The sequence below is a fragment of the Cryptomeria japonica genome, chromosome 5 (genome assembly GCF_030272615.1).
Source record: "Cryptomeria japonica chromosome 5, Sugi_1.0, whole genome shotgun sequence".
In the NCBI taxonomy this organism is placed as follows: Eukaryota; Viridiplantae; Streptophyta; class Pinopsida; order Cupressales; family Cupressaceae; genus Cryptomeria; species Cryptomeria japonica.
In genome coordinates this window covers 714,634,199-714,778,377 of record NC_081409.1, presented here as the reverse complement: position 1 = coordinate 714,778,377, position 144,179 = coordinate 714,634,199, and the positions used below count along the sequence as shown (strand labels likewise).

Genomic DNA, 144,179 nt, shown 5'->3' with positions numbered 1-144,179 from the left:
CAACCAACATGGGATCAAGCGAGTCTTGATCAATAATGGAGCGGGCCTGAACATTTGTACACTACAGTTGGTCACAGCATTGGGCTATGCGGTAGAATCAGTGGATCCTCGTAAGAAGATCACAATCAAAGCCTATGACGATGCAGAGCGTTCATCCAAAGGAGGAGTGGTACTACCAATCCGAGTAGGCCCCGTGGTAAAGCACATCATCTGTCAGGTTCTGGACCTTCCTCTGCCATACAATCTATTGTTAGGAAGACCTTGGATACATGCCATGCAAGCCGTTCCCTCTACATACCATCAATGTATCAAGTTCCCACATAACAGTGCAGAGATCACAATCTTGGGCGATGCAAATCCCTTTGCATACTATCATAATATCAGCCATCAACCAGAGATTACTGTTCCTAATAATAGAGAAGCCATTTCCTCCACATCATATATAAGTCCCGCCTCTCTTGCCAATTCAAACACCACTATACCCAAGCAAGAAAAGCTTAAGATGAAGATAGCAGAGGAAGGTCCTGGGGAATACAACTTGAGTCAACTCTTATGTGTGGGACAAATGCCCACTTCTCCTAGAACATGTGGTAAACCATAGCAAGTACTCCAGCAACCACTGATCAGGCCAACATGTGCTTTGATGCCCTTCATCCTTGGAAAGAGTCAAGAAGAAGAAACCCAAGATGAGGACTTAACTGACTGGATCTATAAAGATCCCATCACCACTGATATACCGCAAGTTAAACTTCCTACGGATCAGTATGGCAAAGGTCTCCTCATTATGCAAAGAATGGGGTATGATGGTCAGAGTGCTTTGGGATATTGCAAACAAGGACGACATGAACCTCTACTGCCGGAATGAAAGCCTAAGGGTAATACAGGCCTAGGCTTTGAAAAAGAGATCTTTCCTAAACTCAAATTCAAAGGAAAACCCAGCAAACCATTTTATCAGCCTACTGCAAAAAGGACACCTTTCATTATCAAAGCAGCCTCAAGCACCATCCCAACTACCCCATCGAGGCTCAAAACCCCAACACAACCATCACCAATGCCACTCATCCCACCAAGCGAACCAGTAATCCCATCAGCAGCACCATTAGCAGTAGCATCTATGGCACTAGCAGTTTCAACAGAAGCCACTGAGTCAATATTACTGATACTCCTTGTACCAGATTCCTTAATCCCCATTGACCTTCCTGCGACGCCGATCACTACAAAAGTACATCAACCAATCACACCTGCAGTATTTAACTCAAAAGACATCCCAGTATGGTATAGTAATCAGATGTTGGAAAGTGATTCAGAGACCGACTCACATGAATGGGAATTTGATTATGTACAGCTTAACACTTCAAATGAGGAAGACACATCACTACCGCCACCATGCAAAGACATCCCTGTTTATGGAGAAGCACAGATAAAGACCGCTTGGGTTCCTAAAATGGAAACATCTTCCATAGACCCTACGTCTCATCCTACGCTTGATTCTGACAAGGAGAGTACCATCGATGACCTTCACCATAACGTCTTAACCCTCACTGATACATCTAACGCACTTAACCTAATCGATGAAGTAATGCCCATTATTCACCCTGAACTCATCGAATGGAACCAACCAAATCCCTCATGTCTTGACTTCTTCCAACATGATGAGGCTATCATTGACTTTTTAGAATTAAGGGATAACCTACCAAGCGGGGATCACAAAGCTGGATTCGCCATTGAACTTAATAGCGCAGCATACTTCGGGACGGATGCCAAACCTTTCAGCTGCAAAAATATAACAATAAAACATGGATCTTCCAGTGAAAACCACACTGTGGCACTATTTGATCCAACAAAAGTAAAAAGAAAGAGCATATCCAATGGTGAAAACCTCTCTGAGGTGCCTAAGGATGAAGGGTTTGACATTCTCCCTGCTAGTGCACAACAGGAACGATCAACGATTCTCATCGAGGAAACCAAAGAATACAATGTGGGGACTCTTAAAAATCCTCACCTCATTTAGTCATGGCTCACCTCACCGTCGCAGAAGGAGCCAAACCTGTCAAGCAGAAGCTTCATAAGATGCATCCTCAAATTGCAGTACTAGTCAAAATAGAACTCAAGAAACTCCTAGATGTTGGTTTCATTAGGCCAATTGATTATGCAGAATGGATCTCCAATATTGTGCCTGTCGCCAAACCAAAAGGGGGCATCTGCATTTGTACTGACTTCAGAGATCTGAATAAGGCCTGTCCTAAGGATGACTTCCCCCTTCCAAATATCGACATCATAGTGGATCTAACAGCAAGACACGCCATGCTTTCACTCATGGATGACTTTTCAGGATACAATTAGATAAAGATCACACCGAAAGATCAACATAAGACAGCCTTCGCATGTCCATGGGGCACATATTGCTGGAATGTAATGCCTTTTGGTCTAAAGAATGCAGGAGCGACCTATCAACGAGCAATGACCACCATCTTCCATGACATGATGCATACTATGATGGAAGATTATGTGGATGACTTACTAGCAAAATCACTCACCAGTGAAGGGCATCTCCACATTTTAGATAAAATCTTTGATAGACTGGAACAATACCATGTTCGACTCAACCCAAAGAAATGTGTCTTTGAAGTAACCTCCGGGAAGCTTCTAGGATACATTGTCTCAAGCAAAGGTATTGAGGTCGACCCAGCAAAGGTAAAAGTAATCATGGACATGCCACCACCAAAGAATATCAGTCAGCTAAGGACATTACAAGGGCGGCTTCAATCCATCCGAAGATTCATTACACAGTTGGCAGACAAATGTCACCCATTCACACACCTGCTACACAAGAACATCCGCTTTTAGTGGGATACCAGATGCTAGCAAGCATTTCAGATGCTTAAAGACTATCTCATGAATCCACCATTGTTGATGCCACCAGATCCAAGTAGACCATTGTTACTCTATATCTCAGCAACAAGTACAGCATTGGGTGTACTACTGGCACAACATAATACAAAAGGAAAAGAGTGTGTTGTTTACTACATCTCTTGCACACTGGTGGGCTATGAACTCAATTACGTGCCTATTGAGTGAGTTTGCTTACCAGTAATCTTAGCAGCCACTAAATTAAGGCATTATCTGTTGATGCACAAAGTGCAACTCATTGCAAAGATTGATCCACTCAAGTATTTACTCAACAAAGCAGCATTGACAGGTCGCATGGCCAAATGGGTGATGATTCTAAGTGAATTTGACATCGAGTATGTAGATCGTAAAGCTATCAAAGGTCAAGTTATTGCGGATCAGTTGGCTGATGCACCTCTCATAGGCGATCATCCTCTCATTTCCAATTTTCCAGATGAAGAGATATTCATGATTACAACAACACAACCATGGAAACTATACTTTGATGGATCATAATATAGGCATGGCTCGGGGGCAGGCATTCTATTTATCACACCTCAAGGTGATAGCATCCCGAAGTCTTACAGGCTCACATTTCCATGCACCAACAACATAGCAGAATATGAGGCCTTGATCATGGGACTCAGGTTAGCCGTACAATGGAAATTACAAGAACTGCAAGTATATGGTGACTCCCAACTAGTCATTCGACAAGCAACAGATGAATATCAGACCAAGGATGCTAAGCTCATGCCATATAAGCAAATGGTGGACAAACTAAAGGCATCATTTACTACAATTACCTTTGAGCAGATACCAAGAGTTCAGAATCGAGCTGCTGAGGCTATGGCTACCATCGCATCTCTCCTAGATCTTCCATAGAATTCAACATGCTACGAGTTCTTAGTAGAACAGCTTTGGATTCCCGCTTATGATATCCCCGAATCCGAAATGATATGTCACCTTGTCGGTTCTAAATCCCCATGGTACGGTGAGTTCTACACCTATCTCCACGATCACACCCTTCCTCCCAACCAATCGAATAACCAACGTAAAACCTTCATTCACCAAACTGCTCGATATACCATTATTGCTGAAACCCTATACCGACGCGGTCTTAATGGTACTCTACTTCGATGTCTGGAACAAGGTGAGATAACAAAGGCTTTGGAAGAAGTCTATGAAGGAATTTGCGAGACTCACTCAAGTGGTCCATCACTAGCCAAGAAACTCCTGCACAATGGGTACTATTGGCCATCTATGGAAAAAGATTCCTACTACTTTGTCATAAAATGCAAGAAATGTCAAGTTCATGGCGACCTAATACATGCACCAGCCCAGGAACTGCAACCAATCACGACACCATGGCCTTTCTGTCAATGGGGCCTTGACCTTGTGGGTAAAATCCATCCATCTTCATCCAACGACCATAAATTCATTATTACCGCCACCGAATATTTCACAAAGTGGATCGAAGCTGTTCCACTTACCCAAGTCACCGACAAACAGATCGCCTCATTCATCCTCAACTACATCATCTACCAGTATGGTGTACCCATGTCCATCATCACAGATAACGGTCTTCCTTTCAAAAATCAGGATGTCTGTGAACTTTGTGAGAAATTTCATATCCAACACCGCTTTTCCACTCCCTATTACCCACAAGGCAATGGTTAGGCCGAAGCATCTAATAAAAACATATTGAGAATCCTAAAGAAGACAGTCAATGATGTCGACCGTGATTGGCATGTTCAACTGAATCCAGCACTATGGGCATATCGAACAAGCATTCGAACCCCTACAGGCACAACTCCCTACTCATTGGTCTATGGTGCAGAAGCTATCTTTCCTATTGAGGTCTAGATACCATCATTATAGGTTTCCTTGCACAATCTCATCGATGATGAAGCATACAGAGTCTCACGCCTTCAGGACTTAGAGTTACTTGATGAGAAGCGACAAGTTGCATACAACCATCTCAAAGCCTATCAGCAGCGCATGAGCAGAAGCTACAATCACCAAGTTAGATATCATACATTTGAGGTAGGTGATCTTGTTCTCTGAGAGAATCCTCGCAACCAACCAAACAGAGAACATCAGGGCAAGTTTGAATCAAACTGGTTGGGTCCATATGTTGTCACTGCTGTATTCGGGTCCGGGGCATATCAGTTGGCTACATTAGAAGGAGAACCGCTTGCAGATCCAATCAATAGCATGCACCTAAAACGGTTTTATACCTAAGCTGCACAGAGCATCAGGCTCCCCTGCATACCAGAAAATACCAAAAACATTTATAAAAATGTCCTGAAGAAATACAAAAACATTCAAAAAAGTAAAGAAAAATCATGCATCCAAACGGTGAACAACTGTTGGATACAATTGTTTAATTGTGTATTGTCTTTGATGTTACACAAATGTCATATCAGTCTACCGAGTTCAGAATGTTCGGCAAAGCAGTTAGACAGAGTCTACCGAGTTCAGACGGTAAGAGAAGCAAGTTACAGAGTCTACCTAGCACTCCAGTATGCTATACCGAGTTCACAGTCTTTACCGAGTTAAGTCGGTCTTCAAAGAATATGTGAAGGAAAGTCAGTCTATACCGAGTTCGCAGTACTTACCGAGTTTAGTCGGTTACCGAAGAATCAGCAGTGTTCACCGAGCATCAGTGAAATGTTTATGCAGCCGACTGAAGCAATATTTATTTATTGAAATTTGTATATATATCCGACCTATGTAATATTCATCTTAACTTGTAATTGGGTCGACTTGGTAACCTAAATGGTATATATGAGAGAACAAGTTGCGATTTCGAAGTGTGGAAAAATATGAAAAGTATGGAAATGTGAAGGAGCAGAAATGTGCGAATTTTGATGAAGGATCAGTGTTATCCTTGAGGTGCAGAAAAGATATATGTGATCAGTAAGGATCTGTTGGCGCAGAACAGAGATCTGTATCAGCAAGATAAGTTGTATTTAATTCAGATCACTTCATTGTTGCTTTCTAACCATTGTAGCAGTGATACCGAAATCTCTTAACAGAGTTGGTCTAACAACCATTTTGTAAATCCTCTGACAAGGTGACAATTCGGTTGAATTGTTCTTAAGACCTTTCACAAGGCCACTCCTAGCAGGGTGATCAAATCCTCTAACAGGGTCACACCTAACAGTGTGTTTTGTAACCTTTAACAGGATTGGCTCCTAACAGGGCTCACTTCAGAAGAGTGAAAATCAGTAACTAGTTACATTGGTGGTTTTCCCAAAATTGGGTTTCCACGTTATATCTGGTGTTACTTGTGTTCATGTTACTTGTTTTATGCATGTTAATGTTTAATAAACACTGATAAGTTAATTTACTGAGTTTCAGCAGTTTATATTTAAGACATCTAAGGGACTTGTGGATTTATTTTTGTGGTAACTGATTCACCCCTCCCCTCTCAGTTACTCCATCCATATTTCCAACAACAACCACTTCGGTGGCACCTTGGGTAAGTGCGATGGTGAAAACCTGGCAAACAGGCACCACTCGTAAAGACAATGGCTCCAGTATCTTTCAAGCTCGTTGCGATCACATTCATACATACACACATCCATCCATCCAAACCATGGCTTGTTATTTGATCTGTAATCAGAGATAGTACTTCATGCGTCTTGCATCCCACTTTTTCATAGTCATGTCTACACTTGGGGGCAATACCCTTAAAATCTAGATGATGGAAGTGGATTCTACATTACTGGTGATTCATTGGCAAAAAGATTCAAAAATGTCTCACAAAATCCAAAAACATTCAAAAAGGTCTCACAAAATCCAAAAACATTCAAAACTGTTCCACAAAATCCAAAAACAACGAAAAACCATCAAAAAAAACACACATAAACATGGCAACACCTTGTACATACTCATCCACACAGATACCAAACAAACATTGTGATATACTCCACAAAATGACCACTTATCAATCGACCACACAATAAACATCAACACTCAAAACTGTCTTCAACAAGGATGCATCCTTCCTTACCAAAACAAAGACAAGATGACGTTTTCTTTGACAAGAAAATTATGTTAAGCTATCAAATACTTGGTTGATTTGTGAGTACAATCATTTGTTTATCTGTATTGGGATCTTTCAGCATTATTTTGTATCGTTTGCGCATTATTTCCGATGAAGTTCTGGGGCATGTACTAATGGTGTCTACATGGGAAGTTCACCAAGCTACGTGATCATATGCAAAATGCAGTCATAGATCATTACGGCTTGCTGACTATAGCGTATACCTCGACCATATGGGCATGAACCATTACCAAGGATCCATATTCTTTATTCTTTATGTATATACTATTTGTTTGCAAGTACAATGCTCTTCCTTTGGTTCCTCCTACCTCATCCAAACTGGATAAAGGTTTTACCTCTTAGTACAATATGCACTTGTCTCAAGATATGATCAGCCTAAGATCAAGGAGGATGATCCAAGCCATGCATGAATGAAGATAATCCTTGTCTGTTCCGAAAGCAATACTCTGGTCAACTTGACCCTTATATCAAGTCGTTTGTATTAACTTGCTATATAAAATCCATGTAAGGAATACTCAGGTCATCTTGATCATTATGTCAAGATGCTTGTATTCTCTTCCAACATTTTAAAGCTCAATGATGAAAATAGAGCACTATGGATCATCATTTCATCTCATCTGTTTATATATTGCATTCCGTTGCATATCACCCATCCATTCATTCATTCATATGTAAGATTTATATGCAAATATGAAACATTAAGTTGGTCTTGGATACAATCATGACTGAGTACTCTGATACATCATCAATGCATCATGCAAAGTCTTAAAAACCTTGCATTCCTCATGGTCATATCATCATCGCATTTAGGTGCATCTTGCATTAAGTCCATTCATGTCATTTTTTTTTTAATTAATATTGCATATAGTTCATTTTTGACATTAGTTTTCATTAATCATTTGCATCATTGCATCAATCATAAATAATTAGATTCATTCGTGGGATCAAATTGTCCTTGATTGTATTAAAGCCATTTACTATGCATTCATTTAGTGTCATTTATCCATCATCATTTCATTATCATTTATCATTACATACTTTCATTTATACATTCATTAGCTAAAAGGTGCATTCATTCATCCATTATTAAGTATCTTATTATGCTCATTTTTAGGATTCACTCACATTACATTCATTATCCTCTTTTTCATTGCATTAAAGTGCAGTTAATAAAACCAGGAGTTGTATTATCATCATCTTATCATTTTTACTTAAACATATTTACGCATTTAGAATCATAACACCATTTGTTTCCAAAAACACATTTGTTCATACCATTTTATATCCATCCATTTTACATATGCATTCATTAAGGCATTATCATATAAACATTTGTACTTTACATTTTGTTTATCCATATTACATTCATCTAAAAACATCTAGATGCATATCCATACATAAACATCATTCATTCAACCATTGCATTAACATCATCACATAAAATTATCTCATCATTATATCACAATAGGAAACACCAAAATCCTGTTCATAAATCATCATACACATACATCGTCATCATGGCATTACATGCATCAAGCATTACACCAAAAATCAAATAAATCATACATATATACACCTGCATTCATATGTCAGTATCCAGCATCATAAATCATCATAAAAACATGCATATAGGAAACATCTCATCAAATGCATACATATACACATATCCATCTAAGCAATCACTCATCATCCTGCATAAACATCCATAAAAATCAAATGCATATCATCCAAATATGGGATCTCCTCATATATATCATCTCATATATCAGAGTACAATGAAGTCTACAAAATCGGCTACCAAGAGCCATCCAAGATACAGTCCAAAAAAATAAACAAATGATACAATACATATATGCAAAAAATGCTCTCTCAAATGCCACTCTAGCCAGATGTTGTACCACCATCACCACCTGCTCCCCCACTGGTACCTACACCACCTGATCCATCTCTCCGTAGAGGCCTCATCGAACCCCCACTCACTCCTACATCCCCTGATCTCTCCCTCTGCAGAGGACCCATCACACCCCCACTGCTCTGCACCCTCGCTCTGATCTAGCCTGCCGCATCTGAGAATAGCTAAGAGCTCGCTGACTAACTAGCACCACCTGCTCATATAAACCCCGCCAGTAGTCTATCTCCGACTGTGCTCGCTGCATCTCCCTCATCACCTCTCCTGTAGGCCCCTATGCTCCTACTCCAACCTGAACTCTCTCCTGTAGCTCTGCCAATCTCTCCACTGCACTATCCCTCTCCTGTAGCACCACCGCCAGCTCTGACTACCGTGCAAATAGCTACACATCCCTAACTGCCACCTCCACCTCCAAATCCTCTATCCGAGTCTACAAAAGTGTTATCATGTGATCTCAAAGATCTCCAGTGGCTCCCTCCCCGGTATCCATAGCCGCCTCACCTATACCACCCTCTCCAGCAGCTCCCTCCCCTCTATCCATCGGGATCTCCCTCTCCATCCCCCTCCCACTGAGTCAAACTCCTCCCTGTATCAATGGTCCCTGTGTTATCCGTAGAGGCAGTCCACCTCTCCCTCTCCGCTGACTCCGCATCCCCAACCCTCCACCTCCACCACCTCCTCCACCCTCTCCTCCACCTCCTCCACCTACCCTTGGTCCTCGACCTCCTGCCCTCCTCCGTCTCTATCCCCTCTCATCCTCAAAATCTGGGATCGGCTTTGCTGGATCCAATATCTGTAGGATCGGGTGCGCTGCCCGGTACTGCGTGTACTCATCTGATACTCCTGCATCCACGACCCTCGGTTGTATGTCCCACGGTCTCACCTGCAGCATCCGAAACTCCGCTGGTGCCTGATCATACGGCAGCACTGGACCCCAAGTGTACCTCTCCCGAATCACCTGTGCATACTCCCCTGATCCACTAGGTAGTCCCTGCTGCCATCTAAACTGTCTCAGCACTCTCCCAGGCACCTGTCTCTCCACATGGTATGAAGTCCTCCCAATGAGGAATCGCGTCATAAAAACATAGGGCAGTGCCTCTGCATCATCATCCCATGGCTCACACTCTAGGTATGGTTGCCATATGACTGCATCTAGATCGTCCAGTGCCCGCTGCCACCACTCTAACTTCCCCAGGTGGGGCTGACTCATCATGCCGCTATACATGAACATGTACGGCTGATTCACTACGCAGAACCTAAGACTCACAGGTCGAGTCACTGGTAGGTGCTCCCAGGCCCAAATATGGAGCAACGTCACTCCCACTACTAAGGAACCTCTCCCTCGGTAAACCACCTCATGAAGCTCCTGGTATAGGTGCGCCAGTACACACGGCCCCCACACAAATCAAGTCCCCTCGGTAATCATCATCTCAATCACCTGCCCCCACCCCACGGCCAAACCGTGTGATCGTCTGTCTGGACATAGAAATCCTCCCACGATACTTGATAGAACTACTGGAAGAGGCTCATATAACGCCACTATCTCCTTCCAGGTAATGGAACCATCATCAATAAAAATGTCTTCATCAAAAAACCTCAGAACTACAAGGGTCCCCCAGGATTTGTCATATGTGACCATCTCCCTCCGAATCGAAATCCGTAGGATGCACCACACTTCCTCTAGGGTCATTGTCATCTCCCCCTATGCCAGATGGAAGGTGCACATCTTGCTGTGCCACTACTCGGCTAACGCTGTGATCAAACTGTGATTCATCCAAATCACGGGCATGTGCATCACCTCATACAATCCAGTAGCAGCAATACAATCTATCTCTGCCTCTGTTAATCGATCCCGCAACCCCTGTGTCACAGGATGTCTCTCACGTAACTGCAACACGCCTAGCTCTTCCTGCACATGGACATTCATCAATCATCATCAATTGTTTTGTTTTCAAACTTTCTTAAGTTTAAACCTAGACTATCAACAGATACTTTGATCAAGTATCTTCGGGTCTCAACAAGTAAGCAATCATGGCAACCTAGACTTCAATAGGCATTTATCCTAACAATGACCTATGTCTCATCAAGGTGCTATGGTTCAAAACAACTCTCACTCCACATCGCCATCCATCCATCATTGGCATCGGGAGATTTTCTTCATCCAAACTAGGGCATCTCTTTATTCTAAAACAAAAGCGCTATTTTACCAACAAAAGCACTAATTTCTCAACAATAGCGCTACAACCCTAACAAAAGCGCTCAATAAGCTATCCAATAATGCTCAAACTACAAGTGCGCTAAAACAACTACACAGTAGCACTAATCAAGAGCAATAGAGCTCAATTAAGCACTCAATAGCGCTTATTAATCAATAGCGCCTAAACATGCATGCAATAGCGCTAAAACATTGCCAAAGCGCTCAAACAATAGACCAATAGCGACATTGCGGCACCATAGCACTAGTTCATTGAGCAAAAGCACCAAAACCATAGTTTCAGTGCTCTTGCTCTGACTCAACTTGGACTCAGTAAAAAGCCTATCAAAAATGCATAAAAATTCAAAATTCCAATTTGCGTACCACTGGTCCGTAGTCGTCTGGCCGCTGGAACCGTCGGACTCGCTCAAATCTATGAATCAGTATCGGCATCCTGACTGCTCCTCGCTCCTCCAAATGTCACTATCAGAGCTCTGGTTTCACACTGGTCGCGGTCACAAATGATCCTATTTTCACCCCTTTCACCCCATTTATACCCTTCACCATCACCATAACTTCCCCCCGCTCACCGCCGTGGTCCCCGTGAACTTCCCGAGCCCCCCGTTTTTCCATTTTTCCCCCGATTTCTTCTATTTTTCACCCGTATGGCTAACTTCTTCTCTTCTAGCACCCTGCCAATTTTCATTATTTTTCGAGAGATCGCCCAATTTTTCAAAAAAATTTGGCCCATCTCTCGAGGGGGCATACCACCCATTAAATTTACATTTTATGGGGCATTTCTTCACACCAATTTTTCTTTCTCTGAAATGACACGATAAACCACACCATCTCAAAAAGGGGCAAATGTAGTCACACAAATCTGTCTAGCTTAATTAAATAAATATTCGCTATTTATTTGATTAAAAATCCACTAGCCATCAGTTAATTAAATTAATATTTAATTAATTCATCTCCAAACATTCTCCTATTAATTAAATAAATTATTCAATTTATTTTAATTAATTCATTAAATCAAATTCCAATCAATTAAATAAATAAAATCTATTTATTTAATTAAATCTGCCTATTCCTCTTTTAAATAAATTAAATAAAAATATTTATTTAAATCATTATCCCCCCACTTGCATTTCCCGACAAATGCAACTTGCACACATTTATTGAAATAAATAATTTTTTATTTTAATAAAATCTTATTTTCCCTCACCCACCAAATCCACTTGCAAACCTAAATCCCCTTCTAGATTCTTCTAACCCCTTCTTAATTAGCCTAATCCATCCCCTAATTATTGTCACATTCCTAAGCAAAATGGAGTCACTTCTCAAAGACTTCAAAAGTCTTTGAAAAGCATTTAATGCTTTGTGTGTTCAACAAATTAACCCCCAAAGTCTTCCAAGACCACTAATGGCTCTTACATGACCATTTATGGCTCTTACATAACCATTTATGGTTATTTCAAACTTGTCTCCCCAAACATTTATTGTTTTAACCATATTCATCCTTTTTACATTTGCACAAAAGTTTATCCATTGGATAAAAAGCTTTATTCTTTGAATAAAGAGTTTATTCATTCAACCAACCTTGACTTTAACTCCCAAGGTCATATCAAGCATTTAATGCTTATTCCCTCTCCTCTCAACCTATCTCACATTGACACTTATCATCCTGGGATTAGGTTGAAAGCCCTCACATGGATTTGAAATCATTCAATCCTAACCCTTGTTGAGATTACTCAATCTCAACCATCCATTGCTCCATTTTTCCTATAAATAGAGCCCATTTCTTCATAATCTAAATCCTGAAAACTTGTATGCATTTAACCTATAGGCATTTTAGAGAGCATTTAGCATAGCAAACTAAAATCTTGTCATTTTGGTTAAAATCAATCATTTTTAAATAGCATCTAGTATTTTAGCTTTTCATTTTACATTTGGAGCAAAATACTCAAATCTCAATCCTCCATAAGCATCCATAGTGCAAAAAGCTGCTGAGAGCTACACTATTTTGGAACTTGGAGAGAAGAGGAACAAGGGAGAAGGAGCTAAGAACATGCTAAGAGGCATTTCGAGATGTCTCATTATCTTTGTTTCATTTGTTATATATATTAGCATGATTTTAGTGTCTCTTTTGATATGCCTGTTTAGATTAGTCTTTGATTGACTAACACTAATGGTTTCTTGTATGTGTGTTATTTATCTCAGACTAACCTTGTCCATTTTTCAGAGCATCAATAACATATATAGATCAAAAATACTTGTAGTCACACAATTCTGTCCATTTTAATTAAATGAATATTTCATATTTATTTGATTAAAAATCCACTAGCCATCAGTTAATTAAATTAATATTTAATTAATTCATCTCCAAACATTCTTCTATTAATTAAATAAATTATTCAATTTATTTTAATTAATTCATTAAATCAAATTCAATTCAATTAAATAAATAAAATCTATTTATTTAATTAAATCCCCCTATTCCTCTTTTAAATAAATTAAATTAAACATTTATTTAAATCATTGTCCCCCCCCCACTTGCATTTTCCTACAAATGCAACTTGCACACATTTATTGAAATAAATTAATTTATTTTAAATAAAATCTTATTTTCCCTCACCCACCAAATCCACTTGCAAATCTAATCCCCTTCTAGATTCTTCTAACCCCTTCCTAATTAGCCTAATCCATCCCCTAATTATTGTCACATTCCTAAGCAACTTGGAGTCACTTCTCAAAGACTTCAAAGTCTTTGAAAAGCATTTAATGTTTTGTGTGTTCAACAATTTAACCTCTAAAGTCTTCCAAGACCACTAATGGCTCTTACATGACCATTTATGGCTCTTACATAACCATTTATGATTATTTCAAACTTGTCTCCCCAAACATTTATTGTTTTGGCCATATTCATCCATTTCACATTTGCACAAGAATTTATCTATTGGATAAAAGTTTTATTCTTTGAATAAAGAGTTTATTCATTCAACCAACCTTGACTTTAACTCCCAAGGTCATATCAAGCATTTAATGCTTATTCCCTCTCCTCTCAACCTATCTCACATTGACACTTGTCATCATGGGATTGGGTTGAAAGCTCTCACATAGATTTGAAATCATTCAATCCTGACCCTTGTTGAGATTGCTCAATCTCAACCATCCATTGCTCCATTTTTCCTATAAATAGAGCCCATTTCTTCATAATCTAGATCTTGAAAACTTGTATGCATTTAACTTATAGACATTTTAGAGAGCATTTAACATAGCAATCTAATATCTTGTTATTTTGGGTTAAAATCAATCATTTTAATATCATCTAATATATTAGCATTTCATTTTGCATTTGGAGCATAATACTACAATCTCAATCCTCCATAAGCATCCATAGTGCAAAAAGTTGTTGAGAGCTACACTATTTTGGAACTTGGAAAGGAGAGGAACAAGGGAAAAAGAGCTAAGAGCATGTTAGGAGGTATTTGGAGATGCCTCATCATATTTGCTTCTTTAGTTAAATATGCTTTTATGTTTTTAGTGTCTCTCTTGATATGCCTGTTTAGATTAGTTTTTGATTTACTAACACTAACAATTTTCTGGTTTCTTGTGTTGTTTATCATTGACTAATCTTGTCCATTTTGCAGGGCATCTTTTGGTGAACCCGTCATGAATCCAAACACCAAAAAGATCATCATTTTTAACCACTAACATGTTTGAATGTTTAAAATGTCACATAGGTTGCGCTTTGGCGCTATTAAACTCGTTCTAGCGCTATCGACACTTATTGTTTTAGCGCTATTGTTCTGACAATAGCGTTATTGTCCAAAGTTCAGCGCTTTTGGAACTGTTTTGATGCATTTGACATTATTTTGGTGCTATTAAACCTGTTTCAGCGTTTTTGCCTCTCTGTCTTTCCCTTTCTTTTAGCGCGTTTGTGTTAAATAGCGCCTCTGTTCAAACACAGACTAACGCTACTGTAACAGAACGTTGTAAAAAAGGACCTTGTAACTAGAAAGTGAAAAATTTTAGGCTTGTGGAAGCCCCCCTTGGATATGGATTTTACTGACTAATTGTTGTTTGTGCAGGTTTAAAACTCACCATTAAAAATCACAAATTTTCTTTTGGTGCTTTAAAACTTGAAACAAAGAAAATTTTCGTGCTTTCTAGTTAGGGTCACTTGTCTTTAGGTGCTTTAAAACTGAACAAAAACAAACATTTGCTTCCATTGCAAGTTAGGACTCATCTTCTTTTGGAGCTTAAAATCAACAATTTGTTTTCTTGCATCAACTTAAATAAATTTACAATCAACACTTTGTTTTTGGGCAATCTAAAAAGAACAAGCCATTTTTCCTTCAAGCTCAAAAAAAAAACAATTTTACTTCAAGCAAAACGTGTTTTCAATTCAGTTGACCAGGACTTCCAATTTCTAGATTACAAAACACATTGTCTTTGAAGTTAAAAAGAACACCATGGCTGTTGGAGCAACATCTCCAAATAGTTAGATCACATTACGATAATGGGTTAAAAAGAACAAGTGCCTTTCGTGCTTGGCACACTTGTACAAAAAGTCAGTCGAGTGGTCCTACTTCTAACACACACTATCCTCTCCCTTAGCTTTCATGGTCCTAAGTGCAAGAGAAAAGTGTTAGTAACGCTATAAAAAATTTATCTTTTTAAGAGAGGCCTGCCAAGAGACACATCACTCTTGGGAATGACCTCGCACGGTAAATCCTTCAAGGCACTATAGAAATCAGGTGAGAGCGAAAGTTGTAGCCTTAGGTATAGCTGTTCCTACAGTGTAACTGACCGAAAGGACAAATGGGCCCCACCACTAGTTACAAGTCTCTTAAGTGAGTCACTGCAGAATGAACTTATGTCCAAAAATATCGAACATGACTAAACACCTTTAAGTAGTAGCCCACCCATTCTATTGATTGAGGATATTTGCAATATAATTTAGTGCAAGAGCATAGATGGTTTTGCTCCCAAGATACTCGCCATACATATTTCCTTGAGTAGAAACATAGTTTTTTGAAAAGTCACTTGTTGCTTGATAAAAGTGGTGACTCCCTCATCATAGGGATCATCTATTTGTTATGCTCATGCAAGACTTAGTATATCACATCCTTACCTGCCAAGGCGAGATTCATAAGGTATGTAGTACCAAAGTCGAAGAAATATCAAGATGTGGGCTAAATTTATCACAACTGGCCATTTGACCTTAGGGATAAAAAGTGTTTGAAGTGTGTTCATTTTAAAGACCAAGTGCAAATTGAGTCGACTTCAGGCTTTGGAAATACACCTTAAAATACATCTAAAGGAAGGGTCATAGACAAGTCCAAAGATTGGGTTGATCTAGACCCATACTCATTTGTGCCTTTTAGGCAACATTCTTGTGTTTGTGTGCTTGCTTTGTTTTTTTGTCAAAAAAAAAATCAGAAAATCACTTCCAAAAACAAAGTATTCACCCAACCAAACATCTTTCAAAACAACCAAAAATACCAAAAACAAAGTGCAAACAACAAAGAGTCAAAATTTTATGACCATTCTTCACATCTTGCGAAAGAAGAACGTCATCAGAATATCAACCTGAAAAGAAGACCATTAAGCTCAAAGGCTTTGATCAAAAGGAGGAAATTCTTCTATATAAATAGACAAATCTATGTCTCACATAGAGTCTTTTTGCGTCACATGCGTCTCTACCTTCAAGGCAAAACAAACGAATTTGATTCAGAGTCATCGAACCGCAGAGCTTTTATGCAATATAGAGCTTTGAGTTATCACAAAAACCAAGGAGGTAAGATTAATCCCAACTTTTTCCCAAACGTCTATATCACATACAATACAGCTCAAGAAATACCACCAACACCCGAAAGAGAAGAGGTAGAGTTAGTCCCATTTGTGACACAAAGTTTTTATTGAAGTTGAAAACATTTTCATCCATTATCTTACTCATACATCATCACTTAATCATCAATCCATTCCAACTCTCAAAACATTAAGAGGTTCTTGAATTCTCTTTTAGATCTTGTTTGAATCAATCACATCACATCACTTTTTGATTTTTTCTACATCTAGGATAAGCTCATCCTAAGAGACACATCTACGTAGGTTAAAAACTAGTTCATAAGTGAATCCTCTCATTACTAGGTAGTTAAATCTGTAACACATCTCAGATTTTTCTACACCTTATCACATCAAAATTTATCAAACAAGCAAGCAATTCAAAGAAGGAATTTCGATTACATCCACCTTAAAAGTGCTAGAGATCCACGTGCAACACAATTCACCAACCATTAATCTTTCATTTCATCAAAAACTCATCATCATTTTCACTCAACTTCAACAAAGACTCATAAAGCAAAATGGCTCAAACCCGATCACGGTCAAGGCAATGAGAAATAGAAATGGAAGAAGAAGAAGAGGAGAATCTCAATGAATTTCAAGAAGCGCTTGGAGGAAATGCGAATGATGAAAACCCCAGTACTCCTACTCCTGCAACAATAGAAAGGGCTCAGCATAACCCTCTCTTTAACAGACTGTTTGACGAATACTTAGGAGCAATGCGGATGCTCACTTCTTAAAACTCGCTCAAGAAGGAGCAAAACTCCCTTCTGACTTTGATCTTGCCCAATTAAGACAAGCATCAGAAAGACAAAGTCACCATGAAGAGGAAAGAGGTAGAGATCCCATCAGATATAACATTCCTCGAGGTAATCCACCACCTCCTCCTCCAAATGAAATGGAGATGTTGCGGCAACAAGTCGAGAATCTTGCCCAACAACTTCATAGTGGTGTCAAGACTAACCAATTCTCACTCAATGACATTTTTCCTTATCCTTTTGATAGGAATCTTTATATGCCACCCTTTCCACACGGATTCGAAACACCCAAATTTGAAAAATATAGAGGAAAGGGAGAACCCTGTGATCATGTCAGAGAATTTCATTCCGCTTGTCTTGAAGTGGCATATGAAGACACCTACCTAATGCGCCTTTTACCCCAAAGCTTGGGAGGAACAACCACATCATGGTTTTCCCGACTACCAGGTGGCATTTGAACATTTGAGGAACTCATCCAGAAATTCCTCACTCATTACTCTCATAACATTGAACGTGACATCACCATGGCTGATCTGTGCAACACCAAACAAAAACCAGGTGAACTATTCTTAGTATTCCTGCAACGATGGCGCCAAATGTCTAGCAGATGCTCTCTTCAGTTACCTGAATGAGAACTAGTGGAAATATTCAGTTCTAACTTAAACGAAGAAATGGAATTTCACCTGGATGTCAAAGACAGACTTTTTTAATGATATGATCACCAAGGGTTTGAAATGTGAACGGGCCCTCATCAAGAAAGGACTCATCAAAATCTTTAATGAACCAAAAGATGGTCCTCACCCGCTCTTCAATAGTGATAAGCCAAGCTTCTGGAATAAAAACAAGAATATCGTCAACGACGGGATTGTGGATGCTTGGACTATCCAAAACGCACAACCTGTGGTTCAGTTTGCAGGACAAAATCCTCCACCTCATAATAACACAAATGTTCCTTCCAATCAAGGTCACATCACATCTCACGATGAACCAAGACCTCATCAGCAAAAATAAAAACGAACATACACTCCCTTAGGAGAACCCATTGAAATAGTATTGTGACAACTCATTTCTCAAAATTTGGTCACTCTACCTAAACTATCAAACTATGAGCCTCAGGTCAAACCGGCATGGTGGAGAGATACTGAACACTGTGAATTCCATCAAGGGAGAGGACACAAGACAAGTAATTGTCACCGATTGAAAGATCTCATTCAGGATCTTATTGATCGAGGAGAAATCGAAATTGAAGGACATGACCCAAAAACAACAAATAATGATCATCTGATGTTCAAAAATCCACTTCCATCACAAGATCAAAGGGGTCCTTCCACTTCAAGGTGAGGCACTGATACCACTGATTATACACAGGCTGCGTATAATTACACTGTAAATCATCTGTATGATGCCAGTCAACAAGTTGCAACTATAACCTTCAAAAATCCCAACTCAAATTGCAATGTTGTTACACGTCGTGGCAAGGTCACCATAAAGGCAGCTCCACAAGGCACCACCTCCATCCCAAAGCAGTACAATCTTGTGGAACAATTAGACAAAATGCTTGCGCTTATATCCATTTTAGAGCTATTGTGTCTATTGCCATCGCACAAAACTATCTTGGATCAAGCACTCCAAGAGGTGTCAATCCCTGCAAATCTGAATACAGACCAATTTCAAGCCATGGTTGGAAGTCTAAAGTCATCACCTTGTCTCACTTTTTCCGAAAACGACAACTCTTCCTTCCAGCAACCTCATAACACTTCGCTACACATTGAAGGCTTTATCAACAGCATAGGATCAAGCGAGTCTTGATCGATAATGGAGCAGGCCTGAATATTTGTACACTACAGTTGGTCACAGCATTAAGATATGCAGTAGAATCAGTGGATCCTCGTAAGAAGATCACAATCAAAGCCTATGACAATGCAGACCGGTCATCTAAAGGAGTTGTGGTACTCCCAATTTGAGTGGGCCCTATGGTAAAGCACATCATCTGTCAGGTTCTGGACCTTCCTCTGCCATACAATCTATTGTTAGGGAGACCTTGGATACACGTCATGCAAGCCGTTCCATCTACCTACCATCAATGTATCAAGTTCCCACATAACGGTGTAGAGATTACAATCCTGGGCGATGCAAATCCCTTTGCGTATTGCCATAATATCAGCCATCAACCAGAGATTACCGTTCCTAATGATAGAGAAGCCATTTCCTCCACATCATATATAAGTCCAGCCTCTCTTGCCAGTTCAAACACCACTATACCCAAGCAAGAAAAGCTTAAGATGAAAATAGCAAAGGAAGGTCCTGGGGAATACAACTTGAGTCAACTCTTTTGTGTGGGACAGATGCCCACTTCTCCTAGAACACATGGTAAACCACAGCAGTTACTCCAGCAACCACTAATCACACCAGCATGTGCTTTGACGCCTTTCATCCTTGGAAAGAGTCAAGAGGAAGAAACCTAAGATGAGGACCTAGCGGAATGGATCTACAAAGATCCCATCACCACTGATATACCGCAAGTTAAACTTCCTATGGATCAGTATGGCAAAGGTCTCCTCATTATGCAAAGAATGGGGTATGATGGTCAGAGTGTTTTGGGATATTGCAAACAAGGACGACATGAACCTCTGCTACCGGAATTCAAGCCCAAAGGTAATACAGGCCTAGGCTTTGAAAAAGAGATCTTTCCTAAACTCAAATTCAAAGGAAAACCCAGCAAACCATTGTATCAGCCTATGCCAAAACGGACCCCTTTCATTATCAAAGCGGCATCAAACACCATCGCAACTGCCCCACCGAGGCTCAAAACCCCAACGCAACCATCACCAATGCCATTCATCCCACCAAGCGAACCAGTAATCCCATCAGTAGCACCATTAGCAGCAACAACTGTATCAGAACCCGCAGCAGTATCTATGGCACCAGCAGTTCCAGCAGAAACCATTGAGTCCACACTATCGGTACTCCCCATACCAGGTTCTTTAATCCCCATCGACCTTCCTGCAGTACCAATCACTACAAAGGTACATCAACCAATCACACCTGCAGTATTTAACTCCAAGGACATCCTAGTATGGTATAGTAATAGGATGCTGAAAAGTGATTCAGAGACCGACTCACATGAATGGGAATTTGATTCTGTATAGCTTAATACTTCAAATGAGGAATACACATCACCACCTCCGCCACACAAAGACATCCCTATTTATGGGGAAGCACAGATAAAGACCACTTGGGTTTCTAAACTGGAAACATCTTCCACAGACCCTACGTCTCATCCTATGCCTGATTCTGACAGGGAGAGTACCATCAACGACCTTCACCATAACGTCTTAACCCTCACTAATACATCTAACGCACTTAACCTAATCGATGAAGTAATGCCCATTATTCACCCTGAACTCATCGAATGGAACCAACCAAATCCCCCATGTCTTGACTTCTTCCAAAACGATGAGGCTATCATTGACTTTTTTGAAATAAGGGATAACCTACCAAGCGGGGATCACAAAGCTGGATTCGCCATTGAACTAAATAGCACAACATACTTCGAGGCTGATGCCAAACCTTTCAGCTGCAAAAATATAACAATAAAACATGGATCTTCTAGTGAAAACCACACTGTGGCACTGTTTGATCCAACAAAAGTAAAAAGAAAGAGCGTATCCAATGGTGAAAACCTCTCTGAGGCGCTTGAGGATGAAGGTTTTGACATTCTCCCTGCTAATGCACAACAAGAACGATCAACGATTCTCATCGAGGAAACCAAAGAATACAATGTGGGGACTCCTGAAAATCCTCATCTCATACATCTAGCATCTCTTCTCACTCTAGAGGAACAGCCTAAATTTATAGAGTTCTTCCAACAACGTCAGATCAACTTTGCATGGTCATATTCGGACATGCCTGGGCTTGATCCTGATTTAGTCATGCATCACCTCACCGTCGCAGAAGGAGCCAAACCTGTCAAGCAGAAGCTTCGTAAGATGCATCCTCAAATTGCAATACTAGTCAAAATAGAACTCAAGAAACTCCTCGATGTTGGTTTCATTAGGCCAATTGATTATGCGGATTGGATATCCAACATTGTTCCTGTCGGCAAACCAAAAGGGGGCATCCACATTTGTACCGACTTCAAAGATCTCAACAAGGCATGTCCTAAGGATGACTTCCCCCTACCAAATATCGACATCATAGTGGATCTAACAGCAGGACATGCCATGCTTTCACTCATGGGTGGCTTTTCAGGATACAATCAGATAAAGATCGCACCAGAAGATCAACATAAGACAACCTTCACCTGTCCATGGGGCACATATTGTTGGAATGTAATGCCTTTCGGTCTAAAGAATGCAGGAGCGACCTATCAAAGAGCAATGACCACCATCTTCCATGACTTGATGCATAATATGATGGAAGATTATGTGGATGACTTACTAGCAAAATCACTTACTAGAGAAGGACATCTCCACGTCTTAGATAAAATCTTTGATAGACTGGAACAATACCATGTTCGACTCAACCCAAAGAAATGTGTCTTTGGAGTAACCTCCAGGAAACTTCTAGGATACATTGTCTCAAGCAAAGGTAAAAGCAATCATGGACATGCCACCTCCAAAGAATATCAGTCAACTAAGGACATTACAAGGGCGACTTCAATCCATCCGAAGATTCATTGCACAACTTGCTGATAAATGCCACCCATTCACACACCTGCTACATAAGAACATCCACTTTCAGTGAGATGTCAGATGCCAGTAAGCATTTCAGACGCTTAAAGACTATCTCATGAATCCACCATTGCTGATGCCACTAGATCCAAGTAGACTGTTGTTACTATATATCTCAGCAACAAGTACAGCATTGGGTGTACTACTGGCACAACATAATGCAGAAGGAAAAGAATGTGTTGTTTACTACATCTCTGGTGGGCTATGAACTCAATTACACACCTATTGAGCGAGCTTGCCTAGCAGTAATCCTGGCAGCCACTAAACTAAGGCACTATCTGTTAACACATAAAGTACAACTCATTGCAAAGATTGATCCACTCAAGTATTTACTCAGCAAAGCAACATTGATAGGCTGCTTGGCCAAATGGGTGATGAGTCTAAGTGAATTTGACATCGAGTATGTGGACCGTAAGGCTATCAAAGGGCAGGTCATTGCAGATCAGTTGGCCAATGCACCTCTCATAGGCAATCATCCTCTCATTTCCAATTTTTCAGATGAAGAGATATTCATGATTACAACAACACAACCATGGAAACTATACTTTGATGGTTCATACACTAGACATGGCTCGAGGGCAGGCATTTTGTTTATCACACCTCAAGGTGATAGCATCCCAAAGTCTTACAGGCTCACATTCCCATGCACAAACAACATAGCAGAATATGAGGCCTTGATCACAGGACTCAGGCTAGCAGTACAATGGAAAATACAAGAATTGCAAGTATATGGCGACTCACAACTGGTCATTCGACAAGCAACTGATGAATATCAGACCAAGGATGATAAACTCATGCCATATAAGCAAATGGTGGACAATCTAAAGACATCATTTACTACTATCACTTTTGAGCAGATACCAAGAGATCAGAATCGAGTTGCTAACGCTATGGCTACCATCTCATCTCTCCTAGATCTTCCACAGAATTCAACACGCTACGAGTTCTTGGTAGAACAGCTTTGGATTCCCGCTTATGATATCCCCGAATCTGAAATGATATGTCACCTTGTCGGTTCTGAATCCCCATGGTACGATGAATTCTACACCTATCTCTGCGATCACACCCTTCCTCTCAACCAATCGAATAACCAATGTAAAACCTTCATTCGCCAAACTACTCGATACACCATTATTGCCGAAACCCTATACCGACGCAGTCTTGATGGTACTCTCCTTCGATGTCTGGAACAAGGTGAGATAACAAAGGCTTTGGAAGAGGTACATGAAGGAATTTGTGGGACTCACTCAAGTGGTCCATCACTAGCCAAGAAACTCCTGCGCAATGGATACTATTGGCCATCTATGGAAAAAGATTCCTACTACTTTGTTAGAAAATGCAAGAAATGTCAAGTTCATGGTGACCTAATACATGCACCAGCCCAAGAATTACAACCAATCACAACACCATGGCCTTTTTGTCAATGGGGTCTTGACCTAGTGGGTAAAATTCATCCATCTTCATCCAATGGCCATAAATTCATTATTACCGCCATCGAATATTTCACAAAGTGGATCGAAGCTGTTCCACTTACCCAAGTCACCGGCAAGTAGATCTCCTCATTCATCCTCAACTACATCATCTGCCGGTATGGTGTGCTCATGTCCATCATCACAGATAACGATCTTCCTTTCAAAAATTAGGATGTCCGTGAACTTTGTGAGAAATTTCATATCCAACACCGCTTTTCCACTCCCTATTACCCACAAGGCAATGGTCAGGCTGAAGCATCTAATAAAAACATATTAAGGATCCTAAAGAAGACATTCAATGATGTTGGCCATGATTGGCATGTTCAACTAAACCCAGTGCTATGGGCATATCAAACTAGCATTCGAACCCCTACAGGTGCAACTCCTTATTCATTGGTCTATATGGTAGAAGCTATCTTGCCTATTGAGGTCAAGATACCATCATTACGGGTTTCCTTACACAATCTCATCGATGATGAAGCATACAGAGTCTCACGCCTTCAGGACTTAGAGTTACTTGATGAGAAGTGACAAGCTGCATACAATCACCTCAAAGCCTATCAGCAGCGCATGAGTAGAAGCTACAATCACCGAGTTAGATCTCGTACATTTGAAGTAGGTGATCTTGTTCTCCGAGAGAATCCTCGCAACCAACCAAATAGAGAACATCAGGGCAAGTTTGAATCAAACTGGTTGGGCCCATATGTTGTCACTATTGTATTTGAGTCTGGGGCATATCAGTTGGCTACATCAGAAGGAGAACCACTTGCAGATCCAATCAATAGCATGCACCTCAAACAGTTTTATACCTAAGCTATACAGAGCATCAGGCTCCCCTGCATACCAGAAAATACCAAAAACATTCAGAAAAATGTCCTAAAGAAAATACAAAAACATCAAAAAAGTAAAGAAAAATCATGCATCCAAATGGTGAACAAACCACTCCGATGGCACCTTGGGTAAGTGTGATGGTGAAAACCTGGCAAAAAGGTGCCACTCGTAAAAACAATGGCTCCAGTATCTTTCAGGCTCGTTGTGATCACATTCATACATACACACATCCATCCATCCAAACCATGGCTTGTCATTTGATCTGCAATCAGAGATAGTACTTCATGCGTCTTGCATCCCACTTTTTCATAGTCATGTCTACACTTGGGGGCAATACCCTTAAAATCTAGATGATGGAAGTGGATTATACATTACTTATGATTCATTGGCAAAAACATTCAAAAATGCCTCGCAAAATCCCAAAACATTCAAAAATTGTTCCACAAAATCCAAAAACATCGAAAACCATCAAAAATCAATCAAAAACATGGCAACACATTGTACATACTCATTCGCACAGATGCAAAAACAAACATTGACAAAATACTCACACAATGACCACTTATCAATTAACCAAACAATCGACATCAACAATCAAACTGTCTTCAACAAGGATGCATCCTTCCTTATCAAAACAAAGACAAAAGTGACGTTTTCTTTAACAAGAAAATTATGTTAAGCTATCAAATACTTGGTTGATTTATAAGTACAATCATTTGTTTATCTGTATCGGGATCTTGCAACATTGTTTGTGTATCTTCGGTGCATTAATTCCGATGAAGTTCTGGGGCATGTACTAATGGTGTCTACGTGGGAAGTTCACCAAGCTACGTGATCTTATGCCAAATGCAGTCATAGATCATTACGGCTTGCTAACTACAACGTATACCTCGACCATATGAGCATGAACCATTACCAAGGATCCTTATTCTTTATTCTTTATGTATATACTATTTGTTTGCAGTTACAATGCTCATTCTTTGGTTCCTCCTCATCCAAATTGGATAAAGGTTTTATCTCTTAGTACGGTATGCACTTGTCTCAGGATATGATCAGCCTAAGATCAAGGAGGACGATCCAAGTCATGCATAAACAGAGATAATCCTTGTCTGTTCTGCAAGCAATACTCTGGTCGACTTGACCCTTATATCAAGTCGTTTGAATTAACTTGCTATATAAAATCCATGTAACAAATACTCAGGTCATCTTGAATCATTATGTCAAGATGCTTGTATTCTCTTCCAACATTTTAAAAGCTCAATGATGAAAATAGAGCACTATGGATCGTCATTTCACCTCATCTATTTATATATTGCATTCTGTTGCATATCACCCATCCATTCATTCATTCATAAGTAGGATTTTATATGCAAAAAGTGACCATAAAAACTGGGCTTGGATACAATCACGACCGAGTACTCTGATACATCATCAATGCATCATGCAAAGTCTCAAAAACCTTGCATTCCTCATGGTCATATCATCATCACATTTAGTTGCATCTTGCATTAAGAACATTCATGTCACTTTTTAACTTAACATTGCATATAGTTCATTTTTAACATTAGTTTTCATTAATTATTTGCATCAATCATAAATAATTAGATTCATTCGTAGGATCAAAAATGTCTTTTTATTATTTTAAATCATTTGCTAGGCATTCATTTATTATCAATTATCCATCATCATTTCATTATTCTTTATCATTTATTATTGCATCCATTCATTAGTGAAAAAGTGCATTCATTCATCCATTATTAAAGTATCTTATTATACTCATTTTAAGATTCATTCACATTGCATTCATTATCCTTTTTTATTGCATTAAGGTGCAGTTATTAAAACCACCAGTTATAATATCATCATATTATCATTTTTACTTAAACATATTTAAGCATTTAGAATCATAAACCCATTTGTTTCCAAACATTGGTTCATACCATTATATATATCCATTATACATATGCATTCATTTAGGCATTATCATATAAACATTTGTACTTTACATTTTGTTTATCCATATTACATTCATCTAAAAACATCTAGATGCATATCCATACATAAAATCAATCATTCAACCATTGCATTAACATTATCTCATCATTATCATTGCATAGGAAACACCAAAATCCTGTTCATAAATCATCATAAGCATCATCAGCATCATGGCATTACATACATAAAGCATTAAATCAAACATCAAACAAATCATACATATATAAACCTGGATTCATATGTCAGTATCCCGCATCATACATCATCATAAAAACATGCATATAAGCAACATCTCATCAAATGCATACATATACACAAATCCATCTAAGCAATAACTCATCATCCTGCATAAACATCAATACATAATCCACTGCATATCATCACAAAATGGGATCTCTTCATATATATCATCTCATATATCAGAGTACAATGAAGTCTACAAAATCGGCTACCAAGAGCCATCCAAGATACAGTGCAAAAAATAAACAATGATACAATACATATATGCAAAAAATGCTCTCTCAAATGCCACTCTAGCCAGATGTTGTACCACCACCACCATCACCACCTGCTCTCCCACTGGTGCCTCCACCACCTGATCCATCTCTCCGAGGAGGCCTCATAAAACCTCCACTCCCTCCCGCATCCCCTGATCTCTCTCTCCATAGAGGACCCATCACACCCCCACTGCTCTGCGTCCTCTACGATCGCTCTGATCTGGCTTGCCGCATCTGAGAATAGCTAAGAGCTCGCTGACTAACTGGCACAACCTGCTCATATAAACCCCACCAGTAGTCTATCTCTGTCTATGCTCGTCGCATCTCCCTCATCACCTCCCCTATAGGATCCTGTGCCCCTACTCCGACCCGGACTCTCTCCTGCAGCTCGACCAATCTCTCCACTGCACTATCCCTCTCCAGCAGCACCACCGCCAGCTCTGACTCCCGTGCAAATAGCTGCACATCCCTAGTTGCCACCTCCGCCTCCAAATCCTCTATCCGAGTCTGCAAGCGTACTATCATATGATCCCACAGATCTCCAGTGGCTCCCTCCCCGGTATCCATAGCCGCCTCACCTGTACCACCCTCTCCAGTAGTCCCCTCCCCTCTGTCCATCGAGATCTCTCTCTCCATCCCCCTCCCACTCAGCCGAACTTCTCTCGGTACCAATGGTCCCTGTGATATCTGTAGAGGCAGTCCACCTCTCCCTCTCCGCTGACTCTGCATCTCCAACCCACCACCTCCTCCTCCTCCACATCCACCTCCTCCATCTCCTCCACCTGCTCTGGGTCCTCGACCTCTTGCTTTCCTCCATCTCTGTCCCCTCTCATCCTCAAAATTTGGGATCGGCTCTGTTGGATTCGATATCCGTAGGATCGGGTGCGCTGCCCGGTACTACATGTACTCATTTGTAACACCTACATCCACGATCCTCGGTCATATGTCCCACAGTCTTGCCTGCAGTGTCTGGAACTCTGCCAGTGCCTGATCATACGGTAGCACTGGACCCCATGCATACCTCTCCCGAATAACCTGAGCATACTCTCCTGATCCACTAGGCAGTCCCTGCTGCTGTCCAAACTGTCTCAGCACTCTCCCAGGCACGTGTCTCTCCACATGGTATGAGGTCCTCCCAATGAGGAATCGAGTCATAAAAACATAAGGCAGTGCCTCTGCATCATCATCCCATGGCTCACACTCCAAGTATGGCCGCCATATAACTGCATCCAGATCGTCCAACGCCTGCCGCCACCACTCTAACTTCCCCAGGTGGGGCTGACTCATCATGCCTCTATACATGAACATGTACGGCTGGTCTACTACGTGGAATCTTAGACTCACCGGTTGAGTCACTGGTAGGTGCTCCTAGGCCCAAATATGCAGCAACATCATGCCCACTGCTAAGGAACCCCTCTCCCGGTAAACCACCTCATGGAGCTCTTGGTATAGGTGCACCAACACGCACGACCCCCACGCAAATCGGATCCCCTCGGTCACCATCATCTCGATCACCTGTCCCCACCCCACGGCCAAACCATGTGATCGCCTGTCCGGACAAAGAAGTCCTCCCACAATACCTGATAAAACTGTTGGTAGAGGCTCATATAAAGTAGCTATCTCCTCCCAAGCAATGAAGCCATCATCAATGAAAACATCTTCATTGAAGATCCTCTGCCCTGCAAGGGTCCCCCAGGATCTGTCATATGTGACCAGCTCCCCCCGAATCAGAATCCGTAGGATGCGCCACACATCCTCTAAGGTCACTGTCATAGATGGAAGGTGCACGTCTCGCTGTGCCACCGCTTAGCTAACGCTGTGATCAATTCATGATTCATCCGAATCACGGGCATGTGCATCACCTCATATAGTCCTGTCGCCGCAATGCAATCAATCTCTGCCTCTGTCAATCGATCCCGCAACCCCTGTGTCACAAGATGTCCCTCGCGTAACTACAACACACCTAGCTCCTCTTGCACATGGACATTCATCAATCACTATAAGTTGTTTTGTTTTCAAACTTTCTTAAGTTTAAACTTAGACTATCAACAGATACTTTGATCAAGTATCTTCGGGTCTCAACAAGTAAGCAATCAGGGCTACCTAGAGTTCAATAGACATTTATCCTACAAATGACCAAAGTCTCATCAGGCTACTATGGTTCAAAACAATTCCCACTTCACGTCGCCATCCATCCATCATTGGCATCAAAAAAATTTCTTCATCCAAACTAGGGCATCTATTTATCCTAAAACAAAAGTGCTATTTTACCAGCAAAAGCACTAGTTTCTACACAATAGCACTACAACCCTAACAAAAGCGCTCAATCAGCTCTCCCATAGCGCTCAAACTACAAGTGCACTAAAACCACAACACAGTAGTGCTAATCAAGATCAATAGCGCTCAAACCAGACCTCAATAGTGCTTATTCATCAATAGCGCCCAAACTTTCATACAATAGCGCTAAAGCAAACCAAAAGTGCTCAAACAATGGGGCAATAGCGCCATTGTGGCACACTAGTGCTAGTTCATGGAGCAAAAGCGTCAAAACTGTAGTTCCAGCACTCTTGCTCCGACCCAACTTGGACTTAACAAAAAATGTATCCAAAGTGCATAAAAATTAAAATTTCAAATTTGTGTACCGATGGTCCGTAGTTGTCTGGGCGCTGGAACCGTCGGACTCGCTCAAATCTGTGCTCTGCAATCGATATCGGCATCCTAACTGCTGCTCACTCCTCCAAATGTCACTCTCAAGAGCTCTGGTTTCACACTGGTTGCGGTCACAAATGATTTTGTTTTCACCCCTTTCACCCCATTTATATCCTTCGTCGTCACCGTAACTTCCCCCCGCTCACTGCCGTGGTCCCCGTGAACTTCTCAAGCCCCCCATTTCTCCTTTTTTCCCCCGTTTTCTTCTATTTTTCACCTGTACGGCTAACTTCTTCTTTTCTATCACCCTGCCAATTTTCATTCTATTTCGAGAGATCGCCCGATTTTTCAAAAAATTTCGGCCCATCTCTTGAGGGGGCATACCACCCATTAAATTTACATTTTATGGGGCATTTCTTCACACCTATTTTTCTTTCTTTGAAACGACGCGATAAACCGCACCGTCTCAAAGAGGGGCAAATGTAGTCACACAAATCTGTCCATTTTAATTAAATGAATATTTCGTATTTATTTGATTAAAAATCCACTAGCCATCAGTTAATTAAATTAATATTTAATTAATTCATCTCCAAACATTCTTCTATTAATTAAATAAATTATTCAATTTATTTTAATTCATTCATTAAATCAAATTCAAATCAATTAAATAAATAACATCTATTTATTTAATTAAATCCCCCTATTCCTCTTTTAAATAAATTAAATTAAACATTTATTTAAATCATTATCCCCCCACTTGCATTTTCCTACAAATGCAACTTGCACACATTTATTGAAATAAATTAATTTATTTTAAATAAAATCCTATTTTCCCTCACCCACCAAATCCACTTGCAAATCTAATCCCCTTCTAGATTCTTCTAAGCCCTTCCTAATTAGCCTAATCCATCCCCTAATTATTGTCACATTCCTAAGCAACTTGGAGTCACTTCTCAAAGACTTCAAAGTCTTTGAAAAACATTTAATGCTTTGTGTGTTCAACAATTTAACCTCTAAAGTCTTCCAAGACCACGAATGGCTCTTATATGACCATTTATGGCTCTTACATAACCATTTATGATTATTTCAAACTTGTCTCCCCAAATATTTATTGTTTTGACCATATTCATCCATTTCACATTTGCACAAGAATTTATCCATTGGATAAAAACTTTATTCTTTGAATAAAGAGTTTATTCATTCAACCAACCTTGACTTTAACTCCCAAGGTCATATCAAGCATTTAATGCTTATTCCCTCTCCTCTCAACCTATCTCACATTGACACTTGTCATCATGGGATTGGGTTGAAAGCCCTCACATGGATTTGAAATCATTTAATCCTGACCCTTGTTGAGATTGCTCAATCTCAACCATCCATTGCTCCATTTTTCCTATAAATAGAGCCCATTTCTTCATAATCCAGATCCTGAAAACTTGTATGCATTTAACTTATAGGCATTTTAGAGAGCATTTAGCATAGCAATCTAATATCTTGTTATTTTGGGTTAAAATCAATCATTTTAATATCATCTAGTATATTAGCATTTCATTTTGCATTTGGAGCACAATACTACAATCTCAATCCTCCATAAGCATCCATAGTGCAAAAAGTTGTTGAGAGCTACACTATTTTGGAACTTGGAGAGGAGAGGAACAAGGGAGAAAGAGCTAAGAGCATGTTAGGAGGTATTTGGAGATGCCTCATCATATTTCCTTCTTTAGTTAAATATGCTTTTATGTTTTTTGTGTCTCTCTTGATATGCCTGTTTAGATTAGTTTTTGATTGACTAACACTAACGATTTTCTAGTTTCTTGTGTTGTTTATCATTGACTAACCTTGTCCATTTTGTAGGGCATCAAAACTAAATATCTATAATATATAGAACAAAATTGTACCAGAGCCTAAGATGCTTCTCTAGTAAACTTGGGAGGGCTCACCATTGATGAAGCAACTATGGCTATTTCATGTATGAAAAATTATAAGATTAAATACAAGTAATACAATGATAAGAATGGTGTGGGGAGGAGCACATGTGGTGGCACAAGCATAGGCGAGAGAAAATTTTGAAAAAAACGTATAAGAGATTCCAGAAATTCACAAAGGGTGGCCCAGGTTTTGCCATGACTTTGGTGGTGGATACAGTAACCAGAAGGGCAAGCACTTTAAAATCTCTCGACAACACCTATCCTAGAAAAGTAATCAGCCAATCAAAAGGCTTTCCAAGCAAAAGCAACTAGTTTTTGATATATGTGAAAATATTTGGTCGGATGTTCCTTGAGAGATAGACAAAGCTAAGGGATTATTGGATAAATTGCGAGAGAGATATGAAGTTGATCTCATTTCTGATATCTCCCTTGGGGGCTTCTCGAATGGTCACACCCCTTCCTTCTTATCCTGGCCAGATACCATTCCTCTTCATAAGCCTTTTTCATCATGGCCAAATTCTATTCCTTTGCATAAACCTAGTTTTCTCTCCTCCCCTAATAATATTCCCCTCCATAACGATGGGCTCTCTCATTCTTCAAGCTCCAAGGATAGAAAATTTCTCAAGTAATATAATTCAAAGAAATCTAAGTTGTAGTCAAGTGTAGAAGGTTTTAATCGGCCCTCTCATCAAACCCTAAAAGTTTGGAGGAGGAAACGTATAGCAAAGGAATCTGCTCAAGGCATTAATGCATCGTCTATTGCTTTCCCTAGCGATATGCTCCACACTTTTTGATCTCTTTACCTGATCACTTACTCCATCCAAAGATATCATATCTCAAGGATTGTGTGCTCATCGGTAAGTTATCCAAGTCTTCTCCCTCTCCCTCTGATTTATCTTCCTAGGCAATTTTTTTTGGGAAAGGGATTAAAGAGATCTTTTACATTGATAACGGATCTGATTTTCTTATTGCAATCTTTGAGTCCAAAGAAGACAGGGATTTGATCCATAGATTTAAAGGTTGGTTGATTTAGTCTTTTCATAGTCCCATGGATTCCAAATTTTAAGATAGACTCTAAAATTTGCAAGTTTGCCCCTTTCTAGATTCTATTACTTGTGTTACCATAGGAATATAGAGATCTGGAGTTAATTGAGATTTTTTCCAATCAGTTGGGAATCTTTGTTAAACATGACCTCATTCCCTTTGAATTGACTCATCTCCCATCTTGAGTGTGCTTGTTGCTAGATCTGTCTAAACCATTTCTAGATAGTCTAACAGTTTCTTCCAAGTTTGGTAAATGGAAGCAAACCATTTTTATAGAAGATATTCAAGTAGTAGAATATCACTTTGAATGTTTAGGTCGCTTTAACTCCCAATGTCAAGGATCTACTTGCTCATCTATTAGGGTTTGTGTTGACCACTCCTCGGATCCCTTATTATTTTTAGTGGATAATCCAGATAAAGAATGCGACCCTAATGTTGGGGTGCAAGATGAGATTAGAGATCCCTCCTCATCTTCTAGCAATCGGGGAACTCATGTTGAACAAGAAGAGCATATCCTTTTTGCTAAAGTTTTGAGGTACATTATTCCTCTTTTTAATAGCTATTTTTCTCTACCTGATTCCTTACTCATAAATCAAGACAAACAGTATTTTAGCCTCCCTTGGCATTCTTCACCTCCTCAACTCCTAAATGATAATGTTAACAATGAAGTAATCAATGCTCAGGTGGAAGAGATTGAGGTTTCTATCTGACCACCTCTACAGAGATTCTTTAAGAGGAGTTTTGAATTTTCATCCTTACCCTTCTCAAATATGGAGGATTTAGTTCGAAGGCTAGTCATTAATAATCAACCTATTGACATTATGTCTTCGTCTATGCTGGGAACTCACAATCAGTAGTGTAAACTTCAATGACACCCTAACTCAGAGATTCTTGAAACACCAAATAACCTAGAGCAAGTTGTTGATGATTTGCTGAGATTTGTTGGTTCTCAGCTCTTTGATGACATTGAAGATGAATTCTTATTTAAAGAAGATAAAAGGGTCTCTCAACATTTTAATGCTCTCCTCCTCATTAGTCAAGATTCATAGAATCCTCCTTTCCCTCGTGATCTTGAAGATGATGATAGTATTTTTGCAGTTGATCTACATAAGCATCATGACTTATCATTTGATTTTTTGTAGTCCTTATCCATCTCCCAATCTTCGGCTAGTCAGGGGCAGGTCTCAATATCTCCAAAACTGAGAGGGAGGAAACCTAATTCAGTGAAATTTAAAGAGGAAATAAAGGCAGGTATATAAACTACATTAGATGGGAAATTTTCAGTGACTAAGAGGCCAAGGAGGGAATGCTTCTCTCCTCGATCCCAATGAAGATCATCTCATGGAATGTTAGAGGCATAAATGCTTCTAACAAGAGATGTCAAGTTAAGAAACAACTTGATTCATCAGGAGCTAACATTATTATATTACAAGAAACAAAAATGTCTTTGGATACATTTTAATCAACAGTTGGTAAATGGCCAAAATGGAAAGCAACACATGTTCGAGCTATAGGTGCTTTAGAAGGCCTTGTAGTACTATGGAATCCAAAGAATTTGATAGCAAAAATAGTTAGTGAAGGTAATAATTGGAAAATTATGAGCATACAGAGCTTTGATCTTTCATTTAAATTGATAAATGTTTATGGCCCCACTCCTACTCATGAAAAAAAAGACTTTGGGATACCCTAACAACTTTCATATAGTAGTCTGCAAATCAGAATTTTATTCTAGGTGGGGATTTTAATGCACTTGTTTCTGATCAGGAAAAAACACAAGGAATTAGCCCCCCACAGAAGACCATTGATGATTTTGTAACCTTCATCTCTAATAATGCATTAAAAGATATAGTCCCTGAGAAAGGGCTTTATACTTGGACAAACAAGAGGAGAAATTTTGCACAAATAGTTGAGAGATTGGATAGATTTCTCATATCTTAGTAGTGGATTCTATAGAAATACAATTTTGAAATGAACATTCTACCTCTTATATGTTCAGATCATTTTTCTATTTCTTTTTTTATATCCCCATCTTCACCTCACTACTTGCATCGTTCATTCTTCAAGTTTGAAAGAATGTGGTTCAAACACCTGCAATTGCTCCCTCTTTTGTGTCAATGGTGGGTAAGTCCACCCTATCAAAGGGGTACTAAAATGTATAAGTTTTATAAGAAAATGCAGCATGTGAAAGCCTAAATCAAACTATAGAATGTGCAAACATTAAAAAAAAATTCACTGAGAAACAAGTAGTTGCCAATGAGTTGACTGAAGTTCATGAGCACATTATTCTTCATGGGATGGACACACTCATTTATGATAAACAAAAAAAATTACAATCAAAGTGGGAGGAGCTCAACAAAAGAGAGGAAATTTACTGGAGGCAAAAATCTAGAGAGGTTTGGTTGAAAGAAGGAGATAGAAATACCAAGTTTTTTCATGCCTCAGCAAAAGCAAAGAGTGCAACAGCCTCCATCTTCTCAATTAATGATGTTGTCATAGGAAAATCACTATCAAATGCTAAAGATATTCAAGAAGAAGGTGTCAAATTTTTTAAAACCCTCCTAGCTCCTCCACCCTCTGCAAACCCCCCCCCCCGCTTTTGACCATAAATGATCATGATGTCCTTGGAGTCATCGCTCATTCTATTTCTCGATAGGACAATGAGGATCTTATAAAGCCTTTCTCATTAGAAGAAGTGAAAAAAGTGGTTTTCTCATTAGCTCCAAATTAAGCTCTAGGACCTGATGGATTTACGACCCTTTTCTTTCAGAAGTGTTGGGATGTTATAAATCTCGATTTGTTGGTTGCACTTGAAGAGTCAAGAAGGAGTACTTCAGTTTAAAAAAAATTTAATGTTACAAACATAGCAATCATCCCTAAAGTTAAGGAACCAAGAACATTTCCATAATTCAGACCCATTTCATTACGTAATACAATCTATATAATTCTTATTAAGGCTATCTATCTGAGACTTTAACATCTAATTCCAAAAATTATCTCTTTGGAACAAGGAGGTTTTGTCCCTAGTAGAGAAACAATTGAAGGGGCATTAGTAGCTCATTAATTTCTTCACTCAATCCATACATCTTAGTTGTCCTTCTTTATTGTTAAGCTTGACATGATGAAATCTTATGATGAAGTAGATTGGAGCTTTCTTTCGAAAGTACTGAAAAAAATTGGTTTCTCAGAAAGATAGTGCAAATGGATCAATTCATGTATTTCAGGAGCAACCTTCTTGATCATCATTAATGGGGTTCCAACAAGGTTCTTTTCAGCTACCCACAAAGTTATACAAGGAGACCCTTTATCTCCCTTCCTCTTCATCATCATGGTTGAAGCATTTAGTAGATTAATCATATCTAATAATGTAAAGGGTAACTGGTAGGGTGTTCACATCCCAAGAACGATTCACACACTATTTGCAGATGACTCTCTCTTGTATGGTAAGTCCTATATTTGAGAATCCACTCACATGAAGAAAGTTTTGGAAGCTTATACATCAATTTCAAGTCAAAAGATCAATGTTCTTAAGTCAAAGTTATATATCTTTAATACTAGAAGTGTTGTTAGTAGAAAGATTACAAAAATCCTGGGATTCAAGATAGAGGAATTACCTTGCACATATTTAGGCATTCCTCTTTTCATGGGGCCAAACATGGCTTCCTATTGGAAAAATGTTATTGAAAGGATTAAAGCTAGAGTTTCAGATTAGAAAGTCTAGTGGCTTTCTCTTTCAGGTCGCATCCTCCTCATTAAAATTATCCTAACTGCCATACCAAATTATTACATATATGTGCTTAAAGCTCCTAAATCAGTCATCATTCAGATTGGGAAAATCATTAGGAACTTCCTTTGGAAAGGTAACCTATCTCAAGAGAAGAAGATCCCCTAGTTTCTCTTAGTAACATGGCCATTGAAAAACATTTGGGAGGGGTAGGTCTTCAAGATGTCATTAAGCGCAATAAAGATTTTGGAGGAAAATTGGTGTGGAAAATGTATTCTAAGCCCAACACAAAATGGTGCCAAATAATGCAAGCTAAATACTTGGACTCAACTAACCCCATTAGAATTCTCACTATCTCTAACTCTCTGGAAGCGTCTATTCTATGGAATTTCATGGCGGCCTCTAGGGAAGTAATAACTTCATTTATCTCTTGGCAAGTGCATAATGGAGAATCAATACATTTTTGGAATGACTCTTGGAATGGATATATTCCACTATATTAGTTGCAACATTTGGAGGATGTAATTCCAATTGTCATTAGTGCTTGGGGTGATAAATTAATTGATTATGTTAGTGGTGTTGAAATAAATTCAGGGAAAGTAATTTGAAAATATTTCTCAGAGATCCTTGTTGATGACAGTAATAAGAGAATAGTGTAGCAAGCCTTGTCCTAGAGAATAGCTTTTTTGTCAAATAAGGATGATAAAATCATTTGGGCTCCATCCAAAGAAGGTAATTACTCAGTTAAGTATCAATACAAGTCTCTACAACATATGGTGAGCCAGCACCAGAATCAGAGAGCATATTCTTTCTATTGGAATAATATAGTTCTGCCAAAAGTAGGATGTTTTTTCCTCGTTGGTTCTACAAAAAAAGATTCTAACTAGTGCCAAACTTGATAAGTTGCAAATTTATCGACCTTTTTTATGTGTTCTTTGTGGTCAAGAAATTGAAAATGTTGATCACTTATTCCTTCAGTGTTCTTTTTCTTGTCAATGTTGGCTCTTTATTATGAATAAATTGGATCTCTTAATGCCCCTGCCAAGTTCTATCTGGGATTTCTTCCAATCATGGCTAACCCTTTTCAAATCTTCTCTTTTTTCTTGCATTTGGAAAAGTATCCCAGCGATAGTCCTATGGTCAATTTAGTGGGAAAGGAACAAAAGAATTTTCTAAAAAAATACTTCTTCTATTGAGAAAGTCCTTGAGGGTTTAGAAAAGTTTATCTAGAATATATAAATACATATGTGCAAAGGTATTCTAGTTGTATCTTAGTTTTCACTTCATGGGATGCATATATAGTCAAGAATTGGAAGTTTATTTGTATTCCCACAGCTAATTGCTCTTCACCTAACAATCCATTAAAAATTAATAGATCTTGTGTTGTCTGGCATCCTCCTCTATGTAACTTTGTAAAAATAAATTTTGATGAATCTTCATGAGGTAACTCGAGTAACTTAAGGGATGGAGTGTGTATTAGAGATCATCATGGGGACTTGAAATCCTTCAAATCCTCAATCTTGCCCCCAAGAACCAATAACATGGTGGAAGACCAAGCATTGTTGCTTGGTTTGACACTTGCTAAGAAGATGGATTTTTCAAAAGTTCATGTTGAAGGGGACTCTACTGTTATAATTAATGCTTTCAAACATAGAAAATCCTTCAATTGGCACATTCATTATGTGTTAGCTCAATTTTGGGATCTATTGGATTCATTTGCAGAAGTCCACTTGTCACATACGCTCAGAGAAGGGAATAAATTAGTGGATAGGCTAGCAAATTTGGGGTGTGATGGGATTGAGGTTGATTCAGCTAAAGATGACTGTGTTTTATTACAAATCCTCCCCCAGTTAGATGACATCATCAAAGTGGAGTCAAGTACGGGATAAGGAGTTTTAAACTATTAATGATTAAATCTTTATAATATATGCCACTTGAATCCTATTTATTCTTCACATATTGGAAATCATGCAACTTTTTGTACTCACTCGCATACACTACGATTGCATGTGCAAGTAGGTACTATTGGTTTTAATTGGCAGCTAAGAGATGGAAACCTTGGCACACTCATCATCGTTGCCTTCATGCGAAGACATGGTTTCAGCCTTCATAATCTTCAATAATCGATCTCACACTCAATTTTTTCACTTGCATTACCATTGCTATGCAGATATTTATTACACCTATATTCCAAAATTCAAGTGGCTAATTCATCATCATTAATTAGTAGTTCTCAGTATTTATTACTTGCATCCTTTTTAGTCTCTGCACTCGATTAAGGGTTCCAAATTAGTGCAGTCTTCAAGAGGGGTTCAGATGCAAGTGTGAAATGCTTCCTATCGACACAGGGGACATGTAGAGTAATAGCACTTTTCTCACTTTCACAAGAGAACACATGGAGTATATGTCGTGCAACTTCAGAGTCAACATCTTTGTGGAAGAATGGGAACGTCCGTTCACTAATCATATCTCAGATGACCACCGAAAAAGCATCAAACGTTTAATTGGGGAAGAAATCATGTTTCCCCAAGCAAGGAGGCTCATATTTGCCTCACATTTGGTTTCAATCTTCCTCTTGAATTCTCTAGATATGTTACAATCTCTTTCATTATTGGAGATCATTGCTAGTAAAGTTGTTAAGGAGGTTTTTCTACCTAATAAACTTTGTCTTGCAGTCCAGAAGTACGACCTCAGGGAGGGTCAATCACATGTTGGTGGCCTCTTCCCATGTTAATTCCTCCTCAATCGGCTTGAGTTCCTTTCAATTTATGATGATATTAAAAAAACTCTAGAGTTGTAGAATTTCACATACATTCAGAGGGCTTTGGATAGGCATCACAAAGTTATTGGGCATGAGATGAAAAGCATGATTAAGCAGAAGGTGAATGCACTTCTTATCTTATTAGCGCTCTTCATGTAGATGTCTGGTTCCCTCCTCATCAACCTTCAACCTCTCATGTCACTCATTTTTCTCTGCCAGATCTCAATTCTTTGCCAGTGATGGTAACAACACAAGGATATGTTGAATTTGCCTCCACTTCTCATGAGCCTGTTGTTCATGTAATCACTTCGTCCTTCAAGCAGTTAGCTGAACATGAGATGGTTCTAGAAGCAATGGTGGAATAAGCTCATGTCTATTTCCTTTTTTGGATCTCTATGAGTAAATTGATGGTCATTTTGCTACAACTCTTCAAATCTCTATATGGATTTTAATGGCCAATTTTGGCAATGTAATATTTATCGATTAATGTGTAGCAAGATTAGGTAAAAAGGTTAACATTTTGGTATTTGAGTTCTGGTATAACACAACTGGTTATGATGGTGTTTTTATTCAGTGGACCAGTATATGCATTTACTCACTAGTAATTTCAATCTACCGGTATTCACATTTTCTCACTGGTAATAGGTGTTGGTCTCTTCGTTTATTTTCACCGGTATAACAGAACCAGTAGTAGAGACATTTTGTTAATCAGCTAGGTAGTTATGGTAATGGAGGCTCTTTTTTGAACCATTTAATAGGATAGAATACCAATATTAAAGTTCTGGTATAACATGGTTGTGGTAGCTTTACAGTGTTCCGGTAACCAGAATCCTGCTTCCCAAGTTTTCATGATAACTGGTTGTGGGGGTAGTTTTTTAAGGTTTCTTTTGGATTTATCTCAACGTGCTACTCTCAATTTTGGCCTTTATGAGGTTTGTACTATGGGTACGTCCTATCTTTCCCTTCGGATCTTTGGGGGGTTCCTTCTTATAGCCCCTATTTCTCTTTGTTCATTGTATCTGAGCAAGTATCTAGGGTTTTCTTCTTGATTCTTTCCCAATTGAGCTCTTGACCCAGTTATCTTATTAATATATATTTATCAGTGGCTTGCCACTTTTGCTTTAAAAAAAATGTATTGTAGGTTAAAAACAATTAATACAAGTTAATAACATATATAGATCAAAAACACTGAAAATCTACAAAATATAGAACAAAAGTGTACCAAAGCTTGGGATTCTTCTCTAGTAGACTTAGGAGGGCTCGCCATTGATGAAGCAATGATGGCTATTTCCTGTATGAAAAATGATAAGATTAGAATTTATCTAAAGTTCATATGTACATGTGCATATAATCATCAAAACAAAAAAATAAAGTAGAGATACATACCTCGTCCCTCTCTTGACCCTCTAGCTTATCTAGTGCATTCATCAGTTCTACAAATCCCAATTGTCATTGTATATAAAAGAGACAAAAAATACTAATCAATCTACAAGTTCCAATTAAGACAATTTCAACCTTTTCAAACAATTGCGTCAATTATAAATGTGTTCAATTACCTTTTGACATTTAGGTGTCCTTGAGGATTTCTTTCACCGAGGAGGTGTCTTAGACATGTGTGGGTTACCCTAAAAGAAACAAAATTAACACAAGAGATATCAGTAGATAATATTAAATATAATTTAACAAATCTAAATTTAAATGACTTTAATATTCAATCAAAAGAATACATAAAAAGAGGTGTACAAAATATGATACTGCATAGCTTTCTAGGCCAGAATTGATGGCCAAAAGCGTGACATTATCAATCTAGGATATTTGATCCCTTGACAACACCTATAAAATAAAAAAATAAATATATATTAAAAAGAGCTAGTATATCTTATAAAAAAAAATTGAATTCAAGGTACTATTCTATTTTAACATGTTACAAACTTTATACCTCAAGTGTCGAAGCTGCTACTACAACAAGTGTGGGAGGAATATCAGATGGTGTATTAACACTCGCTACTACATTTTGAAATGCATATTGTTTGTATCAATTTAAATCGATCTATAAATCAAAATTTATTTACATTTACAAGTTTTAAGAGATTGATAAATAAAAGCTTATCAATTCAAATCAACACACCTGTATCTGCATGTGACCACCATACACCATATCCATCAAATCGTCAGTCAATGTCACATGCTTTGTAGTGGTAGTTTGACATCTACTCCCACAAATTATACACAGATGGTACATGGATCCATCTACACTGGCCTCAACGTCCATCCCAAAGTATATACTTGAGCAATTGGGACATACATGATGAATGGGCTCGCCAAAGGCTAGATGCCTCAACTACTGGATCATTGTCTAGGCCAAGAGGGTGTGATAATTGTGTGCCATGATTAATGATGGCATCGGTCAATGCAATGACCACCTAAAGAGTCTATAGCTCCATCTTTTCTTTTAGGGATAATGGGATCGTGACATGGACCAAAGGTTTTGGTGCTAGGGGGATGCGACTTTGGCGGTTTAGTACCCTTCGAGCTCTAAGTCTATCTTGGGAAGAGCCTCCACCTCTCTACCCTAGGAATCTCTCATATAAAAATAGTTTGATTTCTCAATGAGGATAAACTCACAATATAGTTTCCTCAAAAAATATAATGGAACCTCAAAATTATTACAAGGTGGTTGGTCAAAGACCATCCACCACCTACCAAAAAAAAAAATTCATTTGCAAATGGCTACACCAATGTATAGGAAACCTCTTTCAATTAAGAGATAAGGTCTCATCCATTTTGAGATCAATAAAAAAGAGCATATATATGACAACCCACTAGCATAAAAAGAATGACATCGATCCGTATAGCTTCCCCAGTTTATAATTTGATTGGAAACTTCATTGGAACTACTATCCAATGATTCTAGGGTTGTGGTGAGGGATGCATGATGATCATGCTCGGATGCCTTTAGTCTATTCACCAGCCTAGTTATTTTGGCAATGTTTTATGTTAATTGGTTTATTAAATCCTCCTATGTAGCTTGTGAATGATTTAGTGGAGGAGCTAGAGGGTTTGTATCTTCAGGGTTTGGTTGTGAGTTCTCCCATGGGTTATCTTGTGGGATTTTCCTAAGTTCTCAAGAGGTGTGTCTTGCAGGGGGGCATTATTTTCCAAATCTGATAAGCATTTATAACAAAAAATAAAAAATAACAATAAAAAATTATGAATTTACATTCTAATTGCTAATATAATTTTTCAAATGCATAGAATAGATGAAAGAAAATGATCTCATACCTCTTTCCATTGTGCGTGTGTTCAATTTTTAAAAACCCAGTTCTCGAATTATTTAGCTTGAAACCCTTAAAGTGTTTTTTCTTGAGGTCGTGGGTGAAAATGACCCTATAGCCACAGTCAAAAAAGTGTTATTAACAAAAAAATGCATACGGGGTTTTGAAAACTAAATTGAGTTTGCATTTAGTATAAGAAAAACCCCATATGCAGTTTTGCTTTGGTTAGGCTTGACAAAATGAGCCAAAACACGTATGGGGTTTTTAAAATTTCAAATAAGCCATGCGTGTTTTGTGTTTTTCCAAGTTTTTTGGGGGGTGTGTACATTTTTTTGCACACCATCTTGGTGCACACACCCTAGACAAAAAAGTAATTACCTATGCTCATATTTCTGTAGAAATGGATTTGAGTAATCCTTCACCAAACTCAATCAAAATTTGTTTAGTCTCTTCTTTGTGGATTCATCAATTAGACTATGAAACTCTACCTTTTCATTATCTAATTTGTCGTGAGTATGATCAGCTTTAATGAAAATTCCCTAAGGTTAAATAGGCCTTTGTTGCTAATAATCCTCCTTCTACCCTTGCTCCAAAGGTGGATAAAGGAAAAGACCAATGAGAGGTGTTATAAGACAACTTTCAAAGACAAGTAGAATGATGAGGTATTTAATTTCTTTGAAGTGCTAAAGGCTCTAACTTAGTAAAAAGGGATTCTATTTGATTTTCTTTCTTGGGTTACTGTCATGAGAATGGATGTTTCACAACACCAAATAAATGATAATGAAATTATACCTTCTTCCAGTATAAAAGAACCTTACTTACCTTCCAACACTCCTAATATATCAGTACCAGTTGGTTCTACAGATGCAAATGATGATATAATTTTGGTAAATCTTATTAAGAAGGCTTTGGATTTGACTAAAATAAGTAAATCCTTACAATCTCTAGGCCTGTAGAAAAGATATTTCAAAAAGGTTCCTTTAGAGAAATCTTCTAAGGTTGGGCGTAAGAAGGATCAAGAGAAGATTGCATTAGATAGGGAGTTGTTGGTATAATTAGGGTTAGTACAACCTAGTGAATTTCTCATTTCTCCTAATCTTACCAATGATTGTTCTCTCTTGGAATTTAAGGGGGTTGAATAACACTCCTAGCAAAAAGGCTATTAATTGCTCATTCTTTGTGTATTGTTTGTATTCAAGAAACAGAGTTGTCAATGGAAGGCATGACACAATGAGCTCCTACCATTTGGAGGTTTGGCTAGTGCTAGTTTATTGGAGCTCTTGGTTATTCAAAAGGTTTGGCTTGCTTTTGGGATTTGAGGAAAATTGCTTCATTATGGTGGATTTCTAGTTGTTCCTTTATTTCCATGATAGATAGAATCAAGCTTGGATTGTAGAGAACTTATTTTGTCTACTATTGTTTATGCTCTGACTAATCTCCTTGGAAAATATTTACTTTAGTCTCACATTTAAAGTATGTTTGATCTCTTTCTCCTTTTCTTTCTTGGATTATAGTTGGTAACTTTAATATTGTGTTTAGTTAGGATGAATAAAGGAGAGGGGTTGCTAGGTTAAAACCCTCTTCTATCTTCCTATGGGAGAATATTGAGTTGCTCAATTTAATTGATGTGAAACCATCTTGATGCCCTCCTAAATGGCACAAGGTTAGTCTAAGATCAAAGAACACAAAAACATACAAAACATTAGCGTTAGTCAATCTAAAACTAAACATATGAAGGCATACCAAAAGAGACACAAAGAGACATGCTAATATATCTAATAAGTAGAACAAAGATCATGAGACATCTCCAACTGCCTCTTAGCATGACCTTAGCTTCTTCTCCCTTGTTCCTCTCCTCTCCAAGTTCCAAAATAGTGTAGCTCTCAGCAGCTTTTTGCACTATGGATGCTTATGGAGGATTGAGATTGTAGTATAGCTCTAAATGTGAAATAAAAAGCTAATACTAATGCTAAAATGATATATTTTAACCAAAAAGACAAGATGTTAGATTGTTTATGCTAAAATGCTCTCTAAAATGTCTATAGCTTAGATGCATACAAGTTTTCAGGATCTGGATTATGAAGGAATGGGCTCTATTTATAGGAAAAATGGAGCAATGGATGGGCAGGATTGAAGGGTTTAATCAAGGGTCAAGTTTGAAAGTTGGGGATCCATGTGCTCAATTGGCACCAATGAAATGGTGACAAATGTCAACATAGGGTTGGGTTGAAAGAAGAGGTTGGAGGCATTAAAGGCCTGAGAAGACCTCATGGTTATCTAAAGGCTAAGGGTCAAGCCTAAATTAAGATTATCCACTGGATTAAGAGTTAATCCAAGGATAAACCTTTGTGCAAATGATTAAGAGATAATCATAGTCAAAGCATTAAAGGCTTGATGAGACCCTTGGGTTGGGTAGAGGTTGAGTCAAAACAAATGTTTTAACCATGTGGAAGGGTTTGGGTTAACCATTAATGGTTTTTGGAGACTTTGGGGATTAAGTGGTTGAAAGTTGGAAGCCTTCAATGGTTATCAAAGACTTTGAGCCATTTAGTGGTTGAAGGTTGAAAGCCTTTAATGGTTATCAAAGACTTTTAGACTTTGAGAAGTGACTCCATTTTGCTTAGGAATGTGACAATAATTAGGGGATGGATTAGGCTAATTAGGAAGGGGTTAGAAGAATCTAGAAGGGGATTAGATTTTGCAAGTGGATTTGGTGGGTGAGGGAAAATAGGATTTTATTTAAAATAAAAATTCATTTATTTCAATAAATATGTGCAAGTTGCATTTTTAGGAAAATGCAAGTGGGGTGGGGATAATGATTTAAATAAATATTTTATTTAATTTATTTAAAAGAGGAAAAGAGGGATTTTAATTAAATAAATTGATTTTATTTATTTAATTAATTGGAATTTGATTTTAATGAATGAATTAAAATAAATTGGATAATTTATTTAATTAATAGAAGAATGTTTGGGGATGAATTAATTAAATATTAATTTAATTAACTAATGGCTAGTGGATTTTTAATCAAATAAATAACGAATATTTATTTAATTAAGCTGGACAGATTTGTGTGACTACACATCTAATAGTATCTACACTTGGAATAATAGATGTGGGGATAATGTTATTTATATGCAAATGGATAGATTTCTTGTCTCTTGCTTTTGGGTTGGGGATAGATGGAACACAGGTCTTTAAGATAATTGATTGGAGGGGGTCTAATCATTAGCTGATCAGATTTTCAAGGACCTCTTTTAGCATTCCTAAGAACCCCTCATTTAAGTTTCAATTCATGTGGCTTCAAGACTCCTCAATTTAGGATTTCATGGTTGATTGGTAGAGAGAAGGCAATCTTACTTACTATACAGCAATGCATTCCTTTGTTAAGAAGTTGTAGATTGTAAAATACAAGCTTACAAGGTGAAATAGACGACATTTTGGTAATCTTCATGTCAATAAATGGGCAATTCAAGCACATCTAGATGATATCACCCACCAAATATTTGATCATGTATTAATAGAGGATCTAGATAGAGTAGAGTCTCTAGTTTTGAAGGACTTAGAGGAGAGGGGGATTTGTGAGGAAATTTTCTAGAAGCAAAAGGAATGGATTGACTGGCTTCAAGAAGGTGATGGAAATGCAATTTTCTTCCACAACTCAGTTAAAGCTCATAGGAAAGGGAGTTATATTTCCTCTCTTTTTAATTTGAAAGGTAATAAGTTGACATCTCTATGAGAGATGTCTCAAGAGGATACCTAGTTCTATTTAGGTTTGTTGACTGAGAATTCCCCTTGTTGGAGATGAGGAGAATTTTCAATTTTGAATTTATTCCATCTTTAGTCTCTAGTGAGATGAATGAAGCTTTACTTCATCCAATCACCTTGACAGAATTAGAAAAAGTTGTTTTGGGGATGATTAATGGAAAATCTTATGGTCTTGATGGTTTCCTAGAAGAATATTTTTAAGAATTTTATGATATCAATGTATTTTATTTTTTGGAGGTGATTCGGGAGTCACAATGTAGCGAACAAATGCTCTATGCCTTGGATTCTACTTTACTTGTTGTTATTTCAAAAGAAGAAGGTGCTAAACATTTGGACCAATTTAGACCCATTCTCTCTTTGTTGTTGGAAAGAAAATTCTAGATGGGGTGATGATTGCTACTGAGACTATTCACTCTATGGCAATGTCTAAGGAAAAAGCCAGGTTCATTAGACTAAACATGGCTAAAGCACGGGGGATTCACTGGCTAGGCAATATCATATCATGTGCATTGATATTGGGGGATTTAATATCCCAAAAATGAGGGTGCAATATAATGCCTATCGGTGAAAATAGGGGGGTTTTTTAATTTCAACTATGAAAACATACAATATTTGGTGAAAATAGGGGGACTTTTAATTCATGTAATGTATTGGGAGGAGGTGACAAAAAAGGAGTTTAGGCAATATTTTTTTTAAATAGGGGGATTCTTTAGTATGCCATCAACGCACTTGCTATAACCCAGGATCACTAAGTGAATCCCCCTATGGGCTAAAGCTTATGACAAGGTTAAATGATGTTTCTTGCAAAAAATTCTTATTGCCTTTGGATTTAGCAATGAATGGGTGAAATGGACTATGGGTTGTGTTACCTCTACCTCTTTCTACATCATTATCAATAGCAACCCATCTAAGTTATTCAAGGCTTCTAGGGGGATCTTCCAAGGGGATCCTCTATCTCCCCATTTGTTTATTTTATGGTAGAGGGACTAGGAAGATTAATTAAGTTTTGATTTTCACAAGGTTTGATCGAGGGTTGGAATTAGGGTAATTGTTATTTAGTTCATTCCAATTTATAGTTTGTGAATGATACTACTCTAATGGGGGTTACTCAAATTCATGAAGCAAAGAATTTTAGGAAAACTTTGGATATTTATTTAGCTACATCAAGATAAAAAGTCAATGAAAAAAATACTTCTATCTACTTTTTCAATACTCCTAAGCCTATTTAGATAAGGATCGCCAATATTTTGAGATTTCAAATTGGGCCCCTTCCTTTAGTCTATCTTGGTATTTCTTTGGTGGTGCACACTCAAATTAGGGGGTATTGGTAGGAGTTGTTGAATAAGTTACCTAGGAGGCTTAATCATGGGACTCATAGATTGATCTCCACTATTGGAAGGGCGACTCTTTAAGAAATCAATGATTCATTATCTCCCTATGTACAAGTTATTTATTTAGGTGGATCCTTCGTATTTTATTAAAGAATTTGGCACGATCTTTCCTAACAATTCCTCTGGAGTGGAAACTTGCTTAATTATAAGTGGAGCTCAGTTAAGTGGGAGTCTTTTTTTAGTCGAACATAGAGAGAGGGCTTGGTCTTCATTCAACATCTTTGAATGGGAAAGTACTTGTTGCTAAATTATATTGGTGATGGTGCACAAGATAAGATTAGGTCTAGGTGAGAATTATTACTACTAAGTATCTAAGAGGGGCTAACAATTTAGATGTTCCTCAATGTCGTATGGAAGGAAAGGGATCTATGATTTGGAATACTCTATATAATGGGACAAAGCTAATTAAACATGGGATTTTTTGGATATGTAATAAGGGCTCATAAACTTTATTTTGGTTTGATTCTTGGGATTACAACCCTCCAATCCTTTTAATACATCTATAATTACAATCCCTTTGTGATAGATTTATTGCAGTTGGATGGCACAAGGTGGTCGATTACAAGATTATTTAGCACTTGGGACAAATGTCTATTTGTAGATGGAAAGATCATCAAGAATGGTCACCTTGCAGAACAATGGGAGCTTGACAAGAGTTAGCTTAGATTCTTTCTAGTAGGGAGTCAAATTCCCTTACAGCGAAGGATATTCTAGGGCGGGGTTGAGATTCTAGAGTTTGTGTCTTTGGAGTACTTGGAATTGAGAAAAAGTGTGGAACAAGTTTTCTTTTCTTAAATGCAATTTTTTCTTGTAGTTGGTTATTCAAAATAGATGTCTCACTTAGCATAATTTAATCAAACACAATTTAGGGGCCTTCTTTTTTTGTCTTTTCTTAATAATGAGGAATGTACAACTCATTTTTTTTATCAATGTTCTTTTTCTAGGTGTAGCGTCCTAAAATTGCGACACTTGCAATTTTGACTGCATTTGGGTCTTCATGATGGCGAGACAACACTGAACCTGAATGGAGACCCCAAAACTTGTTTACGACATCAAAAACTGCATATTTCTGCACGGTGGCCTGATCCTTCCTTGCACCCTGCTGTCCCGGGAGGTGGGACCATGGCGCCTAGTGTCCTAGTCCTTCAGGACCATGGCGCCCAACACCCTGGTCCCTGGCCCTATTTTGGGCCCGGTCTCTTATGGGGCATCGGGTCTTCAAGTTTGCAATTTGGAAAATAATCTTCCTAGGTCGGCCTAAGGTCGGAAAAATCAGTCTTTTAACCCTAATTGACAAGTATATAAACTACATTTCCTCTCCCATTTTGAGGAGGAAGGACATGTGTGTACAAGAGGCAGAAGCGCTAGGCAAACATTCAAACATTCAAACATTCAAGCGTTCAAGCATTCCTTCAAGCAATTGAGCATTCTAAGTCTCCATTCAAGGCTAAGTGTTGCATTCAAGACAAGGATTCAACCATTGAAGAGGAGATCACCTACAACACACAACATACAACATCATTGCACCTTCGCATGTAAGAATACAAACATTCTTACAACAAGGTATCAGTACTTTATTACATTACAGACATTTACATTTACAACATTCTCATTTCTTGGTTAATTCCAAAACCGGGGTTTGACCTAAAGGCAAACCCCTAATCCCTAACCCCCCAATCGTCCTCTCTTTTCTGTGTGTAGGTTGCAGGTACGTGACTGTAATTGAAGATCTGGAATCCTTGTGCAGAGATGAACAGATCCCCCTTCGTTTCGCGGATTTTTCGGAGGACCGTGTGCACGTCGGGTGCCATCGTCCCGTCAAATTTCGCTCAAACTTGCAGGACAGCATCGTCTCGACATTTTACTACTAATTCCAGGTCTGTAGCTTCATCCCGTATCCCTATCTCTGTTTATAAGCGAATCTTTCTTACTTTCACATGCATTCCTAGTTCAATCCTTCTATCTACATTCTTTACAAAAGAGGGTAGCCTTGTTGTCTTAACCCTTGAAACTCATTTAGAATCCAGTCTTGCATTGTGTGGGATTGGATCTTGTGGGTTTCAACCCCTCTTTTGAATGTAAAGTCTCTCCTAAGTGAAAACCGTCAATCCTAGTGACCTCTTTTCTCCTTGGAGTGGGGGGAACACCTAGGGTTCGATTTTCCACTTTACACTAGGGAGGTTTGGCATCTCTGGTGGGGAGTTTGAAATCAAGCATGTTTGCTTGTCTCTTAATTGATCGAGATTTGGGATTGTTTGGGTAAGCCTCCAACTAAGACATCTTTTCTTTAGGTTTCCTAGGGTTTTGGGCCTTCACTCATTAGCTAGCATATTTGGTTATAAAGAAATCATAAGATCTTTGAGGAAAATAAATTGGTTGTTCAACAAATGTGGTAGAAATTATTCAATATATTAAGGAGATTGTCTTAGCTAAGTGTGATCTTTCAGGTGTTTTGGATTCTATTGATGTGGATATTTTAATAAGGTTGTGCTTCTCTTCTTAGAGGATTGGTACTTCTATGAGTGTAAGAAGTTGACATGATAATCAAACTAAGATAAAAATTGATCATGTGGGTTGATGGCTTCCTCCTCCTCAAGGAGTTCTAAAGATAAATATTGATGGCTCTTCTTGGGGAGAATCCTAGTCATGCTGGTATAGATGGTATTGGTAGGTATAGTTTGGGTGATGTGCAATTTTTTTTTCTATTTATAAAGGGCTTCACACAAATAATTTCATGGAGGTGAACTGAGGGAAAATCCACAAGAGGGTTAATGGTTAGATTTAATCAAAATAAGCATAAAACACATAATCAGATATACCAAAAACCATTATACCTTCATGGAGATGATCTCTTGCTCATCATATTAGACCTTTGGTGAAGTGAAGAATGCACACTTTCCTCACTTGATTGGATTGGTCCTAGATTGGGTGTGGAATGCTCTCCACTACACAACAACAATGGCTTGATAGATGAGTGGATCGATGATTGGAATGATTAAGTATGGGGAGATAGTTTGACTATAGTGATGATGCTATGGAGATGATTCTAATCTTATACTAGTAGCATGAGATTGTACAATTGATGGATATGGAAATGAGGGGACGAGACCCCAATTTATAGATTAAAAGAGGAAAATGGAGGGCCAAGATGGATTTGGAATGGAAGGTGGAGATTGAAGGAAAGTGATGGAAGGAATTGAGAGGACAAGGTGTGAGATTTAAGAGATTTGCCATAAAAGCATTTCTTGTCTCCACATACCTTGACGTACATGGGGAAGGGATCCCCAAGTACACCGGGAGAGTAAAAAGGAATTTAAAATTCATTGGGGGAGGACAAGAGAATTAAAAATTTTCAAACAATGGATTGCATGGGAGAAAGAGGAGCGAAAATGAATTTAAAATTCCTTGGGAAGTGCGAGAGCATGGGGAAGTGAAAGAAATTGAAATCCTTTATATGACCAAAGTTGTTGTATTTAAGGTTCTAAAAGGTGAGAAGGGACAAACCATTTATGATAAATGGTTGATTTATTTCTAATCATGAGGATTAGGATTGTGCAAATGATTAAGAGGGAGATTAGATGGATTAATGAGGGATTAGAGAGCAAGTGGATAAGTTATGAGGATGTGACACGAGGAGAAAAAATGAAGATGAATTTAAAATTGAAGAATAATGATAAGCATGCTTCTAAAAGAATTAATTAGGCTAAATGAGGAATAGAGAAAGTGATTTGTAAGAATCACTCTGGTCAAGTTAATTAATTAGAATTAATTAAGTGGGACTTCTTAGAATTAATGATTTGATTGACTTTAGAAGAATAGGGGAATAATTAATTTGTTTTATAAATTAATCATTGGACTATAGGGACAAAATTAATTTAATTTAATTTAATTAATTTTGAAAAGGATAAGGATAACATAATTAAATAAATTTATTATGTAGAAAAGATAAATAAATTAGATATTTAATTTAATTAATTTTAAATGTCTACACGAGGCTCTTGCCATCATGTAGGCTATAGATAAAGGTGGCGCTCTTGATTGGAAAAAGGCTTCTTTGTAAATCTAATTCACAAATGGTGGTGCATATGTTGAATGAGTATCAATTGGAGGATGCTAATTGACATTTTGTTGTTGTTAAAAAAATATTTGCCTTGAAATGTGTAATTGTTTGATTTTGTTGGATGGCACTGTTCTTGCTTTATAACGCATTCTTGTGATTAATAATTTTTTACCCCTTTTGTGTGAAGAAAAAAAAATACAACTAAAATTAACAATTCTCAAATGCATTTTGATATAATGACATTTTTATATTACTTGATGTCCTGCCATTTCATTAATTTTTCAAATTATTTTGTAATTTGACTGATTGATCCAAATTTTAAATTCTAATTTGTCTCTTGACTCAATTGCCACAAATATTATTCTTTTATGGCAGAACAGTTGTATACAACTGAACAAACATTTTCAAACAACATTTGGATAAAACGACAATGCACATGGGATTCAGCGGTGGATTGAAGTTAGTGAAAAACATGGGAGGATGTCCACCATACCTTGCCCATTATATATTCTGTGTAGGGTGAAGGAGCAAATGGGCTTTAGCTTGTATCAATTATATAAGCATCATGTTTAATTCAGCTGCGGTATTTGATACATCTGAGGGCACTTCGAAAAGGTTTTCAGTTCCTGTTGTTCAGGAATTGGCATCTCAGCACCTTCATAGCCTTCCTGAAAGGTATATCAGGTCAGAAAAAGAGCGCCCAAATGACTTTCCTCTTCAACAGACAGACATCCCCATAATTGATATGGACATGTTTTTGAGCGATTCGGAGTTCTGCAGGCAAAAGGAATTGGAAAAACTGGGTACTGCATGCCAGCAATGGGGATTTTTTCAGGTGGGTACCTTCAAAACTGATTATAAATTAAATAGTAGACTAACAATTGCCAGTTAAAAGTAGTTTGCATAAAAGGACATTTGACAATTTTAAAGCATGATCCTTAAGTGCCTTGCCTTCTATATTCTTGTTTTGTGGATGGATGTTTTAGCTTCCAAATTATCTATCCTCTTAACTGGCTTACTTTGCTAAGAGATATGTATGTCATTATGACAGGCTGTCAATCATGGAATTCCTGTGTCTATGATGGAAAGAATGAAGAAAATTGTGAGGGAATTCGTTCAATTACCGTTGGAAGAAAAGCTCAAGTACGAAATGCAAGAGGCTGAAGGCTATGGCCAGCTCTTTGTAGCGTCAGATAACCAAGTTCTAGACTGGTCAGACATCGTGTTCTTGACAACTCTCCCTACAGAAAACAGAAAAATGAATTTTTGGCCAACAACGCCAGCGGATTTCAGGTACCTAAATATTTATTGATTCAGGCAGCAAACATAACATCCTGACATCATGTTTAATTTATATATGATTAAGAATCGAGTAATTGCCATGTCGACCGAATATAATTTTACATGATATACATATCTTGCTAAACAATTTTAAGTGCATACTCAACTAATCATACCATCTAGGCCATTATAATAGCTTTCTCATAAAATTGTTGCCTTGATTTTTTTTTGAAGTGGGTAATGTAAACTCATAACTGAAAATATTCAGCTCACCTCCCCATTTTTCAGAACTCTGCATCTAACATTATGGGCAAAAGAATTTTTTAGGTAAAATCTCTACAAAGTATGCCATCTGCCTTTAAGACCTCCCTAAACTATTCCAGATGTGTTGGAATTATAATCCCAACTACAGCTGTTTATTCGCTGTCCTGTTTTAAGTGCAGTTCCTTAACTCTCAGTATGGGTAGCATTTAATAGGATTAACTCTTTCCCCTGCTCCGTTCTGTTTTTCGTTGCTTGCTATATAGTGTCTATCCTTCGGTATGGGTTTCCTTCTCCACCGTGTAGGCTTAGTCAGATTTCTCAGCCTCTGTTTTACATATACAATATTCAACATTAACTTTTGTGACATTTTTTTACAGTCTTCATATGAATGATGATAGCAGCTGCTCAGCGTGTATTACATAATAGGTAGTTTGTAAAAGATTTGATATATTCTGCTTTTAGTTTTGTTTTCGATGGATTGAGCTGAATCTTTTATGTAAAAAGGTTTTGGTTTACTAAAAGAAACCGAGCCTTTACTGTGTGACTGGAAAAAGAGAGAACAGAGCTGTGAATTGTGTGTAAACACGTCTATTATCTAAAGTTTATTTTGAGCTCTGATGTGAAATCTAGCATTCCTCAAACATTTGTCCGCAAACAGAGTTGAAGCTCTTTAATTTTAATTCACTTCAACACTTTTGAACGGAGATATGAACTGGAGAGGATTTTGAAAAGAACCCAAAGCCTTTTACTAAAAAAAAACTGCAACAGCAAAGAACAAGGAAACACTATGGAACTAGTCTTAATGCTAGAAGGCCCAATCAAAAAACAGCTGAACAACACATAAACAGCCAACACAATCAAGGAAGTTTGAAGCCAAACCTGTCCAGAGAGCTCTAACCCAAATGGGTCATTGGGTTTCTTTGAAGAATCAATGTCAACCAAAGGAGAAGCATCTGGAATAGTCCTCAACAGAATCCACAACATCAAGGTGCAAACCCTTACCCAAATTCAAAGAAGGATCATGAACCAAATGACACATAGCATCATGCTTGTCCATTAGGGAAGACCCCTTAGATTTTTCAGCAGGGCTTACACTGGAGATCCAAATCATTTCCTTCAATACTAGTCACCGAGTTCTAGAAGGAACTTTATGGGCTATGTACGAGCTTTTCTTTGAAATCCTGGCATGAATTGGAAAAATGTCCAACTCAAAGGTAGTGAGAGCAAATCCATAGCATAATTTGCTCCCAGACTCCCCACTTGGAGTAAAGCTTAGTAGTTTTTAGTAATAACTTTTCAATCTCAACACAAACTCAAAAGCTGGCAAAAACCAATTGTTTCATGTCTTCTATGAGCCTATCAATTCCTAAAGAGGACCCAAGAGCATTAGCAATACCTCTAACAATCTCTTGATTCCAATATTCCAAAGGGAACAGAAGGAGCCTCACTGAAAAAGGGATCAAATGGAATTTTCCTTGGACGCATCAAATCTTGTAATCCATAAATAAATTTGCCAAAGATCGAAGGCCCACAAAGAAAAATGCATTTGCTCTCGTCTAAGGATTGGAAGGAGAAAAGGAACGAACCATCAAACATTGCAACCACCTGAAACTGACGAGCAACATCCCACCTTTTTGAGGCCTAGCAGTGTCAATATTCGGATGGGAGCCAAAATAAAACCTCCCAATGACAGCATTCTCCATAGAAGTAGCGGCTTGTCGACCAAGGCATTAGGAATCCATATTGAGAAGCAAGAGCCAGCTAAAGCAATTTCTCCCTGGCAAGGAAAAGGCACTACATCACTAGGCAAATGATCCCCAACTGATGTGGATAAACCACTAGTCTCAGGTTCAATAGAAGAGACCTCAGAAAACACCTCCAAATGTAGCATGGCAACACCATCATGTACTAACTGCAAGACGGGAGGGGTAACAAGGGACCCAACAGAAGGCACCTCCACAGAAGTAAAAACCATGCTCTCACATGAAGCTTCCTCACATAGCGGCACATTGAATCCTTATAAGATGACCTCTATCCTGTTGTGACTTATTCTTAATAAAGCTCCCAAACTATTTTAGATGTGTTGGAATTATAATCCTATTCCTAACCACCAATGTTTACTAGCTGTCCTATTTTATTTGCAGTTCCTTAACATTCAATACGGGTAGCATTTAATAGGATTGACCCTTTCCCTTGCTCCGTTCTGTTTTCTCTTCTTGTTGTAGAGTCTCTGTCCTTTGATATGGACTTCCTTCTCCATTGAATGGGCTGGTCAGATTCTAATGTAACAGCTGTTTTAATTGTAGATTTCCACTACCTGTCCACTTTGTCATTTTGTAGCTATTTGTGGGTTGTGGGATGTAACTACCTCTTACACAGTCTCTATTTTTGGGTTTTGCATTTTTTTCAGTGACTTCTTATTTAGGAGTTTTTGGTGTTTATGCACAGGGGATGATTTTGGGATACTGGCCTTTCGGTTTGGAGAGGATTTTGGTTCCTATTTGTAATTTTGTTTTTTGGCTTTATGAAGGATGAGTTAATACAATTTTTTGTGTTTTTCAGACTCGACACATACATTATGATTTGGTGAATCTGTTTTGTATATCTATAGATATATATAATATTCTTTTGTTTCTTTAGAAAATGTAGGAGTTTTTTTATCTTGCAAAAGTTGAGAATATCATTGTAAGTGTTGAGAATAAAACTAAACAACAAAACTGAGACTCGCTTGCGAGAATAGAGGTTCAATTTGCACCATTTTTGGTGTTAAGAGTAATAAAAGATGGTCCAAAGGGAAGTCTGTTTGAATTGGGAAGAAGGGGCAGGAGGAATGTAGACCCTTGAATAAATATTGGGGTAGTGTTTAGAAGGCTAGAGGCCCTCGATGCTAGATCACAATTGGATGAGTCTGAAGAGGAACTAGAGAACTTAGTAAAGGCTGCTAGGGATCTAGACCCTCTAGAGAGGCTTATGAAGCATTGATCAAACAAAGTTCCAAAATAAAGGTAGATATTTCAGATTTTAAAGGTGATCTTAATCTTGATATATTCCTAGATTGGATCCAAGAGTTGGAGAAGTACTTTGAGATGGAATACATGGATGAAGATGATCCAAAAAGAGTAAAAATTGCTGCCTACAAGTTGAAGTCGCATGGAGCCCTATCATGGGAAAATGTGTAGAGTTTTAGAAGAAGACGAGGAAAAGAAACATATAAACTTTGGCCTAAGATGTTGAAACATCTAAGAGTTTGATTCTTTCCCTAAAATCACCAACAAAAATTGTTTGAAGATTTTCACAATTCAAAACAATTTTTTTAATTAGTGAAGACTTATACTGAGCAATCTAGGAGGCTTTAAATTCAGATGGATATACAAGAGAGTGAAGCACAAGCAGCAGCCTAGTGTGTGAATGGACTCAAGTTTCAACTTCAAGATGACCTTGCATTGATGAAAGTTCATAGTGCAGATGAGGCATATAAATATACCTTAAAGGTTGAAGAGATACTATACCACAAAAAAAATAGTGAGCATAAAAGGGGAGATAACAATCAAAATAAAAAGAAAGAATTTTCCTTACAAACTACCATGAGTGAAGCCAGAAGAAGGCAAGCCTATGAAGGCTAACTTTAGAGTAAAGGGAGGCTTTAGAGGTAGAGGACAATGATGACTTCCTTTTGGAGAGTGGAAGACCTTGAAGTGTTTTATTTGAGATGAAGCACATAAGGCCATAGATTGCCCTCAAAACCCCAAAAGATTAATGATATCTCAAGAAGAAGAAAAACCTTGGTTAGATGAAGTCGAAACTAAGCCTAAAGAGAACCTAATGTTGAGAAGAAACTTAATAGTTGGGGACAAAGAAACACCCAAATATGATTGGAAGAGGAAGAGTTTCTTCCAAACATGCAAATGTAAGGAGAAAGCGTGCAAGATGGAAGATCAACCGGCAATCTAATAAGGACAAAAAATGGTTGATAAATTACAGTTTGCTTGCATTCTGAACACTAAACCCTATAAGATTTCTGGGTTAAAGAGGAGTCATGGTGTGCTTGTGGATTGATCTTGCCTTGTCTTCCAAATTGGGCCATATGTGGATGAAGTTCTCTATGATGTGGTGCCAAGGGATGCATGTCATTTGTTGCTAGGTAGGCCTTGGCAATATGATAGGAATGTAATTCATCAAGGTAGAAAGAATACCTACGAGGTTCAACATGAAGGAAAAACACTCTTGAAACCATGAGATGAAGGAGTATTTGAAGTGGCAGCTTTTTCTGATCTAACAAAAGCTAGATTTGAGCTTGAAGAGAAAAGTGAAGTTCTAGATCAGCGAAGAAGGGAGTTGAATTTTTTTTTTGCAGCAAAAGAGACAAATGATTTGAAGAGTGAGGTCCAACAGAAATTTGAGGCTGACCTGCAATGAAATTCAACGAATACAATTATTGATGAATGTCAAAAGGTAGATGTTGAAATTTCAGTTGATTGTAATGTGGTTGAATGGAATAGAGAACTATGGGGATATGAGCATGATCATAATAAATCTTCCATCAATGTGATGAGAAATTTGGTTAAAAGTGACTGTTTAACTCAATAAAACAGCTGTGATGTGAATTATGATTGGAATGAGAGAAATTGTATTGTGTCTGTTAATGATGTAGTAGTGATTGTTTTTTTTATTCTACATAAGAAAGTTTGCATAGCTTTACTGGTCCTACTCAATGGTGGAATCAGCACTGGACTCCTCTCTCGAAGAAAAATAAGAGTAGCTAAATTTAGAAAAAGCTCAGATTGTGCCATGGAATCCCAAGAGAATACCTTGATGGCCTATTGAAAGGTTTGCACTCTCGTATGGGTGGCAACATAGTTTGGTTCTTCTGAACCAAGAGGTTTAGACTTTTCCAAGTTGGGGAAGTTAATGCAACGACTGTTTTAATTGTAGATTCCTAATTTTGTAGCTATTTGTGGGTTGTGGAAAGTAACCACTGATTTAGGCAGTCCCTAATTTTGGATTTTTTAATTTTTTTTTTCCTTTGGTGACTCCTTATTTATGAGGTTTTGTTGTTTGTGTAGAGACGATGATTTTTTTTTCCCTTTGGTGACTCCTTATTTATGACGTTTTGTTGTTTGTGTAGAGACGATGATTTTGGGGTGTTTGTCTCTCAATTTGGAAAGGATTTTAGTTTCTATCTATAAATTAATATTTTTGGCTTGATGAAGGATAAGTTATATTGTGTTGTTTGTGTTTTCCAGACTTGACATATACATTCTAATTTAGTGATTGTGGCATATACATTCTAATTTAGTGAATCTATTTTTCTTATTGGTAGGTTTAAATATGTATGGATGTATGTATGTACTGTTTTTTGTTTTTTCAGAGAATGTATGCTTTTTTTAATCTTGCAGAAGTGGAGTATTTCATAGAGAGTACTGAGAATAAAAATGAACACCATCACCGGGGCTTGCTTGCAGAGGTTCAATCTGCATATGATTTTTAAGCCCTTATTTTACATAACAATATTCCACTTTGACTTTTGTGATAGTCTTTGTATGAATAATGATAGCAGCTGCTCGGTGTATTACTATTACATAATAGATAGTTTGTAAAAGATTGAATATATACCACTATCCAAGAATCCTGATTTCACAAGAGAGGTAAGCATGTTGACACTAGATATCATTTTATGAGAGAGTTGATCAACAATGCAGAGATTTATTTCGAATTTTGGATGTCCAAAGATCAATGTGCAGATACCTTCTGCAAGGCGTTGCAAAAAGAAATTGTTGATGTGTTTTTTAGGCACATGCGAACACAGAACAAAATGCCCAAAAGTATCTTATCCTCGCTTGATCAAAATCTTCCCAAATGCTAAACTATGTGATCAATTGGAAGACTCCAAGGATCCTAATGTTGGGTCATGATGTGTGGATAAGCACAATTGGTTGTTGTGATTGTTGTTTCTTCAAGGGGTCTTCCATTAGACATAAATGCTTGAATTGCTGGAAGTTAGATTCTATCTACTTGCTTGGAGAATGAAAAAAAAGGGCCTAAGGCAGAGGGTTTAGGAAGTCTAAGAATGTAGGAACAATAGACAATCTTTGGTGAAACTCGACTAAACCTTGCTTTGACATGCAAAGCAACAACTCCACAAAGCTTAGTGCAATCTCCTAAGGTAAGCATATGATGTTCAAATCACTATCAACAACAAGGATACCATCAAGGCAATGCATATCAAAGAGTGAATAGCAATTGGAGTTAAGCTTATTAAGAATTCCAGTTGACCACACAAGGCAAACTTACAATCAGCAAAGTGCTATTGGTATGGATAAATGAATTTCACCATTAATAATTCACAACTCCTATCATTCATCTAATCAACATGAAAGCAAATGAATTGAGAAGTTGAGACCATGCAACTTGTTGAAATAACACATTAATTCACCATAGCTTTAATGAAATCAAATGCTCTTTACAACAAGATTTTGGCAACAATCTTTGCCTTCTCCTAATCTAACTTCTATTCTAATTGCTAACTAGCTATTATCTATTGATCAATTCCTAACTATTCTACTATTAACCTTTACAAATGAGGAGATTGAACCCTTTATAAATAGCTCTTTACAATAGGTGGCTCAAATTGATTTACGATCAATGGCCGAGGTTGCATGATAGAAACCCTAATTAGGGTTTGTTACAATAAACTTCCTTCTGACCAATAAGATCGTTACAATGAATTGGACATATGTCCATCTTGATTTCTAACTAATGAGAGAATAGGTTTGGTACATAAAATAATATTTGATGAGACACCATGTGTCACTTGCTCCACCATGAGATGAATCAGATTCATTGAACTTGGACTTGCTGATGTGGAAGTAACTTGATCAGTTGATGATGAGAGGATGCCATCTCAGCTTCTTCTGAAACTATCTCCATTCCTTGATCACGTTCACTCTTCTTTACTCTAACTTGGAGTTTTTAATTCTTGTGATGCATTCCCAACCTCAACCTTTGAATCTTGAAGTACTTCCTTCCTTAACCTTCTTTGATCTTGAACTTCTTTGACGTAATTCCTAACCTCATGTATGGAATCCTTTGTTTGGTGAAATTCCTATGATGCTTCCTCATTTCGATTGAGGTTATGATGATCTTTACATGGTGCTATGTTGCCTTAACCCCCTCGCATACTCACCATGCTTGTAGAGCACTTAGAAGTTCAAACACGTGGTGATTCCCTTGGAATGTTCTGATTATTGTGTTGAAAGGTTCTTCATCTCTTGGAATACCTGTGAAGTCTCCTTCATGATGCAACATTGTCCTGATCTCCAATTTGCCTCTTTGAAATGTTCTTGGCTGATCCACGGCCGTTGGGGACGGGGAGACGGGGGGGTGCGTGGATGGGCTTTGGGGATGGGGGGACAAAGGGAATAAGTTTTGGGGACGGGTTTCAGGGACAGGGGACTTGGGCCTAAGGGGGGGGGGGAATGTGTTTCTGTGGAACACTGCAGTTTTTTTCAATGCTCATCATGACACAAATTCGTCCTTCCTTCGTGTAACTCTCGAATGTTGCAATAACCTTTAATTCCTTGAATGTGATGAACTCTTTATGATGCTGACATGCTTCCTCATGCATCAGACCTGAAAATGACCGAGTTTCATTTTGAAAATGATGTTCTCAGTTCTGAAATCTGATCAATATATTGGTGAAATTCACCTAATTTTGAATGTATATCTTCTACACCAATTAATGATTTTGAAAAAATCACCTCATATCAGAGCTGGGATGAACAAATTAGCTTTATATATCACCCCCCTTCAATTCTGGAAATCAGAAAGTGTAAAGTTCTGAGTCTGATTGCATTTATTTATAGTCTGATTTTTTTTAAGTCTTTCAAGACTAACTTTATATGTTTCTAGGTCTGATCTCAGACTTGACTTTAATGTTCTAGGATCTGATTTCCCTTGCCCTGAATTCGTACTCACTCCTGCTAATGTGAATTTGCTTCTGCTTTGCTGTAGCCTGCTTTGTCTTGTATCAAAACTTTCAATCTGCTTATTAGTAATGTCCTAGATATGATGTAGATCTAATTTTTGTTTACCTCACTGAGTAAACAGGAAGAATACAGAAACTGAACAGCAATGTACAATGCAAATATAAAAGAAGTACCAGAATAAGCTTTCCATTAATGTCAAAGGATGTTCATATTATATCCGTCGTCAACAATACATCTGACACGGCTAACATTACATGTCTCAACACCTGGAGGTGGTACAATATATGACTGCCGAAGGGGTACGACCCAACCGTCGCGACTCCAACTACCTACCCGTCGGCTAACTAACTATTGATAATTAACATTACTAACTATACACTTTTTCCCGATAACATCATCCCCCCCAAAAAAGAAGTCGTCTCCGACGACTGACAACAAAATGGAGACAATGTAATATAAATATACAACCAAGTGAAAGTCAAGGAGGGGGCTGAGGAAGCGTCCCTGAAGTCGAAGGGTGAGATGCGGGTGTCTGGGCCGCCAGGCGGGCGCGGAGCTCATAGACCTGCTGGGTGCGCGCTGCCACATCCCGCTCTGCTACCAACACCTTCTCTAAGGCAGTCTTCACCATAAGTGCAGCCTCCAGTAGCTCCCTCTCCTTGGTATCGGCGGACTCCGTCATGCGAACTAACTGAGCCTAAACAACATCTAACTCCTGCTGGACGAGACTCCGCGCACTCTGTTCCTCTGAAAGACGGGCGTCCACCGCAACCTTCTCTGCGCGGGCTGCCTCAAGCTGTGCGACCAACTCTGATCTCTCGGCTGCCCACGAGGCTTGTTGCCTGGCCATGTCCTACTCTAACTCCACTCGAGCAGCCTCGCGAACCGCGGACTCATGCTGTGTCTGGCGTAAGGCATAGTAGGCCTCCCTGTAAACCTGCTCAATCTCCCGGACGAGAGTCATCACTCTACTCTCCACGACGGGCTGAGGCACACGCCAAGCCTCCAACATCGCATCCGTCTGGGTAACTGGCCACCCTCGTGCCTCAAAACATGAGGTGAAAGCTGCTGGACAGCCGTCTCGCATAAACTGGAGGACCTGCTCTAATTCCTCCACAACCTGCTGTAGAGCCCGTGTCTGAGCTGCGGCCACCACTTGCCGACCCCTCGTCACCATATCTGCCAGATAAACCTCAATATCCTCTCCATCTAGCCCTGATGTAGGTATAGGAAGCCCACGTGGTAACTCAAAAGTCTCCTCAACCACACCAACTGCATCCTGCTGGCCCAATGGTGTCTCCCCCGCCCCCTCAAGTGTAGCAGTCGCCTGCTCTGGGCCGGTAGGAACACCCTCTCCAAGGACCTGTCCCTCTGCTGGTGCCTGCGTCTCCGCCGAGGAATCCTCCAGATCCACCACCTCAGTGGGAGGCTCTCGCCGAGATGAGAGTACAGCTGCTCCTACGGGTGGCGTCACTGTCATTTGGAATCTCCGGGTCAGCCAACTCCCCATAGCCGCCACCGATGGAACTGCACTCAACACCTCCGACCCTCTCTCCCCCTCGGAAACATGTCCCGCGATGGGCTCCTCCAACAAGGAGGCAGCAACCGTCACCACTGCATCGGATCCCACGACGTCCAGTCGTACCTGAGGCTCCGTCTCAACCATCTCCTCTGCCACGCCTCCCTGCGGTGGACCACACAACTATGCCGTGCTGTCAGTACATGCCTCTGCGGGAGTCGGTCCTGCGGCTGGTATGGCGGAAGGTGCTGCGGCCGGCTGCATGGGCCTGAGTGTAACGGGCATGCGGCTCTGTCCAAATGCCGGAATCGAAGTACTGCCCGCGGAGGACCCCACAAGTGTGCCAAGTGGGAGTGTGGGTGGTGCAAACAACACTCGCTCTCCGGCGGGCTCCATCCTCCCCTCGTCTGTGGCCCGACTACTACTGTCGTCCTCATCCTCCGAATCCTCGGAATCCTCTGCACTGCTAGAAGTTTCTCGCCCACTATCTGGTTCTGCTGCGGTGGTCTCTAATACCCGTTTCCGCTTCGCGGAAGAGTGTCCAATATCCAGATGTCGCCAATGCATGATAGGAGGCTCACCCTCCGCCAAGGGTCCCTGTGGCCGTACCTCCAACTCAGCCTCTGGCACTGCTTCCCGCGTAGCCTCCAAGAACAGTCCAATGGCATAGTGGGGCATGTAAAAGGTGCGCTGCTCCATCATCAAGAATGCGCACATCCGCTCTGATAACAAGGTAGCCCAATCATAGACGACTCCGTTCATCAACCCGTTCATCAATACTATCTGTGGTAGAGCGATGTCTGATGCCCTACCCGACCCTGTCAACCTGCTTTTGATGACGTCCATAATGCATCGCCAATGCCCCTCTGCGACAAAGGACCTACGCATCCCACGACCCTTCGTGGCGTCTATGATGCTCGCCAACTCTGCTGGGGTCAAGTCTCGGGACACTCGCCTAATCCAATGTTCCTTTTCTTCCCGTGTCATCTTTTTCGGCTTCAAGTCCACTTTCTTGCCATGTATGCTTGGGATGCCAAATACTCTGGTGAAATCTGCAGGTTTGAAGGATATGGTGATATCCTTCCCCAAATACTCAAATGTGCTCGTCCGTGAGCGGCTATCAAAGGTATCAACCATATATCGCAATGCTCCCTCGTACTCGCGAATGGCGAACACAGGCATCCGTATAGCCCATTCTACCCCTGCTCGGCGAAGACTTGTTTTCACCAAATTATCATCCGGCGTGTCTTGCCACCATTTCCGACATTCCACCCCATTCAATCCCTCAAAGGTGATATTCTGTGAAGTGGAGGTGTTCTTCCCTCGTACAGTGGGCTGCTGTGGTATTTTTTTCTTCTGCCTGGCTTCCATCGTGCCGCCTGCTATTCGAACACCTGAAGGAAGAATACGTGCATCCGGCTTCCTATGGCTGCTATCCTACAATTGTTTTTTCCAATTTCTTTTTCCCGCGGACTCCATTAGCTTCCTGTAACTGATTCTTGATTCTAGCTGTAGTAAAAAAAAACGGCTAACTGCCTCCAGGCACCGAAGAGCGAAGACTGTGCGGTGCGTTTTTTTTTTTTTTCAAGCTTGTTCGCACAGAATCCCCCTTCCTCCTTTTACCGCACGGTAGCTTCCTTCTTTGCCCAAAATTCGACTTCCTTCTTTCTATCGCACGGTAGCTTCTTTCTCTCCACGCTATTCGGCTGGTACATCGGATTGGGTTCACCTTCTATCGCACGGTAGCTTCTTTGGCATTTGACTTCCTTCATTCCCCCGCGGCATCTCCTTCGTGCGGCGTTCTTAGCGTGCGGTAAGAAAACCTTTTCGTCTTCGACGCTTTTCTCTCCCACTGCCTTCGGTTTCCACCGCACTGTGGCTTCTTCGTCTTTCCCTCCCTTCGGCGGCTCTTGTTTTCCCTTACCGCGTGGTGGCGCGGGGTTGCTCCTCCTTCGCGTGTCCTGTTTTTTGCTTGCGCTGCGTTTTACCTTCTTCGTGCGGTGTCTTGTCTTGCTCCGTTTTATTTCCCTTCGGCGTTTTATCTCCCTTCGGCGTTTTATCTCCCTTCGGTAGGCGTGGCTGTGCGGTGTAGGCGTGGCTGTGCGGTGTTCTATTTGCTTCTTCGGCTGCTTGTGCGGTGTTCTATCTGCTTCGTGCGGTGTGTTTGTTTTCGTGCGGTGCCTTTGCTTTATTTCCAACCTTCGGCATATGCTTCCACCGCACGGTGGCTTCCACCGTCGGTGGCCCCCCGCACGGTGGCTCCCACCGTCGGTGGCCCCACCGCACGGTGGCGTCCACCTTCGGTGGTGTCCACCTTCGGTGGTGCCACCGCACGGTGGTGTCCACCGTTGGTGGTGCCACTACGTGGCCACCGTACGGTGGCCCTTTTCCTTTGTTTTTTTTTTTTTTTTTTTTTTCACAATTTTTTCCTTTATATATTTTTTCAATTTTTTTTTTTTTTTTTTTTGAATTTTCTAATTTTTTTTTTTTTTTTTCAATTTTTTTTTTTTCATTTTCATTTATTGTCTGACTGCGACTGTGCGCCTCCTGTCGGGCTGCTCCTGCACGCTTCCAACCTCTGGTGATACACTTTCAGTTTCGACCCATTGACGCCCTCTGGGATTTCCTGTCCGTTGAGGGTCGAGAGCTTGACGAATCCATTGGCTGCGACCTCTCGGATCCTGTAAGGGCCTAGCCACTTCACTTTGAACTTGCCGGGCTTAATCTCGTTCCGTCCGTTATACTTTAGGACTAATTGGCCCGGCGTGAACCTCGCCCGCCGAATGTGTTGGTCATGCCAGTATTTCCTGCGTTGCTGGGCCACGTCTGTCACCCATTGTGCCATCGTCCGTCTTTCATCCAACTTATTTAAGGCGTATAATCTCTCTCGGAGGCTTTCCATGTCGCCTAGTTTGTTGTCAATAGCGATTCTGAGACTTGGCACCATGAATTCGATCGGCACTACAGCTTCCTGGCCGTACATCAATTGGAAAGGTGTCTGCCCGGTAGTTACTTTGTAAGTTGTGCGGTACGCCCAGAGTACCGAAGGCAGATGCTCTTCCCAGTCTTCTTTTTCCACCCCACAGGACTTATAAATTACCGACACGATGATTTTGTTGGTTGCCTCAGCCTGACCGTTTGCCCTGGGATAGTACGGACTTGATAGAGAATGAAAAATTTTGAACTCGGTTGTCAGTAGTCAAACAATATGATTTACAAAGTGCCCCCCTCTATCACTTGTCAGTTGAATAGGTATTCCGTACCGGGTGATAATCTGTTCATAAATGAATTTCGTCGTACTGACGGCAGAGTTGTCCGCCAAAGCCCTCGCTTCCACCCATTTGGTCAAATATTCTGTCGCCACGACAATGTATCTACATCGTCGGGCGCGACTTGGTTTCAATGGACCAACGAAGTCTAACCCCCATCTTTCGAACAATTCTTGAGCATGCGCCGGGTTAAGTGGCATGAAATCTCTTTTTAATGGTCGCCCAGCACGCTGACATGTATCACAACTTGTCACCCATTCTCTGGCGTCATTATGCAGTGTCGGCCACCACAAGCCAGCTAGTAGGACCTTCCTTGCTGTCGTATCCGGTCCCATGTGTCCTCCAGCAGCCCCTTCATGGGCTTCTCTCAATACTCCTGGGATTTCCTCTTCCAAGACGCATTGTCGTAGGATCTGGTCAGGTCCCATTTTGTAGAGAAGACCATTTATAAGTTGGAATGTTCGGCTTCTTAATACAAGTTTCCGTCTTTCACCTGTTGGCATTTCCTTCGGAAATTTTGATGTTGACAGATATTCACCCACACTCGTGTACCAATGAGGAAGGATGGCAATGCGGAAAAGATGGGTGTCCGGAAAATCCTCGCTAGTGCCTTCGGCCGGCTCTCCCGACTTGATCCGTGATAGCTGGTCGGCTATGACGTGGCTCCTGCCAGGTCTGACAATGATGTTGAACGTAAATTCTTGTAACAGCAACAGCCATCGACTAATCCGCCCCTGGATGATTGGCTTGTTCACCAAATACATCAACGCCTGGTGATCCACATAAAATGTGAATGGTGTCGCCAATAAATAATGTCGGAATTTTTGGACGGAGTATACCATGCCGAGGGCTTCTCTCTCCGTCGTGCTGTAGTTCCTCTCCGCGTTTGACAAGAGTCGACTTGCAAAATATACTGGGTGGTCCAGCCCGTGGCTGCCGACCTGTGCCAGGGTGGCCCCTATGGCGAAGTTGGATGCGTCGACATGTACATGGAACTCTTTGTCCCAGTCTGGGTATGTCAAGATTGGCGCACCCACCAATCGCGATTTTAACTCTTGGAAAGCCTCTTCTTGGGCCGTCCCCCAGACGTACGGCTCCCCCCTTCGTGTCAGCTTATCAAGTGGGTATGATACTTGGGCAAAGTTCTTAATAAACCGCCTATAATACCCGATGTGTCCAAGAAATGACTTGACGCCGGTGACATCGTCGGGCGCCTCCATCTCCACAATGACTCGTATTTTGTCAGGGTCCGTCTTCAGTCCAGCCTTGCAGACGATGTGCCCTAGTAACTTGCCCTGAGGCACCATGAATCTGCATTTCTTGGGATTTAGGGCGAGGCGGGCTCGTCGACATCTCTCCATGCATTCGCCAAGTGCGGCCAGATGTGCCTCCTCCGTGCTGTAAATGGACCAATCATCCAAGAATGCTTTGAAGTTTCCTACAGACATTTTATCGAAGATATGGAGGATTATCCGTTGAAAGGTAGCTGGCGCATTGCACAACCCGAATGGCATCCGGTTGTATGCATAGACGCCATCTTCTACGACAAAGGTGGTCTTCAGTTTGTCCTCCTCTGCAATGGAAATTTGATTGTATCCGGAGAATCCATCCATAAACGAATAAATTTCATGACCCGCGACTTCCTCCAGGATGGTGTCTGTGAATGGTATGGGAAACGGATCTTTAATTGTGACAGCATTCAAACACCTGAAGTCTACACAGATTCTTATCTGATCGGCCTCCTTTTTCAAGGATATCACAATGGGTGATACCCATTCACTCGTCTGGACCTTGAAGATAATCCCTGATTCAAGCATGCGGTCAATTTCATTATTTACCCTGGCCGCATAATTTTTGTTCATTCTGTATGGCCTCTTCCGTACGGGCACGGCTCCGGGAACCAGAGGGATCCGATGTACACAAAGTTCTTGTGGTACCCCCTTGAGGTCCTTATATGTCCAAGCAAACACATCCTTGTATTCGGTGAAGATTTTGAACGCCGCCGTCTTTAAGACGGGATTCCAGTCGTCGCCGACCAGAATATTTTTCTGTTCTGAAGTTTCCCCAAGGTTTGTAACTTGAAGTGCGGATTCTTCATACCTTATGGGCTTACTTTTGTCAAACTTGTGCGCTGGTGCGTCATCCACAGGGACATCCCCTTCCTTGTATTGTCTGTACTCTGGCGGAAACTCGTTCATGTCAGGTCCTTCAATCCCCAACATATTGCACCCGTACAATAATTCATAGTCTTCCATTTGCCAATGGAAGAGCCCTCTCAAAGAATCCGTCTCATCCTCAGAACAGGCTTGAATTCCTAAGATGCCTTCATCATTTGGTTCCCTGCCCTCCTTCCCTTCGTCGGTATCGTCTCCGTCGGACTCTGACTCCGATGCCAACTCTTCACTGACCAGTTGAGTTTTGAGGTCAATGGTATACCTTCGGCCAGCCTTTTCCATGGACAAGGTGTTTTTCTTCCAATTGTGATTTGCTTTGGCCGCCACCAACCAGCCTCTGCCGAGGATGGTGTCGTACCCCTTCTTCTTCAATGGGATGACCACAAAATTCAGGACGAATGGCTGTGTTTCGATCGTCACCTGTTGCGCCATGAGTGTGCCAAGCGGCTTGATGCCGTGTTGGTCTGCTCCCAATAAATTAAAGGTGGACGGCCAGAGAGTAGGTTTACCCAATTTTTTCCATGTTTCCTCTGGCAAGACATTTACTCCCGACCCGCCGTCGACAATTGTGTCGGTCAGGATGGTGCCCAATATACCCATCTCCACCACTGCTGGGTGTCTACCATTGTTGATCGTCAGGGTTAATGGGTCTGCTGCTGTCTCGCCAAGGTTGTCCTTGCCATGTATTGGTTGGCCTACTGGGGTTATTATTGCGGATTGCAACAACGTTGCTCGCAAGTGCGGCATACTTTCCAGGAGGTCCTTCATTTTGACGGGTATCTCGACCTGTAACAATTGGTTTATAATATTTGTTTCTCCTTCAGAGCGAGAAGTACCCGCAAGCCCCTGTGCATCCTTGCTCCTTGACATCTCCTTCTCTAATTCCGCTCGTGCCTCTAGTGCCTTTCGTTTTTACGTACGGGGGTCTGGATAAGTGGCTGCTTTCGTCTTGGACCTTGTTATGGCGAGTGCATCCTCCGTTTCTACATTCAATAGGTTCACGCCAGATTTGGGACAATTGCCATCATCATGGTCCCCCGGACCGCACCACTTGCAAAGCTTTTGTGGTGCTTCCTCCACCGTACAGTCTCTGGCGAAATGCCCCCAGTGATTGCAAGCTCGGCATTGTATCATCGGCCGCCCTTTAGCGTCGTATTGGATTCGACTTCTATTATTCGTATTGTTATTATTGCCTCTTCCTCGCCTGTTGTTTCGGTAGCCGCCAGACGAGGCGTTGTTGCTCGTAGGCTGGGACGTGCCGGCTGACGCAGATGGTTCTGTAAAGAGAACCTGTTGGCTACGGGTCCTCATATTGTACGGACACTCCTTGGTAAGGTGTCCGGCAATCTGACAAATATCACAAAATGCTTTTTTCGGACAAGACCCCTTGGTGTGTCCGTCGGTACGGCAGTCCGTGCACCATAACTCCCCTTCGTCGCCCTTGCTTGTGCTTCCTTTTGTTGCCTTTATCTCTCTCATCATTCGCTCCATATCTTTTTGGAGAGCCCGTACCTTCCGATTAGAGTCGTCATCACTGCTATCACTTTTGTCCGAAGAGGAATCATCGTCCGTCGAGGATTTATTTTTCTTCTTCTTGGACGTCTTCTGTTCACTTTCTAAATCCATTGCCCTGTTATAGGCGTCCGAATATGAAGAAGGGGGTACTATCTTCATTTTTCGTCTAAGGGATTTCTTTAGACCTTCCACGAACCACCGTTTTTTCAATCCGTCTGCCGGCTGGTTCTCCATCTTTCCTAGCAGCTCTTTGAGCCGCCGGCTGTAGGTTCGGACAGTCTCGTCCTTCCTCTGTTTCGTGCCGTAGATTTCGGCTACGATCTCATTATCGTCTCTTAGGAGACGAAACTCTGCTTGAAATTCCTTCTTTAGGTCTGCCCATGTGCCAATTTTAGCCTTATCCGTGTCCGAAAACCAGTCGATGGCTACGCCCCTCAGTGTTGCGGGAAACTGTGTTACCCAATCGTCCTCATCGGTAACACCATTCGCTCCCCAAATTGTTTCACACGTGCGACAGTGGCGGACAGGGTCTTCTTTCCCATCCCCATGGAACTTTGGAAGTTTTTGTTTTTGTGCCATACCTTGCCTTTTTACTACTGGTGGCTGTTGTCCTACTCCGGATGGGTCAGATCCTATAAGGGGTGCTTGACCGCCGTGCCCCGGTGTCCCTCCGACACTCCTGGCAGCCCCGGTGTCTTCTCCCTCTCCTGCCTCCTCCCCACTCCTTGGAGTTTTGCTAGCCTCTGGTGTGTGTGGCAAGTCCCTCAACTCCCTTAACTGAGTTTGGGTACACTCTATCCTGCGGCGGGTTTCCGCAAGTAACTCCTCCCGACTCCGTGGGTGGCCTCTGGCCTCACCGTCCCCTTCGGAGCGTTCCTCCTCTCTTCGCTTATACCTCTGTCGCCTTTCCGCTTGCTGTTCAAGGATCAAGGCACGTTGGGCTACTGCACGTTCATCTATATATTGTTGCTTATTTTTGTCTTTATTCAGTGTATTGGGCATTAATTCCCAGACCGCTTTAATGACATAAAAAGTAGAACACTTTTATTCATTCATAATGTGGAAGACAAGTTTATGCCAACAATATGACATAATTATTACAATAAGTGTTCTTTATTCCGTCCCGTATGGGTCACGGTTCAAATGCCCCTGGCGCCATCTCGTTCTGCTTCCCGTTCCTCGTACTGTTGCAAAATTTCTTGGCGTCGCTCCTCTCGGGCAATCTCCTCTAGGCGAGCTTGTTGTGCCAACGATGCTTGTGCTAGCAGTCGAGGGAGATGGTTCATCAACCGATTTACCTCCGGACTCACTTCCAACGCTGTCCACACGGCACTTGGTGGGACTCCTGCCTCCGCCGCCTCTCGTCGCACGTGGGTCTGAATGGCTACTTGGAGTAGAATCGAAAATTCTCTTGTCGCAGTGTCTTCTCCTATATAGAGTTCTGTTTGGGCATCGTCGACCTCCGGATTCACCTCACCAACGGGTAGGCCCATTGTGTCTGTGCGCCATCCGTGTCTCCGTGTCTCCTGTTTCGAGTTCGTGTCGGCAACGGCGCCAAATGTTTACCTCACTGAGTAAACAGGAAGAATACAGAAACTGAACAGCAATGTACAATGCAAATATAAAAGAAGTACCAGAATAAGCTTTCCATTAATGTCAAAGGATGTTCATATTATATCCGTCGTCAACAATACATCTGACACGGCTAACATTACATGTCTCAACACCCGGAGGTGGTACAATATATGACTGCCGAAGGGGTGCGACCCAACCGTCGCGACTCCAACTACCTACCCGTCGGCTAACTAACTATTGATAATTAACATTACTAACTATACACTTTTTCCCGATAACAATTTTCAACTACGAATCAGGTCTGATATCCACTTTATAGATCAGTTTTGCAAGTCTGATTGTTCAAGTTTGCACAAATGGATGTCAAAGTTGGCTTCAACTTCTGATTCAACTTTCTACTGATGATATCTGCCTCTAATGATGAAGAATGTTTTGATTGATATCCTTATTGCTAAGTTAAATCATCTTGAAGTCCCATTCGTTTTGGTTCTGATCTTTGATCTTGATTGCTGGATTCGCCTCTCAATTCGCACTAAGTTAGATGGATTGATGTTTGAAATGAATGATTTGTCCTCCCCTTCCTAGCTTTCCATTCTTCTATCAAACCTGAAAAGCAAAGAGATATTTTGCATCAAAACATTAGGAATAAAACAATAATCTGTAAAAATCAGGCTTCCTACAACCCTTTCAAATCTAGACGTGAATTTCTAAAGCTGGACAGGATGATGCTTGACTTGTGATCTGATCAAATGATGTTCAAATCATAATGCCCTAGCTGGAGAAATTCGCCAATATCTGGTCTGATTTCTGAATTGAACAAATTGACAGACTGGAGTTATTTACCCCATATCAGGTTAATATTCCCTTCACACTAGGCTGGAATTTTGCAGATTTGAGGATCAAATAAGGTTGAATCACCTCAAGCTGCAGATCGCTCAAGAAGAAGGTTGAATCTGCTTTATTCCCATTAGGTTTGATTTTTTTTATAACCTAACTCAGGTCACTCAATTCCTCAATTGCTTGAAGGTATATATAAGAGTTTGAATCCCCCCATTCCTCACTTATCTCAATTCACACATAACTTAATTTAATTCTGCTCTGCTCTGCAAATTAGGGCTGCAAATTAGGTCTGAGTTTGGGTCTGCCCTTTTAGGCGAATTTTCTAACCTTTCCAGCTGACTGATTTCCTTCTTTTTCCAATGATCCTGGTTTTACTGTCGACTTTGCCTTTTAATGCTGGTAAATTTGACTGAACTCGAATTTCTACCTCCTGCTTGCTGCGATTTTATGATCTGCATTTGAATTTATGTCATTCAAGGGTATTCTTCCTTATAATATTTGGGGTTTAAGGTCACACCCTTTCATGTTCTTTAAAAGCCGACTTGGCATCTTCATGGTTTAACTAATGAAATCGCCTTTAGCCTCCCATGCTGGTCGACTTAGCAAGTGAAGGAATGAGCAATTTTCTTTGTTGAAATTTATATCGCCTTATATGATTTTCAACTCCCAGCTGTCTAGGTTCAAAGTGATTTTAACTTCCATCCGTCTAGGTTCAAATTCATTTTGTCATTCTCTTAACTTGCTTCTTTAAAGGTTCTATTTTAACTTGATGACTTCTAACCCTTATCCTTGGAGGTTCAATTTTCCATCTTAATGATTTTAACTTCCATCCTTAGAGGTTCAATTTTGATTTTAACCTTTATCCTTGGAGGTTCTATTTTGATTTTAACCTTCATCCTTGGAGGTTCAATTTTCATCTTAATGATTTTAACTTCCATCCTTAGAGGTTCGATTTTGATACTTGATAGTCTCAACTTCCATCCTTGTGACTTAGAAGTCTCATCCTGTTGATGTGTTTACTAGGCACATGTGAACATAGAATAAAATACCATAAGTATCTTATCCTCTCTTGAACAAAATCTTTTGGATGCTGAAGATTAGCTTAAGAATCACCCAAAAAAGACTCCAAGGTTCATGTATGTAGGATCTCTACGTGTGGATAAGCTCAGTTGGTCATTGTGATTGTTGTTTCATCAAGGGGCATTTATGTTTCAAAAAGATTTCAACAAGTGATTGGCAGATGGTATGCAATGAGATTCCTTCCTACTAAATGATTATCAAAAAATGGCAAAAGATGGGGGTTTAGAGGAATTCTAAACTATTCTAAAATCAGTGAATGAAGAAATGACACAAGTGAAACTCAACTAGTTATAGCATCGCCATACACGAACAACTTTACTAGAACCAGTGCAATCTTCTAAGGATGTTTAAATATTTTCAAATCACAACTAACCATAGACACCATCAATTTAATGCATATCAATGATTAAGCAATAATCGAACTTAACACTTTCGAATGTTCCAGTTGATCACACAAGGCTCACTTACAATCAGCAAGAAAGCTAATGGTATGGATAACGAGCTTAACAATATATCAAATGCGACATTCCATCATGTAATCTAATGCTAAAACTATCATCAAAAGATTGGCTTGAGAAGATAAAGGAACCATGCAATAAGCTTCAAGGATTGAGGAAAAACACTGTAACTTCAATTTTTTATTGATCCAAAAGCCAAATAACAACAATTCTTCAAGTCTTTCTCTTGCCACTATTACTCTCTCTTCTACTCTATTGCTATTAAAATCACTATTCTCTAACTATTCTTCTTACTATTAACTTTTACAAATGAAATGAGTGGAGCTTATATAGGACTCCCAAATACAATGAAGGGCCGAGATCGAATGAAGATCAAGGGCTGAGATCGAATCAAGATCGAGGGCCAAGATTTTGCCACCTAAACCCTAATAAGGGTTTGACACAAATGAAAACCCTATCTAGATAATTATCACCATGAATCAGCCAATAGGAAAATAGAATGAGTCAGCATAGAAACTGAGTAAGCGTCCTCCAATAGGAACGTGACACACTACATGAGATCATAACAAACTATCTTCTAGAATCTGGTTCCCTTTCTCATGTTCCTTTCTAGCATATTCGATGAATCTAGTCACCATCTCCTTTATCTCTATCATCGGGATCTCAGGTAGAGATTTCAGTTGCTCTTCCATGTGCATGACCTCGTCGAAATCTTTGACAGTGGCATCCTCCCATTCAGGTTTGAGCTCTTGGGTTTTGCTTGACAAGACTACGAATTCTAGCATATCATTCATTTGCTCTTTGGTTGTCATACTATCAGTACTGTAGAAGATAACCTTTATTCTTTCTTATAACTCCTTGGCCTCTATGACGGTCCTTGGATCAATCTTTCTTCCCAAGACAACCTGTGCTACTCCCACTATCTTATCATGGATTTGATGCATTTCATCTTGAACTTGACTACATCCATTTCCAATTTCCTCGAAGATAATCTTCTTTGTGCGAAGTAGGCTACTCCATTGCAGAAGATTAGGTGTAGTTCCTTCTTTTCTTAATTTCTCCCTTGACAGGACTTCTCTTGGTGTCTTCCTTATTACTTGAAGCACTGGGATGATAACATCTCTAGCATGAGTAAATGCTTTGGAAGCTTCTATGAGAACATGAGTTCTCCCAAGGGCTCTTATGATTGTATGAAGTGTTTGCATGATGCCCTTCATGAACTTTCTCACTCTAGTGTATGAATCCTCTATCCATGTATCCATCAACTGCGTTGAATTTCTCATTTTCTCCATATTATCAATTGACTTTGCGGGAAGCAAGGGAGGTGGTGTAGCTGCTAGACTTTGATGTGTCAAAGGTTGTTGAAATTACTAAACGTAGTTCCTTCATGCACTTATTGCTTTTTCCAATCTTCTATTCTTCTTAATTTCAGCTCTCAACATATCATTGACGGCCTTCACTGAATCAGTTGCATCACCTATGGCCTGCTTGGAGGTGAGTGGACCCAAGTCAGTGGTCTCCATATCGTACTCATCGGTTGTAATCTCTCCTTCATATTACTCAACTCTTGGAGTAGCTATTTGCAGCTTTCTTGATCTCGAGTCATCTTTGATCACCTTTGACATCTTTGTAGCTTTCCTCTTCTCAGTGACTTCTCAAGTTTGGCTTAGAAAACTTGCTATGTCATATGTTTGTTCTTCTTCTTCGACCACTATCACCTCTTGAGCTAGCTTTTCTTTTAACCATTTCAGGATAGAAGATCTCTCTTCTTGAATTTGTGCTCCTTCGTACATTTTCTCATCTCTAGGTGGTGAAGTAGCTTCATCATCATCCTCACCGCCATCTTCAATCTCCTGAATGAGGTGAGTGAAATCTTCTTGTTCTTGAGATGCCTTCTCTTTGCCTTTTGCATTGTGGATTGTAGACTCAGCTGATCCATTGGCTTCCTGACTCAACTCCTTTTCCATCCCTTGTTCTTCTGGTCTGGAAGGGGGATGATTCACATTTGATTTATGCTTCTTCTTTGCGGGTTCCTTTTCACCATGATCTCCCTTCCTCTTTGATCCTCTTGAATGGGATGGGTGGGGTGCGCTGCCACTTGCACTAGCTTCATCTTCTAATCCTTTTTCTTCTAAGTGGAATGTTGGTATTATATTTTGCTCCTTCAACTTTTGGTGTTGCACATCTACCCATATGCGAGTGTACTCCAAGATTGCTTTCATTAACTCCTTCAAGTCATCAATCTCCAAATCTGCCCATTTGAATTTAACCTCCTTATCTTTTTTGGTGCTCCTTGGAGATATTTGCCAGTATCTTGAACTTGATCGGCTACATGAAACAATCTGACTTCCTTGATGAAACTGAGGGGTAGCCTAGAATACATCTTCTTTTTTACCTCTACATCATTTTGGACATTGATCCAATAGTCTTCAAGATGCCATCGATGCCTATTGTTTCTTCCCAAAGCTTCCTTTACATTGCCATATGGATCAAAGCACTCTCTTAATGTGAATAGCTTGAGTGAATGAAGTGCTAACTATCACTCGGCATCTTTCGATGCATGAATAGATGGGCATGACTCAATGGAATCTTCAAGTGTGGTGGGAAAGAAACACTAGCTCCATGCTTATGTCTATATTCTTTGATGTATGCCAATAATTGCCTCACCACCTCGAGAGGCACTACTCTATTTGTTGGGTATCGCGGCAACATGTAGGGAGGAACGAGAGATCCTTGAATTCTGATGTAGGTGAACTTCGGGAACTGTATGAACCACACACCATATTGCTCTATCAATGCCCGCGCTTTTGGAGAGAGTCTCTGTTGTGATCCACCTCGAAACTGCCTCATAACATGCATAGTGAATGCATCATTCACCCTCCTGTAGTGTTGTTTTGGTGGATGTTTAAGTTGTGGATAACATTCATACACCTTGATCTGTCTAGGTCTCCTTCCAACTACGCCTGTATACATGAGCCCTGGATGCTCAAAATTTCTCGCAATGGAGTAATATGACATAGGAACTCATATAGAATGTTTTGGTGCACATTAATCTCCTTAATTGCTTATCAATACTGTTGCTAATAAGTCTTGCCCAATTGATTGCCCTCTTGTCACGGGTGACAGTCTTAGTGTAGTAAAACATCCATTCCTCAAGGTACGGAGCCTCAAGTGCACCAACCAACCGATGGAGTAAGGTGATGAAGTCTCTATACTCATCATTGAAGTCTATCCTGTGCAGTCTATCAGGCCATCTGCTTCTCCCTCCTCTACTCTTCTTCAAACAAAATTTGTTGATGATCTTCGCACAAGCATCAGGGTCATCATCATAGGCCGATTTAGCTCCTTCTAAGGTTATGTAGATCATTTCCTTGGGCTTGGGTAGATGAAATGTCTTGCTGATTGCTGTCTCCAAGAGATATGCGAGCACATTCCCATCCTTCGCAATAATTCTCCTTGATTTAGAGTCATAGTGTTGAGCACTCTATGATGAGCTCGTAGCATTGCACCGCGGGAGGAAAGCTAGATGCGTTTATGAGTCCACTTTGAATCATCTTGGCTGTTGCTGTAGGTTTGTTGACGTATGATGGGTGGCGAAACTTCTTGGTATTGAACTTGCCAAGATGAGTGTCTCCAACTTTGCTCCAATTTGACATATTTCTACTCTCGAATGCACTTCGGTTCATATCTTCCTTGATGAGCGCTTGGCGGGAGAGAGTCTTGTTTTGTTTGGGAGCCGCCATCTTTCACCTTTGAGAGATGTTCAAGTTAGATTGATGGTGATGCAATGAAAGTTATATCCTTAACTAAGAAATGAGTTTGCTAAACAAGACCGATTCAACTATTATGGACTAAGAGAGTCTGATTTACTTCAATAAATTGTCTATTAATCCTAAATCAAACCTGCTCCTGACTTTGGATCAGTCTAGATAATACACTTACTTCTGATTTTTAAAACTTTATCTTCAAAATCTAATTAATTGTTAATGCTCAAGGGTTTGCTGCCTAAATTTGCTCTTGTGAAGATGCTGTTGCTGATCTTTTGTGTGAATTCACCTTTATGAAGATGTTGCCTGCTGATCTCTTTTGGAGTAAATTCGCCTTCTTGCTGATATATTTGCTAATCTGCACTTTGAAATTCACTGACTGCTGATGAAATTCACTCAAGAGGGAAGAAATAAGTTGTTTGATTTGATGTTGAAATGATTATTTCAAACGTACCTTTATAGGCGATCAAGGTGAGGAGTTGTGACCTTTCCCATGGAGGCTGACTTTGCCATGAAATAAATGAAATCAAGAACCTACCCTGGCCGACTTACCTCTTGATTAATTTCGAATTTGTTTTGGGCTCTCAAGTCATGCATTAGTTAATTTTGAAAACATCATATGGACTTCGCTCCATTTTGTCAAATCATGAAGTTCATGTTGTATAAAATTCGCTCCTCCTTGATTCATGAAGTTCGCTCCAATCCTTCAACTCCTGAAGTAAGAACTTCTCTCCAATCCTTCAAATCCTGAAGTAGGAACTTTGCTCCGATTACTCAATTCATGAAGTATGTTTCTCGCTCCAAGTAAAGAGATCATGGAGTTGATATTCTTGAGTTTGCATCATTCCTTTGTGTTGAGGTAATCACACATCATCCCATTGCAAATGGTTCCATTGCAAATGGGGACCCCCACTTTTTGCTTTCTGGGGTTAGCTCTTCTTGTTTTGTTGTTGGTTGTTTTAGTGTCTTAGCCTTTACATTGAAGGGATTGAGTTTCTTGAAGGTCATCAAGCCAGGTGGATCTCCTCAAAGTGGAGTGAAGGAGGTCAGGTCAATTGAGTGATTAGGGGTTATTTAGATCATTCCTCGGGTTTTTGTGTTACCCGGTCACGCTTCCAGTTGCTAAATCAAACCTTGGTTGAATGCATAGTGTCCTCCTAGGTCCTGTCCCTTACATCAAGGTCAAAGCGAGCTCGCCTTAGAAGTTTGGAATGTCATCTTGATCCTGAAATGCCCTGAAATTTGACTAAGTCTAGAAATTTGAAGGATCTTCCAAAACTAGATTTTGCATTATAACTCTTGGAGGTTGTTTTCCCCCGAGGGGTGTGTGTTTCAATAGTGCATAACAGTAAATGTAGTAAATATGACAACAAACAACAATGCAAGTAAACAGAAGAACTCAGATGTATGTATTCATTAATGCCAAATGCCAGTACATTCAAAACAAAACTTTCTTCCACAATCTCTGCACACTGAAATAGGAAACCAAGTACATATATATAGGTGTCAGTGTAGGTTGTCCGGTGCCAAGTGCCGACAACCGTCACGTAACCACCGACCCTTAACACTCGTAATGTTCTAATTACAACATGACATAATTACCCGACAACATCATCCCCCCCAAAAAAGGTGGTCGTCTCCTGACGACATACAACAAAATGGGAAATGACAAGAAGACCAAACATGAAAATCAAAGCTGAGGGGGTACAAAGGGCATCCCTGATGAAGAAGGGGCCGATGGTGGTGCTGCTACCAACTGCTTCCTCAACTGGTGAACATGTTGCGTCCTATGCTGGAGATCTCGCTCAGCGACCAACTGCCTCTCCCTGGATTGTTTCACCATAAAAACTGCCTCCATCAGCTCCTTCTGTTTCCCATCCAACTCCTCTAAAGTAGATGTGAGACGAGTCTCAAGGGCTGCTCGTTTTGCTACCTCATGTGCACGCCCCGCCGTATTCTAGGCCAAGTCTGCCTTGGCACAAGCCAACTCCTCTAGGCTGGTCGCTTGGGCTCTTTGTTGTGCTAGCTCCATCTCCAGCATATGCAAGCGAGTGGCTAGCTCCTCCCAAGCTGTGATGGCCACCACCTGCTCTGTCTCTGCTGCCGAGGCACCATGCTGGGTACGTCTGAGCTGGTAGTACCTATCCCTGAAAGCTTGCTCTACCCGCTGTAGTAGCAAGTGTACTCCACCAACCTTAGTCATCTCCTCACGCCTCCAATCTGCCAACATCTTAGAAGTTTCCAAAGCAGGCCAACCCCTGGCCTCAAAACATTGCTCAAATTGCTCAGCACACCCGCCGGTGGCAAAGGAGACGAGTCCCTCAACGACAGACTACCCGACGGTCTGCTCCTAAAGAGAGATTGCCAATCTCCGTGCGCTGGCCTCAACCTCTGCTGCCATCCTCCGCGCATTGGCTCCCATCTCTGCCAAAAATACCTCTATACCCTCTGACTAGCTCTCCGTAGTGGCCTTCTCCTGTTGCTACATCTCTGCCATCTCTTCCTCAAACCCAACAATGTCCTGCAAGAAATCTGTGGCCAACTCTTGCTGTCCGGCCTCCTGATGAGAACTACCCTCATGAAGGTCCACAATCTCCGAAAAAGGACGTGGCCGAGGTGAGGTAGGCGGGGGTCCCATCAGTGTCATGGGAAGCATCTCATAGCGACCCAACCACGCATCCATGGTGGCATCATCATCTTCGGTCGCCGTATCCTCTACTGTCGAGACCTCCATATGTACGGGTTCCTTCCGTACGATAGATCCAATGCAAAGACGTCCGTTGGGAACCAATAACACTGTTGGAATGTCCTCCTTTGGAACTCCTATGGCGACCCTAGAAGGTGTAGGCATTGAAGGTCAGGGTCTTGTTGTGACCTAATCACACATCACCCCATCCCAGATGGGGACCCCCTTAGCTTTTAGGCCCTTTTGGTCGTTTGGCTTTCGTTTTTGTGTGTGTTAGCGACAATCTCTTCAATCTCTCCGCGTTGCGGGTGTTTGGGAGTTAGTTGGGGTTAATCTGCTTCTTTGTCAAGCAAATTCTGTGAAGTCTAGAGCCTGTTTTGTTCTTTTTCTAGGGTTTTACCTTCTGTCCTAGATTTTAGGGGTTCCTGTTAGGGTTTCGGGAAAACTGAGCATACGACTGGAGTCGGCACCCTTCAGGGCACCTCCCAGCAAAATTTGAGCCCAAACGGAACAACTTTCTATTTTTAGAAAGTCCCTATTTTTTAGGGATTTTTTTCGAGTCTCGGAATGTCGCCATTTTGCCAAAAATCAAACTTACTATTTTTAGTAATTTCTATTTATAGTAAGTCATTATTGCACCCAGTTCGAGGCTCTAACACTGACACCTAGAGAGTTTCTATTTTTGGAAAGTTATTACAGGCAGGGTCAATCAACCAAGGCGACAAGGATCAGGCATTCACAGGCATTTCTAATTCCGGAAAGTCAGATAGCAGACAAAGGTGGCCAGAAATGGGTCAAGTGCTGGAAATCCATGCCTAAAATGGAAAGCTCAGGAAAGCACTCCAAAAGCACAGAAGGTCAAAATATTCTAAGTCAAGAAGCATTCACAAGTGGAAAAATCCACCTCTCCATGGAGATGTGGAAAATGTGCCCAGGTCTGGTCTGGGGCGCTGAAATCAAGGAGGCATTCACAAGTGGAAAAATCCACCTCTCCATGGACATGTGGAAAATGCGCCCAGGTCTGGTCTGGGGCACCGAAACTAAGGAGGCATTCACAAGTGCAAAATTCCGCCTCTCCATGGACAAAGCCAAAATGCGCCCAGGTATGGTCTGGGGCACTAAAACCAAGGAGGCATTCACAAGTGCAAAATTCCACCTCTCCATGGACAGAGCCAAAATGCGCCCAGGTCTGGTTTGGGGCGCTGAAACCAAGGAGGCATTCACAAGTGCAAAATTCCGCCTCTCCATGGACAGAGCCAAAATGCGCCCAAGTCTGGTCTGGGGCGCTTTGCGCTGAAACCAAGGAGGCATTCACAAGTGCAAAATTCCACCTCTCCATGGACAGAGCCAAAATGCGCCCAGGTCTGGTCTGGGGCGCTGAAACCAAGGAGGCATTCACAAGTGCAAAATTCCGCCTCTCCATGGACAGAGCCAAAATGAGCCCAGGTCTGGGCTGGGGCGTTGAATCCAAGAAGTCATTCACAGAGGGAAAATTCATGAATCCTTGGCGTGGTACAATTTCACCCAAGTAGAAAATTTGAAATTTTGCCTAAGGCATGGAATTCGAGGAGTCAAGGAGGAATAAAAAGCAGAAATTCCCCTTGGGCGAATTTTCAGTTATGCTATTTTTAGACATCAAATCCCGGCCAAATATGGAAATTTTTATAGATTCCGAATTAGGACGAAATTCCCCATCCAATGAACCTGACTCCTAAAATTTAGGAAGATCCCTAAAAAATAGGGATATGGAGAAAGGCCAGGAAAGTTCCTTCGACAGCAAGAGATGACAAGTCGGAGCGGAATTGAGCAAATCCCGAGAAAGATCCTGCAATCTCCCTCCAAAATTGGAAGTATGAAATCAACGAGTTGGCAGAAGGAATCTTCCAAGTATGACGCATGACTGGGAGCATTTAAGGAAGGTTCTAAATTTGAGCTCACGCATGGGAAACTGCCTTGCATGTCGTAGTAATTAAGGAAAGTATGATGCACCATAAATGCAATTACTAATTTGATGCCTCTTGGGAATTCTATATAAGTTGGGAAAAACATTTCATTTTTTTTTCACGTGCAAGATTCAGGAAAAGAAGAGTGAAGAGGTGAAGAGTTTTCATACTTAGCCTCTATTTTTCATCATTTTGAAGTATTCCCAAGATGGCGGAACCTAGCAAGACAGCTACTATCTCTAGGCAGGCATTGATCAAAGCAGAGATGAAGGGTTTTCTCCCCCATTCTCAGTTGAATTCAAGATGGGAAGAGATCAGTGATACCAACTTCGGCACGTTCAATTGGGCTGCATTCAAGATAAGAATGTTCGGAACTGCAGGGCACAATCCATCTCTAACAGCCGTCAAAATTGTGAGAAGCAGAATAGTTGCAGCAGCTAGCTTTCCTCCCGCCATTCAATGCCCAGATCTAGTCTTGGAATGTACAGCACATTACAATCTGGAGCGGAAGACAATCTCAACGCTAGACGGCAAGTTACTGGCAACATTGACTCCAGAGGCAATTGGTGAAGCCTTCGGAATCCCTTCACATTACTCCTTGACGTACAGGACCAGCAGTGGAGCTCAAGCAGTCTATGAAGCAGGCCCCGCCAGGTGTGTTGATTTGATCAACAAGCAGTGGTTGTTGAAGCCTAGAGTACACGTTTCCAAGATGCCCAAAACTCTCACAATCTTCGAGATCAAGCAGGAATATATGGACATGATAAAAATGCTGAGCAGAGTAATGGGATGCTCACACTCGGTGAACTTCGAGCCTTGGATGTTCTTTTACATTGGCGAGATCATGAATTCTAATACACTGATTGACTGGGCTAGATTGATCAGCCACTACTTGCATGAACAATTGAAGAACTTGCAGGAGAAAAGGTCTCAGTCCTTTTCCATGAGCTCCTACCTATTCTATATGCTTGCACGAAGGGGAGGATTCGATGGGTTGCCGGCAAGAGGAATCATGGGCTGCGGGCCAGCTCAGTTGAAGGTGCATGAATGTTATCCTCAGTTGCATCTCCACAACGTGAATTCTTACAAGTTGGCGAATGACACCTTCACCATGTACTTGACACGACTTACGCAAAATAAGTTGCACATGAGGTTGTCTCCTCAAGCAAGTGCTTTGGTCTAGAAGTATGGGGCTGCGTTCCTGCAGTTCCCCAAGTTCACCTACATCAGGACGTAGGGATTCTCCTTCCAGTCTTACAAATTGCTCAGATATTCGTCAGATAAGCTTGTATTGCTTGAGCTCATGAGGCAGTTGACTGCCTACAATCAGCTGCAGAAGAAGAAGCAATCTATTGAATTTCCAGTTGTCTTGGGGGATTTCATGGAGATATGCCTAGGATTGGAGGCCGCTGAAAGTGCAGCAAGCGAATTGGCGTTCTACCGCCTACCATTTTACACTTCTAGGGCCCAATATGATCCTTACAGCCAGATTAGGAAGTTTGCCGGTGTGAAATTCATACATAGATTTCACTTGGAGGATTATTGGGCAGGTGCCGAGGATGACTTTGAGGTCCGAAGAAGAATGCATTCCAGACTGCCCCTCGACACCATCAGAATAAGTGAGGTTCATCAGGTACCAGACCAGGTGAGGGAAGACTCAGATTTGATGCAACTCGAATTCGAGAGGATAAAAGATCAACCTATCCTATTGCCAGATTGGTCGGAGCCTAAGGTAGATGATTTGAACATTTTGGCTAGGCTAGTGCTAAAATTCGCTAAGCATTGGATTGACAGGCAGACAAGAAAGTTGGTGGAAAACCATGTCCATCTGACATACCAGCTGATAGGAAATCTAGATTCTCACAGCGAGGCAACTGAAGGCTCTTCACAGGGTCAGGTAGGAAGAGAGGCCCAGGTGGACAAAGGAAAAAGTGCCCCAAAGAGGCCAAGGGTAACAAAGACAAAGGATACCCAACAGGAAATCCCGCGCGAGGTTCAGCAAGAAGCCCAGCAGGAGGAGCCTCCACAAAAAAGAACGAGGACAGGAAGGGAACATTCACCAGTCAGCTCCGCAAGCGTACAAGAAGTAGAAATGTTCCCACATCCTACAGGCCCACTTCCAGGGAACGTTCCAGCACCTGATATACTTAGCATCAATGCTTCACAGGGCCGTCATCAGCCAAGAAGTCAGAGAAAAGAAGTTTCCCCGCATTTGGAAGAAGTTTGCCAGGATAATTTCGTAGAGACTATCCTTGGCGAAATGGAAGAGGAATCTCAAGAACGGGAGCATGCAGAGGATTACAGCCATTCCATTCCCGCGCCAGATTGTTTGGTAGGCAGATTGGGAAATGAAGCAGAAGGAGGGACCAATCCTGCTCAGGAATTAGAAGAATTATTGAAGAGGATGGATTGGCCATTGGAAAGAAAAGCCCCCCGAAAGTTTTCCAAGGTAGTCAGGGAAGAATCCAGAGCCCGGACCTTGCACATTGCTGAACTTGTGGTGGATAAGGATAGGAGTGAGATTAGACAGGAAGATTACGTCATCAGACAGGTGGATCTTGGTCGTGCTTCCACCGATCAAGTAATGGGAGATTTCGACAATTCTTCCTTTGCCATGAAGGAGAAATTGCTGAAGTCAAAGGCAAAATGCAAGCGGCTAAAGGAGGAAAACGGACTTCTATGCGAGTACGTCAGGAGTTTCAAGAAACCCCTCAAGGAAGCGGGTCCTTCATCCACTCCCCCTCCCTTCCTTCCCAAGGAAGTAATTGATGATGCAGAACTTACAAAGGCAATGGCACAGAATTGCCGAGAATGGGTAGAAGATGTTTATGTTGAGGCAAGGAAATTTGTAGAAGATCTAGCTCAGCTCCATTTGAGGTTCGTGGCCCTCCTAAGTAGGTTGGAAACGGCGGAAGGACTATGGGAAGATGTTGATGTCTACCAAGACTTAACCATTTCCCGACTCAGGGCCCTGACAAGGACTCCAAGGCAAACACTGGTAGACGGGAAAGTAATCCAAGAGAATGAAGCCTATGACTTTCCCCGATGGTTCTATGCCATCTGTTCAGGGAAGAACACCCTTGATAAATCAGCATTGATTCCGTCACCTTAAAGGAGTCTATTAGAGGGATACAGGAAGAAATCCTCAATGCCGTGGAAGCTTTATTTTCAAGGAAACTCAGCGATGAAGGAATAACAGTGAATTCCTTGAAATCCCAGTTGCATGATTTTTTCTTCGTTGGTTTGTTTCCTAAGGAACACTTTGCAAACGTTTCTTCATTCTCCGATATGATGAAGAAAACACAGGAGGCCATGGCAGAGTGGGAAGGTTTCTTTTCCAAAAGCGAAGAGGAGATTGCCTTGATGGAATTCAACATTGAGAATGTGCCAAGTGTCTCCATCGGAGAATTAGAGGCCGTCGTCGGTAGGTTCATCGCATACGCCATTAATGAACGAGATAATGGTCGTCCATTTTTGGACGAAGTCTTTTGACTGAATAGTGATGGCGTATCTATGGCTGAAGGAACATTGACTAAGGCGTGGGACCGGTCAACGCATGCCACTGCAGGATAAGGAATCTTCTTGCATGTCGTCCTCTCATTATGGTTTTATGATGGATTCTTCTTGCATGTCACCGTCGCTTGGAGAGTGGTAGGCATTTATGACGACGTAATGGGTTATTTAATGCAGATTCCCACCTTGTTGCACCTTGAGTGGGGAATCTTTAGGGCAAACCCTAATTAGGGTTTTGCATGTAATCTGGGCTTGAGGCCTATATAAGGGGGTGACCCCCTCATTTGTAAAGGGGAGAGACTATCGTCAGAGATTGTTGCTAAGAGTTTTTGAAGCAAACACTTAATACATTGTTCAATTGTTGGTGTGTTCTTGTGTTGTTTTGGAACTCGCATGGTCTTGTTCTCTTCATAGATTAGATTCGTTTTCATGCTATTAGATGAACTGGGTTTGATAGGATCGCTTGTTGCCAAATTCGTGCTCATACTTTTGGTGTGCAGTTGATTGTTGCATACCGTGCAAAGTTAGTCTGAGCCTCGTTATATGTGTACGTTCAACTTCGATTGTTAGAAGAGATTGTTCTATCTGATGGTTTCTTTTGACGATTTGAAAATCTTTAGCACTCCCCCTGAAGATTGCACTGCCTTCATGTAGTTGTGCGTTGCTGGCAAAGCGAAGCGTGGTTGGATTTTGCACAAGTTATCCCGTCTCCTTGTTCCTAGGATTAGATTACCTTTAGTTTAGTTTCCCTCTACCCTATCCCTATTTACTTTCTGCATATTTCAAAGTCCAAAAAATCTAAAACTTAGAGCTTCATTGCAAATCATCCGTGTCAATAAATTCTCGAGCTTGCATAAATTTCTTCAACATACGTAAGGCCCCTTGGATTACTAGCAATCACATCAATCGACTGAGTCACGTCCGTAGCATAAAGGAACCTTGGAGTCGATTGTCTGACCTTCTTGCAAATATCAACATTCAATCGTACTTTCATCAAGAGAGCGTGAAGTGACCGTTGGGCAACTTTATTCTATGTTGGACGTTGTCATAAAAAACTCGTCAACAGAATTGGCGCTAGAAGGAGGGCATTTCATTTGAAGAAGAAATTTTATTGTTCGACGAAGAAATTATGACTCAAGATGGTGCTACCTGGCACTAGAAGTTCAACTCCTGTTCTACAGCCTGGTTTGGGATTTCACGATCATCAGGAGGATATCATTGCTGACTTAGCTAATTTTGCCCAGAAGATAAGTAGAAGCGAAGAACATTACAACGAAATTCAACTGGTGTTGCAAGGAGAACGAGAGAAGGCCATTGAGATCGCTGTCGAGATTGAAAGAGATTTACTCAACCAAAGGTTTCCACTTGCTCCACGTGCTCCCCACCTTCGGTGATCCAAGATGCTAGAGCGTATTAATTCATTCTCACCAGAAAGACATCAAAGGATTCTGCGGTCTACCCTAGGAGCAAAGGAATTCCAAGAGCTTACATTCAAGCCAAGACGTGGGAAGAAGGAAGTCGCATCCTTAGGTCAAGGTTCACCAAGTGTCGAGGATCTTACCCGTTTGTTCCAGACTCCACCATCACAGCATACAATAATAAGAATAGCTGGTGCGGGTATTCAACAAAGGTTCACTCAAGCACCAACACAACCAGTGGTTCAGCAGCAGCCGATACCTGCGATGGCACACCAGCAGCAACAGCAGCAACAACAACAACAACAAGCCCCGGGACTGAATTGGTGCCCTGTGAATACCTCACCGCTCGCTTCTTTCGCCGCATATCACGACATGCCAAAGAATCCGAAGCATTTCTGCACCAAGTTCTACATTAATGATGTCAATCGTACTATTGAGGAACATATTAAAGTATTTGAAGATACTCTCTAGAATCGGGATATCCAGCACGAGGATGTTGCCTGTCGGCTGTTTCCATATTCATTGGGCAAAGAGGCGTTCTATTGGTACATCAACTTGTCGGTGGACTCTATTGGAACTTGGCAACAAATGAAAGACACATTCTTGGCGAAGTTCAGATTGTTTGTCTCCCCAGCAGAAGTATATCGACAATTTATCGAAGGAGACAAGAACGGGAGCCAATCGGCGCCTTTAATAATAGATTCCAAAGAGCCTACTCCAGGCTACACTCCCCTTACAATGTGAATGATGAAGCCGCCCGAAATATATACTATGCAGCACTCGACTGTTTCACCTCTATGTTTGTCCAGCAAACTAACCCCGCTGATCTGAAGATGGCCTACGATGAAGCTTTCGAGGTTAGCCTACGATCACCAGCGACTGTTGCAAGGACAATGCCTTATAATCGACAAGTTGGCGGAGCAAATTATCTCCTTGTCGTTAATCCAATTCCCGCACAAGTGAATCAATTAGTGTCGCACCCGGGGGCCCCAATGTCACAGGCCCCACCATCGCAACCGGTCTATCTACAAAACACAGCCACTCCATCCAGAATTCAGGAGGAAAGGGATGACATGAAAGAACTGATAGAGCAAGTGAAAAAGCTGTCTATGGAAGTGACTTTCTGCATATTTCAAAGTCCAAAAAATCTAAAACTTAGAGCTTCATTGCAAATCATCTGTGTCAATAAATTCTCGAGCTTGCATAAATTTCTTCAACATATGTAAGGCCCCTTGGATTACCAGCATTCACATCAGCTGACCGAGTCACGTCCATAGCATAAAGGAACCTTGGAGTCGATTGTCTGACCTTCCTGCAAATATCAACATTCAATCGTACTTTGATCAAGATAGAGTGAAGTGATCGTTGGGCAACTTTATTCTGTGTTGGACACTGTCATAAAAAACACGTCAACAGGTCTCAACTGCCCAAATCCTGGGATGGGTATGACTTGTATGGCTCCTACCGTCACCCCCGAACTCTGGAGAGGTGTCAATCCTCCACCCTGAGTCAATATGACTGGTGCATACACCAGCTGGCCTACTCCTGCAGGTCGCACTCCATCTGTCGGTAATCCACCGATTCCTCTCGTCACGTGTCCAAAAGACACTGCATGGCCACTACTCTCCTTTGTACTCGAGGCTTTCTCTAATTCTTTCCTGGCAAGGCGGAATGTATCATGACTCTGGCTGATCTGAGAAGAAGTACCCTCGGAGTCGTCCCCTTCCCCTGCACTACTATCCGCTTCTTCTGCAGCCTTTTCATCTACGTCCTCGTCAACTGTCTCCGTCTCCTGTTCTGTGTCCACTTGTGTGGGTCTCCGTCGCTTCTTGCTAGAATCGGTTTCCCCACTACCTGCCATGGTATCTAGGTGGGTCCAATAAAAAATGAATCGTTGTGAAGGGTCCCTCGTCTCTCAAGGTTTCCATACGTGCTTCTCTGGCAACACTTGTGTGCGTACTGCGTCGAGGAACAACCCTATGGCATGAAATGACATATAGAAAGCCTTGTGTCACAGAATCAAGAATTCGTGGATTCTGTCAAACAAAACTGTTGCCCAGTTATACACCGTCCCGTTCCTCAGACCGTTCATCAATGCAATCATGGGTACTGCCGTGTCGGATGCCCTGCTGGCTCCTGCAAGTCTTCTCTTCATAACATCCAACAGACACTGCCAATCTCCTGCAACAATGTAGGACTTCTTCAACCCTTTGCCCTTGGGTGCCTTGATCGCAGCCCATTCCTGGACTGAGAGATTACTTCACCAAATTAACTGCATCAGTTGTTCTTTCCTTTCTAGTGACATCTTCGTGGCATTCTTGTCTATTTTCTTGCCCTCGTCTGGGATTCCAAATACCCTAGCAAAATCATCGGGTGCCAAGGAGACGGTCACAGTGCTCTGTTGGTACGAGAAAGTAGATGCCTTGGTCACACTGTCATATGTAGCCACCATCATTCGCAGACATGATTTGAAATCTCTAATGGCGAAGATGGGCATTTGAATTGCCCAATGTACTCGTCCCTTCCTGAGAAATTCTTTAATTGCATAATTATGTGGGGTTTCCAGCCACCAGGTCCTGCACACACTTCCGCATAGTGTTAGGTGCGATTCTCTCTGGCATTGCCTTCTTCTTGGCTTTTCCTGTATCCGCTGACCCTGCAATTATTACTCCTGATTGCAACACTCGCTTCCCCTTGTCCTTGGCTGCCATGCTTCCCTCTGCCATTTTCCTTGATTGTGATGGTTGGTCTAACTGCTGCAACCATTTTCTCCAGTCTAGCTTTCCTAATTTTTGTTTTCCTAATTCCATTTGAATGATTTAAGTGTTGGCGCCAATACTTTAATATTTTCAAATGTTGTTACTTCCCCCTTTTTCTCTTTATCGGGCTATAGCGTACGACTTTGTACTTTCTCATGGGCTGTACGGAACCCTTGCCTTCATATTCGATTCCCTTCACTGACCACATGTACGGATGTTTGTTCAACTGTACAAAATTCCTATTTGGCAGTAATACTAATGTACGACCCAATGTGATGTCTTCGTATGGTTTCAGTCCTTCGTCACCTTCCTGGCCATACGGACCCTTTTAATTGTACGAATTATTTCTTTGGATGAATGCTTCTTCTTGTTATCGTACAAATTTCAAGTACTCACCTGGCCGTATGGATTAGGCGTGGTCTCTTCTCCTATGTTGCCATACGGATGCTATCTATTTGTCTTCCACTTATTATGGTGTACGGATTTCTTTGTGTTCTGTTGTGCCGTATGAAATTCGTATTTTACTTTGTAACTGTCATACGAAAATCTCCCTCTGTGATCGTATGGATTCGTATGCTCTTAACTGTACGAATTTTAATGTATATGGTCCTTTTCCCATTTTCGTATGACCATACGGTTTTTTTAATTTTTTTCGGTCCGTACGACCATTTTCGTATGGATGTACATGCACTTTTTTCTATACGATCGTGCTCTTTTTAAAAAAGACAAAAAAAACAGAAGATTAAATAATTACCTCTTCAATTTGTTCGGTTGGGCCCTACCTCCGGACGAATTGGATCATTCCGCTGCTGCTTGTGGTGGTAAATCTTCAACTTCAACCCATTTACCGTCTCCTTTATCGGCTGGTCGACCAATGTTGACAACTTAATTGCTCCATTCGCAGCTACTTCGCGGATTTTAAATGGCCCCAGCCATCGGACATTAAATTTCCCAAGCTTAATCTCATTCCGCCCATTATACTTCAACACCCACCGTCCTGGCCGAAATTCCATGAACTGGATGTGCTTGTCATGCCAAAAATTTTCGTCTTTGTTGGGCGGCTTCAGTGGCCCATTGAGCCATAATTTTGCATTCATCCAACTTGCCTAACGCGTACAGTCGTTCTCGCAAGCTTTCCATATCTCCTAGGCGATTCTCGATCATGATCCTTAAACTCGGAACCATGAATTATGCCGGCACAATAGCCTCCTGGTTGTACATTAGCTGAAAGGGTGTCTGGCCCGTGGTAACTTTGTAGGTGGTCCTATATGCCCATAGTATTGATGACAACCTCCCAGTCTTCCTGTTCAACTCCGCAGGACTTATAGATCACTGACACCAGTATTTTGTTACTCACCTCCGCTTGCTCGTTGACCCTCAGATAGTACAGGCTTGACAAGGAATGAAAGATCTTGAATTCCGTTGTGAGCAGCTTTACCACATGATTCACAAAGTGCCCACCACAATCACTCGTTAGTTGGATTGGGATGTCATACCTTGTATTAATTTGTTCATAAATGAACTTGGCTGTACTCAAAGTTGAGTTGTCCGGCAGTGCTCGTGCCTCAGCCCACTTCGTAAGGTATTCTGTCTCCACCACAATGTAACTACATCTCCGTGTTCGGTTGACCTTTAGAGGTCCAATGAAATCCAGACCCCAGCGTTCTAACAACTCCTGGGCATGGGATGGATTGAGGGGCATAAAGTCCTTTAATGGTTTCCCTGCCCTTTGGCACGTATCACAACCCACCACCCATTCCCATGCATCATTATACAGGGTGGGCCACCATAGTCCTGCCAGCAATACCTTGCGCGCAGTGGTGTCAAGACCCATGTGACCTCCTGCGGGCCCTTCGTGTGCTTCCCGGAGCACTCCCAAAATCTCTTCTTCCATGACACACCTTCTGAGGACTTGGTTAGGTCCCATTTTATACAATAGCCCATTAATTAACTTAAAGATTCTGCTTCTCAAGACCAGCTTCCTTCTTTCACTCGGTAGCATTCCGGTTGGGAACCGAGAGGTAGGCAAGTATGCCCCAATGTTCGCATACCACAGTGGTAGTGTCGCGATTTGGAATAGATGTGCATCAGGAAAATTGTCATTGACTCCCTCCGGCGGCTCTCCCGACTTAATCCGGGACAACTAATCTGCGATCACATGGCTCTTGCCTGGCCGTACAATTATTGTGAAAGTGAATTCCTAAAGGAGCAGTAGCCACCTGCTTATCCTGCCTTGGATAATGGGTTTATTTACCAGGTACATCAACGCCTAGTGATCCACATAGAAGGTGAAGGGTGTCGCCAGCAAGTAGTGCCGGAATTTTGGTACGGCATAAACCATTTTGAGGGCTTCCCTCTTAGTGGTATTGTAGTTCTTCTCGGCTTTCGACATCAACCGACTGGCAAAATAGATGGGATGATCCAACCCATGTCCCTCTTGTGCTAGCGTAGCCCCAATGGCATAGTTCGAGGCATCCACGCGTACGTGGAATTCTCGGTCCCAGTTTGGATAGGCTAGAATGGGTGTTGCCACCAGTCTCCTCTTGAGTTCCTCAAATGCTTCCCCTTGTGCCGGTCCCAATATGTACGGTTGGCCCTTTCTTGTCAGTTTGTCAAGTGGGAATGAAAGTTGGGCAAAGTTCTTGATGAACTTCCGGTAGTATCCTATATGTCCCAAGAAGGACTTGACTCTCGTCACATCAATGGGAGACTCCATCTCTATAATTACCAATACCTTATCTGGGTCAGTTTTCAGTCCAGCTTTACAAACGATATGGCCTAGCAACTTTCCTTGTGGTACCATAAATCTGCATTTCCGTGGATTCAAGGCCAACCTAGCCCTTCGACATCTCTCCATGCACTCTCTCAGTGCCACCAAGTGAGTGTCTCTACTGAAAATCGACTAGTCATCCAAAAAGGCTTTAAAATTTCCCACAGACATCTTATCAAAGGTGTGAAGGACAATCCTTTGAAATATCACCGGAGCATTGCACAACCCGAACGGCATCCGGTTGTACGCATAGACTTCGTCCTCCAGCACAAAGGTGGTCTTCAACTTTTTCTCCTCAGCTATCGAAATCTGATTGTATCCGGAAAAGCTGTCCAGAAATGAGTACATTTCATGGCCAGCCACCTCCTCTAAGATGTTGTCTGTGAAAGGTATAGGGAACGGATCCTTGATGGTGACTGCGTTGAGGCGCCAAAAATCCACGCAGATGCGGATCTGGTTGGCCTCCTTCAATGAGATCACAATCGGCGAGATCCACTCACTTGTCTCCACCCGAAATATGATGTCGGCCTCCAGCATCTGTTCAATCTCTTCGTTCACCTTGGCAGCATAGTTCTTATTCATTCGGTACGACCTCTTCCATACCGGCTAGGCTCCCAGGACCAATGGTATCCGATGGACGCACAATTCTGTCGGGACCTCTTTCAGATCCTTGTAGGACCAAGCAAACACGTCCTTGTATTCCATGAAGATTTTGAATGTTGCGGCCTTCAGCATCGGGCTCCAATCATCTCCTACCCAAATATTTCGAGGGGTGGCAGTGTCTCCTAAGTTTGTCCCCACGATCGGGTCTTCGTACCTCATTGGTCTGTCCTTTGAAAATTCGTACGCCGGAACATCATTTACTTTGGCGTCTCCCTCCTTATACTCTCTATATTTTGGCGGGAACTCCTCTTTCTTGCCTGGCTCTTCATCAATTTGTAGCATGTGACAAGCAAGGTGAAACACTTCATAATCTTCCATTTGCCAGTGGAAGAGTCCATTCAATGAGCAAATGTCATCTTCCGAGCAGACATCGAGTTCTAGCACTCCTTCATTGTTTGTGTTGTTGTAAATAAATATTCATCATGGATATTATTACAAAGTTAACTTAGGATAATACATCTCTTTGTAGTTTGGATATGAGACACATAGGGAAGTATGCACATAGGGATATAACTTGTAGGAGAAATCCCACCTTTTGTGGTCTTATTTTGCTGTTACACTCCACATTCGATGGGTCATCCACCTCTTGTGAAATATTATATTATTTCTCCTACCTACCCCTAGTATTTCTTACCTACCCTTGTTTCTCATTGAGCCACATGTTATGATTGTGTGCTCATACATCCATATGGCCTTGCCTATATAAGCAGGCTCATATTCATTGTATTGGTTAATCCAGTTGATCATTTGTATATTGACGAGAATACAGTTTGTTCTTGTCATACTTTTGTCTTTCTTTTATGCTTTTCATTGTGCCCTTGTTCTTAGCTAAATCTCACATGGTATCAGAGCCATTGGGGCTTCATTGATTGGTTTTTGGAGACATCTTGGAAGGCTTCTATTTTCAGAACTGAGGGACTGCGCTTTTTGGAGGCATCTTAGAGCGTTTTCGACCTCACCAATGCATATGGGAGGTCGTTTCCATAAAAAATCGAGTATAAACTTGACCTATTTTGGCGAAAATCGAATTTTGGGTGCTGGAGAAATTTCTTGCCCAATTTGGGCGATACGGTAAAAAATTTTCGGATTTTAAAAAAAAAAAAAAAAATTGAAAAATTTGGGGGGGTCCCATGACCCCCCTCTGTATCCGTCCGCAGAGGTTGCATGTTTGCAGGTTGTACTGCCGTTCCTCCAACAGCCGCCACCTTCGGTCTTCGCTTTGCAGCTCCACCGGGTGCAGCAACTGCCACCGGTCACAGCCACCATGACCCCACAGCAGCCACTCCGGCAATGGCCCCAACGCCACCGCCCAACCCACCGCCGATGCTTCTCATCGGCGACCCCTGCCCGTTGATCGTTGCCATGTCAGCATCGACCCACCTCTGTGTGCCACGCAGACAGTCGGGCCCACCGACCCAGCCAACCCACCTACCACGTCACCCTTAGGTCCAGTCACCTGCCACTTCACCCGCAGGTGCCCAGTCAGCGCCTAGTTAGCATTTTTCTGAAAATCTTTTAGACCCCTCTCCGTTGAGCAGTTTGGATTTTTGAGTCAACTTTGGAGGCTCATAACTTGCTCAATTTTGCTCCTTTTTGGGTGCAATTTTATTTGATTTGGGCTAATTTTTCGTGCTCTTCACAGTGGTGTGGTTATTTTCTGATTTTGGTGCACAGGTTTTTCAGAATTTTCGGATTCTCTCAACTGTATTTGTCCAATCATCAATTTTGCAACTTCAAAGGCTTTGTTTGAGCTTATATGACCTCCTTTTCAGGTGCCGTTTTTTTGAAAGTGCATATTTTTTCGTCTACTTTCATAATCTATGATCAGATTTTAGAGATTGAGTGGAAATTGTACTTTCAAATATTGGTCTTATTTGGCCTATTTGGTACTTGTAAATTGCTTGGATCTTAGTTTAGATCTCTTGCATTATTAGTTTGAGTCTCTTTTGGCCTTATTGAGGTAGTTGTAAAGTTGAAATCAAAAGTCCACTTTGCCATTTTTTGCAAGTGGCCCATTGTACATGCACTAAGTATAAAGTGGCAAATCATCATTTTGTGGGGGTTCTTTGATTGAGTGAATTTGGGGGGTGTCTTGTGTGATTGTTCCTCTCTTTCCTATGCTCTTTTCATTTTTGTTGTAATGAGTCCTCATAAATTTCCATCTTTAACTCCACATAATTATGCATCATGGAAAATTAAAGTATGGAGAAAATTAATGGAAAAAGGTATCACCCAGTACATAGATGGAACAATAGCAGCAACACCTGATCCTAAGGCTGATCCTAATGCTCAGTTAGAATGGCTCACTAAGAATTGCATGGCTCTTGGAACTTTGCGTAAGTATGTATCAGATGACCTCATTTTTCACATTGAGAAGTGTACTACAATCAAAGAGGCTTGGGATATGTTTCAGAAATTGTATGGTCAAGTTGATGAAATCACAGGTTACAAGATTGACAATGAGCTCACCAACTTGGATCCCAAGAATTTTGATACAATCCAAGATTATGTCACCAAAGCAAATGAGCTAAGAGCAAAGCTTAAGGATTGTGAAATTGACAAAAAGGATGCTCAGTTGATATTCAACTTGTTGGACAAGCTTGCACCAAAATATGCGGCATTTGTGTCTAGCTTTCAAACTCATCGTTTGACAATGGGGAGTTCCTACATTATGCCTTCATTTGATGCTTTCACAGAAATGTTAATATTGGAACATAGATGATACATTCGCAGAGTACTCGGCAAGTTTCTTTTAAAAACTCGGCTAGACTAAAAAAAAGAGGCCCAAATATGTGAAAAAATTTGGTCTCTCCGTCAAGATTCATATATGGAATATAACATTTAAGTATAAGAAAGAAGAAACCTTATACTTTAAGTTATATTCCATATATACTGTCAGGATGTTTGAGAGTGGTTTCGGACCTCCAGGAGTTATAATGCAAAATCTAGTTTTTGGAGTATTCTTCAATTTTCCAGACTTAGTCAAATTTCAGGATTCTTCGACGATGCCCCTTGACTCCAACTTGGGGGCGCTGCCCCCAAACCCCCGTCGAAAAATATAGGGGGAAACTGCGTTGATGGAAGTAGGGAAAATTTAACCTCAGAGTCTGATTAGGCTCCATATAACAACATAATTAGCATTGAAGAAATCCTAGTATTATACATTTTAGAGTTGAAAGTTTGAAACTATGAGTATGAATGATGAAATTTCAAATATGATGAAAGTTTGAAACTAGTTTTAGCTAGAGCTGGGAAGAGGAAGTTGTATTTACTTTTGGTTTTACAAAAACTATTTACTATTTTGCTTCCAGCCATCAACATTTCTCATGAGGATGCGATTTTGTAGACACTTTGCATTTAAATATATCTAGAATCAGCTTGTTTCTTTTGTGTTATCATTTATTGACTCATTGGATCATCTTCTCATTAAATTTTGCAAAAAAAATGCATTTTTTATTAAAATTAAGCGTGTTATTACGTTGCCGAGTTTTTCGCCAAGTTTTTCCGAGTTTTTCTCGAGTTTTCGCCGAGTTTTTTTCTCAGCGGCTTGGCGAGTCGAGCCGAGTCGCGAGTAGTTCAACTATGATTGGAACAATCTAAGTTGTTGAACATGGGGCCTCTCAAGTCTTCAAAGTCCAAGGCTTTGGTGGCTAATCAAGGAAATCAAGGAGGTCAAGGCAAAGATTCCAACAAGAAGAAGAAGCAATCCAAGTCAAAGCCACAACAGGAAAAAGGGCAATCATCCTCTCCACCACAAGGCGATTTTTCATCCTCTTCCAAGAAGGGGACTCCACCTAAGAAGGATAAACCAACTTGTGCATATTGCAAAAAGTATGGTCATGATGAACATTGATGCCATAGCAAACAAGTTGATGAGTTGACGAATCTTCTTAAGAAAAACAACATCAACTTGCCATCTGCCTACACAAAGAAGGATTCATCTCCTTCCTCTTCCTCACAGTCTAAGGGAAAAGGGCAAGCATTTATGGCTACAACAGGTTCTTCGCAGCAATGGATACTTGACTCGGGTGCCTCTTATCACATGGGTTCTACAAAGGAGCAGTTTTCTTCATTGGAGCCATCTAAGGTACCTCACATTTACATAGGTGATGATACACAAGTAGAGGTTGAAGGGAAAGGTTCAGTTGACATGGATGATGGAACATTTGAGAATGTTCTTTATGTTCCTAACTTGTCTACCAACCTTCTCTCTATCTACCAAATCACTCACTATGGGAATGCGAAAAAGGTTGAGTTTACACTTGATTGAGTTGTGGTAAAGGAACTTGATGATAATGCCTTGGTAGCAGTGGGACAAGTCAATGACAAGTCAAGGCTTTATTCATTCTCCCACTTTGTGCCAAGTTCTCCTTCTAGGGCCTTGCTTACTCATTCAAATTCAGAAAGTAAGCTATGGCATGAGTGGTTTGGTCACCTCAACTACCGCTATCTTCAACAGCTCAACACTAAAGACATGATCACAGGTCTACCTCGAATCAGTTTTTCAGATGGTGTATGTTCAAGTTGTTCCATGGGCAAGCATCCCGAGGAAAAGTTTGATAAGGGGAAAGCTTGGAGAGCTTTGGAAGTTCTTCAACTTGTTCACAGCGATGTAGTAGGTTTGTTTCCAACACCTTCATTTAGCAAGGCCCGCTATGTCCTCACTTTCATTGATGACTACTCCCACTTCACTTGGGTCTACTTTCTCATTCATAAGAGTGAAGTATTTGACAGATTTCAGGACTTCAAGACTTGTGTGGAGAAGCAATCCGAGAAAGTGGTCAAGATTCTTCGTACAGATAATGGAAGGGAATATGTGAACAAAAGACTTGAGGATTTTTGTACATTTGAGGGGATTGATCTTCAGCATTCTGTTGCATACACTCCACAGCAAAACGGAGTTGCCGAATGCAAGAATAGAACTCTCAAAGAAATGGCTAGCTGTATGATACATGCACTTTCTCTTGATCCCGCCTTTTGGGAAGAGGCTATCAGTTGTGCAAAGCCTTATACTTTTTCACACTACCATCCGTTGCAAACTTGGTTCGATAGATCCACTTACATCGAACCATCTTTCTCCCCTTAGGGAGAGGGACTAAATCCCATGTGTTGTTCCTCATCAAGGAGCTATACTCTTCCTCCATAGCTTGGTCCCACTCAGGAACCCTTGATGCTTCCCGAAATGTCTGTTGATCGGAAGCGGTAGCAATGAATGCATGTGGAATATCCTGATGCTGTGATCGAGTCCTCTATGTATTTGAAGGATCCCCAACAAGTGAACCCACAGACTCAAGTGTCTGTCGAGCCCAACGAGGTCTAGGTGGAGGTGGAGAACGAGGCTCCTCTAACCCTGCGAGTCGGAGTTGATCTTCAGCACTCTATTGCATACACTCCATAGCAAAGCGGAGTTGCCGAACGCAAGAATAGAACTCTCAAAGAAATGGCTAGTTGTATGATACATGCACGTTCTCTTGATCCCGCCTTTTGGGCAGAGGCTATCAGTTGTGCCACACATCCAAAATCGGGTTCCTCAAAAAGCTTTGCAAGGTATTACTCCTTTTGAGGCTTGGGCTGGTAGGAAACCGATTGTGAGACATTTCAGAGTCTTTGGGTGTCCAACATGGGCTCGCATACCTCCGCAAAAACGCAAGGCATTGGAACCTCAGAGTAGGCCTTGCATTTTTGTTGGATATCCTGAGGGTGTTAAGGCATATAGATTGATGGATCCCGAGACACATGAGGTGTTTACTGAGAGGAGTGTTCACTTTGAGGAAAGCTCTCCTAGCTTAGCCTCTATACCTCCTCCACCTTCCTCCATTGTGGATAGTGATGCCAGTGATTCAGATGATGAGACTCCTTCAACTCCGACTCGCAAGGTTACACCTCCGCAGGGTCCACTTGTCGTCGAGGAGCCTCGTTCTCCACCTCCACCTAGACCTCGTTGGGCTCGACAGACACTTGAGTCTGTGGGTTCACTTGTTGGGAATCCTTCAGATACATGGAGGACTCGATCACAGCATCAGGATCTTCCACATGCATTCATTGCTACAGCTTCCGATCCATAGACATTTTGGGAAGCATTAGGGGTTCCTGAGTGGGACCAAGCTATGGAGGAAGAGTATAGTTCCTTGATGAGGAACAACACATGGGATTTAGTCCCTCTCCCTAAGGGGAGAAAGATGGTTCGATGTAAGTGGATCTATCGAACCAAGTTTGCAGCGGATGGTAGTGTGGATAAGTATAAGGCTCGGCTTGTTGCAGAAGGTTTCTCTCAGGTTCCAGGTGTTGACTATACTAAGACCTTTGCACTCGTAGCCAAGATGAACTCCATTCGCTTGACACTTGCTATTGCTGCAGCTCATGGTTGGGCTGTACATCAAATGGATGTGAAGAATGCTTTTCTTCATGGTGATCTTGATGAGGAGATTTATATGGAGCAGCCACAGGGTTTCATTCAGGATACTTCCTTGGTTTGCAGTCTAAGGAAATCTCTCTATGGCCTCAAGCAGACCCCCAGGGGCTTGGTATGCCAAGATGGATTCCTTTCTTCTCTCAACAGGGTTCACCAGGTGTCATTCCGATCCGAATGTCTACATTTTGCGATGGGATGACTCTCACTTGATACTTGTGCTCTATGTCGATGATTTAATAATTACAGGGAGCACGGCATCCATCATTAGCAGGGTCAAATTTGCTTTGCATGATAGATTTGCTATGACTAACTTGGGTCTTTTGCACTACTTTCTTGGGATAGAGATTTCACAGTCGCCTTCCTGGATTACACTATCGCAGCCCAAGTATGCTCTTGATCTACTCGCACGCTTTCATATGGGTGATTGTAAGCCTACACCAACTCCCTTTCTTTCAGGAGTCAAGCTTGGGGCTCAGTGTTCTTCTCCACTAGTTGATGCCACATTGTATCGTCAGCTTGTGGGTAGCCTCATCTACTTGACTCACACACGCCCTGATATTTCATTTGTGGTTGGCATGGTTTCCCGCTTCATGCAGGAAAACCACATGAGCTTCATTGGAAAGCTGCCAAACGCATCCTTCATTACATCTAGGGTACACATCACTATGGGATTTACTATGCAGCAGGCACAGGACTTCGCTTGGTTGGTTACACAGACTCCGATTGGGCTGGCGATCTTGATGATCGTAAGTCTACTTCAGGTTACAGTTTTCACCTTGGTTCAACCCCATTTGTTGGCAGAGCAAGAAGCAGCATGCTATTGCTCTCTCTTCGGTTGAGGCTGAGTATCAAGGAGTTTTTAACACAGCGATTGAGACCATTTGGCTTCAGTAGATTCTCACAAAGTTTGGGTTCACCACTCCACGACCGACAATTCTACATTGTGACAATCAGAGTGCTATTGCAATCTCGAAGAACCCGGTATAGCACCAGCGGACCAAACACATTGAGATCCATATGCACTACATCCGAGAGCTGATTCAGGGGCAAGTCATTGATTTGCAGTATTGTCCTACAACAAAGCAGGTTGCAAACATATTCACCAAACCTTTCACCGAGAGTAAGTTCCAGCAGTTGCGAGCACTCTTGGGGGTGCGGGATGTCTCATTAGGGGGGGTCAGCTGACTTCTCCTTCCTCTCTTATGGGGGGGACTTTTTCCTCTTTGAGGTTTTGTCCTTCTTTGAGAGTCTTTTGTACATTTATCTCTCTTTTGGGGGGGAGTTTTTTCCCACTGGGTTTTCTTCCTTTCTCTGTTTGTGAGAGATTGGATTGCATAGTTTTGCTTGCATTTGCATATTGTACATGGGTACCTATCATGGCCTAGTAGTCGGGACCCATCTTGCCTTGTTGACTTGAGTCTTGATTCCCCTAAGTTGCACTTAAGAGGGGGTGTTGGTATAAATAAATATTCATCATGGATATTATTACACTTTACTTAAGTTAACTTAGGATAATGCATCTCTTCGTAGTTTGGATATGAGATACTGAGAGAAGTGTGCACATAGGGATATAGCTTGTAGGAGAAATTCCACCTTTTGTGGTCTTATTTTGCTGTTACACTCCACATTCGGTGGGTCATCCACCTCTTGTGGAATATTATATTATTTCTCCTACCTACCCCTAGTATTTCTTACCTACCCTTGTTTCTCATTGAGCCACATGTCATGATTGTGTGCTTGTACATCCATATGGCCTTGCCTATATAAGCAAGCTCATATTCATTGTATTGGTTAATCCAGTTGATCATTTGTATATTGATGAGAATATAGTTTGTTCTTGTCATACTTTTGTCTCTCTTTTATGCTTTTCATTGTGCCCTTGATCTTGGCTAAATCTCACAGTTTGTTTCCATCTCGTCTTTGCCTTCATAGGAATCCCACTCCCATCTGTTTGAGTCCTCTGAATCAGAGTCAGATGATGCAAGCTCCTCACCGACAACCTGGGTCCTCAAGTAAATGATGTACTTTCGCCCCCCTTTCTCCATGGAAAGGGTGTTCTTCTTCCAGTTGTGGTTCACCTTTGCTATAACCAGCCACCCTCTCCCTATGATGGCATCATAGCCCTTCTTAAGTGGGATTACCACAAAATCTAGTAGGAAGGGTTGTGTGCCAATGGTCACCGGCTAGGCCATCAGGGTGTCGAGTGGCTTGATTCCGTGTTGGTTTGCTCCCACCAGGTTGAATGTGGGTGGCCATAGTGTTGGCATCCCGAGCTTCTTCCATGTATCCTCCAGCAGCACATTCACCCCCGAACCTCCTTCCACGATGGTGTCCTTGAGGATAGCCTCGAGGATTCCCATTTCCACTACTGCAGGATGCTGACCACTATTTAAGGCCAACAACATTGGGTTAGTCGAGGGGCTGGCTGGAACTTCCGCCTTCGAAGGTGCGTGTGCAGTGGTTTGTACGGAACTGAAAATGGCAGTCCTCAGCTTTGGCATTGTGTCTATAAGCTCCGTCACCCTTATCGACGCCTCCATCTGCAAGACTTGCCCAATTATGTTCTTTTTGGCTTCAATACGGGATGATGTACTCACCACCTTTGCAATGTTTTGTCGTTCTGCCGTCATCTCGCACTCAATGTTGGCTTTTGCCTCCCGTAATCTCTCCTCCGTACGGGGGTCGAGATGAGTGGCCTTTTTGGTCTGAGCATGGGTGATTGCCAATACTTCTTTGTCACCAGTCTTCTCAATATTGAGAAGATTAACTCCTGGCTTGGGGCAATTTGTCTCATCGTGGTCTCCAGGACCACACCATCTGCACAAGTTCTGCGGTGTCTCCTCTTTTTGGCAATACCACTCAAAGTGTCCCCACTGATTGCATGCCAGACACTGAATCATCAGTTGTCCTTTGGCATCATACTACATTCGCTCTGGTTATTGCTATTATTATTGTTTCCTCTTCCTCCCCTTCGGTTACCTCTGTAACCGCTAGTTGATGCCATGGTGTTGGCTTGAGGCTGCGATGTGCCTGTTGTCGCGGAGGGTGACGGCTGCTCCTGGGTGAAGAGCACCTGATTTCCCCGCATCTTTATGTTGTAGGGACATTCTTTGTTGGAGTGTCCCAACAGTTGGCAAATATCGCAGAAGGCCTTTTTAGGACAGGCGCCTTTTGTGTGACCTTCCTCCTTACATTCTGCGCACCACACTTCCTCATTTTTGCTTGTGTTTCCCTTCATGCTTTTGAATTCCTTCATCATGCGATGCATATCCTTCTGAAGGTTACCCGACCCCTCGTCGCTGCTATTTCCGTCGGAGCAGTCCTCCTCTCTAGAAGATCTATCTTTCTTTTTCTTGGATGTCTTTCCTTCACTTTCGAGGTCCATTGCTCGGTTATAGGTATCTTCGTAGGATGTGGGGGGTACAATTTTCATTTTCCTTTTGAGTGACAACTTTAAACCCTCCACAAACCACCTTTTCTTCAATCCATCGCCGGGCTGGTTGTCCATTTTTCCTAGCAATTCCTTCAAGCGTCGGCTATATGCTATGATGGTCTTACTTTTCCCTTGCTTGGTGCTCAGGATTTCTGCCACGATTTCATTATCGTCTCTGAGGAGTCGAAACTCTATTTCGAAGGCTTTGTGCAATTCATCCCAAGTTGTTAGCTTGGTTTTATCAGCATCCGAGTACCAATCGATGGCTACTCCTCGTAGGGTCGTAGGGAATTGCACTACCCATTCCGCCCTGTCGGCCACGCCATTGGCCGACTAGATTATATCACATGTACGACAGTGCCATACAGGGTCTTCTTTCTCGTCTCTGCTGAACTTAGGCAATTTTTGCCAATTCGCCATCACGTTCCTTGGCAGCGGCCCAATCTGCCCTCTGGAACTCGAACTTGACCCTCCAAGAACTCCTCCAGACACTGGTCCTCCCGAAGGTACTCTACCGAGATTTGGTCTATTGGGTCCCACCAAGTTGCTTTGACTACCAGGGTGTGATGAGTCTGCACCGAACAAATCGCTTCTACTACTGTGACCTTGTGTCCTCCCGACACCTTCGGTCGCACTGGTATCCTCCGCCTCTCTGTTCTCGGTCTCTGTCTCCTCTTCCCTCTTGTTCTCAGCACCTCTGTGTGGTGTGTACGGCTCTACCATGCTCCCGTCACCAATCTCTTCCAATGTCAAGGAAAGGTCCCCCTACCGCTTCCTAGTGGTTTCTATTAGTACGGAAACTTGGCCCTCAGCACTTGAGCCATCATTGCTAGTTGTGCTTTCTTCTGCAAGTTTTTTCAGTCGTTGCCAACGTTCTACTTGTTCTAACCTCAGCGTCCTCAATGCTGCCTTGTGGACGTCTTCTTCCTCCCTCGGCACACAATTTCTATCCTTATTTAGCATCATGGGCATCAATTCCTTCTTTCCGTGGGGTTGAAGGTTTGTCAACGACTTTTGTCACATTCCTCCTCTTGTCGACTTCTTTCTTCAAATTGCTACAAAATTTGCTTTCGACGGGTCTCGCAGTAGGTTTCTTCCCGGCAAGTTTGAAGAGAAAGGAACACTTGTGCCTGCAAGCTTGACAAGTTGTTCATCAACCGATTTATGGCCGGACTTACGCCAAGGGCGCTCTCAGGGATGTCCTCGGTCATGGCCTCCCTCCATACGTAAGTTTCGATGGATGCCTGGAGAATGCAAGTGAAATCCCTTGTTAGTGCTCCCTCTCCTTTGAACAATTCTGTCAGCTCTTCCTCGGGATTGCTACTAGTCCCCTCGCTCACTGGTTGCCCCATTATCATCGTGCCATGTAGTATGTTCCCGTCATTCCCGGTTCAATTTGGCAACAACGCCAGATGTTTTCCCCCGAGGGGTGTGTGTTTCAATAGTGCATAACAATACAAAAATGTAGTAAATATGACAGCATACAACAATGCAAGTAAATAGAAGAACTCAGATGTATGTATTCATTAATGCCAAATGCCAATACATTCAAAACATAATTTTCTTCCACAATCTTTGCACACTAAAATAGGAAACCAAATACATATATATAGGTGTCGGTGTAGGTTGTCCGGTGCCAACTGCCGACAACCGTCACGTAACCACCGACCCTTAACACTTGTAACATTCTAATTACAACATGACATAATTACCCGAGAACAGAGGTCCGAAACCACTCTAAAACATCCTGACAATATATATGGAATTCTTATAATTAAATGTTATATTCCATATATGAATCCCGATGGAGAGACTAACTTGTCAAATAACTTCATGAGTTGAGGTTTTGGAGCGAAGTTTTTCAACTTCATGAGTTTGGGTTTTGGAGCGAAAATTTCCAACTTCGGGAGTTGAGTAAGAGGAGCGAAGTTTTAACTTCGGGAGTTGAGTGACAGGAGCGAACTTTTAACTTCGGGAGTTGAGTGAGGAGCAAAGTTTTCACTTCATGTTCAAGCACTTTGGAGCGAACTTCACCTTTGAGCACTTTGGAGCGAACTTCATGAGATGAGTGAACTTCACCTTGGAGACGAGAGGAGCTAACTTCACCTTTGAGCACTTTGGAGCGAACTTCATGAGATGAGTGAACTTCACCTTGGAGACGAGAGGAGTGAACTTCACCTTTGAGCACTTTGGAGCGAACTTCATGTTGAAGGAGAGATGAGCGAACTTCACCTTGAAGGAGAGATGAGCAAACTTCATGTCCAGGGACTTTGGAACGAACTTCACCTTGGAGATGAGAGGAGCGAACTTCATCTTCAAGGAGAGAGGAGCGAACTTCATGCCGAAGGAGAGAGGAGCAAACTTCATGTTGGAGGAGATAGGAGTGAACTTCATGTTTCATCACTATGGAGCGAAATTTCATTCTTCACAAGTTTGCATTTTGGAGCAAAATTAATAACTTCATGTTTGAGCACTTTGGAGTGAAATTCATGATCTAGCAAAATGAAGCGATCACAGTGAAGTTGGATATAAATAGGTGAAATAAATCAACTTTGGTAGTTAAAGGAGATGAGTGAAGTTCTAACTTCGGTAGTTGGGGAAAGAGAGCGAGCTTCATGTTGGAGGAGGTAGGAGCAAACTTCATGTTGGGGGACATAGGAGCGAACTTCATGTTGGAGGTGATAGGAGCAAACTTCATGTTTCAACACTTTAGAGCGAAGTTTCTTCTTCACGAGTTTGCATTTTGAAGCAAAATTGACAACTTCATGTTTCACCACTTTGGAGCGAAGTTATACTTCATACATTGAGAGATTGAAGCGAAATTCATACTTCATGAATTGAAGAGGTGAAGCGAAGTTATACTTCATGCATTGAGGGATTGAAGAGAAAGACATACTTCATGAATTGAAGTGGAGGAGCGAACTTCAGGTTGGAAGCTATTGGAGTGAAAAATATACTTCATGAGTTTGCAAATTGGAACAAGAAAACATGCTTCATGAATAGAGCAACCAAAGCGAAATCCCAACTTTGTGAGTCAAGGAAGTGGAGTGAAGTCCCTACTTCATGAGTTGGACATTAGGAGCGAAACTTTTCAACTTCATGAGTGGCCAAGTAGGAACGAAATCTTAACTTCGTGATCTCACAATTTAGAGTGAAAACATACTTCATGAATTGAGAGTTTGGAGCGAAATTGCTACTTCATGTTTGAGTGATTAGGAGCGAACTTCATGTTTTGAGGAAATGGAGCGAATATCACACAAGCAAACTTCACTTCATGCAAATGAACTTCGTGAGTTAGAGATCATGAGTGAATTTCATAATTTGGAGAGGAAGAACAAATTCGATGAGCAAAATGAAAGAAGCAAACTTCATGTGCACCCCCTTTGAGTGGATTTTGCAACTTCATGAGTTGCCATTATGGAGCAAAGGGCCTACTTCATGAGTTGCTGCTCTTCATGAGTTCACTTTTAGGAGTGAGATTCCCTACTTCATAAGTTGCAAGCTTCAAGCGAAATTTCTACTTCATGCTTAGACATATTGGATCCAAATTCCTATTTCAGGAGTTGCCTTCTAGGAGCGAACCTCATGATTTCATGTAGTGTAGCGAAGTTGAACTTCATGATCTCACATTTTGGAGCAAACTTCACAATTTGAAGGGTATGAGCGAAGTTCAAGAAAATGAAGAAGATTAAGGTAGGAGAAACTTAATGAACATCAAGGATGGAATACACTTCAAGAGCCCCTCTTCACGAGCAAAAAGCAACTTCAAGTGTTTCTTCATGATGGTGATTCCTCTTTATATGCTTTAATCAACCTATATTAAGTATGTGTAATCCTTGCTTGTTTGTTTTGCAGGACATGAATAGAGTCACAAGAGTAAAGGTTTGGAGTTTCAAAGGAGAATGACAACAGTGACATCAAAAGTACATCAATACTTCAAAACTAAGATCTACACCTCGCACATCTATGATTGAATCCTACATCGAGCACGATTGAAGAATCAGACAGTTTTAGAAGAGTTAATCAAAGTTAGAAGATCAAACCTACAAAGGGCAAGTTGGAGATCGCGTCCCAGTCACTATCTCTACCAATTAGAGGGGTTCCACATCTACATGTCTTGATTCAATGTACCTTACTCACCAGTTATGACACAAACTACGAGGCGCCTACCCCTGATTTCTATTGGTCCACACTCATGGAATGTAATTTTGTCATTGGCTAAAGAGAAGTTTGTTGTAACAAACCCTAATTAGGGTTTTTATTGTAAAATCTTGGTCATTGACAGAGACTCAATCCTGGCCATTCATTGTAAATGAGCTCTCTATAAAAGCTCAGGCTTTTTCTTTGTAAAGGCTAATAGTTAATAGTTAATAGTTGGAGAATAGCTAATAGTCAAGAGAGAATAGAATAGCAATTAGAATAGAAGTAGATTAGGAGAGGGAAGAATTGCTGGTATTACTTGTAAATGAGATACTCTTTTCATTTATGGTGAAATTTGTTATTTCAACAAGCCTCATGGTTCTACTTCTCAATTTATTTTCATGTTGATTAGATTGAATGGAGGAAGTTATTGAATGCATTTATGTGGGATCCGCCTAATCCATACCACTAGCCTCTTGCTACTTGTAAGTGTGCCTTGTGTGGTCAACTGGAATAACATGAACTTAACTTTGAATCATCCTACACTCATTGTTTATGCATTAACTTGAATAGTGATCGATGTTTGATGGTATTGATTCGAATATCTTTGAAATATCCTTAGAAGATTGCAATGAGCTTGTGTCAAATTGTTCATCTTGATGGTGAGACCTCCTTCAGTAGGATTCCATCTAGTCATTCATTCATCTTCCTACATTCATAGGATTAGAATAGACTCTCTTAAACCCTACCTCTTTTGCTCATTTTATCTTCCAATTGAGTAGATAGGACCTAAGTTCCAGCAAATCAAGCATTCAGGGATTTGAATGTAAGTCCCCTTGTGATTCCAGCATAATCACATCAAACCAATGAGCTTATCCACACATAGAGATCCTACATACAGAACCTTGGAGTCTTCTTGGGTGATCCTTAAGCCTAATCTTCAGCATCCAAAAGATTTTGTTCAAGAGAGGATAAGATACTTTTGGGTATTTTATTCTGTGTTTGCATGTGCCTAAACAACACATCAACACTTTGATTCTCATTTTTACCTACGAAGGCTTGAAAGTGTAATTTGCTTCAATTTGTCTATTCATGAATCTCGCTCCTAACCATCAATTCGTGAAGTTCAAGTTCGCTCTCATAAGTCAATTTGTGATGTTCGCTTGAGAAGTGCAACTCATGAAGTAATGATTTCGCTCCAAAACTCTTGAACTCGAAGTTCGCTCCAATCTTTCAACTCATGAAGTTCATTTGGCATTGCATCTACTCAAGGCGATCATCCTTCATCTCTCACTCAACTTCGCTCATGTAGGATTGCTTGTGCATGTTTATTGATGAAATTTGCTCCAAGAAGTAAAGTCATGAAGTTCACTCCTAGAAGGCAACTCCCGAAGTAGGAATTTCGCTCCAAAGGCTCAAGTCATGAAGTTGTAATTTTGCTCCTAAAGACAAAGTCATGAAGTTCAAACTTCGCTCCAAAGTAGCAACTCACAAAGTTCAAGTTCGCTCCAAAGGGTGGAATCATGAAGTTCGCTCCATAATGACAACTCATGAAGTTCGCTCCTAGATGCTAATTCATGAATTTCATGTTTTCTTCATCCATTTATACCCAACTTCACTCTTGAAGATGTAAATCGCTCCAACTCATGAGATCATGAAGTTCACTCCAAAACACCAACTCATGAAGTTGTGAACTTCGCTCCAAAACACAAACTCATGAAGTTAGAAATCCCCTCCTCTTGGTCAAGTCATGAAGTTTACAATTTGCTCCAACTTAGCAATTCATGAAGTAGAGGATTTCACTCCAAAAGTCTAACTTATGAAGTTCGCTTCAATTCCTTAACTCATGAAGTAGGTGATTCGCTCCAAAACTGAAAGTCATGAAGTTGTCAAGTTGTTTGCTACAAGTTGCCCAAATATGAAGTTCGCTTCAAGTTGTTGACTCATGGAGTAGACTCAAGCGTGAAGTTTGTATTAATCATCTTGCATATTAGTAAAATTCTCCTCAAATATGCAACTCATGAAGTTCGCATGGAATGTCTAACTCATGAAGTTGATTCTTGATTTCTCCAACATGAAGTGAGTGTTCACATATTTCTCCATTCTTCCATCTTCATCATGAAGAAGCTCACTCCAAATCCTTCAAGCATGAAGTTCGCTTTGAATATCTCTAACATGAAGTTTGCTCCAAATCCATGAAAGCTGAAGTTTGCTCCTAACTGTGAAGTCATGAAGTTGAAACCTAACGAAGACTTAGAGGTGAGGCGGATTACAAGTGATCACTTCATTACACATTCACATGCTCAAACTCATTATTTCACCAATTCTCAAGCAAAAGACTCAAGAAAAATTCACTCATCTATCATTCAATAGGAAGTGGGCAATTTCAATGAACTCGTTAACTAGACCTTCAATCAATTGGCATGGAATGCAAACCTTATAAACTCACTCATTTCATCCTGAAAAGGAGAGAGAGGCAAGACTAAGCAACTAGAACTCAAAAAGAGGGGGGTCCCCATTGTGATGGGGCGATGTGTGATGTGGTCACAACACATTCTTCTTACCCACTTAAATTGATAAGCATGTTTTATAATTGGGATATTTCGCCAACTTGCATTTCTAGAGGTTCGAATTTGATTCAACTATTTCCAACCTCCATCTTTGTGACTTAGAAGAGCGAATTTCATCTCCTTATGCATTTCAACTTCCAATCGTCTAGGATGAATTTGCTTTGTCATTTGTTTTAACTCTCATGTTTACAGGTTCAAATTTTGAGACTTAGATTTTAACCTCCATCCATGTGAGTTGAAAGTCTCATCTTTCATCTTTTCAACCCTCATCCATGCGCCTTGAGATTTTCACCTTAAGTTAATTCACCTTGTCATCTTTTGGGAAATTTGCCTTCTTATCAATTCAAGTTGATTCACACTTCTGTCTCATTATCAAGCACTCAACTTGATAGATTGAACTTTATTTCTTTCCAACTCAACTAGGTGCGCCAGAGGTTCAATACTTGTTGAGGTTCAAATGCTCTTCATCGCTTTTCTTTACCAACCTAGGTTGATCTGCAGGCCCTTTCCTATTATTGAAGGTTGACATTTGAACTTAAGTAATTTCACTTTCCTATCAACCCAAGTTGATCTGCAGGCACACTTAGAGACTTCCTACCAACCTAAGTAGATCCGCAGGTTTCCATACCTAGAAAAGTTTTGCCCATCATTGACTTGAATCAATCCACAAGGTCTCCTCTAGAACTCCTTTTCATCCTAAATTGATTCGCACTCTATTGACATTATTGACAACTTAGAACTTCAAGCAATTTTGCAAGGTGACCTCAACCTGACATCTCTTACTCATTAGCAAAGGTTAACAACTAAAGAAACTAAGACACCTAACTTAAGCAAAAAGTGGGGGCCCCCATTTGCAATATGGCGATGTGTGAAAACATCACAACATAAATCTTTGAGTATCTAGAAGATCGGTTAGGTGCTCTAGATGGTGATAGTTGTGATTAAGGGGAGTGCTGGAATTATAATCCCATCCACCACTATTTTTTAGCTGTACTGTTCTATCTGTAGCTCCTTAAATCTCAGTATGGGCAGCATTTAATAGAATTGATTCTTTCCCCTGCTCTGTTCTGTTTTCTCTTGTTTGTTACAGAATCGGTGTCCTTTGGTATGGTCTTCCTTCTCCATCGCATGGGGTTAGCCAAATTTCCCAGCCCTTGTTTTACGTAACAATATTCAACATGAACTTTTGTGACAGTCTTCGCATGAATGATGATAGCAGCTGCTCAGCATGTATTAAATAATAGGTAGTATATAAAAGATTTGATATACTCTGTTTTGGGTTTTATTTTTTGATGGATTAAGTAGAAGCTTTTATGTAAGAAGGTTCCCGTATACTGAAAAAAAAAAACAGAGCCTTTTGTTTTCGGTGTGACTGCAAAAAGAGAGAACAGAGATGTCTATCGTGTGTAATCAAGTCTGCTGTCCAAAGTTGTTTTGAGCCCTGCTGTGAAACAGACCTGAAGCTCATTATTATTTGATCACCTTCCTCTGCCTTTTGCTTCAAGATGTGAAGTCTTATTTAAACTGGTGCAGGAACCTTGCATACCTCCTCTCCACTAGCTAATCAAAGTCCCCAGACCATAAACTCGCCTCAGTTTTTTAATATTTAAACCTGTTTCTTTATCTCAAATATTTTATGAAACTGCATACTGTAAATAGAAGAGCCTCCAACATGGAACTGACCTCAGCCAGATGAGTAAAATATTCAGGTCTGCTTTCATTTAGCGGTTATTTGCATAGTCAGAAATATGATGACCATATGCAGTGAGCATACTTATTAACTTTACTGCAGAGCCAGTTGTACAGAGTATGGGAAATTTCAATTGATATGATGGATAGACACTGCCTTCCATTAATGTGTGTTTCTGGCTATTTAGTTTATTAAGACAATGCGGCATTGCATCAGTCTTATTTTCAACATTTCCGTCTTTCCATAGAAGGATTAAAATCAAATTCAAGCATATGTGGTTGATCATTTTGTTTATCTCACGTTGATAAAATGTTACTGAATTGATCTTTCCCCTCTTTTGTTGCACTAGGTCTCTGGTATATATAGGTACGCAAAACATATCTACTTTACAGTCTCCTTTATTTCAGTCTATTTCATAATAATTGGTTGTTCTCGTGACATTTGCCCATCCGACTTATATAGTTTTCAGTTTTAGATCTGATTACGCTGCCCATTTGTTGCAGAGAAACTGTGGATCGATACGCCCTTGAAATTCAAAAGCTTTGCAAGACAATTTTTTGCCTTTTATCAGAGAAAATTGGGCTAAAACGAGACACTTTCATTAACATGTGTGGGGAAATGGAACAGGCAATACGAATGAATTACTACCCAGCCTGCCCAAGACCAGATCTTGTTTTAGGCATAAGCCCTCATGCAGATGGAAGTGCTTTGACAGCGTTGCTTCAGGATGATGAAACAGTGGGGCTGCAGATCCGTAAGGATGGCCAATGGTTTTCTATTCAACCCATCCCGGGTGCGCTGGTTATCAATGTTGGGGACGTGCTTGAGGTAATGACGATGGATTTTAGCTGTCTTTAGGCCAAAAGAATCTGTAGGCGTTAAATTGTTTCAAAGATTTTTTTTCGGTCCAATTTGTTAATTATTGTAGAATTTAAGATTTTTTTGCATTAGAGAAAACTCTCCTCTTCATTCTCGATGATGTATTACCTGGATTTGATAAATGGGGATTAATGTTTGATGCCACCTGATTGATATCAAATCAAAGCTTTGTTTTTGTGTTCTAATCTAGGTACTAAGCAATGGAATATATAAGAGCATTGAGCACAGAGCGGTCACAAACATCGACAGAGATCGAGTCTCAATTGCTATGTTTTATACTCCAAGGAAGGAAGCAGAATTGGGTCCTGCTCCAGAGCTCATAGATGAGTTGAATCCCTGTCAATACAGAACATTCATTCATGAAGATTATATGCGGCATTTCTTTCGTAGCAAACTTGAGGGGAAGGCGTGTCTGGAATTTGTTAGAATCAAGTGACCTAAGATTTTTCAATATGTCTAGTCAACAACCTACAGTCTTTTCGATTATCTTCTTCGGTCCCAAAGATTGCTCGGGCTTTTAATTTGAGGAGAGCGATCAGTAATGTAATGCATTGCACGAATTAGTAGAATAGGAATGATATATGAATGAAACACTTGCATTTATATGTTATGCTTAACAAAGAAAGCTAAGGTCTTCTATATTTAACGAACGAAGTTGGAATTATCTTGTATAATTTTTGTGAAATGGACTATTCTCATGTTTTTAGCTATCAGGTAAAGAGGATCTATTTCGATAATAAAGAAGGGATGCAATGCATCAAATTCTTTCTTATCAATAGTGCTGATAGAAATAAATGGAAAGATAGAAAGGTAAAGATATAAGAGGTGATATAAAGAGAGATAGATATATACATAGAGAGGGATAGAGAGAGAGATAGGGGAGAGATGGAATAAGTAAGAGATATATAGATAGAGGAGGAAAAGGGAGATTTGAAGAAAGAGATAGAGGGGGAAGAGTGAGAAATAAGGATCGACATAGAGATATAGAGATAGGGAGGGAGAATTAGAGAGTTTGTAAGTGAGAGAGATATAGAGATAGGGGGGGAGAATTAGAGAGTTTGTAAGTGAGAGAGATATAAAGATAGAAATAGGGAGGCAGAAACATGGTGTGTGGGGTGTGTGTGCACACGTAGGTGCATGTGTGTGTGTTTTATTTCTACACTAAATTATATATTTTATTTTAAATAAACCATAAAATAAAAAGTAAATTAAAATATTTTTTAATACATCTCAAAACTAATCATAATGTAAACTAGCAAGAGATCAGTATAATCGCCATAGAAAATCTAAATCATGCAAATATACACTATACGAGCCAAGGATGATTCAAGTGAACAACAAAGGACAAATACGTCACTGGTTGCTTATAAGCTAGGTTAATCATATTACATTGTATGTATATAGCACAAAAAAACATACAAGACTATAATTCCTTTTAATCTTTTAAATATACATTTTCAAGATCTTGTTGTATGATATATCATTAAAAAAAAAAATCATGTTGCTAAAAAATTTCTTGACTTAAAAAGAGATTATAAATCAATCTAAATTTTTAAGATTAACTTAATAAACAATTTAAAACATGAATAAATAATTGTTTTCTAAATGTTAAAATCTAATTAATTTAAAAATAAAATAAAATATCATAAAATAGATAAATATACACCCACTCATGAATTTATGTCAATTTATTTTAAACAGTTCATTTTTTATGATTACATTTTCTTAATTTTTTAATTTTATTTGTAAAAATATATTAAAAATATCTATCAGATCTAAATTATTTGTTTAAACTTTATTTTTACCAAATAAATAAAAATAATTAAAACAAATTACTAAAATAGTATCAAAATTTCCATAATACTATCTTCCAATAACTATTAAAAAAACTAAGAACATAAAAAACGTATAATCTAGATAGCACAAGTTTTATAAATTATAATACAAATATATTTGCATGTATTTATATTTTTCCATGCACAAATATGAAAGTTAATGATTAGGAATGAGAGGGCGCTCAAGATTTTTAATAACTTCAAAAATAAAAATAAAAATTTAAAACACTAGCATTCAGTCAATATCAGCAGAGTTCCACAATCCATTAGTATGTCTATATGAGCTTCTAGTTTTAATTGTGTGAGCTTTTTATGCATCAACGTTTCGGATCACACACTATGATCCATCATTGGGATGTAAGAAAAGAGCACACGAAGAAAATGGATAATGTTACAAACCCAAACTCAATAAGAAAAAAAATTGAAAAAAATAATTGAAAACTAGGTTAGGACAAGTGGCATCACAAGATAGGGAAAAAAAATTGAAAAAAAAAATTGACAACAAGACCCCAAGATGAAAAGAACCAAGATCACATCACTGAAAAAATAAAAACAAAAAATAAAAATAGATAACTGTTAGCATTATTTTGGGGTTGTCTGTAGGCGACATTTTGATCGAGTGGCACCTGTTCCTTTTGATTTTCCAGCTATGCTTCTCGTACAAAAAACGCGCGAGCCAGGTGTTGTCTCGGTGTTGCCTTTGATCGCTCGCTTTTCTCGTTCGGGGTTGAGAGAACACGGAGTTGCCGCGTGGCTTGGGTTTTTATGGCGTTGCACTCTTCTCGCCCCCATCATCCATCGTGTAAAGGTGAAGACACTTGATGTCTCCGCGTTGCATGATCTGATGCTCACTATGTGCTCGATTTTGGGCCCCCCCCCCCGAGTCGCCGTGTGTCCTCCATGATAGTTCATGAACCAGGCTGCGATTTGCATCGCCATTTTCTTGTTGGGCAGGTGCAGAGATCGCCACAATATGGTGGAAATAACAACTTTGGGGATGATTTTGCTATGATCTCACGGTGTGCCACGATAGGTTTTCTTGTCAGAAGCGGTTGTTGGAATGTTGTTGATGCTGCAAGTTGTTAGTTATGAGCCAGGGGCTCTATTTATGCTTATGTTTTCCTTGTTTAGAGGGTTCAAATTTTTAGAGAGTTTTTATAGACTTTGGCTCATTAAGAGGCCTTTATGTTAATGAAATTTGGTGAATGATAAACATGTCAGATTGTGCCTACGACCTTTGTGATGATTTTATTTGAAGCTTAATATATTAACTTCTGTGTTGTTTTCAAGTTCAATAACTTCTAAGATATTTGTTGTGAGACTACGGATTAAACTATGTTTTGAGGCTTGTTATCTATTGGATGAATGGTTAAATGAGTTTTTGTTGAATTATTCTCTCAAATGGCTCTGGGCGTGTAGATTGTTGAATGAGCTTTAAAACCGCATGTCTCTGGGTTTTATATGTTATTAATACTGTTCTGAAATGCTTTGGCATATTGCCTAAGTAGTGTTGATCATTTGCTTTAAAGTTTTATCTTTGCCCTTTTCTCCCCCAATTATATGAAGAGTTGGCTTCTCAAACCCAGAGGTCATTCAATGAGTTTCACGCAATAGGTCCCCCATCACTGAATTTCCCATAAGGTTGTTCACGTTTAAGGTAAAATTAAGAGTCAACAATAACCAAGACCACAAACCCACAAAAACAAAAAAACCAAATTCACAATAAAAAAGAGACCACCTAAATAGAAAGGGAGACAACAAAAAAGAACACCAAAAACCCCACAAGGATTAAAAAACCACAAAGAAGTAAAGACAACACAAAACTAAAACCAAATAAAACAAAAGGAAGAAAAATACATATAAACAAACATACATACATATGTGTGTATTTACACACACACACACATATAGATGTATACATGTATATGTATATGTATATGTACATATATATGAGTATATACAACAACATATATATGCACATTCATATTAATGCATGATCTCTCTCTCACACACACACACACATAGATATATATAACAACCAAAAATTAAAAGAAAGAAAAGGACGGGAAGAAAACAAAATGAAAAAGCCAAAGCAAGGCACAAGGTCAAAGTGCCTAGGGAAGAAACAAAGGAATGAAGAAGACAAGGAAGAGGAACCACCTCAAGGCCAAAGGAACAAGGTAGCTAGAAAAGGACCAAAGCCCAAGTGGGAAAGCAAAGGAAGAAGGGAACATGAACATAGAAAGACGAAAGGATGGAAAGGGGAGGCTAAGGAAACAAAACAAGAGAAGGAAGAGCAGGGCCATGAAGGGAGAGGGGAAGCCACGAATGTAAGAGGTAAGGAAACCATGAGAAGAGGGAACACAAGGGAGAGAGGAGAGGAGGACGAAAGGGAAGGAGGGAAGCGAGCAAGGGAAAAGGTCAAGGATAGGGATGACAAAGGTTTCTGATGCTGGAAAGCAACCATTGCCAAGAAATTCTTAAGCTCCACCCTTCATCACAAATTAAGTGATGGGGGTGGTTGTTGATTTCTATGTCCTCCTTAAGTTTGCTCTTGAAGAAATTATCTTCTTTAAACAAGATATTTGTGCTTTCTAGACAAATATGATTCTTGTTAGATCTAGAGTGCTTAGCAAAAAAAGCTCATATAGATATATTAGCATAGAGTTTTCACTGTATATGTATCCCTCCCATCATTTAAATATAATCATATGTTATGTGAACATTTAAAAATTTAATCTCTTTTTTACTTTCAAAATGGTAGTGAGGGGATTTAAAGTCTTAAAAGTTTTTTTAGGTTTTAATATCTCAAAGGTTTTAAAGAATACATGTAATGTAAAAGGTGCAAGGCTTTACTCACAGTGAGTTTGTGATTGTGGGGCCTACCACCTAAAAAATGCACACAGTATTCAATAGAGTAACTGCCAATAAAGAAGTATAGACCTCTAATAATGTAATAACTTACTTTTTTATTTTATAATCTATTAGGACATCTAACATTTAATATTACTGACAAATCATTTAATGAATCAAATTATTAAAACATATATATTATTTCGAAAATTGAATTTCATGCTCATTGTTTTAAATATCAACCAGTAGAAAGAAAAAAAAATGATATTTTTAAATTATTTAAAATTAAAATTAAAATCTAGACTATATAATTTTTGTCTCCAAATTTTAATTCTCAATAATGATTGGTTGAACTAATTAAAAAGTAGAATTGCATGGATGCAATAGTATCCTACCTTGGCAAGCCTTGGTGGGAACTAAAAATATAAATAAGAAATAAGGATAAAAATCAAGATATGTGGTATGATGTTGTAACTCTTGCCACTTAGATATTACATTCTAACTTTGCTTAGATATTTGGACTAGCATTAGTTATTATTTATTATTAAAAACTCAAATATAATTGTATAATTATGTTTGTTTTGAAACTTTTTTGGTACTTAGATTGACAATCTTAACGAAGCATAGAAAGCCTTTGAAAACATTAGTTGTGGCTTCATATTTTTTGGAATTCCTATGATCTCCTCCACAACATGTGTACCTTGCATGCGACCCTTGGTGTCGTCATATGTCACAATACACTATTTATTCTACATCACCATACATGATACTATACTGTTCCTTGCTTCATCATGCACCACCACACATGACTTTGGTTAGCCTCACATGCACATTTAGGAACATCAACAATATGTACATTTGGAATTTTTTAGCTCTAGAAAAAAATGCCATCCATAAGGAATTCAACTACTAGGTAGTTGGAAGGTTAGTGGTTCAAGACAAATCATTTTGTTGCTTATTGTTTGTGACTATAACATAATGTACATATTTATTCATTTCTTCACATGGGCTATAGAATGGGTAATTAAATAGTTCTAGCCAAATCAACTTGATGTGTTCACCCCCTTATGGTAATAGGATACTTCATTCCTTGTCATACTATAGCTAAAACCTTAAAGAGCAGATAGGTGTTGAATATGGAAAAATAGAAAACAATAGCTAATTTAGCCCACAACCTAATGTGTAGTATAATATAGCAAATGAAATGCTTTAGATATAGCTTGAAAAAAGTGTAAAACGTGATTTACTAGTATTATATACCATATCACGTTATTAGTTGGGCATATGCATTGGTTAGACATGCAATCATGAGCATTAGTAATATGAATGTTTGATGGTCTAGGAATACACGTTGCACTAAATTCATTCACACACATTTGCTTCATATTGTTATATCATGTGTGAAGAGCTAGGTTTCTCCAATTTGGAGTGGGTTTAGGGAAGCTATGACTGGCCAAAATCTAAATTCAAATCAAATCAAAATCAAAATTGAATTCAAATCAATTTCCTAGCTAAAATCCCAACTGGCCAATCAATTCAATTGTCTCGTCAGTTAAGTCATTTAACTCCTCAATCACCTTTTCTAACTCCAAATCAACATTTTCTAACAAAGCAATGAAATTAGTTAATAGACTCATATACTCAGTTAACTAATCAATCTATCTAGTCATCTAATCAATCTAGTCACTTGACTTATCAATCAAATGAGTTCACCTTTCAATCAATTTAGTTCAACTAGCAATCACCTTTTTAGCTCACTTCAGTTCCACCTCTTAATCAATGTCTTCCCAAAATCTATAAATTAAGCATTATTCTCCTATTTTCAACAATCACGAAATTTGAATTCTTGTGTCAATCTTATGTAGGTTAGCTGCAATAACTGAGAGCCATCATACCACAAGAAACATAAGGACAATAGAAATGACTTGCGTTTATGCTTTTATTGATATTTTGGAATTCATTAATTAAATAAGATTCATGATTTCCTATTGAATCTCACAAAAACTACTTTCTTTTAATATTTAATATTGTAGAAAGAATTCAACGTGTTTTATCAGTTCTTCTCTTTGAGAAACTTGTTCGTTTGTTCGTTCTTTCAAGTTTCATTTTAAAATATATGATTACATCACGACAATAACATTCATCAATAATCTAACTAAATTTTAAAACATACAAGAAAGTAAAAGAAAATTAACGGCAGAATTAGTAAATCCAATGAACATTACAAATTTGTCAAACATTGCTGCTAAAAATTTATTGCTGTCAAAGATTTGTCTTGAAACTTGGCTTTAGGTACATTAAAGAAAGTGAGACATGAAATTCCCCTTTCTAATAATAAAATCATTTCTGCTGAAGAAGCAAAATGAACATGATACTCGTCAGGGAAGAGCTTTTGCCTAATAGATTTCAAAGTGGGATTTTCAGGGTACTTGAATTTTAATGACAAATACATCTGTAGTGTATTTGTCAGGCACGTTGTTTGACTCTGAAGGTTATTATCTTAAGGTTTAGTAGTGTTAAACATTTCTCTGATTGCTCAGAGATGATGATTTCAATCGGAATACAATAATGGCGCCCTTGTATTATTTTTTATTTTCTAATTTTGTTGATTGGTTAAACGGGCATCTACACAAATAGTGTTTTATAGTATTGAATAATAGATAACTGGACCTTTCAAAAGCATTTTGTTAAAATATGAAATGCAGATGCTAGTCAAAGGTAGATTGAAGTAGGTGAAAAAAAGTGAGAGGATCGTAAAATACTTAGCGCATTATATATATTCTGTTTAGGGGTGAAGAAGAGAAGAGGCTTTTGTTTGAATCGATCATATAAACATCATGTTTAATTCAGCCACCGTATTTGATCCTTCTGAGGGTTCTTCGAAGAGGTTTCCAATTCCTGTTGTTCAGGAATTGGCATCACAACACCTTCACAGCCTTCCTCAAAGGTTTATCAGATCAGAGAAAGAGCGCCCAAATGACTTCTCTCATCATCAAATGGACATCCCCATAATTGATATGGGCATGTTTTTGAGCGATTCGGAATCTTGCAGGCAACAGGAATTGGAAAAGCTTGATATTGCATGCAAGCAATGGGGATTTTTTCAAGTGGGTACATCAAATTTGATTATAAATTGAGTGGTAAACAATTCCTAGATAGTAGTAGTATGCATACAGGAAACTTGGCAATTTTAAAGCAGGATTCTACGTCTCCTTGTTAATGTGTTTCTTTGTAGTTAGTAATAACATTGTGATTCTTGTAGTGCCCTACCTTGTAGGTCCTTTCTATATTGTGATTTTGGGGCTGGATATTTTAGCATCCTAATCCCGTTCTGTACTAACATAAGAGGTAGTTTCAGCTTGCCATGATGTAAGAGGCTAAACTACCCCTCAACAACCATCTGAAATAATGCAAATCTAATTCAAAACAGCAAATATTAATGGAATGAACACCAAATTTAAGCAAACAAAACTAGAGATTTTCTATTGAAAAATTAAAAAACTTTTCATTTACATTCCACTATCCCAATCTGATTTGGGTTTGAAACTAGACATACAACAAAAATGCATTACCAGCAGCAAATGACTTCTCAAAAGCCTTCCTTCAAACTCTCCTCCGAAATTGCACCTGCAACAAACGAGTTTATTCAACCCTCCAAAACCAAAACTACACCCACCTCTGTCCTCCTCTCCAAAATCTGAGGCGGCTTCTTTAACTTTTCAGAAAACCCTTCTGCCAAAATAATCAAATTCACTCCCGAAACTGATTCTTTACAAAATACTACGTCCAGCCTAAATAAAGCACCCAAAAAATAAATATTTAATTGCCAACCCATCTCTCATACGTTACTTTCCAAACCACTTACAATTTACTAAAATTAGTTATACAGGACTCCATTACCCAGCACCAACATTCAAAAATCAACGAAAGGAAAGTTTGAATTTCATATTTAAGATTCCCTCCCATGTGAATGCCTTGCATCATGTCACATTTTGCACTTGTTTTTTAAGTGATTCATTCTTAAAGTGTTGAGTAAATTTTTTAACATGACGGGCACAACATGTCTTTTGGTATCACATGAAACGCTTTTGATCTGGAGTTATGAACAGGTGAGATCACGAATGGGGGATCTCATCCCTATTTAATAATGTTGGGGCTCAATCTTTGAGCATTTTAGATCAGCAAATGCATGAACCTGCAATCACAACAAAAATTTGAACCTTGACGGTCACAACAACACCAGCACCACTTAACCAACACTAGAAAAAAAAACCCTTATAAATGATCCATCTTATATTACTTGAAGAACCCCTTTTTGCAGTAAGAAAACCAACAGAACAGAGGCAATTACCTATTATACAAAAGGATCTAAGAAAATGTCTCCTCAGAATTTGGGAGTTGCTTCAGGATTCTTCATAGGATATAGTTGTTTTCTATGTGACATGACAGTGATGACACACTAGTAATTTACAAGCTATTTATCATGTTAGCACCCGTATGATGGTATTGTTTGCTAAGAAGGTATGCGTGTCATGACAGGCTGTCAATCATGGAATTCCTCTGTCTCTGATGCAAGGAATGAAGGGAATTGTGAAGGAATTCGTTCAACTGCCGTTGGAAGAAAAGCTCAAGTACGAAATGAAAGAGATTGAAGGCTATGGCCAGACATTTGTAGCCTCGGATGACCAAATACTGGACTGGACAGATACCTTGTTCTTGACAACTCTACCTCCAGAGAATAGAAATATGAATTTTTGGCCAACAAAGCCAGCAGATTTCAGGTACCTAAACATTTTTTAATTCAGGCAGCAGTCATAAAATCCTAATCTCATTGTTCCATTTATATATGATTCTAGTAAGTTGATTGCCATGTACACCAAATCTATTTTTAGTTGATATACATATGGCGGTCTACAACTTGAAGGACATACTCATGTAATCATACTGGAAAATTAGAAAGAGGGAGACATATAGACAATACATGGCTGCTGAGCTGATTGTTTTTTTATTAATAAAATACTCGCAACAGATTTTACAGTTAATATTTTTCACCTTGCAGATTATTCAGATCAGTTGATTGAAAGTATTTATGAATGTTGACAGTGAGCCAAAATTAATGTATTCAAACAATTTCTCATAAATTTATTTTATTAATCCCTTTTGAATGTGATCTCACAATCATATATGCCTTCCATTCTAGGTTTTATGACAATCCACACAAGATAACTGTCTGCATGTTCCTATTGTAGCCATTCCATGGGTAATTAGTAACCAATCTCTGCAATTGCTGAATACATTAGGTATGCTGGGTGCACTCTATTTTCAATTAATTAATAAATATAGTTAAATGTGCATCCTAGTGTCTGGATAAACGCCACCCTAATTGAAAAATCCACAATAAAATGGCATATGGCCTGTTATTAGGGGAAAGCACAGACAAACAATATTACCAAGTACCAACACAATATCACAACAGCTTGGACAGCACACTCAACAGCCATATACATAGTACCATTCACAAGTACAAACACTACATGATTATATTCAGTCCTATATTCTACAGATCAGATTTGAAGGGCCCTCATACCATTGAAAAAACAAAAAACAGACCGACAGAGAGAGATTACATGCCTGCTCAATGTATTCTTATTTATAGGTAAAATAAGTCCAACTGATTTTACAGTTCACATCATCCATGTTGCAGATTGTTCATGTCATAAAGTACTTTTGAACGTTGACAGTGAGCGGCGGTGTTGGCTTGGTCTGCAGTGACCAACCTAAAAAGTAATTTATTCTAACACATACCATCTCAAAATGTGTTACTGAGAAATTTTTGATTTGTTTTACTATTGATTAGTAATGTGTAACTTGTCACATCAAATTTAAGGCTCAAGACCACAGTTTTTCAGAAATCTGCATCTAACATTACCATCAGAAGACTTCCTAGATAAAGTCTCTACAGTGTCTGTCATCTGATCCTAAAAAACTCCCTAAATTATTTCAGATGCTGAGAATTTTATTTAAACTGGTGCTGAAAACTAACCTGTGGAAGACTTTGACTGGCTGAAACATGGCTTTTCATTCTGTTTCTTTATCTAAAAGACATTAGAGAGCTACGAGTGGTTAAGGGTTGAATAGCTAAATAAGCTAAACCGTATAAGAGAGAAACGTCCATAAAGGACTGCTTCATCCATTGCCCTTCTCTAGCTGCGAGGATTGGCATCCAATAGAAAGTTCAGCATCATACCTTTAAGAAGGTAATGACACATTTCAAGTACAAATAGTCTCAAATGATGTTGGGAATTTGGATGATAGCTAGGTGACTATAGTTGGAGAGCAGCTTGAAAATGTCTTACTAGTCGAAGAACTGTTTTCAAAGATAGCTTTACACAACGTACTGTTTTGTTTTATATTGGTTAATCAGATCGTACTATGTAGAGATATGCTAAGAGTTCTTCAAAATTATTTCTAAGGGGGGACTGTTATAATAAGTAATAACAGAATTATGTTTCTTTTGTTAAACATTGAACAGTTGTTGAAAGTCCTAATTCGTTGTCACTAAATCCAGTTCGTTGTTAAAAGTTTTAGTTTGCTGTCAGGATTATATTGAAGTCCATTGTCACTATATATTTGAATTGTGAGTGGGTTTGCAGCTCTATTCTGCTCTGTCCTGCATTCCTAATTTAGACAGTGTCTTCCATTAATGTGTCTTTTTGGCTTCTTAACTAATTAACACAATGCGGCATTCCATCAGTTTCATGCTTAGCTTTTCCTTCTGTCCAATGTTCCATCGAAGGAATAAAATTATATTAAAGCAAATGTGGTTGAGCATTTTGTTAATAAAATGTCATTAAAATGATCTTTCCCCTGTTTTGCTGTACTAGGTCTCTGATGGCTATAGGTAGTGAAGCATAACTACATTTTCAATTCCCATTTTTTCAGACCATTTCAAAATAATTTGTTGTTATTGTTGCATGTTTTCATCCACCAGATTTTTATCTTTTTCAGTTTTTGATCTGATTGCGCTGCTTATTTGCTGCAGAGAAACAGTGGATCAATACGCTGTTGAAATTCAAAAGCTTGGCAAAACAATTCTTTCCCTTTTATCAGAGAAAGTTGAGCTAAAAACAGACCGTTTGATTAACATGTGTGGGAAAACGGGACAGACAATGCGAATGAATTACTACCCACCCTGCCCAAGACCAGATCTTGTTTTAGGCTTAAGTCCTCATTCAGATGCAAGTGGTTTGACATTGTTGCTACAGGATGATGAAACAGTGGGGCTACACATATGCAAAGATGGCAAATGGATTCCTATTCAACCCATCCCAGGTGCCTTGGTTATCAATATTGGGGACATGATTGAGGTAACGATGAATTTCAAGAGTCTTCAAGCCCAAAGAATATGTAGGACCTACGAAACTATGCTAACTTGTTCCAAAGATAGTTTCTATAGGTGCATGATTTTGAATTTTTTCATCCAATTTGTGAATGATTGTCTGAATTTGAAATTTCATGTATTGAACAAAACTCTTTTCTCTCCATTCTTGATGATGTATTACATGGATTTGATGAATGGGGATTAATGTTTGATGCCACCTTATTGATATCAATCTAAGTTTTGTTTTTGTGTTTCGATATAGGTAATAAGCAATAGAATATATAAAAGCATTGAGCACAGAGTGGTCACAAACAGGGACAGAGATCGAATCTCCATTGCAATGTTTTATAGTCCAAGTGGAGAATGTGAGGTGGGTCCTGCCCCTGAGCTTATAGATGAGTTGCATCCCTGTCAATACAGAACATTCATTCGTAAGGACTACATGCGGCAGTATTTTTCCAGCAAACTCGATGGCAAGGCAAGCATTGAATTTACCAAAATCAAGTAATTTATTCAGGATGGAATAAAATTGATTTGATCCGAGTTCTGACATTGGTTGAATGATACATTAATTAGAAGAAAGGAAGTGACACTCGGATATTCATGAAGTGTAATTGTTATCTTAAATTAAAAGTTGTAAGGTTCTTAAAAACATGGAATAATATTTTTCTATTTTTTTTAATCTTAATCAAAGAGGCATCAATTTAGACTCGTATTTTTAAATTGGATTGTGAAATTAGTTTTTTTAATTTTTTAATTATTATTACTGGGTTGTAAAATTATTTTGAGTTTGATATAAAATCTTTTATCACAAAAATAAAAAACAAAATTAAAAGGGAATTTTATTTTGGGTATTGCTTGCTCATCTAATTAAATGGGGTCTATGTATGTTTTCATAATGGATCTTTTATCCCAAAAATAAAAAACAAAATTAAAAGGGAATTTTATTTTGGGTATTGCTTGCTCATCTAATTAAATGGGGTCTATGCATGTTTTCATAATGGATACCACCACAAATATTTAGTAGTCCTTTATAGAGATATTTTGTTGTAGCTCTTTTCACTTAAATATTAGATTTTAAGTTTGCTTACATATTTCGGCTAGCATTAGTTATTGTTTATATATATGAAAAAATAACATATAACTCTAAAATTATGTTAGTGTTGAAGACTTTTTGATAGTAAAGTGATAATCTTAATTGAAAAGCATAACTATACAAGCATTCAAAAGCATTGCAAGTGTTTTGATAGTCTTTGGAACTTATATGCTATCCTCCACAAAATGTGCACCTTGCATGTAACACTTGGTATCATCATGTGTCACCACGCATTTGTTCATTATGCACCACAACGCATGACCTTGCACTAATATTTGATTCACCATACACCAACATACATGACTTTGCTTAGACACACACACACATCTAGTAGCATCAAGTGATTTGTAGATGTGGACTTCTCTTAACATGAAATATAATGCAAGCAAAAAGAAATATCAATTAATAGATAGTTGGGATAGTTGGAAGGTCAGTGGTTTAAGATAAAACCATTCAACTTCTTCTTTGTAACTATAATATAATGTGCATATACAAAAAGGAAAATGGTTAGATGAATAGTTGTAAGCAAACCAACTTGATTTGTTCACCCTTTTTAGGTAGCAAAAAGTTTGTGTACTTTTACACTATCTTTAACATCTATTATATCCTATTTATTTATGAATGTGAATAGAAGTGGTAAACACATTTTCCAAAGTCTTCCACTTACATATCTCAATTGTGTCTTAGTTCATTAATTCTTTATTTTCCTAGGTATATTCTATAAACTTGTCTTTCTCAAGATTCATTTGTTCTTTTGACCAGTTGGGATTTATAATATGTGTATTAAAGTAATATTCTCACATGTCAATACAAACATGTACACAATATAAAAGAAGTTGTCTAATAAGTTCATCTTTTAAGTTACTAGATGCATGTTGAAACAAGAGTGCAACTAAAAATACAAATTTGAAAATGTCTTCGGAAATTCAAAGAGTGATCAATAGAGCCCTTGAAGTACTTGATGTCAATAACTCTTTAGACAATTCCATAAACTCGTGCCATAACACACTAAACAACTTGTTCTCACATAACTCTGAATCCCATTCAAACAAAAAGTCAACTTGGACATTCTAACATATGAAGACAAACCAATTCCATGATATTGGAGAACTACATATGATAATTGGTAGCGTATTTATTTGTTAATAACTTCATAATTATGCAAAATATTTGCCACAAGCAATATTAAAGATGTCCACTGCAGTGTCTAACTAGTGGGATTTGCTTACTTTATAGCTTGATAGAGATTATGATATAGTTCAAACATGAGATTCCTTTGTCAAAGCTTTGCAAGATAAATACTAGAACCCCCTAAACACTTTGAGGAGGATTATATGAAATTTCAAAAATTCTATTAAAGTAAGGAGAACTTAGTTAAAGACTATGACAATTATTTCTATGAATATTTTATGTACCCACATGAAGACACTCTTGAGCAACCTAGAGTGCACATATATACAAGTGGGTTATCACTTTATATATGCACAAAGATGGAGTTTTTTGTCATCCACCCACCATGTTAAGAACAATCATATTCTTGATAAAATCATATTGTAGCTCTCAATTATGATCTAGGTAGTTGGATTAAACATAATAATATTAATTGTGGCATTTAACTTGGAGGAGGAAACAAATATGTTAAGGTATTCATGAAGATTATTTAAATATTATTACTTGGTAGCAACCAATATGAAAGTAGAATTAAAATTAAAACAAACATAAAAAGGTGACACTTAATTATGAGAAAGTAGTTGGATGAAGATTATGACTCTTTAATTTGAAGATATAAAAGGGAGTGCAATTTATTTGTAGAGGATCAATTGACAATAAATTTAAAACTTCATATTCGAACAACTAGTTATTTAACAATATATAATTTTAGAAATTCATTAAAGAAACATTTATAAGAGTATTTATGGATGGAATTGTCAATCCATCAAGAAATAGTAAATAGAAAAAGAAATCAACAATAGTCTAGCAAATACATCAAGTGATTGGTTTTGCATTCTAGGTAGAATTTTCAAATCGAAAGGATAAAATCCCTTTCAGGTTCACGAGAATTGGAAGGTTGCGAACCTTTCATGCTCTTACAGAGTTTGGATGCAAATCCTGGTCGAGGAGGACGAAAACCCTCCAAGGTGCGCTATGTGTTGGAAGGTGATCCTTTCACGTCCTTGCCATACTAGGGACATGGTTCTTATTATTGTCAACATTGAGTTAGGGATGAAACCCCCTAATTCAGTATATTTATAAAATATTTATGGAGAATTCACTATTTGATCAACTTTGGGTATCATTTTATGATTTATTGACCTAAATATTATCATAAATTCTTAATATTTGATAAAATTATTATCATATTTTGAGTAAAATTTTTTGTTTTAAAGAATATCCCAAAAGGAGACATTGAAATTGGTATCAAATTTCTTATCTTTCCAACCTAAGGATTAAAAAACTAAGTATATGCAGTTGAGTCAAAGAATCAAATATCCTTGGAAATAGAAAGGATAAAACTAGAAGCAAATCAAGGTAATCAAATGGATGATTTTAAGAGAAATCAAGTAAATGAATTGAAAGTTTATATGGAGAGACAAGAAAAACCAACACAATTGCTTCTCCAAGATATTCAAAGCATGAATAATACAATTAATTCTCTTAGGCCTAGCCAAACCAACGAAAGAATCAATACCTAAAAAATAAGACCTATCAAAAGGGGTCACACAAGTAGTTCTTTGCCAAGCATAATTGAAAACCAAAAACATTACCTCCTCAATATAGTAAGAAGAATCTATGAGATAATTTTAAGAGAAGAACTTATACTTTCATTGTAGAGAAACATGAAAGTTAGGCGATCAATGCTCTAATAAGGGACACGTCTTCCATGTAGAAACAATAATGGATAATCAATCTAAAGAGAAAGAAATTGAAACCAAAAGGAATAAGAGGAAATAAGGTGATGAAGAGTTTGTAAGTGGTACATTGGCAACAATTTTAGGGGCACCGAAGTATCACTCCTTTAGAATTCATAGTGATTTAAAAGGACAAAAAGTGATTGTCTTTGTGGATAGCAATGCTACACATAGATTCATTGATTAAGCCTAATTAATCAGGACAAAATTAAAAGATGAAAATTTTAAAGGTTTCACAGTAGTTATCGTAGATGGATTCACTATCCTTTTCACACAACAAATTTAACAATTAAGCATTACCTTGGGGAGACATCAAATAAGAGAAGATTTAAATGTAATAAGCATGAGTGATATGGATGTGGTTTTCGACATTCAACATAAAATAAGAGAAGACTTATATGTAATAAGTATGAGTGATAGGAATGTGGTTTTTGGCATTCAATGGTTACATTTCTTCTAGTAGATATAATCAATATTTTCAAAGGTGGAAATATGTTTCCAACATAATGGTCAAAAAGTAATTTTATAAGGCCTATTAGATGGGTTTCCAAGGGTGGTGTCGTAAAAAAGGATGGAAACCTCTTCTAAACATGGGAAAGTATATTGGGTAGCACAATGAATGGTCCTTGATTCATCTTCATCCAAAGGAGGGAAGCCTATACATGTTGATATTCAATCTATCTTAGGCAAGCATCAAGGATTTTTTAGAATTTTATTTCACTTGGACTACCTCCTAAGAGAGCTTTTGAGCATACTATTGCAATAGAAAAAGGGGGTAAAACTTGTTATTACCACATCTTACCACCACCCAAAGAGATTTAAGTCCAAGAAATTGATAAAATAATAAATAAGTTACTTTAGATGGGGCATATACAACCTCACTTTACCCCTTTAGCTTCTTATATAGTGTTAATTAAAAAAAGATGACACTATTAGAGTATGCATGGATTATAGAGATCTTAATAGAAAAATATCTAGAACCAATACCTTATCCCTCGGGTTGACAAACTAATAGATGAACTATGTGGTGCAATATACTTCTCGAAGATAGACTTATATTCTAGGTATCATCAAATAAGAATAATGAGATAAGTTGTTCCTAAAACAACCTTTAGGTGTTGTTTTGGGAATTTTGAATTTTTCGTCTACTTTTGATCCTTGTTTTATGACACCTATTCTGATGGGCAACAACACTCACATGAGTGTAATTGGGAAAGGTTCTATTTATATTAGGGATGACACTTTCAATGATAGTTTGTGTGTACCTCATTTGTCAAATAATCTTCTTTGCATCTATCAAATCACTCATGGTGGAATTGGGAAGACTATGAAATTCACACCTAATTTAGTCATCATTTGAGACTTGGAAATCAAAGAGATAAGTGATGTTGGGATGACTGATCATGCATCTTGGTTATATACAATTTCAAACTTTTCACCTGATGATAGTTCTGATCTATTGGCTATTGATCATACTCATAGTGTAAAATTTGATTTTAAGGAGAACTTTGGTTACTTGAATTTGGGTATTCCCACATCAAATCCAGTTCTTGAGCCTTGCATTCCTTCACCTCTATCAGCTATTGATTTTGAGGATAGTTGTGCTGCTACATTCATGGCTACCAATAAATACATCATCTTCCAGATATAGTTACTTGGGATGACTATTTGACATACACAATAGACCATTTGTTTGTGGAGTCTCATATTTTAGCCTTGGGAGACACTGATCATGACATTCATCTTCTCTTTAATGAAGTTCAATCTTCTTTAATTGTTGTGAAGGAACCTTTGGATCCTCTTATTCATTCTCCATCTAATAATTCATCATAGTTTATTTAGCATCATAAATTATAATCCATATAATTCACACCTCATTTTTGTGCTCCTACTTTAGTGTGTTCCATTTTCATTTCCCCTAGGCTCATTTTGGCCTTATTTTACTCCAACCTTGATGTCACCTATTGACACCACTGAGTGGGCCCCAACCTGGAGTTGCCCTCCCCTAGTCCCTAAGTTTCTAGTCTTGTTTTTTGAGGACCAAGGTTCCCCCCAATGTCCTAGTCCCCCTTAAACAAGTCCCAATTTGAAATCGAGTGGGCTCTCTCTCTCTCCCCGATGGAATTTGGTCCTTGTGGCTACACTTGACCATTGAAGGTTGGCTTAATTGGTAATTTATCTAGGGAGCCCTCTATAAAGACATCTTATCAATTAATTTTAGATCTAAGACTCCATACCAATCACTCTTGCATTCAAGTATTTGTCATCTAGCATTTTCAGGGATTCAAGGAAGCATTTCATCCTTCAAGCATTATGGAGAAAAGTTACATCAATCTCCATGCAAGCATGTGTGTTTGATTAGGTATTTCATGTTCATGTGTTTGTCATGCCATTAAATTCAACATTTGTGATTACATTCAAAGAGAATTGCATCAAAAAACCTTCCATCAACCATTGCAAATTGAAGGTATATCTCCTAGCATTTAGTTTAGTATTTACATTATTAAATTCAAGGTTAATTCCTAAACCAGGGTTTGACCTAAGTAAATCCCCACCCACAACACTTTCTTCTCTCTTTTTTATGCAAGAAATTGGCTCAAGCGTTTTACTCAGAGATTTTGATAGAGTTGATGACGATGAACAAGTTCAAGTTTTGATGGAGTGAAAGTCAAAGGAAAATGGTGAATCTCTACTGCCTAGTCTCAAAAAATAAACCCAAACTTTTGGGAGCAAGTTTTGAATCTCTTCTTTTACCCAAATCTTAGTTTGTAGATTTGTTGGATATCTGTAACATTATGTCTCCATCAATTTACTTTGATTATTCCCCTATCACATTATTTTAGCCAAGGGGGCTCAAACTAAAAGAAAAGTAAATCTAATCAAAATTTTAGCCCTTTTCCTATTTACATTGTGATTAGATCTATTGGATTCACCCTTCTTTCAATGTAGTGGTCTCCCAAGTAAAATTAGTGGTTATATTATCTTGATTGGTGAAACCCTAATTTTAACACTATTACAATTTGACATGAGTGTGGATACTTCTTAACAACATTTGGAGGAGGTATCTTTATTTATAGAGGAGATATTGGAGTCTTTGGATATTTTTATTCTTACATCTCTACAAGGTTTTGGATTGTCATCTTCACCAATGTGGCATAGAATGTCTAATTCAAATATGACAACTTTCAACATCAACATGGAGACACATGAGAATTATTTAGAGATTTCATACATTTTGCACTTTCTTCCTTCATATTCCTTTCAAGAATGGGAAGATGTTTTTCATAAACCTTTAATTTTTTTTCTTCCTAAGGGGAGGAACCTTGTTCAATGATCATGGTCCATCTTCTACATCTATTTTCAAGAATCAACAATTAGTATGTAGTTGACTACTTTGAGGAAGGCTACATATTCTTTCTTATCCTTTTTATTTTGGAGGAGATTTCTTCCTTGCATGGGAGTATTTCTTGTGTTTGGAAACTTGTTTTCTTTTCTCTCTTTTGGGGATGAGTTTTATCCCACTAGTTTTTCCTCTTTTCTCTATTCGTGAGAGATTGTTTTGTACATGGGTACCTCCCATAACTATTTGTTTGTCCGTACCTAAGTTAGGATAACGATGTAGTCTAGCATTTACAAGTAGGCAAAACTCCCACCTATTTTGGGCAATTGGGAGTTATTGTTCCTCTTATATTTATTTGACCATACTTTGTTATATAAACAACCCTCAACTATGCCTATAGGGTGAATGCACAATAATGGATCCCACTTTTTTGCCACTTTTGATACTGAGATGAACATTTTTAAAATAATCTTCAACTTCCAAGAACTATAACTTTTAAACTATTAAAAAATTTGAAGATGATGTAAATTAGTGATTTGTAGAATTTTGTCTGTAGATTCTATATATATATTTTTTTAAATTTTTTTGAAGGATTTGTTTTTCAATTTTTCCATCTCCCTCGAAAAGTAGTTTCTTACAACAAACTACATTTTTTAAGAGTGATGTGTCTCCCGAAATGCATAATTTTTGTTCTATAAATGATAAAAACTCAATTCTTTCTAATTTTGGTTTCTAATACCAATATCCAGGGCTTACAATTGGTTTGATAGTGATATGTTGAATATTTTTCATTTTATTAAGTTTTGAAGTCCGACTAGTCATAATTCAGACATAGGTTTAAGTTTGAACACATAACTTGTTCTATATATATCGAAATTCAATTTTATTCTTTTTGTTAAAAAGAAGACATCAATACCTGGAGCATAGATATTTTTCAGATTTTTTTTGAATTAGTTTCCTATTTTTCCCAATGCGTTGAACAGAGAAGTTCATGTTTGGGGAAAAACCAATATTCCATAAAATTAAAAAAACAAGAACATAATAAATTCACAATGTAATAAAATTATACTCGTTGGAAAGCTTGCTCCAAGTAATACCATCTAATATAGAGACCTCTAACAAGAGGGTTCGAATGAACACTAGTTCAAGTGAAGGGGAGTCTGCTCCTCTTGGGGGTCTGCTCGAACCCTAAGGGGTTCGAGCGGACCCCCCTATGCTTAGACCCCTAGGCAAATTTATGACGTGTACATTTATGTAACGACCCGGTTCAAACGAACCCAACCTTTTCTAACTGTCGGCATTCGTTTGAACCCTGGCTGACTCAATTTTTTTTTTACATTTTAGTAGAGTCGTATAAATATACATAATTTTTTTCATTTTTTAACACACAAATGATTAAAACAATTCGCATTTTTGGATGAAAGAAGACATTTGAAAATTATTTTGAGGGCAATAATTTCAAGATATTTGAAGGTTTTTTTAAAAACATGGGAAACAAGAAGAGAAGGCAAAAATAAGAATTCAAGGAATTATTCTCCCAAAACAGAACAAAGATATCGAGAACAAAGAAGGCAAAGATATCATGATGCAAGTATGTATTTTTATTTTTATTTCTATATAATTTTATATGTATTACGTACCAAAAATTGTGTTTATTTGTTAGTATTAGTTAAATATTTTTTATCTATACTAAGTTCACCAGTTCACTTATTCATGAGGGATAGTTCAGTGTTAAGGAAGTGTTGAGTTTGTTCATCTTTGGATTTGGTCTTTCTTTCCTTTAGTCATATTGATCTTGGGCGGCTTCACAACTAAATCTAATAGAGAAATCATAAGGAAATACAAAAGGAATATTTTTCTATAGTAAAAGAGATGCTTAAAATATGAAAGACCAAAGAAACTCTCTATTCTATACATTGATGCATAAGGCCATCAACGTGCAAAAGTAGTTGTTCCTCTTGTAGATAATATTAAAGAAGAAATGCATATAGGAGACTACCAAAAGTAGGAGGTTGACATTAGAATGCAAACAAGGGAAGTTGAAAATAAAAAACTGAAGAATTGAAGAAATACATCAATCACCTTGTAGGACACTTGAATTTGTTGCTCATTCAACAAGTCTACAAGATGCATTGGCCCTAGAGGCAATGTATTAGGATATAGATGGTTTTCTAGTAGTTGTACTATAATGAGGAAAAGACATTGAAGCCTTAGGGAAGAAACAATAACCAAAACTATCAAACTTTAATTGATCAGTTGAACCTTTTGCACAAGATGTTGATAGGTGAGGATGTAAAACCTAGTATAGAAGAGAGTGTCCTCATGTGGCAAAATTATATTCCTATACTAGGCATAATTAAGTACATCGATGAGGATAAGTTACTCCAGACTATAGTATTAGACAAGTCTGACAGAGGTATGTCAAGAGAATGACTAAAAGCCATTAAGATGGTGATCACAACTTATAAAAAGTCAAAAGATAAGATATTAGAGAATTATGAAACTACAACTACATTATTGTACAGGGTGGAAGAATTTATAACATCGATCTCATGCACATTTTAGGAAAATGAGGTCAATATGAATAATTCTCATGTTATTTTACAAGAATTTAAAGGTAGTCTACATAAGGAGTGTAATGTAAGGATACCATTTATTACATGATGTTAATCAAAGAGAGTGGAAGAATATGCAAGTGGAGCTTCCTCAGTTTGAGAAGATGATGAAGAAATTAAGAAGGGTGGTGAAAACTCAAGCAATCAAGTTTAAAAACACAAAGACCCCAAATTTAGAAGAACTAAATGTAGTGGTTAAATCCTTTAATCAGAAATTTCCATTAGCTATAACACATTTGTAGCTACTATTATATGAGAATTCATTGGTCTAATCAATCTTTTCATAATTTTAGATTTTGTTTTGTATGATTAACAACTTTTATTATGTTTTGAAGAAATTCTTGAAATTTTGTTGGTGTTCAAATCACACTAGGGTGATGATCACACGTTTGAAGATGATATAATAGTTTGAGTGTAATCCCAAGTACTTTCATGATGATTTGGTGTTTCTAGTTCTTAGCACTCATCACCAATTGAAACTTCAGTCATTTGGCATGAAGATAGGGCCTTGAATTGCATTTTGATTCACATAAGTTGCACAAAAGTCTCACTATGTGTAGCTTTAGTTTGGGCCAATTTTATAGGGCCGCGTTTTTCTTTTGGCATAGAAATTAGAGCTTCCTACCTCTTGCACAAGGCATGCAATGAGTTAGGATTAGTTAGGATTTGATGTTTAGAATAATTAATATTAGTTTCATTTTAGTTTGAGCAGTAAACTTCTAGTTACTAAGCTAAAAACCCTAGCTATCAGTTGACATTTTTTTATTGTAAAATCTATTTAAACTCATTAATTTTAGATTCTATGGGTTGGAAAATATTTAATTTGAGACTATAGGAAAATGTATTGCAACTTTAGTGTGTTATAAAAATAAATTGAATTCAAGCATTTTTTGGTTTGCATTTTGGTGTTCTCAATCATTCGGTATTTGATAGCTTCATATGTTTTTTTTTTCTTGATTTGATAACTTGGTTGAAATCTCAATTTTAAGTGTGCTTTGTAAGATTTATCTCACATGTATCATGGTATGGCTTTTTGATTTCGATGACATTTGAAAATCCTATGTTTTTTTAATATTCCTTTCATGATTGCATTGTTTATGTTTGAATTGTGCTATCTCTAATTTATGCATATTCAATTTCACGAGATTCGATATAGCCGTTAATTGCAACAAATTAAATATATATTTTTATCATTGTCCAAGTTAAAGTAGATTTCATTTCATTTATCGTAACTCTTATTTGTTTTGATACTTATTTCCTAATTCTTTTTATATTAGATGGATAGAATAAAAATATTTTATTTTTAGATTTGTGATTGCAACTATTATGATATTTAAGGAATGTAACCATTGTTTCAATTTTTCGATCTTGTCATTATTTTAAGAAATTTGACACTACATTGCAACTAAACATTGAGAAGTTAGAAACAAATTTTCTTTAAAATAACAACTATATGACCAAATGAATTATTTTTCATCACTAAGACCTAGATCACAAGGAAACTTGGGATGATTTTGTCACATTTCAAGAGAGGTGATCTCCCTTATACCTCCTACCATTGGCTATTCTATCACCTTATTCAACATAATTAACATTAGAAGGATGACCCTTATTGAAAGCTAAATTGGACCATATGGCATCTTTCTCTCCTAAGAGATATCAAAGGATTATTTGATCAACTTCTAAATAGAGAGAGTTCCTACAACTCTCTCAACATAAAAAAACTAGGAGTGAAAAGGGGAAATATAAAAGTGAGGCTTCATCGATACCTTCATTTAAACAAGATAACCAAAACCCCACTGCTTCTATTTGTCCAATAGAAGTCTTTGATAATATAGGTCAACCACACGTTCCAGTGGCTTACTTTGATAATGCTTAGATTACCCTCTATATTAACACACCTTTGCATGATCCACCCAAGATTCCAAAGAAATGTTCTTCAAAATTCATATATGGTGAGTCAAAAACAATAGAGGAACACATCCAAACTTTTAAGGAAATATTCAATTGTTCAAAGAAGTCACGTATGGATTTGTTGTTTGTAGATTACTCCCTTATTCACATGGTGAATTTACCTTCAATTGGTACCTAAACCTACCTCATGACTCAATTTCTACTTGGCAACAATTTGGAACTAAGTTTTTTAATCAATTCAAGGTTTCTGGACCCAACCATTTTGTATCAACAATTCTCTAGTTGCAAGAAAAAACCTAATAAGCCCTTGACTATGTTTTGATAGTTCTGATACTAAATGTAAGTACAGATCCAATAGCCAACAAGATGAGAGGGGGGGGGGGGGGGTGAATCATACAAACTTAATCTTCTATAAAAACATCAGATTCAACCTCGGTAACATATACTTTAGTAATATAACCAAAACTGTTAAACATGCAAACTCAAAAGCATATAAACATCATAAACCTCATAACACCAGATTTAACATGGAAACCCAAATAGGGAAAAACCTATGGGATTTCGGACCCACTAAGAAATATACTCTTCTAGAGTATGCTCAGTTAAAAGCAAATCCTGTTAAAGATTACAAACACATTGCTAGATGTGACCCGGTTAAGGGATTTCCCTCATATTTGTTAGGATCTTCACCTTGTTAGAACTGACCTTGTTAAAGGATTTCAAACACTCAATCAGAATGTCACCTTGCTAGAGGGTTTTACAAATAAGACTGTTAAGTCCACTCGGTTAAGAGATTTTCTGTCACTTTCACAAAATAATAGTAATAAAAATCTATCTACAACTTCACATCTAAAATGCTAAATCAGATTCTTATTTGTTCAATACTATCTAGACATAGAACTAATATTGTCCATTTGTTGAGTTTCTATACTCTGTTATTCAAACAGGTCTTCAAGTTTCTGTTCTCGGTAATCACTATGTAGCATCCCTGTGCATACACTTGCCCGCATACATTGTTTATCAACAATTCCCTATTTATAAACAATTAGCTAACCGCTTAATCTCCTTGATCACACTTCCCATGATCAATCATAGCCATCAGATCTTGAAACTTGTCCAGGTTCAATGCATCTTTCGATCTGAAAATGTTTTACCCCTCCTAGGAACTTGCATATATTTCTTGGAACTTGTGCCAGGGTATTGTGGTTCAATATGTGTTGTAGATCTTCCTGCCGACTTTCCTTTGCCATAGATTCATTAACAAACTATATTTATGGCATACCAATCATTTAATCAGTTCCAGCTCATTAGCTTCCTTCATTAAATAACGCATGTAAATATTTAATGCATTCTGTTGCAGCTTGGTTACAACTCGGTTACAACTCAGTAAATACTAAACTTTACTCGGTAGACATTCCACCTTCATTAATCGATAGCGATAACCTTAGGGTTTATCGACTAGGTTCCTTAGGGTTTACCGACTAGGTTCTTTGCTTGATAACATAGTATAGTATTAGCCTTACAATTTACAACATATTTATGATGTTAAAACAATCTAAACATCATGATCTCATCATTGTCTGACTCGGTAGTAGTTGCCCATTGAATACCTTATTCATCCTCTTATCCATCATAATCTTTCCTGTGTTTTTACCGACATCTTTATATTCTTCAAATCATACTTCTCAAGATATGGCAACATCATACTGAATTAGAAAATCAATTTCTTGACATCAATGACAAAATAATAATATCAAGACAATAAACATCCTTAATCAGTTATATCCATAATCATCAACAACCTTCTCAATATCCTTATTGAAATGTCAACAATCTTTCATTGTCTGTTATAATGCTATATTGCCAACATGTTTAACAATAGGTTTTAGAAGTTATACCATAAAATGGAAGCACCTTACGTATTTTCTATAGATGTTGCAATTTAGGTCTATTTTAGAGCATTGGATCCACTTATGTCATTGTATTTGAGAAGTTTGCTCCCTAATACTATTGATACCTTAGAAAAGATGTATAATGAGGCACTAATTTTTCTCTCAACAAACGAATCCCTAAGTCGATGGGAAATTTTGAAAATTTCTTCCATTTGGTGTGTTGGGGATATGTAACTAAATTTACCTACAATAAACAATGACATAACCAATCACACACTATTGTTGAATCCTATACCCACTACTTTGATAATGACTCCACCCATGATCATATATTTTAGGCCATCAGAAACCCAAAAGTGCTTTCTTTGGACAACAATATACCAAAGAATCCAAAGGGAAATAAACTCAACTAGCCCTAGAGCTTGAAGCAATTAAGAAAATGTTATCTCTAGTCATGAAAAAAATCATTAAACTAAGATTAAATCCACCTATAGCTCATCAATTGAACACACATAATGTTGGTCAAAGTGCAAGTCTTAACTGAAGTTACAATCCCCAAAGTTACACTTAAGGAATCAAAATTATAATCAAAACAATCAGATTTTTTTAGTGAAAAATTTAGATAGCAAAGGCCAAACAAACCCTAGAACCCTAGAACCCTAGAAAATGATTATATGTCATTGTGGTTTGATGTTAATTTTGCAATGAAGAGATGTATATTGTTTGAAACCTTTGATCACCTTGAAGTCAATTGTGCCAAAATGTAAAAGACTTAAAAATCATGCAACTAAATCAAGTATCTTCATTTGAACCTATGAACACAATAGTGTTTGATTCCTATGTACTTGTTGGCATTTTCACACCTCATTAGTGCACATTGATGATGACCAATCTGTGAATCCTTAAATGGGCCTTTTCTTAGTTGCTTTACAAAAATAATTGCTCAATCCTTGAACCCCTAAACCCTATTTTGCAAGATAGCCCTACATTTTGTTTTATTGTTGACATGCTACAAGTAGTTTTTGGGATTTTAAGTTGTGTTTTTTGTTTTCTTTGTGATCAATCAACCGGCCCCATTGCTAGCACTTTACCCATAGACCAATTTTTTTTAATAATTTCTATGTTTATTGCCCTATAACTTAAGTAAAAGAATTTTGCATGTGCGCAGATCCCCCTTAAGTTATAGTGCTCCTTGCACATCTACAAAGAGTTAGACTCCTTATGTTTCAACCCTTGGGAGTAGGTACTGGGGAAGCCTTTTATGACAAAGAAATGACCCTTTTGTTCTCTATGTTATATCTTTGCACCCTCATTGGGGATATTACATTTTTTATTTTAATCATTGTGAGATTGAGTGGAAGTAAACACATGAACACCAATGAAATTTTTTCAAATGTTATTCCTTTGAATTCTCATGATCAAAATATTCTAAGATTGATGGTCCTCATATGCCCAGGCCTTGTTAACATCACGAGGTTGCAGGAGGGCACCACATGGCATAATCATGGTTATTCATGAAAGCGATTGAATGAGTCCACAACCATATGTAGAAGTGTGACATCCATTGATCTAGATGATCAATGAGTACATTTTAAAGTTCTTTTTGTAAGGGTCATAGAGCCATCTACATTATTAGATCATGTACCAATCGAATGGATCAACTTTGAGCATTCAAATTATAATGTTTGGGCAGTGGATTTTGTTTGTTCTCTATGTTTGACATAATGGTTAAAATTTATTGTTCTAGTGACCTTTCCTCGAGCTCGATGTTGCTAAGACTACCACCATGTATTACAGAGGCAAGATTAGATCACACAATTCTTAGTTATGGTTTGCAAGTGTCCCATTTTCTTATAGAAGACATCATCAAGACTTAGAGCCTCCTAGTTTGTGCAAGCTATTCTTCTCTCGCTACATTTGAATTATTTCCGGATCAATCATTAATTTCATAAGGACTAGATCATACACACCAATATCATATCTTTGATTTGATTATTAGCAAATTGTCCTATTGGTTAACCCTAGCAAACTTAGGGTTCAAACTTGGAATGCAATTGTTTATGGTGAAAATGGATAACAATAATAATGATATTGAAAGGCTAAATGAATTCAACCACAAAACCCTAGCCTAACAACAACAAAGATCCACCATAACATATGAAGATTACCTAAGACTATGCAAATCAAACGAAATCACAAAGATTATACCATCACATGTCCAATAGGGTTTGGATCTTCATTCTTCCTATCTCCATTGATCTTGCTTGATATATTTGCTCTCAGATTTTATGTGCACAATAGCTCAACAAAGAACGGAATGTGGTTGCAAGTAGGATCGCATATGCCAAGTAGTCAATTGATCAAGTAGTTAGGGTTTGATAATGAAGGAAACATCTCCTTATATAGAAGACACTATATGAAATGGAGGGATAAGATTGAGAGGTGTAAAAGGAGGTCAGCTATGATTAGAGGGTAGGTAAAAGAAATAATAAAATAATGAAAGGGGTAGGTAGTGTATGAATTAAGAGATGAATGACATGTGTCATATGTAGAAAAGGTTAATGAATTAATTAAATAAATAAAGATTTATTTAATTAATAGAAGAAGTGGGATCAATTAAATAAATAAAATATTTATCTAATTTAGGAAAAGGATAATTTAAATAAATAAATGTATTTATTTAAATGAGAAATAAGGCTAGAAGAGGATAAATGAATTAATTAAATAAATAAAGATTTATTTAATTAATAGAAGAATTAAGCTTAGATAATTAAATAAATAAAAATATTTATTTAATTAGACATGACAATTTTGGGTGTCTACATTTTGCCCCTCTTTGAGACAATGCGGCTTGTCGCGTTGTTTCAAAGAAGATAAGATGAACTGATACAAAGTTGCCCCAAGATGGGAATGATATGCCCCCTCGAGAGATTGGATGAAAAAATGTCTGAAAAGATCGCAGACAATCTCTCGATAAGAAAGACGGGATAGAATGGACTGACCAGATAAAGTGACAGAGTCACGGGATAATGAAGACTAACTTGGGAAACGAGGGCTAGGGTAGTCTATAAGATAGACCACGAGGGAAATACATCCTCATTGTCATCTACACCTCCAAGAGATTAGAGTATAGAGAGAGAAAAGAGCAGCAACAGTCAGCAGCAATGGCTTTGGTTCACAGATTTGACCGCATTCGCCGATTCCAGAGGCCAGCAGAGGCAGGAGAGCCAGTGAGTACCACAAAACCGCCTCGTACTTCATTACATTTATTGTTGTCATTAATGCATGCTAGATAGGGTAATAAATGCAGTCTAGGTTAGGGTCCAAAAAATTGCAAAAACGTTCAGGCGCGTCTGCGTTGGTGCCAGGTGCGTCTGTGCGGTCTAAAAGAGCGTTTATGTCATGATAGCATGTTTGTGTCCAAAAATGTGAATTTGTGTCTTCTAGGTCAAATCGGCAGTTCTGTGATGAACATACGCTATTGATTGGATAAGCTGCTGAGAAGATACACTCAAGCAGGTCCTCTAAGGAAGACTAGGATAGCAAATAGGGCTAGGATTGACAATTCTGTGATAGAACATACGTTGCCAATTAGGAAACTACTCAAGAGGATTCACTCAAGTAGAGGACCTAGGATAGGATAAATCAAGGCACTTTGTGATGAACAGTGAGTACCAAGATATAGTACTTTGTGATGAACAGGGAGTACTAAAATATGAGCAACACTTTGTGATGAACAGTGAGTGCAAATGTGAGCAGCACTTTGTGATGAATAGGGAGTGCCAAACACGTAGTACTTTGTGATGAATAGGGAGTACCACTAGGATAGAAGAAACACTTTGTGATTAACCGTGAGTGTTACTAGGACTGAGATGATTGATTTGTGTGACTACAGGAGTATTTGCCTATGCTGGAGTCACGGGAGAGATTCCCATCGACTCAGAGGTTGCAACCTGAGTTGACAGCCGAGGACCGAGCTACAATTGAGGCTATGGGATTGAGACATATTCTGTATGTGCCTGAGTTTTGGGCGAACATGGGATTGTTGACTGCACTGGTGGAGAGGTGGCACTCTGAGACTTGCACTTTTCATTTTTCGATGGGTGAGATGACAGTCACCTTAGAGGATGTATATAGGATATTGAGGATACTGATCGATGGGGAGTTAGTACCCTACGATCAAGATGGAGATAGGAATGCCCTTAGATGAGTGTTCTAGGATCCAGGACTGGAGATGAGGGTGGGACATGTGGCATGGGATACCATAACATGGACAAGATTAGCACTACCAACAGTGTTGGTAGGAGTTATCAGTGGGTTCCTCTATATCAGTTTTGTACCATTTTTTTATGATGATGTAGAGACCTGCGGGTGATTGTAGCCATATGATTTTGACATCATTGTATTATGACACTTTATATATATATATATATGTGAGATGATTCATCTTTGTGGCAGCTATATGCATGTGTACCTATGTGATGAAATGTTTCATGATGTATGTGTTATGATATGGATGCAAATATGTATATGATGAAATACAATATATATTTTTTTGTTCTTTTATGTTTTATATGTGTATGCATGATGCAAATGTGAATGTATGTAATGCAGATGAATATGATAATACAAATGTAAATTGTGCTAACAGGTGTTGTGTGCAGGATGTGATGCAGTTGTGACATCTATATGTATGTATGAAATGCTTATATGTGGTAATGCAGATGCAACTACATGAAATGCAAATATTTTTGGTGTGTCATTATACCCAGTCATGTGATAGCAGGCTACGCGGACTCAAGAAGGATGATGGAAGTCAATCAAGAAAGGGGGATGGAAGACAGAAGATATGAAAGTGAAAGAGCTTCTTGTGCGTTATCATCATTGAGCTTTATTATGGCAAGTAGGTTATGACAATCGAGGCATATGTTCGACCCAAAAAGTCATTGTACCTATTTGCATGGAGATAAGACAGTCACAAACAAGGAATGCCCCAGTTCATACTAGACTCATAGTGTCCTCATATCCTTGGACAAGTCATAGCATTACTAAGAGACAATCCACAGACAACAAATACAAATAGGTGACGATACCCCATCCTCGCCTTTCTAGTCAAAGACATCATGGAGATAGAATCTCTAGTCAGAGACATCTCGGAAAAGCTAAAAGACATGTCACAAAAAAACATGAAATCCAAAAAAAACCAAGACTCGACACCAACATCCACTGTAGCCCTCAAGTTTAGTGTCTCTTGTCACTTGTATAAGTCTTATTTGATTGTGGTCACAATGTTTACTTTCACAAAATGGATAGATAGCACTGAACCATAATGTTGTCTGAGTCTGTTGAAAGATTTGATTTGTTGAAGCCCATTGTTACTACTGTGTCTCATCTGAAACTGACTAAATCCATGAAACTGATACTTTATTGAGGAGAAGATGAAACTTTATTGTGGATCTGTGATGCAAATGTTGCTTTATTGCGGATTGTGCACGGATAGACTGAAGGAAGCTGGAAGAAACTGTACTCCTCGAAACATGTGATGTTCCCAGTTCCACAGCCATCACTAGACGTAGGATTGTCCTTAGCCACATATAGGATCTGATTTATTATGAATGGAAAGGGAGGTGAAAAGGGAGGTTTATTATGAATGGCTAACCAATCTTGGGTAGATCAATAACAAGCCATGATGGGAATGAGTAAGTTTATTATAGATGAATTGGTCGTGAGTGTGTGCAAAGTGAAGTGATGAAAGAGAATCCTGAAGGAAGGAAGAGCAATGTCTCTACACATGGCGCTAGTGACCCAGTTTTCACCATGGTACTTGCCCAGGGCGCCACCGAAGTGGTTTTTACCATTGGACGAAATGTTTTTCTTTACTTTTTTCAATTTTTCAATGTTTTTTGTGTCACAAGGCGCCTGTTTGCTAGGTTTTCACCAAGTA

At 39.3% G+C, this 144,179-nt stretch overlaps 2 protein-coding genes across 2 annotated transcripts; both read left to right on the top strand.

The window, feature by feature from the left end:
* The first annotated feature begins 52,191 nt into the window (after positions 1-52,191).
* LOC131065398 (oxoglutarate-dependent flavonoid 7-O-demethylase 1) lies at positions 52,192-113,110 on the top strand. The gene is made up of 4 exons (XM_057999896.2): positions 52,192-52,632; positions 52,849-53,090; positions 112,025-112,349; positions 112,591-113,110. Exons 1-4 carry the CDS (start codon positions 52,363-52,365, stop codon positions 112,834-112,836), a joined length of 1,083 nt encoding a protein of 360 aa, XP_057855879.2. The 5' UTR covers positions 52,192-52,362; the 3' UTR covers positions 112,837-113,110.
* Positions 113,111-119,802: 6,692 nt separating this feature from the next.
* Positions 119,803-125,192, top strand: LOC131065397 (protein SRG1). The gene is made up of 4 exons (XM_057999895.2): positions 119,803-120,195; positions 121,628-121,869; positions 124,131-124,455; positions 124,732-125,192. Exons 1-4 carry the CDS (start codon positions 119,926-119,928, stop codon positions 124,975-124,977), a joined length of 1,083 nt encoding a protein of 360 aa, XP_057855878.2. The 5' UTR covers positions 119,803-119,925; the 3' UTR covers positions 124,978-125,192.
* Positions 125,193-144,179: the final 18,987 nt, after the last annotated feature.

What these genes read in the sequence shown, in the direction of transcription:
- LOC131065398 (XM_057999896.2), top strand. Translation starts at nt 52,363, where the DNA reads ATGTTTAATTCAGCTGCGGTATTTGATACATCTGAGGGCACTTCGAAA. An exon ending in ACAACGCCAGCGGATTTCAG is followed by an intron (nt 53,091 to 112,024) that starts GTACCTAAATAT and finishes CATTTGTTGCAG; the next exon opens with AGAAACTGTGGATCGATACG. An exon ending in ATGTTGGGGACGTGCTTGAG is followed by an intron (nt 112,350 to 112,590) that starts GTAATGACGATG and finishes GTTCTAATCTAG; the next exon opens with GTACTAAGCAATGGAATATA.
- LOC131065397 (XM_057999895.2), top strand. Translation starts at nt 119,926, where the DNA reads ATGTTTAATTCAGCCACCGTATTTGATCCTTCTGAGGGTTCTTCGAAG. An exon ending in AGCAATGGGGATTTTTTCAA is followed by an intron (nt 120,196 to 121,627) that starts GTGGGTACATCA and finishes GTGTCATGACAG; the next exon opens with GCTGTCAATCATGGAATTCC. An exon ending in ATATTGGGGACATGATTGAG is followed by an intron (nt 124,456 to 124,731) that starts GTAACGATGAAT and finishes GTTTCGATATAG; the next exon opens with GTAATAAGCAATAGAATATA.